The 121,896-nt window shown below is 37.4% G+C and overlaps 1 protein-coding gene across 3 annotated transcripts; it reads right to left on the bottom strand.

Annotated features, from left to right (window-relative positions):
- Positions 1 to 3,206: 3,206 nt before the first annotated feature.
- On the bottom strand, positions 3,207 to 111,803 carry HERC2 (HECT and RLD domain containing E3 ubiquitin protein ligase 2). Of its 3 annotated transcripts, none has more exons than XM_064646222.1 (93): positions 111,695 to 111,803; positions 110,800 to 110,902; positions 101,242 to 101,356; positions 92,863 to 93,000; positions 81,076 to 81,295; positions 79,362 to 79,462; positions 78,456 to 78,612; positions 77,548 to 77,658; positions 77,046 to 77,217; positions 76,287 to 76,460; positions 75,493 to 75,681; positions 74,700 to 74,851; positions 73,719 to 73,876; positions 73,258 to 73,371; positions 71,657 to 71,908; positions 70,551 to 70,744; positions 69,815 to 70,015; positions 68,957 to 69,185; positions 68,758 to 68,882; positions 68,184 to 68,362; positions 67,064 to 67,248; positions 66,552 to 66,707; positions 66,121 to 66,306; positions 65,105 to 65,275; positions 64,875 to 64,978; positions 64,614 to 64,764; positions 63,988 to 64,202; positions 62,995 to 63,127; positions 62,771 to 62,898; positions 62,453 to 62,648; positions 61,717 to 61,853; positions 61,037 to 61,210; positions 60,824 to 60,960; positions 60,585 to 60,736; positions 59,970 to 60,161; positions 58,958 to 59,145; positions 57,172 to 57,364; positions 56,371 to 56,553; positions 55,630 to 55,814; positions 53,839 to 53,986; positions 53,551 to 53,747; positions 53,088 to 53,318; positions 52,287 to 52,422; positions 51,569 to 51,712; positions 50,001 to 50,143; positions 49,532 to 49,799; positions 49,234 to 49,376; positions 47,878 to 47,976; positions 47,613 to 47,781; positions 47,374 to 47,499; positions 46,681 to 46,789; positions 46,407 to 46,546; positions 45,784 to 45,974; positions 44,168 to 44,273; positions 43,918 to 44,009; positions 43,185 to 43,360; positions 42,629 to 42,740; positions 41,662 to 41,743; positions 41,420 to 41,563; positions 40,765 to 40,855; positions 39,206 to 39,383; positions 38,697 to 38,778; positions 38,443 to 38,614; positions 36,347 to 36,491; positions 35,447 to 35,672; positions 34,500 to 34,671; positions 33,755 to 33,941; positions 32,868 to 33,008; positions 32,518 to 32,709; positions 31,090 to 31,243; positions 30,282 to 30,389; positions 29,171 to 29,302; positions 28,495 to 28,653; positions 28,285 to 28,403; positions 27,780 to 27,905; positions 26,689 to 26,844; positions 26,426 to 26,541; positions 26,102 to 26,300; positions 24,693 to 24,907; positions 24,012 to 24,189; positions 22,233 to 22,394; positions 21,019 to 21,110; positions 20,076 to 20,215; positions 18,847 to 19,034; positions 17,988 to 18,185; positions 16,075 to 16,158; positions 10,881 to 11,022; positions 9,935 to 10,129; positions 9,737 to 9,849; positions 8,671 to 8,861; positions 5,541 to 5,646; positions 4,790 to 5,002; positions 3,207 to 4,212 (listed from the first exon to the last, which is right to left on the bottom strand). In XM_064646222.1, exons 2-93 carry the CDS (start codon positions 110,869 to 110,871, stop codon positions 3,940 to 3,942), a joined length of 14,520 nt encoding a protein of 4,839 aa, XP_064502292.1. In that variant the 5' UTR covers positions 110,872 to 110,902; positions 111,695 to 111,803; the 3' UTR covers positions 3,207 to 3,939. The 3 variants fall into 3 exon arrangements, with proteins under 3 accessions (XP_064502292.1, XP_064502293.1, XP_064502294.1); XM_064646223.1 differs by having other exon boundaries at positions 78,471 to 78,612; XM_064646224.1 differs by having other exon boundaries at positions 110,800 to 110,898; positions 111,695 to 111,712.
- Positions 111,804 to 121,896: the final 10,093 nt, after the last annotated feature.

Here is a 121,896-nt window from a genome sequence, read left to right as displayed (position 1 = left end):
GATACAACCATCTGCATTCAAATTTGAGACAGACACATAAATCAGCACAATCTTTTCCAAGTATCAGGAGCATCAATTCATAAATAGTTTGTGTGTCACATTCACAGTTCTATTGCTTTACTGCAATTTTCACTTAAGATAGGGACATGACACCACTATAGAATATTTTTTCCCACCAATTTCACACCTTTCAACCCCAGTTAGGCAAAAGAAACTACAGTGACATGTTTTAGTTCACACCAAAATTTTTAAGGATAAGGTTCATCAGGAGATTAACCTTGAAAGGCAACATCTATAGGAAACTCTACATCTGTACATTTTCTTTAAACTAAAAAGGGAAAATATTTTGTCAATGAGATCTCTCTTTCCACTTTTTCTAGAAGAGTACTGAACGATTTAATTTTGCACATAATCTGTTGATTAAGATGCTTGCAGGGAGGGCAAGTACCTATATATGCTGGCCCGAAGACTTCTCTGACTAACATGTTAAGGAACGTAAATCATGATAAATGGTTCATGTCCCCTAAACTCCCTGATGTGGGTTGAGTCCTTTTCCTTCTTAGACTAGGAATTTGCATGTAAAAGCCCATTAATAGCAAATCCTATTTTTTGACCACTTGAAACAATGTTTTTTTCAAGACCAATAGCTGGTTACTCAGAAATACTATAGCCTATTAAGGAGGGATGGGATCCACCTGTCTAGAAAAGGCAAAGGAATCTTTGGCAGCAGGCTGGGCAGCTTGGTGAAGCAGGCTTTAAACTGAAGGACCTGGGTGGTAAAGTCCAAAGTGGCAGCACTCAAATCATCACAACCAAGTCAGGAATAAGCCAGGCCAACCAGAGCAGTGACAAATACTCCTTAGGATCAATCACTTCAAGTGTATGTATACCACTGCATGCAGCCTGGGGTACAAACACAAGGAACTGGAGCTCCACACCCAGTCAGAAATTTATTATGTCATAGGAATAACTGAAATATGACAGGATAACTCACACGCCTGAAGATTAAAATGGATGGTTATAGGCTACAGGAAATGTGGGTGGATACCCACTGAGAACTACAAGGGCATTGTCAGGGTTTGCAGAGGTACAGTCAGAAAAACAGAAGCTCTGTTTGAACTGAAATTGGCCATAGATATCAAAAACCACAAGAAAGGGTTCTTCAGGTATGTAAACAAGCAGAAACAGAAGGAAAACACTGGCTTGCTGTTTAACCAGACAGGTGAATTAGTCACTAGCAATGCTCAAAAGGCAGAGGTTCTCAACACTTTCTTCATCTCAGTATTTACCAGCACTGTTGGGCCTCTTGGTCTTGGGAACAAAAGTCCAGGCTGATGCAAACACAGACTCACCACCATCAGTGAAGGAAGAGTTGGGTGTGAATGTTACAGTTCGACCCCTACAAATTGATGGGCCCTGACATTATCCACTCAAGGCTGTTTAAGAGAGCTGGCTGACGTTGTGGGTTCACTCTCCATAATCTTGGAGAAATTGTGGAGATCAGGGGATATTCAGAAGACTGCAAGAAGGCTAATGTCACCCATCTAAAAGAAGGGCTTAAAAAAGGAAATCCAGGAAATGACAGGATGAGCAGTCTTACTTCAGTCCCTGGGGAAATTATGAAACAATGCTCCCAGGGGCTATCACAAATCAGATGAGGCCCATGAGTGAGAAAAGTCAGCACAGATTCACCAAGGGCAAATCGTGCTTGACAAACCTGATCACCTTTTATGACAAAATAACTTCTTGGTTGATCTATGCAATGCTGTAAGTCAGGCCACAGACGACAAGCATCACACTGTAAAAAGGTGTCTTGAGACTCTTCTGTTAGGATGGGAAAGAAAAGAAGGCAGCTTAAGAAACTTCTTTTATGCAGTTCACGGATTCCTTATATAAACGATACTTCCTTTTAACTTTTCTTGGGAGAAAAACTCTGACATTCTTTTGCTTTCCTAGAAGCAAGTTATAAACTTCTCCATCTTATTAGTAGTCCATATGCTCCTGAAATGGGATTTGAAATTTAAGAATGGCAATTGACTCATTCATTGCATCTCCTGAAAAGCTGACTACAGAATCTCTTTGATCAAGCTAGATGCCTACAGGGCTCCAGTGTTACCACAGCGAAGGGCAACAGATGACCTCACGAGCACTTCTGTACTAGGTTCTCCACTCTTTACCCCCAGGAGAAATTCAATTCAGCAGCAAAGATAAAAGAGGTTGCTTAAGGTTTTTTTGAGTTTTGCATCTTTAAGACTCAAAAAAGATACAGCATTTTTCATCAGCAGACAGAGTAAATCTGGAGGACAGAGCACAGGCCTGACTCTGGAATCTCCAACGAGACAGAGGATCAGGACAGTAGCAAAAGATCTTCAGCACTAAACAGAGGTGTCTAAAGCTAACAGATTTCAAAACTCTGACATCTTAAGAACAAACAGATAGTTTCACCACTATTTTGGAATATCAACTTTGTCTCATGAGAACTTTGAAATAATATTAACCCACATTTAATATTTAAATCTAGTTGGAAGAGAAGTCAAATGCACACACTAAAAAATTAATTAATCCGCTCAGAATAGTAAAATGTTAAATACTCACATATACCTATCCTGATAATTAGTGAAGCAATGGTATGACATCACCTACTACTGGATTTTAAAGTAAAATATTAGTGCCTTGGCACAACTAAATCTTATTCTCCTACTCCGAAAAACCAGTGCATACACCATGTGGCCAACACATAATACCTGCCCAAAGGCACTTGACTTCGATCACTTATTCAAACAGGCCACTCTGGATGCACAATGTGTCATGATCAAGCCTTGTAAGATGACCTAATCTCTGCAACAGTATGTTGTACAAGGATCATCATACTCTTCTACTCACATTCAGGTACCTGATGACACCTGCCCCTTAAACTTCCTCAAAATTTTTTTCCAGGTGTCCAAGAAGAAATTCACCATTTACTGACAACAGCTGCCTTAGGAACAACTGCAAAACCATGGTGTTTTGCTACCATTAACACATCGCATAGGCTTGCTCAAGTTTACTGTAGCTCACAATCTGTCTCTGGCAATGCACCTACTATTGGTGGAGCAGCACCAACAACGTTTGCTCAGCAGCTGTAAATTACAGAAACGTTTCTTAGTAGAGCCGTTTCAGTGTTTGTCCCTTGTAGCAGCTGCATTACCATGGAAAAACACATACTGTTTTTCAATGTGGCAGAACTTTTATTTGGAAGGAAATTATAACTTCTGCATTTACATGGCACCAATTATATACAGTACACTTTCCATGATTAAGAATTATGATGCTGTTCACAGAAAGTATCAAATTTGAGATAAATAACACATAAGCTAAAATATACAAACCAGGGGTGGAGGTGAAACTATTGGCCATTTTTAATTATCTATAGAAGAATTTCAAGGAATAATGTTTATTCAATGTTCAAAAACTTTTAACAAACTTCTAGTAAAGTTAAATGAAATATTTATAATACTATTCAGTTGTTGCACAGTATTTCCAATATACAATCAAGAAGATGCACAGAACACAACACTTAATATGAAAAAAAACCTATTGCACCCACAATTTAAAGGTTTCACTGCCTTTTGGATGCTGCACTACCATATTTATATAAACATTTACAACACTTCAGTAAACACAAAGGTTCTAAATGCAGTGCAGCATTATGGGGGGCCACTTTCAGCTCTTAAAATAAATGTTAAATGCCCATATACTGTGCCATTTATTTTAAGCTGATGGTTTAAGCTGTAACCCTTAACTCCTACTGTGAGTAGCAAACACACTTTCCCCATGTTCAGAAGATTACCATCCCTCTGACTATATAGTCTATATTCTGAAACCTAAACTGTCCTTGGCTTCATTGTCATTTTGGCGTTTTGCCTCAGTGCTTGTGACAACTATTTCTTATGTTACTTTTCAATGTCCTGTTAGGTAGTCCTGTGTAGAATCTGAAGCAAAAGAGTCTGCATCTTCATTATCAGAATCATCACTACTGTCATCAGCTGCTGGCTCTCCTGTCAGTGCTATCCGGGCATAATCATCAGTGTCTATAGACTTGCAGAAGTGAATGGCATACTTCAGTTTTTCCTCTAGTACTTGCTTACAGGAATACCTGGGCAGCTTCAGGAGAAAGAAGCATGTGTACGACTCAGGAAGGAAGTGGTCTGGAGGATTGTATTTATCCAATACCTGTTGAAAAAAAAAAGCATAATATTTTTAATTCACTGTCCAAACCACAAATTAGTATCAAAATAATAATTGGGATTTGTTTTTAAACAGGATATTATATTTTTGATTCTGATGCTGATGTTTCTTAAAAGAAAATTAAAAGGCAAAATCCATTGTCCCTACTCTAAGTAAATAAATAAAAACAGACATGTATGAGTTGCTTTGATTATGAATGTGTGGTGTATTACTTCAGCAAATATCAAAACATGACTTGAAGATCACAGGGGTTTAATTCAGCTGAAATTACTAACTAAGTTGAATGAACTGCTAAATACAGGTCAGCAAAAACAGTTGAATGACAGTGGAAAACTATCAAAATCCAGAGAAATAAGTGGCTGGGCAACTAAATGAATTGTCCAAGTCAAGAGAGAATATTTATATACATTCACAGTCTCTGTTCCACTGTCAAATCTACAATGTAATGTTGCAAAACCGTTTAATGAAATCAGCCTGTTCTCTTGTTATGCCATGCTACTACTTCTCCAGTAGCAGCTTTTTTAAATACCCCCCTACATCCTCTCCATCCCATACACCTTACCTGAATAACAAAGTCCCTCCCCCTAAAGTCTGCAATAGTCCTGGGCAGCCTTGTTCTGCCCCACACAAAACGCAGGAAGAGAGATCGCTCTGTATTGGAGAAGGACTCCATCACTTCCCAGAACCACTGTATCAAGGAAGCAGTTGGTTCAATGCCTTTATAAGTCGCTACAGATTTCAGGAGATGAAGCGGAATATCTGGGCTTCCACATACCTGAAAAATAAGATCCAGTGATAGGCTATACAAGTCTGATAAAATCAATTAGAGGTGATTTGTTCCCTCTATTCCTTTAAAATATTTAATCATCTTTTACACTGACAAACTGAACATTCGAATATTTGAAGTGTCATGAATAGTCTCCTATTACAATAGTACTAAATACACATCTTCCCATCAGGGGACAGTAATGAACCTTCTTTCACATTCCTGGATCGCATAACAAATTAAACATTTTACTTGGGACAAATATCTCCAATTCACCTCCTAGATCCCTGTCATGTGGGGTTTTTTGGTTTTGTTTGTTTCTTACTGAAAAAATTCATTACATCGCTGCTCAGCTATATCAAAATAATCTTACTAACACTAATAGGGCAATTAAACATTTTCTAGTCTTTTCTTGAACTGAATGTTTGCAATCACAGAGCAATCATTGTAAACAGCATTTAATGTGGGGTTTGGATTAGTAAAATGAATGAGTGAATAGTCTGACTTCAAATTAGTCTGACAGAAGTAATAAAGCAGAAATTGATACCATAGTTTCCAGTTCGTATCCTGTAAAGAGCGAAAGTAGAGGAACTGGAACAACACGGGCCATGCCCTCACGAACTGCTGCAACCTGTTCATCAAATTCATGAAGCCTGCAAAGAAACATTTTTGGAGAATGTTATTTCTAGCAATTATTTATAGCAATTACTGTGATATCAAACCAAGTTTAACCACTCTCCTCAAGTCTCCAGCTATAAACCAAGGAACATTAACATTTATCACAAAATACTTGACTTTATACACCAATTCATATTGCAGAGCAAGCTCAATATGGAGAGATATCTCCCAATGTTTAGGATATTTTATTCCCAGTATTATTCCTGTGCTATGCCTGGCAAAAACAAACCAATACCCAATTTGGAAACAACATACTTGTCATGGGTTAAGATTGGCCCCCCCTGAGAGTCGGGGGCTCAGAGGTGATTGGGTGCCAGGGCAGTGTTCCCTGGAGAGCCAGTCACCACTCGTCTTGTTCACTTCTGCTAAAAAGTCATATATAAAGAGCCACCGGAAGCTGTTGGCAGTTTCTGTTGGTGGCTGCTGCGTGTAGGTGTAGGAGGCCAGGGGGTGGCTGGGCTCCCTCTTGCCCCCTCCGGCAGGGAGAGGGGAGCCCTGTGGCCCCCCAACTCTGCCTAGGCCAGAGTTAGAGACAGCATTGGAGTGAGTGTGTGTTTGTGAGGGACGCGACTCACAAACAACTGGTAAGCGGGAGAGAAAGAAGGCAGGCCTTGCAGCCAAGCCTTCTTCCCCCCACTCTTTTGCAGTTAAGTTGTGGAGGGGGGCCTTTTCTTTCCCTCCACTGTAAAGTGGAGGAGAGGCTCAGCATTGAAGCAGAGCCAAGTGGACAGGCTGATAATGAAGCAGCTTGGGGTTAGGGAGAAGAATCCCAGGCGAAATCAGAGAAGGGCGAGAGAGAGAGGCTCGGGAGCTGCCCTGCTGAGGTTTGACCAGGGGCAGCCGAAAACTCACTTGGAGGACGCGTACGTTGATAAGCTACACTACAGCAGCCTACAAAACCGAGGTATGAGACTGAGAGAGAGAGATTACACAGCAGAAATGACACAGGACCAAAGAGAAAGGACTCAGAGCCACCTTCTTGGACATTCGAGGAAGGAAGGACTTCCACAAACAGCTGGAGCTTGGTGAGCGTTCAGGTCCCCGAACACTCCCACGAGAGAGAGACTGGTTACCTATCAGCTTGGAAAGGCTTTTCCTGGACTTAAGTTAAAAGGAGAAGCTTTGAAGAGACTGATAGAAGTGTAATATATATATATATATATATATATATATATATATATATATATATATAGTTGTTTTTAGTTTGTACAGTATATTTATTTGCGTAAATAAATGTAAATACTTCCCCCTTCCCCTATAGAAGCCTCTTGCCTGAAAGTTTTCTCTTCGGTGTTGAGATAAATTGTGGGAAGGGGTGGGGGAAGCCTGGTAATTGGATTTTGGATTTCTAATGTGGCTCAAACTGCCACAATATTCTTGGGAAAAGAGAGGCTGTGTCTTGAAACCTTAAACATTCTCAATATGTGATAGACATTACAGTAAAAGAAAAATGGGTCTAAACTAAAACATGGTTTCTGTGGGGACAGGAGGTTTTCTGATTTCAGGGCAGATACCGATAAGTAACATTTTGCTGCTTCTGAAGCCACACATGATTTGTGTTTTGGGGTTTTTTTCCCTATCAAATAATTTCTGAGATGTTTTACAGAGCTCTCCAGAGCACAGATTCACATGTTTCATAAGTCCTGTCTTCAGGCTTATGAAGTCATCACCAAAATAAACAAAGATGTCAGGACAAGTTTGGTCTTTTGAATCCACTTTTCCCTATGGATTCTATTCAGGTGCTAGTTTTCTCTCTCAAGGGCTTCATACAGTAAAAACCTGATACTTAATCTAAACCTTTAAACGTTTCCCCCAAAGGCCTTTTGACTGCAAAATGCTTTAGAATTGCTTGTGTCCTTTGAGAATAGCCTGAACTGGCAATAAAACAAAGCCATTTCTTCAAAGGAATATCCACTCCAAATGAAATCCCTCTCTCTACTGTCAAAATCAAGTTTTAAGTATTGGTTCATAACCATTTACAGAGTAAAAAAAAAAAAAAAAGAAAAACAAAGACTAATTCAGTAGTTGTTGCCAGACAACTAGACAACTAACAGACAACAGACAACTAACTAGAAACTAATAAGCAAGTATATAGTGACAACACAGTCTTGCTCAAGCACTCTCTGAAGCAGATAACAATGGTGGAGTGAATAAAACAGCCATGAATCAGTTTCTCACCCAAATTATCTAAATTTCCATATTTCAGTAGGCACTAGACTTACTACTTCACATAGATGCTTATGGTTGCTTCTTAGCTGTGCTCATCTAGATTAGCTACCTGGCTACACAAGCAACCAAAGGCCTGTCTTTTCAAATACTAAACAACTATTTGCATTTCAGTGCAATGTTTGTGCAATCAGATATGTCTGTCTCGTATTGGCCTCGTAAGCCACCAGCATGCCCGTAACAAATGTGGATAGAGCCTTCCTAAATCTTCATTCACGAAGCCTAGCCATGATGATGATGCAATGTTTGGCTCTTGGCCCTTTTCGGTTTTCGCCTTTTTTGGTGGGTGTGCATAAGTGTCATATCCAAGGAACGAACATTTTGTTTTGTCTATTCCAACTTAGATAAGAATAAAGTAAGAATTCAGCTGATACTGCCTTTGACTGCAATTGATGATATGAAAAACTATGAGTGCAGCAGTACTACATCTATGTTCTCTTCACAAGATCAAGCCTATTACTTTAGCACATAGGAAGAACTAGATGCATGGGACATTTCTCCACCTTAAAACTGGCTGCCAAAACTGCTCTGCCAGGTCATACCTCTGTCTAGAGCCATACCTGCTTGTTTGTTTTGTTTCCTAAAAACTAAGTTTAATCTTTCTCTCCTTGGAGAGATAAGTGAAATAAGAAATTCAACACTGCAATCCTGTGAAAATATTAAAATATTTGTGCATAAGAGGTTGAAGTAGTACACTGTTTAAACGCTGTTGCATACTTTTTGAAAGAAAATGCGTATTCATGTCAATAATTTTAATGATTTCTTCAACAAACCTGTAGTTTATTGCCAGCCTCACATATTCTGCTCTGTTATCCAGTGTAATATGGGTGTACTTAGAACTCAGCTGAATATCTTGACCACTTGCATTAGGCACAGTGAACGGGAGGCTCATAGCTTCAAACTCTTCTGAAGTAGCTTCATTATCTCGAATGTACATAAGCCCAGGAATAAAATCCTTATCAACCTTTTGAAAGTAACAAAGCCGAGTTAAACTCAGTTTATTAGCATTACACAACAGTGTCTCTTGTATACCAAAAGCAGTGCATCACATCTGCCAAAAGCTTTGATGAATGTCTGACCAGAATTCATCGAACTTAATTTCAAAAACATAAAACGGCTTAGTATTTTAGATAAAATTTCATTATGTTGGATGTTGGAAAGTGCATGTGGTTCCAGATTTCAACCTTTTTGGAGAGCGTTTCCCAAGAAACTGTATTTTATGAGAAAATGGATTTAAAGCTTAAAAAAATAATTATCTCTACCAATGTTGGGTTTGGTACAAAAGGAATCCCCTTAGTGACAAGTGAATGACTCAATGCTTTTACAGTAAGTACATTTCTACATGACGGGATTTGAGAAGGAGCTCTTCTTTGTACTGAAGATCTAAGTCTTATCCTACATTTACTGAGCTCATTAAACAGACATTGAAAGTTTGTGATATTCAGTATGTGAGCACAAACTAGTAGTAGTTTGCACTCATTTTCTTTTACTTCAAAACAGTGCAGGCATGTGCACTCAAATCAGTTGGCACAACAGACAGTAACAGCTACAGAAAGGTCTACTGGAAGTAGGAATTCCACCACAAAGATTTGTCTAGTCAAACCCATGAGATTTAAGAATGCTCTAGAATTCAAATAGATTAAATACTTTTGAACAACTCACATTTACAGTTTTAACAGTCAGTACAAATCATCCTTGTATACTGGCTCAAAATGTAAAAGGCCAGTCAAAATACAAGCATATGGAAACCAGGGAAACTAATCACTCGAGAAAAATTTATGCTAGAATCTGCTTGTCTGCTGTAAGCTATATCCTACTCAGGAACTTCATCATACTTACCTCACTGAGATCAGCAATTGTTAGATTCATTCCTGCAAGCTGTTTCCACACTGGCTCAGCCAGGTTGAGGCTCAGAGGGCTGCCAGTCCGGATAGCAATGCCCAAAAGCACACCTGTAAGTTTAAACACTTTTTTTAGATTCCCAATATTCTGATCATGTAATGCCAGTAGCATATCACAAAGTAGCTAAGAAATTACCAAGAAAACGAAACATGTTCATATGCAGGAGTGACTTGGCAGCAGGATTTAATAGGAAGCAATCTCTGTTTGCTCCAGATTCATCTCTTCCATTTGGTGTCACAATTAACAGAGGGGTCAGCCCATTCTGAAGCTCTTCGCACATTTCTGCTATTGATTCACTATAACCTCCACCACAATCATCCACAGATTCACCTTGAAGAAAAAAGGCTCAAAATTAAATGTTCTTTCAAAAATAACTGAAGTATTGAAACAAACTGTATTTCATTCCACAGGGATAACTGAGTAAACAAAAGTTTACTAAAAGCTGCGCTGTCTTATCTCTTCATATGAAAACGCTTGAAGTTTTGCTCTCTGGATGTTTCCAGCTCATTGTAAAATGCATTATTTAGGAGATTATATGACATATCACAGTGACAAAAATACTATTTTGATGGAATGTAACTAATTTTTTTTATCGCTATCCACTAATCAAAATAAAATAAAACAGAGCTAGAAAAGGAAGTGTAGTTTTGAATTTCATGAGTGGCATTTTAAAGTAGATATATTTTATTGAGCCCATATTCCGTAGATAGAACGGCTCTTCGATTTCAAATATTTTTCATTAAAAAGCTCAAAGTGATATGGTGATTTGTAGAAACAACCTTACCAGTAAGACTAGCTAGCCAGGACTAATTACCAATTCAGACAGCTCAAAAACCGGTTTAGGTTTTGCAGAGTGTTTGCAGCAAGCAGAATTGCTGCCCCTGGAATTTGAGGAGAATCACAGACACATTTCCATTAAACTTGAGGGGGTTTATAGAATAATTTAAAAAGGTTTTTTACTTCCTAACATTTTAAGCACTTTGTCTACACACATACATTGTTTTCTGTATCACTTCCTTCCTTCAGGTTCTCCAAGAGTTAACTGCAACGTAGAAAGGTGGGGTGAGAAGAATTCTCTTACCAACAAACTTGACTTTCCAAACACGATGAGGAAGCAGAAGGCTATCAGGGCTAAAGGAACTCATTTTAGCACACATCTGTCCAAACACTGACTTTGTACCATCAGGTCCAGCCAGTCCTCCTTTACTTCTGGAACGCTTTACCTATTGAGTAAGCATATTATAAAAGTCACAGTAAGAACATATTTCAACTGGCATTACTGTGCATATAGATAAGGGATTCTCAGTACCCTCAACCACCAACACCTTACTTATCTTTCATTTCAAACAGTTCTTTGTTCATCTGTCACTACTCAGCACTATATCTGTTTATCTTTAAAAGAAAATGAAAAGACAGAGGGATGTCAGTGATAAAGTCTGATGATAAAGACTTCTCTCCTTATTTCTGAAGAAGCAGCCAACGCATCAGCAAATTCAGTTTTTCTGACTGTAATTTTCATCCTGTCTCTATTCACGCAGTCAATTGACAAATCTGGGTAAGTTTTTCATATGAGACAGATCAGAGGCTGTGTTGTTGGCCAGTAAACTGAATATGTGTTAGTCTTATATAGTTAATGTTAGTCTATAGTTAATGATAAGAACTAAATATGCATCTATGATACTTACTAGGAGTCTCTAACAATGAGTAAGTGCTACTAAAATACATACACATATAGACACAAAGGTAATGTGTTCTAAGGCACCTACAGAAAAAGTGTATTTTAAGAGCTGATGAAGATTCATAAGAATTGGCATGCAGGGAAAATCCCACGGATTCTGCTGCAAGAGATGCACACAAAGATGGTAAGAATATAAAAAGCATTTCACCAGTATAGAAAGGAAAGAAATGGAAAGTAAATAGAGGGCTGGAGAAACACAAGGTATTGTTTTCCCCTTGTTGTTCCGCAGGTTATATTCTCAACCTGTTCTGACTACAAAGGAACTCCTACAGTGCACACAGTTCACCAATATCCATGAGACTGTTCATTCAGAAATAAATCAGACTCATCCCACTAACCTGTATTTAGTTCCACTACAAGCTATAGTGCATCTCAAAATCCAGTTGTTCTGATGGCTTTGGATAAAACAACCATCATGTTTCTTTCAGGTTTTATTGAAAGACTGACACACCCAAATCTTCCTCATGTATAAGATGTTCTGTATCAACACAAGCTGGTTTTATTTCAGTGGACTTCCGAGAAATTTGTACGCCCAAGAAGTTTTACATTGAGAACTAAGTCACTGAGTCTTCTCTTAAAAAGAAGAAAGTATGAATAGAAGGTCTATGAAAGCACTAGTTAATTCACTGTTTTTCAAATCTCACACTTAACAAATTAATCAAGTGACAATAAAAACGGAAGAAAACCTGCCTGAACTGAATATAGGATGGAATGCACATGCTATTACACATTCCGTTTAGTATTTATTTCCTAACACTTAAATTTCATTTGATTGATAATTTAGATGCAGGAATGATTAAAATTTTACTTTTAACAAAGCAATTTAAGAATGCCATGAGGGATTATTGGCATTTCTGCCAGCATATTACTATATTGCTTGTTGACAGATGCCCATAATAAGTTATTTTAGAGTAAAACACTTCACTGAAAAATGGCAAAAATTCATACAAATACATTTAGGTCACAATCCACTACAGGTATTTTTGCTTTTTACTGTACAAGTCTAGAGCACAGTATCTTGCTCAGGTTTCAAAATCATCCCTTATTAAACACAGATTGTACAGCATCTCAATTTTTTAAAATACAGTTCCAGCCTTCTTGCAGATCAGATAATTTTTAGCATAAAACAAGTTAATAAGTTAATTAGAACCCAAGAAGGATTTTCATAAAACAGTCTTCCATCAGAAGATACCAACCTATGGAAAACTGTCCATTCTTGCAACAGAGGAAATGAGGCAGCTCAGAAGCAGCATTCAGTGAAGTGTGGAAGAACCAAATTCAAGAACTTGCCCTAATGAATAATCACTTATTGTGAGCAGCACTATTGCAACAAAGGGGGAGAGTCAGTCAAGTCAATCTGTAAGCTGGTTAAAGCATTTTCAAGTGATGAAGAACAAAATTTAAGTTCTTTTTCTGAATCACAAAACTTTGTATTTGTCTAAAACAGCTTGAAATTACCCATCAAAATATTGGCCATTCTATGAGACTCTCTTCAACCCATAGAAGCTGGGAGAAATATAGTACATAAAGCCACGCAACTGTACACTAATAAAAAAAGTTTACAAAAAGATGATGGCTTCTCAGTAGGAATCAGCCAAGAAAGAGAAATATATACAGTTCACAGACAAGACAGATCTATGAAGAAAACGAACACAATTCAAGGATATGTCACGAAATCAATCTCCAGAAGAGCCAGTGAAGTATCAGTGTAATAATTATAAGAGCACAGACATAGTCTCACCCGTACATTGAGTTTCAATTACCTATCTTCAAAATGAAATGGTACAGAAAAAGTAAGAGTATAAAAAGGCAAGGAGTAAAGAAAAGACTACTCTACACAAGCAAACAAAAAACCTTAGCTTGATCAGTGTAGTAAAATGAAGGCTGTCATGAAATGAGAGTTCTTTAAAAGTACATTTTATAAGGCAGAAAACGAAACCAGGACAGAAGAATGGTATTCAAACTGAAATATAACCCTCAAAAAAGAACAAATCATTCATTCATATGCTGTGCCTACTTTAAGATCAGATCATTTTTACTCATCATGTTATTGAGATTTCTATAACCCACATTTAATAAGGAGAGACAGTACAGAACATTAAACCAGGGGATTCCTTGCAGTATTACATTAATGAAAGCAGACAGACAATCTCCTTCATAACTGAATTTTTTTTTCTTTTGAAAAGGAAGGAATTCCTTTCAACTGCGGTGGAAAGATACGTTTTATCAGCATTCTGAAAGTGTCTGTCTATAGGTCATAACACACTGTCCATTCGACACCACACGAGCTACAAGCTACACCCGTACTTAAACACTGGATAAATCTGATCTGCTAGTAAGAGGGTTAGTAAGCAAACCTGAGCACTGGAACCCTGTCTAGACATATAACTGCTAGTTCATTTTCTGGACTACTTCTATTACACCTTTCCAGAACAAGGCCCAGATGCTGTTTTGGAACATTTCACTTAATGACTATTCCCAGAAATTACTATGGATAAAACTGCATCAAATTTGGTTTTTATGCCCTGTGCAGTCCTCCAACAGCATCCCAAACTGTCTCTGTGCATTCAAGCTACACTCCTTTATGCTACACCTCAAAGCATAAAATATCTACACTCAATTTTATGCTGGCACTTGGCTGAGTTACAGTACAGCCATCACATGGTATTTCACACACTCTGAGCAGGAAAACTACATAAAACTATGATGTCCCACCTTTACGAGACTCCCAACAGAAAAAAAACCAGGGCCAAGCTGTATGTAAGGTGAATGTGATCTACTCTAAAGGAATCTGGTCCATGTAACCCTTGATCTCAGGACAAGGGAGTGGTGTTTTGCCTGGTTTTACACTGCAAGTTAGACAGCTGTTATGTCCAGTTCTGGTACTTCCAAAGAAACCACTGAACAGCAAGGGATGCTAAGGAAGTATTTTAAAAAACAAGTTAATATCTGGAAAACAACTTTAAATTAAAAACTCATCTGTTTATTTTATACAATTGAAGATGAAGTGAATTGACTGCACCATATATCTATAAACTGCAAGAACAGTTTTCTGAAAGCAAAGGCATTTTAAGGCCTACTTGCACTTTTAACTTACAACTGCAAATAAGATGAACATTTTTAAACTGACAATTAGTTTTTTTGCAACTATGTAAGGCAGCTTTGAATCGTCAATTAAATATTATAAAGGATCAAATCCACATATTCATGCAGCAAAAGATAACTCAAGCAAAAAGATAACTCAAGCAAAAGATAACTCAAGAAATTGTGAGCCATCCTTTGTACACTGTAATCAGGCTAGATATGTAATCAGGCCCTTTTTAGCCTTCACTTGGCTAAATCTAGGAAAAACTTGTGTTAAAGCAGTACTTCATTTCCCACAGAAGAAGGGAAGCTACCAATTCATTTCCAGAGTTCAAGACAGATTTAAGTAACAAACATGCAAAAATATATGAGAAAGCCTATCTCAATTAATGAACTCAACAGTTCATTAAGGAGGACATTAGCAAACGAGCCCAAAACCTACTCACTAGTTTCCTGTCTAAAATGGTTGCACTCACTAATTTATTGAACTTTCTGAATACAAACACAAAAAGTAATCAGAAAATCTCTGGCACTATAAACTAAAATACCACATTTTTATCACAGAACATTACTACAAAAAAATTTTAAGTGCACATAGAAAATGGTAAAGAAGCAGAAACAGCCACAATCGGGTGTATTTCTGTTCACTAAAAGAAAACTAATCAGTCAAAATTTTCACAATCTCTCCACTTTAACCTTACAAATAGATGGTTCTTACTTTTTCCAATATACCAGGAAAAAAAGAAAGAAAAAAGAAAGCAGCACTAAAGAAAAGAAATGCATGAGGACTCTGTAAGATCAGGCTTCAGTCCATTTAAATGAAAACAATGGTTTACTATTCTATGTTACAGAAATATCTATGGAAAAAAGACACATCTGGCCTAAGGCACAACATTACATTTTCTAACGTCAATGATAAGGAAAAAAGCACTTTTGTATCAAAGAGTTCTGCAATCAATATGACCACATGTGATGACCAGCAACAGACAAGAGTTTATCAGCCTGATATTTAATTATATTCAAAAGGTTTTTTTCCTTTGCTTTTTTTTTTTTGCCCTTCCTGTTCTCTGTTATGAAAGCAACAGCTGAGTAATTCAGCTGATCATCTGGAAAGGTAAGAAAAGCATCAGAATCTCTGTTCTCTTAAATTATCTAATATAGTGAGTTTTGAAAAAGCAGTCCTTTGTCAAGCAGGACATACTTTGCTCATTAGAGTCTAAACCATTCACTTAACATTTCACAAAGTGCCCCCCTCTCTCCGAACAACTACAGTGTGGATGAAAACATACTAAAAATAAGTAGGGCTTACATTAAGTTATTCATTGTTTGATTCACTGATAAAAATTAAACTCTTCAGTACTCAGATACCAAACAGCTGAAAAAAGGGGTTTGATCAACATAGCACTGCAGGCTAAACATACAGATAGTCCATGGAAACTTCAGCATCAGATACCTGTATCCTGTTGAGCTCTACAACTGGCCCATGCTGACGATCTCTCACCATAGTTGCTTGCACAACTTTTCTGAAAGCCGCTTCCTAAAAAAAGGAAAGTACAAAAAGTTAAGATAGTGGTAAAACTGCAATCAAATAAGAATGCTGAACATATTTCACAGATAAACACATACTCAGTTCAACTCAGAAAAAAAAAAGACTCAACAGAATAGAGAAACTATCTATGCTATCCTTCAGCAATTTCTTTCTGAGTACACAACAAAACACTAGAAAAGGCATAACACATCTGAGTCTTCTTTAGAAGAAATAAAACAAGCATCAAATAGTTTTGATATATTAAAAACAAACAAAATCAACAGAAGATAAAGCTGTGAGACGTTAGTCAAGGATCATGTTATTTGCACTAATAGGATTCACGTCTGAAACAGTGGGGATACTAAAAAAGTAAAGAAGTCCCTCCTGTATAACTCAAAATCATGGCTTGAAAGGTTGCCCTGCCCCCAGATTCACTTATTATTAAGCAACCAACATACTGATGAGTACAGGTATAAATTAGTTTATACCAGAATTATATATGTATATGGAGAATAATTAATGTCACAGAACGACAACCACAAAAGCAAAAAAAAGCTTTTTATGCAAATTCAAATATCTTAGGTTCTCTCACTAAATATTTGGATCTGATTTTACAGCCAGTTTCAAGCACGATTAAGAAGATTTTTAAGTCTTTAGAATCTCTGACAGTAAGCCTGACTTAGATGTCTAGATATGAATATGGCATTGCAACTGCTGCTGCCTCTGTTGAATGTTTCTGACGTAAAATATACCTGATATCACATTTTATCTTATATGTGGAACCTTTCTGTAACTATTCTGCAGACTGAAAGTAAATGAGGTTGAATTTGCCTCCTGCACACCCATTCTTATACGTAACATCATATACATAAGGACTGCAAATTAATAGCACTAACATGTCATGAACAGAACAGCTAGGATTTCTGTTTCCTTTTTCTCTAGTGTAGGTTTTGATGAAAAATGTGTGGCCTTCCCTTGATCTGTGAAGTATGTATACAGCTTGATTGTTCCACTACAAAATTTTACTGGAGTCTAGAAAAAGAGACCTTGAGACAATATATGCGCTAAGGAGTCTAGTTACAGGCCGTGTGTCTTGTTTAAGGACATAGAACAGCACTGCAGGGGGAAATTTAACTGTTTCTCTTTTCAAAGATATCTCCCAGCAGGTTTTTTCTTTTTATATAACGTTTTCTTTTTCAGTTAGACAAATTACTATGACAGTGAGAAAATTCAGATCCAAAACTAATGATTATACTGAAGGCAAGTCATGTTTTCACAGGCTTACCATATCTAAAGTTTTGAGTAAGTCTTGCAGCTTCAAAGCATTATAATTATCTACATTTTCTCATGACTGACTTTACTTACAACCATAAAAATCCACTTTCATTACCAATTTGGGATTGAATTCTTAGGTATTCTATTCTCATTTTTAGCTCAGTCTAATAAAACAAGTTTGTACCTGCACAGAGCTTTGGATCAACTAGTATATCACCTGACCTTGACAGAGGAATGCAAACAGGTATGAACTGGTAGTTGTCTGCTATCTCACATTTTTTCCAGGAAACCATCTACTGAATTTTCTAGAAGAATTCAACTATACTACAAACTAAAGATTTACAGTGTAAAGTTATTGTCAAGATCAACGCACAAAAGCAGTATGTTGAACTGTGAAAAACACAGCAGAAAGAACACAAAGAAGTTTGCATCATCAGAATGCAAATATTTGAGATACAACTTACAGAACAAATTGAGATATATCTTCTTTCTTCAGAAAGAGTTCAAACAGTACATTACACTTACAGTTACAAATCTCTCCCTAAAAAACACTGATAAAATACCTTTCCCTGTGATATCAGTATTCCCCGTAATGTGTCAAACCCAACCGAGGGTCCTTGGCCAGTTTCATCAAGTCTTCCTTCAAGATCAAACATTGGAATGCAAGGACAGAAAAGTTCTGAAATGTGGTGCAAGAGCAGAAGCCTGTTTCTTAATGAAATGATGGGAATTTCCTGCAGATGATTGTACTCCATAGGAACCTATGATAAAGCAATGATATCTAAATGTAATTTAGAATTATTATGTAATTTATTTTATTAAATGTAACAACAACCTTTACATTTGTAGATAAATTTGTAATAGAAATTCGGATATTTGCTTATTCATACTGTCAAAATTTAATACGTGGAGTTCAGTTGTTTCTCAAAGATACCAATAATATCCATCTAAACTGAAACAAGTATTAAAAATATGACGGCTAGAATATAAGTGCTATTCCATATTTTACAATTTATCCAAGAACAAACACATTTTACATCCTGTCATCACTACACCCAGGCCTTATAGCTGAAATGCAAAATATTCAAAAAACAATCCTCTCAACATAAAGCAAGCAACAAAGAACTCCACTGAAAGGTATACATTTTCATAGCTGCAATAGAGAATTAAATTCCTGCCAATGTACAAACTCAGTTACTGTTCTGCATTTGGATTAAAACCTGAATGAAGATGCTTTTTCAGCTCAGAAAAGCAGAATCCTTTGAAAATACAAAAGTAAAACAAAGTAACTGGCTCAAACATGAAGCCAAATCAAAGCACACTAAGCTTATGCAGGGATTTAAAAGGAAATACGTCAACTGAAAGAGCATATAAGCATACGAAGTACATTTAAATCTGAATTCAATAAGCCGAATGCATTACCTGTGTAGGGAGCTTGCCAGCATTAGCAGGTTTACTGGTTGACCAAGCTAAAGTATGTGCTGAGCCACAGGCTACTCTGTTGATCTTTTTACCCTGAAGTGCTGCAACCAAGCGCGGTCTTTGGATGGCATTAGTTGTTCCATCTCCAAGCTGCCCTTCATCATTATCTCCCCATGTATACACTTCCCCTAAATCAATAAAAATAATTGATCATTCTGAAGCTAATATACAAGCTTTTTGCTCTTTTTTTTTAAATTAGTATTTATAAAACATCTAACTGAATGAGGTCTTGGGCTGTAATCAAGACTTCTAGGACTGATGGCCATCCTGAAATCCACTATCTAGTACAGATAAATCTTCAGTGACATATCTAGGTCTGCAGTCTAAGTAGAGCAGCTAGCATAAAATGCATTTCTTTCCTAGTAGTTTGTATAATTAAAGAGTTCTATTCAGAATAGGAGAAAAAGGTGGAGCAGAAGAACACCAGAACACCAGAAACATAATTTCACAGAAAAAAACAAAGCCAATATTAAAAAAAAAATTTAAAAAGGCTTAACATTTTGTATGAGACAAAAGATCCTGTAAGTTATATTACTAGAAAGGACATTAAAATAGGTGCTCACAGTTGCAAGATAATTGGAAAATACTTTTAAAGTAACAACCTTGATCCTGAGCATTCATTTTCTGCTGCTATATTCACTATTCACATTCATTTTCTGCAGTTATATTTCACTAGCACCCATAAAACACTCAGCTATTGTGCAGATTTGTTAATTAAATGGGGGAGTGAATCTGCTACAAAGGATATTCAGTATCTCAGCCTGCTCTGTAAGAAGCAATATTGTTTGTGAAATGCTTCATTTAGCAAGTTAAACACTTCAGCAGGTCCACAAGACTCTACAAAAAATAAAAAAAGCCGAATGCATTCAGTGCTACTGCTTGATCATTCTGTAATTACTTTTAGAGTTCCATATTTTTCTTTGACCATCAATGTTTATGCAACTTGAATTCTTTAATTTTCATCAATTTAGTTTTATGTGATCACTTTAAATCAACATCATGCTTGCTGCTTAAGAAACATGCAACATCTCCAAACATAAAATGTATCCATGCACACAGAGAACCAGTGCTTTTTGCAAGGACAACCTACCAACACCTGACTAAAAGATAAAGTTTCATTTTATTCAAATTCAGTGCTAAGAACTAAATAAATTATTTGATTATTATACCATCTTCAGTGCAGCAAACACAGTGCAAAGACCCTGTAGCAATTGCAATGACTTTCTTTCCTTGCAGTCCCTGCACTTGTCGTGGTCTTCTAACATGGTCATCAGATCCATGGCCTAAGCGATGATAATCTCCTTTGCCCCTGCACAGAGAAGAGTAAAAAAGTTCAAAATTGTGTTTTAATTGTGGAAAAAATGTAACTGCAGAGCAAATATCAGACATGGTCTGTCGATGTACTTATAAAGTCCAATATCAAAATATTCTCCAAATATTCAACTTAATCATCCCTATTTTGTATCAATGTGATTCTGCTGACACAGTACAAATTCTTGTGCTGTTCCTACTTATTCTGCGTAGGTCCTTTTAACACTTTTGCAGGGGGTGGTTTATTTTTTTCTTCTTAAAGGGTCAAGTATTAGAATCATTTATCTGCAAAAACAGTACGTTTACTGATCTCAGAGACTTGAACTTCGTACAGTTTAAGGATATCTAATGTCACACAAACAAGGTGGCAGAGGCAAGTTGGGAAGGTATTTTCCTTAGTCTTTTTAAACATTTTAGTCTAGTAGTTTAAATGACAAAATTCGGAGTGGTGTAGGAAGATTAAAACAATGAACTCTAAAATTAAATTCTCACATTGCAGCCACCACAAGCTAGACACAATTTTGATAATACATGAGAATGTTATTTATGCTATCATCTTCCACTCTGCATGACACTTCATGCTTATAATTCTACTGTCTCCAAAACAAAATACTTGGATTTTTCATTCACAGCACTACAAAATGTTCCCCAAAGAACATTAGTGGATTACTAATCAAGACAGAGGAACTCAGAAAATTTTTGATGGGGTAGATCAAAACAGTGAAGGCAGTGTACTACTAATATCTGTTACAGACAAGGTTACATCTAATACTGTCAAAATAACTAATACAGAATACTTACCATGTATATACTGCTCCAGATTTGGTAAGGGCCACAGAAAATTGTGATCCACATTCTACTTTAACCACTCCAAGGCCTGTGAGGGAATCAATCTAAAAAAATAATATCAAATCAAATCAGAGTTAATTAAGGAGGCTATAAATCCATAGACTGCACAGTCTTAAGTAAAATATAACGTCCAAATGTATGTATATTTACAAATCAAAATGTTTATGTAGATAATTTAGAAGAATTCTACTCCCTTCATGTTTCTACTGTTTACCACAAACACTAAAAAGAAGCTCAAATTTCACAAACTGTTGAAGATCCATCTCTGGTATGTTTTTCCAATAGTTACTTGGCAATTGCCCCAAGTAGCAATGATAAGGCTTGGTCTGCAAACACTCAACATTAATCATCCCCAGTTGGTATGACAAGGATGTGATTCTGCTGACATAATAAAAATATTTATACCTCCAGTAGACTCTTCCTATTTATTATTATCCTTATGCTGCTTTACCATCAATCCTATGGGACTGATGACTGATGAAAGATAAACAAACTATTTTCACATTATGTTACATCATGCTGGAAACATTTGGAGACTGAATGGGGATACCTCTATCCAAGTAATAAAGTGTGATTCTGAATTTAGAATCTAAAATCCATTGTGCATAGGCATACACAATGAAACACACATTTCTCACACACAAGCAACATTCGTCTTCATAGTAAGTACTGGAATTCAAATTTGATTGCCACACTGATTTCATTTGTAACATGAAGAAATTCCAAGTCAGCCATGCATTCACAGGAAGGGTTTAATATAAAGTTTAATGTAAGTTTAATATAAGTAAGATTATTTTTCAACTAATTGATACCCCCTTCTGGAATGAACTTATGGTTTCAGGAGTATTATGGAAATTTATTAACACAAACAAACATGAAGATTTCTTGGCAAAATGTAATGTTTTGACAGGAACCAAAATTAAAATGATAAATACTGCTCAAACCAGCAATGCCCTCCAAAGAAAAACCTTCAAGTACAACTTCATCAGTCAGCACAAAACTCAAAGACTTGTTATTGTAGCCTATAAAGTTCATCTTAATGACAGGCAGCAGAATCCTGATGTCCCAAGATGGGTCAAAGTTTACACATATTGGCAAATCTGTCTTCAGTGTTCTCCACCAACATCCTGGTTTCTAAAGCAATGAAAAAAATTACACTGAAATACCTTCATTGGTACTTTACAGCCATCACTACCTCCTCTCCCAAGTTTTCCATAGTCTCCATCACCCCAGGACCAGACTGTATCATCATCAGTCAGGCACAACGTCTGTGCATCTCCACTGCCACAGGCTATATCAATCACACGGTAACCCTGGAGAGCTTCCACCTGTAACAAAATCACCCAGTTTTGTTCACAATAGAAGACTCACTCATTTAGTTTCCGAAAAGATGACAAACCCAACTTGCAGAAGTGGTTCAGTGGAACTACAAGTCTGAAACAGCACAGGCATAAGCAAATAAAGGCAACTCAAAGAGCTTTGCTCTTTTCAAAACAGCAAAATGAAAACTAACTATGCGTTTTAAATACAGGATTTATTTATTTTAACTGGTGAACTAGTTAAATTTTTTGACCTAAAATGTCAGGGAAAACAATTAATACAAAATACCTAAGGTTATCAAAGACTATATTCTGTTCAAATAATTTCAGGCTCTCTGGGCAAATACAGTAAGAGGAAAAAGAAAAAGTCTTGTTTTCAAATAGTCTTTTACTAGTTTTCAGTTTTTGAGCACTTGCATCATAACCTGAATGTAATCAACGTCTTTTGAAATGGTGCCATCTAGTGACGAAGTATGGGATTTGGAATCACAAAGTAAAAGCTTAGTGACCCACATATACATCACATCCTTCCCATCCTCACAACTACTTGAAATAGATTATAGGTGGCACTACCCAAAGTAGCATGGAACTTCACATACTTCAACTCATCTACAGGTTATCTATTTTTGTACTACAAAAGAACATGGAGGGGGGAAAAGGAAAGGTGGGCAAACCTTGCTTTTTTGGGGCCAGGGGAACAAGAACATCTGAATACAGGTGGTAAGGTCCCAAAGAGGACTAAGAATGTATGATACCTCATCTCACAAATTAAAACACTGGAAAAAATTAATGCTCATATGAATAGAAATATATACACAGAGCTATGAATAAAAATAACAAACTAACATTCAGTTTGAGTCAAAAACCACAATCTTAGCCTTTGCTGTATTTTCAGCAAGAGAATGCAGGTAGCAAAATGAACTCTCATTTAAAAGGCAGGGAAATTTTCTTAATACCACTATTTCTGGTTAAAAGCTCCTAGTTCACAAGTACAAGTCTGAATTTATCAGTATACTCATTCTTCTTACATTCCATACTGTCCAAGTTCTTGTATTTACTACTTAATCTTCTTCATCAAAAACTGCTTAACTCAACTTACTTTAGCAAATAGCAATTAAATACTTCATAATTACTTTATTAAATTCTTATTAACTTAGTGTATACTTCTGTAACATGTCAGTATTCAATCATGACAATCAAGAGTATCATTATTATGTCAGGAGAAAAAAGTAGTTTGTAAGTGACTAAGTGGCTATCACTGTAAACACTGTTGTATTTTCCAGGAAGTAAATAATGAGAAGACCCAGAAGACAAGGAACTCATTTTCAGTGCAAACTACATCTGGGAAAGGGTGAAATTTACTTACTGAGAGGTGGGGTGTTTGATTTGGGTTTTTTTTTAAACCTCTCTGAAAGAAATTCCCTGTAAGCTGTTTAGTGAACACTAAAAGCCACAAAGTTTGGAGCTCCTCTTTCATTTTATGCTTCCAGGTGTGGGAATTTGTTAATTTCTTATAGATATATGTCACTGGTTTGCCTTTTCATTCTCTATATGCAGAAATGCAAAAAGTTACGAATCAGAAGGTATGAACTGGACTAAGACTGTAATACTCCAAAGGTTTCTTACCAGTTTAGGTTTTAGTTGGTCCTCACTATCTCCATGCCCAAGGCGTCCATATCTTCCCTTTCCCCATGTAAAAAGGTCTCCTGCAGCTGTAATACAAGCGCTGTGTGCTCCCCCAGCAGCAATATCAACCACTTCTATACCTCTCAGAGACTCAATTACACGAGGACGATCACAAGGGCTGAAATAAAAACATTTGTCTGGACAAAACTTTCAGAACAGACCATTTCTACTATAAAACATACTAGTATAAAACACATAATGTTGCCCCCATGGACTTGAGCATTCCTTTTACTTTTTGGATCAGAACACTTATCTCTAACACAACCAAACTTCTCATTTAATGTAGGCAACAGTGCATGTGGAAAACAGGACAATGGCAGTTTTGCTCCCAAAAGGTTCCACACACCTACCTACAAGACAGATCTCAAAGGAAAGCCACTGAACTTTAGCATCCACAGATATGTTTGTTAGAAGGTGATATCTAAATACAGAAATCAGAGTAACTGCTTATCTGAAAAATACTTTGTGGTTCTCCAATTTTAAAATATATGTTTCCACATCACTACTTAACGCTGAATTCTGCATGTAGGCAGTACTCACATAGCACTTTTAATACATAGTAACTATAATAAGTATCCATTAATAGTTTCTTTTAAAATAACATATCGGAGTGTTACTTACCTTCGGTTTCCATGACCCAGTTTACCATCTTCTGCTTCACCCCAAGAATAAACTTCTCCCTCAAAAGACAATGCCAGACAATGCTTTCCTCCTGAGTTCACTGCAACTTTCTTTATGAACACATGTTGAATGGATTCCAGTAAAGTTGGAGTAGAAACTGACTCTGTTCCTCCAATTCCAAGCCTACCACCTGCTCCATATCCAGTGGCATACAGCTTTAGAGTAAAGAATAAAATTTAATTTTATTTGCCTCATGCAGAACATTGACTGGAGATGTAGAGAAGAATTCTTTAAGTATGTACGCCAGAATACAGTTAAAGGAAAGTCTGGAAAAAACAGTTTCTTACAGGACTTTTATTTTCTATCTTTTGGAATATAAGAAATATTTTGAAATATTTCACAAAAGCTTTCAGAAAATATGGCTACATTCAAGCCAAGAAGAAGTCTCACTGACTTAACAGATTTCATTTGAAATCCTAAAGCTTGTTTTGTAAAACTATCAAGAAACCATAGCTTTGCAATATAACATCACAAAATCATCTATCACTATCACCTGTAGCTCTCTTTCCAACAGCACTATTCTAATGTTCTTTCTTCGGCAGAATACATACACCTAAACACAATTGCTACTTTCCCTTCCCTCCCGTAAATACTGTTCTAAGTAGTGCTTTTCACTCTTTTTGTCTCTCTGACAATAATTTCTTTCAACAGAATGTCAATAAATATATTTAATCTGCCCTTTACCCTTCTCTGAATAATTAACAAGGACAATACTGACCCCAAGGAATCATTATAGTACTTCACTAGATGAATGTAACTGTTACACAAAGCTCCAGCTAAAATTCTCCATCATGTCCTAAACAGAGAGCTGCCATCTGTATAAAAATAAAGACTTTTCGAATTCATTTACTTATTTTTTTCTCCTATACCTTACACTAAACTTCTGCACTGTGATTCCTTTTTGCTCAGGATTTAAGCATCTGCAAACTGGATCCTGCAATATCTAATTTACATTTAGCCAAATGTGAATAATCTGAGATTATACCTCTCCCCTGTTAGAGAGATACAATCATCATTACATTTTACTGTCTGTCCTGTTTCATGGAACTCTGTGAGCACATTGCTTGTGCCCAGTTTTGTTTTCCAAAATCTGATCACATTTTTGAACCAAGAACTAAAATATGCATCTTGTTTCACGCATTTAATGCCACAGTACACTGCATTCTTAGAACGCACAGGTGGAGTTGGTACAGTTCAGATTCTTTAAAATAATAAAACAAAACTACTACTACCAATACTAATAATAAACCTGTGCTATGCACATTATTTTTCATTTAGTCAAACCCATTCTGACTGATGATGAAATGTTTCAAGGGAATCAAACAAACAACCATTTGTTGCATCCTTACTTTCCCATCAGCGGTCACTGCAAACAGAGTCTGTTCACCACCAATTAACTGCACTGGTCTAAGGGTAGCAAGAGCTTCACATGGAGTTGGGACTTTGACTTTTGCCCCTTCAATTCCACCAAGTTGTCCTCTGTGATTATGACCCCAACCATAAATTGTTCCACTGCCTCCAGCTGAAAGTGTCCAATCATCAGGTCGTCTGCAGAAAATGCAAAACAAACAAAATCTTAAAAGAGTTTTTTAAAAGTCACAGAAAATGCAGTTTGTCATTGTGCAATAAAAAAGCATCACAAGACCAAACCAGTGACAGCTGAAAGAAATAACCTGTTCATCCACTGGACAAGCTGCTCATCCTGTTCTCTCTTGAAGACATCATGGCACTCATGAAGAACATCCATATTTTCATTATCTGCCATTAATTCTCGGATTTTCTTTGCCACCTGTAAAATATTTTGTATTAAACAACTTTATTCAAATTATCAGTTACTCCTATTGCAGTTGGCATAAAATACTTCAATCTCAGTGTATCTTCTTACATGAAACACTTTCACATGTTCCATTAACCATTTAAAGTATTCCCACAGTACCTCATCAAGGAAAAGGCGAGGTAATGGTGTCCTTTTATCAAGAGCCACAGCAACCCTGGATGCCATACAGTATCTCCTGAACCAGGCCCATTTGTGCGTCTCTGCGCAGCAAGGGAGTGTGTCCAACTCCAGATCACAAGCCAGAGCCACAAGCACCTGCAGACAATCAAAAAACATTTTAGGGATGGATCAAAAATGTGCAATAAAAATTAATATGCATTTGATACAGTTGAACAGTGCATAGACCAGTAGGGCCTGAACATGGTCTCAAAGACACATAAAGTGCAAGGGACACTAAGAGTCATCTTCCTTACCCTCACTGATGGGGCAACATCAAGTGTACCCACACTATGTCATGTACCTAATTTCCTCTTCCAATCCAGAAGTTTTCATAACCTCCCAGGAAAAAACACTCCTAGATTAATTAACTTTTTTTATATCAAATACCATGTGCTGAACTTTTTACCTTCCATTTCTAAATTAAGTCCCCTTCCTACAATTAAATGAATTTTCAACTGATTTTCAATGTGATTCGATTTCAAATCAATGTTACTGATGAATATTGTGAACAATGGATTACTTCTTCCTTGTATAAACTTTTGAGAATTTCTTTTTGTTAAGATAGGTAAGCTATCTTTAATTTCACTTTACTACATGGGAGGCTTCTTCAGCCTTATATTCTTCTTGCTCTTCTCTACATCTCTTCAACTAGTTTATTTTTATTTTGAAGTATAGGGTCCAAAACAGAATAGCCTTCCACTTAAGACACTTATTTGTTCCAACTGGATGTAAATAAAGCCTTCAGAGTATTTAACTAACTAAATAGAATATACAACACTCCTATTAGGACAACTTGGAAATCACTTATTGAAAAGTGTAGCCTACTGTACTTCCAAGATGTTTTTCTGACCTACCTACCTCTGCCTAGCTAGGTACTCCTTATCCTTTATTTGTATATTTGATTCTCCTTTTAGAAGTATTCTGGGTTTGTCAGAAAACATTCCTGATTTAGGACTAGGTGTGCTTACCATGGCTTACAAAAAAATCCCAGAACTGTTCTAACAAATTCTTTAATGATTGTATTTCATTACCTTAAAGAAAGGACTATGGAGCAATTGTTTGCCACCTCTCACAATGGGGTCTTCATAGTCAAACTGTCGTTGCAAAGCTTCTGGAAGACCTTTAACCAAAGCAGCTAAAGCACTCCCTGTGAAACTCTAGAACATCACAGAACCAGAGAGTTAGTCCTACTGTATTCATTACAGAAAGTACATTATTTAGAAATAAAACCACAAATAACGTCCCAAACTACAGGAAGCTGTGTTAAGTATTATTTTCATCTTCTTCTTAACATAAAAGTATTTCTACCACTTTCTGGCAATTCCAAAAGCACATCTACACAGACTTGGAATTAGCCATTTTTTTCCTAAAATAAAGTACCTTTATGGACTTGCAGACCTGTGAAAGACAACTATTCATTTGCCTATTTCCTATTTTGCCATTGATAGAAAAAACATACATCAGGGCTAGCATTTAATGCTTCACATACATCTTAATGTGAAAATTGTGAAGAGGAGAGCATCACTGCCTTCTTACCAAAGCTCGTGTCTCTCCCTCGTTATCCCCTAAGATCCGGTTGATGTTAATGGACTGGCCAAACTCGGTTGTGAGCAGTTTCCGTAGTCTCTGCAAGGCCCACATTCTGTGGCCAGCAGCTAAAGAAAAATAAGTACACAAAGAATGTAATTACTTAAAACAATAATTTTAACTTCAAACAAACAGACTTAATTTTAAGACTATACCTACCTAAGGCACTCAGTTGAGCACAGGCTGCAAGAGAAGCTGCCAAGCGAGGAACTATACTCCTGTTGGAAGCAAAATTTAAGCGAAAATCCAACAAACACGTAACCAGATCCATTGAGGGACACGAAAGAATGCAACGATCTGAGAGAAGGTCTTTAGGGCCTGCAAGAAACAAAAAGCAACAAAAAAAAAAAAAAAAGCTGAGGAAAGTTTGTCCTCAGACTGAAATAAGAACAGAACATAGGTAGGATTTAGCTGACCAAATACATCACTGTAGAGTGCTAATCTGCATGTGAGTTGATCCATTCCACCTCCCTTTGAAGGGACTGAAGAAAGAAGCACTTTCATTACCTAATTCACCTAATTTCAAAGCAAATGCATTGAAAAAAATAAAGGCATTTCAGATGAATTGTGCCCCAAAAGTATCCTCTCTTCACCAATGAAGAGGCAAACTAGAGTGATTACAAAATATTTTTATCTCTTCCCTATGAACAAGTGCACCTTCTCAGGACTTAGTTGAAAATGTTTCCTAAGTATGAAAGTATATTTTTCTTAGTATAAATGTAAATGAACTATTGAACTCTGGCATGTAAATACCATGCAATAAATGCAACTGTAAAAAGCAGACAAGAAAATCTACTCTCTTATCTGTCTGTATATGTCATATGTGACACCTTACCTGCAGCTGGCATGATCGGGTAAACAGTGAATCGCCATCCCCATCCATTCACAGACCCATCGCTGATGAACTTCCACTTTAACTCATCCCCTGGAATTCTCAATTCACTAGACCAGTCTGACCACTCACGACCTGTTATGGTAGGTAACATGAACATATTCATCTATACTGTCTGAGCCAATATGCAAGCCATTCATCCATAGCAACTTCTCTCCATGGTTACGCATTATAAACATTACATAAATGCTTTTAAGAAAAAAAGCTATGCAAAGCACATAAACGTAACTATAAAGATGTTACATGACCAAAACTGAAGTCTTTAACAGTTCTGTTAGCACTGCTAGTAGATAGCCTCAGTGCTTTTATTAGCACATTTAAGAGGCATTACAAAAGCTTACTAAAATCCACTGTCCTATTTTTAATTATCTTTCATATTACAAAAATATATAACAACATATACATTAAATTAAGTTTTACAGCTTCCAACCAGGAATCCAATCAGAAATATCTCAATAATGAAATGTGCATCTGAAACAGTCCGGGGAAAAATGGGTCAACACTAAAAGCCCACATCACGATTGCCCAGAGATATTAAGCACAGGCAGTAACTACTGAGACCTTTGCACATGATGTAGTGTATGGGCAGGTTCAACATAAAATTTGATGAGATTAAAAATGTTCTTCTAAAATCTACTACAAATTAACAGTTCTTAAAAATTAAATCAGAGATATCAAGATTAAAGATGTGAAGAATTCATGTAGTGTCACATATATAGGCCAGAGCAGAAAACAGAGAGAGCATCAAGCTATCATTTTGGACATTTGACTATTATACAGAAATTCACACATGTTGGCAGGGGTGCTAAACACTGATTTTTACACCCTTAACTGCTCTTAGGAAGAAGAGGACAGCACAACATGCTTTTCTGAGAGATTCTCTATAATTAAAGATGCAAGATCACTCTGTGTGTCTAGATCAGATATCATTTTTAGTTTAAAAGAGAATTTGCATATCCCTCCCAAGAAGTCTGGCACAGGGAGTGGTACATTTCATTCAACATTTAACAGTAAACCACTCAAGAAATTTTGGAAAAGCACTAGATCTCATAACCTGATCGGACAGAAACAATTCTGTTGACACCATCCATTATGGTGAGTGGGTCATGGCGCCGCTCTGTAGAACACTGGCGATCAAATTCTACCCTCAGTCCCTCGGCACCTAAACAGCAACAAAGAGTTTACAAATTTTTACAGAGCAATCAATACCGCAAATAAATGCAGTATTTTAGAAATCCACATGAAATCAAACAGAGTTGTTTGGAAGTCATAGCACTCATTAATAAAAATAACCTCCTTAAGTTTAATGACATTATTTGTCTGTAATTTCTTTTCTTTGCAAGGCTTAGATCACAGCAAGCTCATGTGAGTAGGGGCTAGCAGACAAAAGACCATATCAGAACATTCAAAATTAAAGTTGCAAAAGACAAAAAATGTCTATTAAAGTTAAGGCAAACAGCTCTTTATTGTCTGTAACTCTTCATAAGTACTAGGTAAAACTTACTGAAGGAAGCACTACTGAAGGAAGTGTTAAAACAAAGTATTTTTCTTGCTCAAGACTAGAAAATAAGTGTTCAATTACTGACCCTGAAAAAGAGTCAGTCCTTCTCAGTTCCGTAAATGAACAGAAAACAAAAATGATATACAAGTGCAATCACAGCCAGTGAACCCAAAAATGCACATTTCATCTGATCAAGATGTTCATGCAGTATGTAAGTGCATCAAAAAATACTTTTTTTATAGCAATATGATATGTAACATTTCAAAGCTCAATAAACATTTTTGCAAGCTAAGGAACAACTTAATGCATGCAAGCTGGAAAGTAACTGAATCTTAGCAATGTAACTCTAAGAACTCTGTACCTGGTATTTTAACTGTGCCACTAGAAGAGGTATCATCAGTATATGGATGGCTGCTTTCTACCACAACTGGTTGTGAAGAGAGGCGACCACTTTGTGAATCAGTTGCTACATCTTCTAGTTCAGTAACACAGAGCTCCAACAACATATCAGCAACCTAAGAAAAGAAAAATATACACTTTACACACAGTATGTTTGATTAGTCCAAGAAATCTAAGCCAACTACCATTCTTCTCAAATTTAAAATAACTTTTTTTCTGAATTCTGATTCATAGACCGCGATATTAATTCAAAAATACTCCTTTTGGTAAAGCTAGAAAAACTTCTGGAACTAAAAGCCAAACTATGTAAGTTTTCAGTAAGTAAATGACAACACATATAATTGTTTTTCCTTACAGAAAAAGCAAACTATTAAATCTAAGCTGTAAAGCATAGAGCAAGAGATTAATGAAAGGTATAAATATTTAACCAGTATGTAATATTGCAAATCACTGCTTAGGGAGAAAATTCCAATAGTACTAATTTTAAAAGAGCAGTTTCAAATAAAAATTCTGACTGCAAAATACAAAAACCCCACGCAAACAAGAGCTGTTCTGTTACTCACTCTTAATGTTAGAAGCAAAAACCCCAGAACTAATGTATAAGTGCACATATAGCATGTATCTAATTGGACTGGGAAAACTACATCTCAAACCCAACATAAATACACTTAGCTAATCAATGAAAATTAAGGGGGTGGGGAATAACAGTTTTAGAAATCTTAAAAGAAATTAATTGTTACTACTATTTGAAGGGTAAAGCTACAAGAAATATTAAACAACTTTCAGTTCATTACTGTACACAGATTCTATAAATAATTTATCATTTGCAACATTCTTTTTGTCAGCTATGCCAAAAAAAAAACCCACACCCATGGATACTTTGTAAATAGTTAGAAAGTCCAATGCATCAAATGTAAATCTTAACAACTAAGAAAAATTATTAAATCTTTAAAAATTTATTAACAGAACTTTTAGCAAGCAATAATGACTGCATCAATCTGAGAAATAAACTCAGATGGAAAGCAAAACCACCATGGAAGTTTTTAAAGTAACATTCTACAGATCCAGCACATAGTGCTTGGTTAATTCAGCTTCATTCCAATAACCACAGCCAATATATAAATACGTTAATTATGCTTCTATTTTAATGCCTAACTGCAGCATGACAAATTGAGAAATTAGTCTATTACTGACATCTGTAACACATGCATACATTCATGTAGTATTTCCATTAAAATTATTAAAGCTTACATGCATTTAAGTTCAACTCAAATTTTCATGTTTATTAAGTTTCTCAGTGTGTTGAGCTGTACTTCCAATAAAAGAAAATATTCTAGAAAGCTACTAATAGAAAGGACATAGTTAAAATGCAACAGAAACAAAGCCTGACCTGTGGGTAAGCTGTGCCCATGCCAGACAGCACAGCTGAAAGAACATCTCTTCCCTTTTCACCTGCTCGGTTGGACACAGCAAGCTTTAGCAGGTCAACCATGACTCGCGTGTCATCTGGAACCAGAAGACTCGTAAACTCATCCAAGTACTGCGGTTCTGGGCCAGATACCTTACTTTGACTTTCTACATCCTACGAAACAAAGAATAAACATCCCTCTGTCTTTAGATAGATTTAAAAATATGCAGTCACTTACAGAATAATTTTTAAAGCACACATGCACAAAAAAACCCTGCTTGATAAAAGCATGGTAAGGACTTAAGTTTTAAGGAAGGTATTGACAACATTACTTCTTTGGTTTTTGTCATGGTTTCTGCAATGATACTGGCAGCTCCAGGATCATCTGTGACTGGAATGAAAGGACGGGAAGAGGCAGCAGCAGCTGAGGGAGTTACAGCAGACGGTGTCACAGCATCTTCTGAAGGAACAACCTAGCCAAAACAAATAATAACTAATAAAAGCTTCAACAATACACTGTAAAACCTTTAAGAGTTTAATTATTCATTAGAAGGGCTAGTGTTCAAAGACAGCAGCAATCTAAAAAGAGCCATAAGCTCAGATTCACTGCTCGTATTTTTAGCTTCTATTTTATGTTCCTAAGACAGAAAAACAGCCAACACACCCCTTCAATGCCAGCTGCTACAAAAACATACAATAAAACACCAGTGCCTACAGAAAAGTCCACAAAGTACATCACAACCCCTAATAATACATGTCAAATTCCTAGTTTGTTAGAGCAAAAGATCTCTTCAGTAGCAAGCCTTTTCTTTTTTCTGTTTCTGTTAGCAGTTGGGAATCAGAGTAGAATTTCATTTAGGGCCTCATGTCTACATTAATTGATCTAAGTTTATAATTTCATTTCATTCAATAATGGTCAAATATCCTCTTATTCTTGACTTTGTTTTTTAATATCACTCCTATAAAAAATTCAATACCTCTAAAATATTACTACAAATCATCATAATTGCATTTAAGTGACACAATGCTTTCTGCAAGTTCAAAATTGAATTCACACTAAAATTTCAGCTTTTCCACATCTGACATACACAGAGAACCCAGTCCTGAAATTAGACCATGAAAGATTTTTTCACTCTCTGCTATTATCAAACTAATGGAGATCATATTTTTCAGCTTTACTGTTAAAAACTGATGGAAAAAAAATAATTTGACACTTTACCTCCCCTCTCCTGTCCTGCCATGGGTTTGGGCTCAGCCTCTCTTCTATATCTCCTACAAGCATGCATTCATCTCCATTTGCAGGGCTTCCTGCAGACGTAGCATCTGATGGGGGGGCTGGTGATGAAGAGGGACATTCTACTGGTGCAATCATACTTGCAGGCATCAACGCTCCAACAACTGCATCCCTGAAATCATTTAGGACAGATTAACATAAACTTAACTATACTCCCTTGTTGAACTTGAAAAATTATATTAGATTGTCTTAACAAAATAAGGTAAGGCTTCCAAGCTCTATTTAGAGAGTAGTTTATCACTCTTCTCCTTTGGGCCTGATGATTAAATACATGTTTTAAGGCCACTATTTTAACCTGAGTTTCTCTTCATAAATTTTAGCACAAATACTCTGTTCTCTATTAACAATGAGGGCACTGTAAAGTTCTATTGTTCTTTCCAACTTGCCCCCAACTACTTCCTCCCTATTATCTATCATGACTGACTTAAACTGCTTCTACATTGTTCACTTGAGCATTCTTAAATAAACATTTTTTCCCCCAGACAATTTAAACTTTTGGAAACAAAAGCACAGAGGTAACATCAACATTAAAAAAAAAAAATTAAAGGAAGCTTAAGCCCATCCTGAGGAGTCCAAACTTGTTAAGCAATTTATACCTGACTCAAGAGACCCTAATACATGGTAAGCTGTGTCATCTTTTGCTCTGCAACAGACAAAAAATGTTTCCTACCTGGCATACATGATTTGTAACGCCATCAGTATATGAGATAATGCCTGCTGTTTGGCAACATTCCCATCAAGTGACAGGAGAATCTTAGCAAGAGAAGGACGATTCGGCTTGGAACTGTTTGCCCCACTGATTTTGTTACTGGCAGCAGAAGAATCTGCATCTGAAGGAACACCTGGAGGGTGGGCGGAAGAGAAGGTGAGCATTTTTTAATGGTGTAATACATCGTTAGAACTGATTTATCTAATTTCTTGTCAAATCAGAAAGATGACTAATCTACAGTAGATTATTAAACTGCAGTGCCTACAGCTACAATATTAAAGTCAATATTGAGGCTTTGCAGCAAGAGCTTTTGTAAAATAAGTGTTTGAACTTGTTACTTACTTACAAAGATTAAGTAATACAAACAAAATATTTTGGTAATCAGCATCTAAAACAAGGTTTACTTACACAAACATTCCCAAATAACAAGAATATATATTAGATACACATTGCCTTGGTCATCAAAAAGCTTAATTAGCAAAATGTTTGGTGCTTTCATATGCAACACAAAACATTGCTGTTTTGACTCCTTAATTCTTAAGTCTCTTACCTTAGAAACAAAAGGTAACAGGTGAAAAGATTAATATTACAGTAGCATTCATCTATCATTACCACCATAAAGACAAAGTCTTTGGGGTGTTTGAGAAACCATGCTGCATTTTAATCTTCTGAACAACAATTAAAGTTCAAACCAATATGACTTCTGAACAAGTCCTTTACAAGTTCAACTCTCAGGAAGAGGTTTTGTTGGCTATTTTTTTAAAGGTGTATTTTGTTGTTTTGTGATTTTATTTTTTTAAGACTTTTTTTTTTTTTTTTGCATTCTTCTATCACCTATTTAACCACACACAAAACAAACACTCCAATGGCATTAAAAGAAAAAACAATGTAAGGCAACAAATACCAACCAAGATAAGAAGCACCTAAAGGGTCCCTTGCTGTCTGGAAAAGTACTGGCTCATGAACAGATGGTGTAGCTACATCCACCGTTGTCCATGCTACACTGTGGGAAGACCCACAAGCAACCCGAGTGATTTTCTGGCCTTCCAAGCCCTGGACAAGAGTGGGTTTTCTGTTGACTGTAGTAGTTCCGTTGCCTTGTTGCCCATGGTCATTGTCACCCCAAGCGTAAACCTGCCAGTAAACATTTCCACATATGATTTCACTGCATATCTCATTTAAGTGTTTTCTTAAAAATTCCTACAAAGGAATGTTAGTAGCTTGTACTGTTACTCCAGGACACTACTAGAACCTACTGTCGTGACTTTTTCCCACCCTATTCATTAATGCAGGCATTATCATACATTGAAGAAAAAAATCAAAGCACTTTATCAGATGACTCATAAATTATTGCCAATTCATAAATGATCAGTTGATTCATAAATTACTGAATGTTCACAGTGAACAGTAAGTTAGAAGAATTAATTGCTTAGTAATTACAATACTATGAACCAATACTATGATAATGCTGAATCACAGCAGAGAAATCTCTCCAGAATCCTATGACTGCATCTGCATTTCCAGAGTAAGAAGCAGGAAACTGATAATGAGATAATACAAGGAAAGCATTACAAAAGCTACTACGACAAAAAAATATTTAAACTCCAGTACTAATATGAAAGCTAATATATTTTAAATTATAATCATGCTTTTATTTATGCAGGACTTTAAAAAGCAAATAAATATAATTAGAAATATTTATTTCATTTAATCAGCACCAATACCGTTACACTTTTCTTCATCACCAGTTTACTTTATTCCTTTCTGGATCAAGGAATGAGGGGAATGGAGGGTGAGACACAACGTACCTGTCCAGTGTCAGTAACCGCTAGACAATGAAGTGCGCCTACAGCCACGTGCACAATCTTTTTACCCCTCAGTCCTTCCACAACCTGTGGTTTTCGTACATGTACGTCTGTGCCATGGCCTAGCCTGAAGTAGTCACCCTTACCCCTGCAACAGACAATAAATGTAACATTCAGAACAACTACACTGTTTACACGTTCCTCTGTCAGTGCAGCTTCCCGAATGAAAATACTCCAGTTATCACTGCATTAAACACAAACAGCAAGGAGCAAATTCTTCAAAACTGAATTACAAAGGCCTAAGAATGAGGATAACTGCAGTTCTATGACTCCGTAACTTCTCACCTCAATATAGAACAGGCATGAGTATGACTTTTTTGTATGCAAAGTAATTGGGATTACCTTTAATTTCCTCTGTTGCAGAAACACTGCAATTATAAACACTTGCAAGTTCATGTGTTTTGATAAGACCTGGACAGATTTATACTACTGAGGATAAACCTAATAACAACAGATCCTTTAAGAAGTCACATAAGAAAATACGTAGGAATTAACAGGTTTTCAGAATTGAGTTTTTTCACACTATTGGAAGCGTCCATATAGGTTCTCAAGTCTCCATAATTTAAATTCTACTAAAATTATTATACACAAAGTGCACTAAAAAAATAGTCTACACAAAACTATTGTAAATACCTTAAAATGCCTCTACCAAGAATGTCAGTAAAGAAAAAACCCTGAGATTTCTTCCACTGCATTTTTAGTAACTGTTCACTCAGTTCTGTTGCTCACCACCACCACCACCAATTTTTCTCAAGAAAGGTTATATTATTCTGGAGACAAATATGATATACAGTACTGTTATCTACCTGAAGTTATAACCCAGAAGTTGTGATTTTTTTTTAAACCATTACAATTCAAGAAGAATAAAAGTTTAGAAGCAACTCAGCCATCCTAAAGCACAGACATGCCCAGTTGAAACAGACACAAAAAAAATCTCCTTGTAGACATGTAATGTCATGAAACAGCTGTAGATTTTTGACTAGACATAAGTGTTAAGACAAACTGGGGCAAAGAAGGAATGAACAAGCATTTTGCAGAGTTCTTAAAGACTGCCAAATTCCCTTTCCTCTTACCCCTTTTGTCACTACAAAAAAAAAAATTAAGAGGAGGAAGGGCAAGAAAGAAATAGTTTCCAATGACCACTCTGAGAAACAACATCTCTGCTAAAAACTTTTCTCCTCTTTAACAACAGCAGTAACTTATACAAATAAAAGTTTTGTGGGTTTCTGTTCATATCATTTAGCAACGACTGACAAATTACTTAACAAAAATGACTGGTTTAAGTCTATTTAGCTTTGATAAACATAAAATGGGCCATAGTCTTAATAACAAAGATGGGGTAAGACCTTGATCTGGTTAGAAGTCTGAAGTTGATCTGCCATGCTGTAAGCTCTGAAATTTTACAGAAAGGTTTATAATTTCTAAAAGCCAGAACTGTGTTCAAAACAAAGCAGAAGCAAGCACACAAATGGAAGAAAAATAAAAATGTTTCTGACTAACTCTATGATCATCTCCTACCAATTCTTGCTTCAAGGCACCCTTACTGACAACTCAGTGGCCTTCTGAGCAGCAACTAGCTCCACAGAGACCCTGTGTTTCCACGGAAGCTCTTCCCATCTGCCCTGAACTTCAGCTTACTTCCTTACTCTACTGTATGCTTACTCTCAGTCTCTGCTTTAGCTGGAGACTACATACTCCATGCTATAGTTCTCAGGTTCTCTTTTTCCTCATTCCACTCCAAAGTCTTGAATTAACATTCCTTTACATGTTCCACTGCAACGAAGATAGGGAATGATCTCTCCCTTCCTCCACTAATTCCCTAAGACTCAGGCACTCTAACAGAATACAACACACAACTAAACACACTACAGGACAGTGTTAGAGTAATTGAACAGATACAGCTTGTCTTGAAGAGCTGCCAATTTAAAAATCAGAGTGCACAGATAAGGCACAAAAGGAGTTAAGACAGTTGAATAGCAGTAAATGTCACACATACTCAGCAACTGCTTTGTTAGCACTTCCTGGCAAATGTAACATACCATGTCCATACCACTCCTGACTTGGTCAGTGCCAAGGAGAACTGTGCACCGCACTCAATCTGACAAACGCCTTGGCCGTTCAGTCTTTCAATGTTCTGAGGAATGTTGCATCCTTCACTTCCTCCTCGGCCCAGTTTTCCAAAATCACCATCACCCCAGGAAAACACCAAACCTAACAAACACCAAATTTCAGGTCAAACAATGATCACAGAATTCCCATGTGCTAGAAAGCTTCTAGAACATGATACTCCTACCTTCATCTGTCAAAGCAAGAGTCTGAGCATCCCTGCTTCCACAAGCAACCTGAATGACTCGGTGGCCAAGCAGCACTTTAACCTACAAAAAACAAGGAGTAAGCCAGAGGTTTAAAAAAACCTGTGTTTTAAAGCCTTACAAACATTTCCAAGTCTTATGAACCCTGTTCATTGTGCCCAGCCTGATCAAAGAACTATCAAGCCACGCTCCCTCAGAATCCTACAGTGCTACAGTAACAGCTTCCAGCTACACATCAAAGTAGATGCAGGACATGAATGTTCAAAACAGCACTAGTCATTTTATATCATTTCTCAAGAAAGAGACTGGATCTTTTTGGCCTTTCTGAAATAGCTTTACTGTTATTAGAGGTAGGTGTCCCAAAATCTAATTCAGATCACTCCAAAACAATGTCTTCATACTGCTTTCATGTTTTTTGTTGCTTTAGCTTAATGTTATCATTTATTAAACACATTTGCATTTCATCAGAGACAAGAAACATTTATTTTACCATCTTAGGCTTCAGCTGTGTGGTATTATCTCCATGTCCTAGTCTTCCATATTCTCCAAGACCCCACGTATACAGTTCACCACTAGAGGTAATAGCAGCACTATGGGAACTGCCACAGGCAATATCACGGATGCGTTTGGTTTTCAGTGCTTCTATCAACCTGGGTTTATCACAGTTCCTAGAGAAAATGAACAACAAATTCATTGAATTAATTATGAAACAGTCACACAATGCAATCCAACCTTCATAATCCAAAAAAATTCTGTGCAATAACCAATAGCAATCTCAAGATAAAATAAGATGCAACACTGTGATTCCAAGATGTACTCTTTAGTGGCACCATAAATCTAGGCTTAATTCAAGAAGTTTTTTATATATACACTGCAAAACTTAGGTGACAAAGTCAAAATATCAAAGTGATGAATCAGTTAAACAGCATATAATATGAAGTGAAATCCAATATCCTGTTATTGCCCAAAGTGAGTGATTTGTTAGTAGCAGACAGAGACAGAAAAAGATGACACTCCCATCCCAACTTTGCTCTTTGCGAGAAATCAGAACTAGAATTTACTGTTAGGCTTCTTTGTAAGTACTGGAAACTTTTACTATTCATATGTTTACAATATTCCCTTAATTCAGGGAAAAGATTCAACTCAAGATTTTCTAATACTGACTGTATATCAGAGCAACTTTTAAGGTTCTACATAATTATGCATGGTCTCTGGAAAATTTTCTCCCATGAAATGCTCCAGAGTTCCAAATCTCACTTCTAATAAAATTACAGAAAACATGAGACACTTGAACAATAAACAAAAATACTGCTCTCATCTGACCTTCCCTTTTCATTAGTCTGACACACACCCTTATGAACATGTATTTGTTTTAATATATTAACCATCTGAGCGGGGTACTGTAATTTTTTATGTATTATGAGCAGGTCCTCAAAATATATCAGAATGACAAAAAAGATTCCCCCACAGGCTTTGTTTATAGGTTTTTTTCTTTCAAAATATTGTTCTGTGAGTGCATACAGAGTAAAATCCTGAGAAAATTCAAATTTTCCTCAAAGCTGTCTTGTGGAGGATTAAACTCTGAATTACTGAAAAGTGCAAGAAATTTATTTCTGGCTAACAAGTCTGTGAACCAAAGTCTAAAGAAAAGTGCTATAAAATACTCTGACAGGTTCACATTATGAACTGCTACAGCTCAGGAGTGTAAAACTGCAATGGTTTTACTCCTCAAGGCAACTCTGAAAACCTTACCTTAAAAAAACAACCAAAAACTGTGTGTCCAAAAGCATGCAATTTCATCAGTGATATTCCAAAATACTACTCAAGACTTTATCCAGTAAGTATGTTTCTAAGTATTATATTAATTGAATACCTCCCTTTTAAATGACTGAAGAGTGGTACATGGTGCTGAAAAAAAAAGAAAGTCTTCTTACATGACTTTTTTTTTACTCCTATTGTATTAAAAATCCTGTTACTGTCTACAGCTGTGTTGTAACATGAAACACAAATCTTTTCTTACTGAAATACACACAAATTTGACATCCTTACATTCTACTGAAGTGACCAAGTTTTCCATCATCTCCTTCACCCCACGAAAATACCTTTCCATCAACAGTTAATGCCATAGCATGTCGGCCACCTGAAAGTGTAAACAAAAAAATTAAATTCGAGCTTTCAAGTAGGCAGCAGGTCTAGCTACAATCTGACACTGATATACAATGCAACTGTACGAGTCTTCCAACTCCATACACAGCTTATTTCCTTCAAAGTTTTTATGTGATTTAATTTAAAATATATAACCTTTGTAACAGTAGGTTTCCTGGCACATTACAAAAAAAAATAATCACTCAATTTTCTATTTTCAATGTTGCAAGAAAAAAGGGAAAAAACAAACCTGCCATTTAGCAATATTAAAAAAGGAAAACACTTTCTCTGAATTAGACAGAAAAAAATTACCAAAGTTAAGTTCCAGCAGATAAGAAAAAAATGTATGGTCTAAATTCATAGATTTTAATAACAGAACCATTAGATTTAATCTGACATTGTTTGCAACAGCCAGAATTTAATAACCTGTATTTATTTAAAAACCAAAAAATCTGATATGTGATGCTGGGGCATCACAGCACCCAAGAAAATTGCAAAGTAACTATTTTCAGGCTTATTATGTTATGTTTGCACATATAAGCATAGCAATAGTCAGTACCTGAGTGAACAGCCACCTTCTTTACCACATAGTTACTGAGAGCTGTAATTTGGCGGGGAATAGGCACAGTTCCGCTAGATATTCCTAAACCCAGCCTTCCATTTGTGGCTTCTCCGCAGGCATACACTTTACCCTCCACAGTCACTAAAATGAAGAAGAAAGTTTGAAACACCATTAGCGTTTCACAACTGGAAATCTGCTTCTGGCCTTAGATAATTATACTTATTTCAAACTCACATTACCTGCAAAAAGGCTTTTGGATCCTCCAGCTACTTGTACAACATTCAAAGCAGACAAGGTTTCAGAAAACGAAGGGACCTTTATCTACAGCAGATAGAAAATAAAAATTCCACTTCAATGTTTTACACTTTAAAAAGAAGAGCTTTTACATGATAAACCAGTTAATCTAACAGGTACTTTCAGATGCCTTACACATACCCGTTAATATACACCAGGTATAAGATAAAAACCAAGAAAATGTATTTAATACTAAAACTACGACAAATACAAAACCTGAGAAAAAATGAACTGTGACATAAACAAGGACTTTCTTTTTGTAAAGTTTTCTTGAGAAAACCAAAGAATAAAGGAAAGATTAATATTTTGCTTCTTGAAAGGCACTCTATGGATACAATAGTATATATTCACAACATAAATTATGAAGAATTGAATTACAACATAAATTGAAGAAATGCTCTCAACATAACTTTCATATTAATCATATCTTAAATTGTTTAAGCATTTGCCTTTTATCTCCTATCTTGGATTGTACTAAAAATTATGTCTAAATGGCTGCACACAGGGCTGAAATTCCTCCTGAATTACACCGAATAGCAATCAAGTTAAACCAATCATTAGATCAGAATTCAGCTTTTTTTCCTGATGACTGTACCATTTCCAGGAACAAGTAATACATAGAAAAGTTCACCAATATCTTCATTTTATGCATGCAAACTCAAAAGGAACTGGATATATACAGAGTGCTACACATTTTTAGAAAAATTAGTTCACTATCATCTAAAACGAATGATTAAGTCACTGCTAAAAATCAAACCAGATTTCAGAGTAACAAATCTACTCTTCATAGCTTTTGGCAATAAGCCGTAAAAATCTGACTAAATTTGAATTAATTTTAGTTGTGTGAGACTTGTACATTTTTATTTTTCTCTGTTTCTTTTCTGTACTTATCTATGAAAACAACAAACATACCTTAGAGCCTTTTAGCCCTCCCAACTGGTCTTTGTCATTCAGTCCCCAAACAAAAACTTTGGTTCTTATCGTAGCTGCTGATTCAAGCCCAGCTGCCTTCTTTCTGACAAGACTGAACATATTCAGAAAAGAAAATAAAGTCAGTTTAGCAAACAGCATGTTTAGCATAGGCAACTTTTTACTGTATTTCCTGATTTTTTCAGTTTGGAACAGTTTCAGGACTCAGACTACACTACTACAGTTAAAAAAAACCCCAGAATATTTTGCTGAGCACACGTGCTACATACAAATATAAGCACATCAAGTTTTTAGGTCGGTTTACAACTCCAAGTATACTGCAGAAGCATATGAGATGTACAAAATGCTACCACCTAATCAGTGTGACAATCTTAAGAAACTAACTTATTGACAAAGGATCTACTTACAGTTCCGATAAAACTGATTTCTCTTTACTAGCATTCAAGCTAATTAAGTTACTTTTACAATAATCTCCTGATTATAAGAATGTGTAGGTTCTTTATCATTACCCCCTGCCCCCACCACTGTAGTTACCTACCTCCCAGTGTTAGCTTTATCATCATCCTCTTCCTCATTATCAGAAGCCAGGAAAGGGACTGCAGCCAAATCTTCATCCTCTGCCCGTATACGTCCCAGTATGCTGAGGCCATGTATTTTGCAATCAATCCCAGAGCTTCTGCACTGCTTGATTGCAATCTCAATATACCTGTGGTACTAAGAAGAAAAAAAACTATATTGACTTCTTTTGGGTTCTACGTAACTTCATAAAACATAGGAAAGAATTAGAACTTTTCCTTGACTTTATCACCTTAACAAAATGAATCTGTAACTTTAAAGACTTGGCTTTTGAGGTCTAAATTCATACTTTATGATAAACACATGGCCTCATTCATTTGAGAAAAATTTCACTTACAAACCCGTAAAAGTTTATTACGCATTTCTCCTTGCTGTTAGTCAAAAATATCAGAACTGCTGTCCAAAATTATCCCCAAATTTAAGTTTACTGCAATGTCTTCTTGAGTTCATAGATATACTGATTTTCATGAAAATTCCCTAAAATATCATTACTACTATGTTTACAATAGAGTTACACCATGATTATGGTGAAACTTATCAGAATAATTAACTGTACTAAACTGCCAGAAATACCGCTAATTTAGAGGAAAAATAAATACCATGCATTAATAATCACAACAGTGCTTTTCATCCATCCCTTGCAGCACAGTATTTTTCTGTTGCACATGAGGAATTCTCACACAAACTTCACTTACTTCAGTACAATCACTGAGTAGAGGCACTGTGGTGTCTGTAGGATTTATATTGATTGTCTTTAGCTCTATAAGGTTATTTAAGGAATTACCCCCTAGAAAACATGGAAAGAAAAACATTTCAGATATGATGTTTGTTTCACAAACAGGCACTGAGCATGTTGAACAGCTGATTATGTTAACTGAAACCACGTAAATATCTACTATTAAGCACAAAAAAAAAGGGTTTGGACTTCTCAGAGAACAAACATACCTGAAACTACAACTAAGGAGGGCATGTAGCTGCTGTCTGCAGGGTCCACGATCATCTTTAGTCTGTGAACAAGAACATCTGGAAAAATCTCCAAGCGAATCCAGTGCTAGGGGAAACATACAGAATTTCATTTTTAGATGGTACTGTTAGGATCATATGGTTAACAAGAATATATGTGTAATGCTTTTGAAGAAAACATGAAAAACAGATACAATATACGGCCAAAGGAAAATGACCTTGTGAACTTCTCGCTTGTCCGACCTCTAAATACAAGAAAAACAGTTGCAGCAAAAGATTTATTTCAGCCAAGACCAACACCACTGGGAAGACAGAGAGCACAATACCAATGGAGGTCAAGAAATGGGATATAATATAAATCTTAGGTTTAAGACAGACAACTAGCAGCAAAATCCCAGTGCCTACGCTGCCCACAGAGCATTACTGCAGGCTAATGAAACTGATAAACCATGAAATAAGGAACCAGGTTTTTAATAAATACCTAGACACAGAAGTCAAATTTACACTAAACAACTTTGCCAATGACATTAAACTAGGAGAAGCTGTTGACTCCCTCGAAGGCAGAGAGGCCTTACAGAGCAACCTGGGTAGACTAGACAGCTGAACAATCACCAACTGTATGGAATTTAACTAGGGCAAGTGTGGCATTCTCCATCTGGGATGGGGTAATCCTGCTTATACCTACAAAATGGGGGATAAGAGGCTGCAGAGCAGCCTCACAAAAAGAGAGTTGGGCGTCTCAGTGGATGAATAATTGAATATGAGTCCCCAGTGTGTACCCACAGTCCAGAAGGCCAACCTCATGCTGGGCTGCATCAAAACAGGAGTGGTTGGCAGGTCAAGGGAGGTGATTCTCCCTCTCTACTCCGCTCTTGTGAGACCACACCTGGGGGACTGCATCCAGCTCTGGGATCTCCAGCACTGGATGTGGACTTGTTAGAGCAGGTAGGTCCAGAGGAGGGTCACAAATGCAATCAAAGGGATAGAGCATCTCTCCCACAAAGACAGGCCGAGAGAGCTGGGGTTGTTCGAACTGGTGAAGAGAAGGGTCTGGGGAGACCCCACCGTGGTCTTCCAGTACCTAACGGGGGCTTATAAAATGGAGGGAGAGGGACTCTATACAGGCAGACACTGCCAGGACAAGTGGCAATGGTTTTCAACTGAAAGAAGACAGGTTTAGATTAGATGTTAGGAAGAAATTCATTACTCAGAGGGTGGTAAAGCACTGGAAGAGGTTGCCTAGAGAAGTTGTGGATGCCCCATCCCTGGAAGTGTTCAAGACAAGTTTGGATGGGGCTCTGAGCAACCTGATCTAGTAAATGGCATCCCTGCCCATGGCAGTGGGCTTGGAATTAAATAATCTTTAAGGTCCCTTCCAACCCTACCATTCTATGATTCTATAACTAGAAAGATGAAGCACAGCTTAAAAAAATAGCCACATTTATTATGAAGAAACATAGTTTTGTACTTCAGATGTCTGGTTTTACTACTCTTCTACCTTACGCAAAGGTAACAAATAAATATGTTTCACTAACGTAAATCCCTTTCCTCTGAAGAAGGAAGTATGCCACAATAAACCAGTCAGGGCTTAAACTTACCTTTCCTTGTGAACCAGAAGACTGCCAGCACTGCTCACTACCATCAATAAGACGTGAAGCCTGATTCACAGAGGATGAGACATTCAAATTCTTAACTATCCTTGACCAATCATCCAGTAACATTCCCCGCTGACTACTGTGCCGTCTCTTCAGCTGCTTTCCAGAACGTCCACAGAATACAGGAGACTGACCTGCATGGTTAAGTGAAACAATAAGCATGTATCACTCAAAGAAAATGGTTTTTATGAGACCATAAGCAATGTGAAAGGTAATATAACAAATCAAAGATTTCAGGTATGTAGTCTAAATTTAGAACAGAGAAGGATATCCCATCAGTACTCAAAGAGCATGGTCTTTTTTTTAAAGGAGTTTCACGTCTACAAGTTCTTGACTAGATAAATTCAAAAGACATTTAAAAGTTGTTTTTAAAAAAACAGTTTTAAATTTCAGCTCCTTAACACAATGAAATTACAGTTCAGACTGACTCCATAGACAACAAAACACTTTTAGCAGATCACAGCACTGCTACAAATGCAAGTGGTGGATTACAACAAAACATTGACCTTTAAACCTTTTTTGTAATGTTAAGAATTTTAAAAAATACGTCAGATTGTGAAACTTACCTGGTTCATTTATTCTGCCAAAAGTATGTCTGGTATTATGCTTCCTGGTTTTAAAACAGGTTTCACAAAAGTCAAAATCATCACAGTTCCTGCATTTGAATCTAGGCCCATTGATAGGAAACATCTGACAGCCATCACACCTGATTTGACAGCAGAATAACAAGGAAATATATATGGTACAGGTTAACTGTAACACGAGACAAGATAATAGAATCAAGACAATTATGTAAGGGATAACCCATATTCATTAAGAAAAAAGTAAATCATCACTTACGTGACTCCAGGATGAACGCTGGGGACCAATTCCATTTCTGACAATAAGCCAGTCCAATGAGACTGTTGAGGAAAGTCCACAATAACATCTTTTCCATTGGCACTAAATGCTGTGACAAAAACATGGAGAAAACACATGTTGCAAATCTCTATAAAATAAAGCCTAAAGTGCTTAGAATAGTATTCTATTTGATTCTTCTACTCCTATTTTTTCATTTATTTTTTTAGAAACAGTTCCCAAGCGAGAGTGTACTTCTAAGCACAAATACAGTACGATCAAAATCTGCACCTCTTCAAAGAATCTATGCCTCACCGATTACTTCAATAACATCCCTTAGAGCTTGACACTAGTGCATCCCACTTTCTCCTCACTTCTTTATGAAGACTTCAAGTTAGAATTACTTCTTAAAGGAAAACTACTGATTCTTCCAAAGTATAAATGAGAACAGACTGCATAGATGCTTGAAGACTTTTACTGTATATGAATGAAGTGGCTCAAAAGTAGACGAACATGCTAAGAAAATGTGCTGCCCCAGAGTACATGTCTAAATTTGTCACAGACTTCAAATGCATTCTATATTCTTTATCATCATGCAAAATTCCACGAAACAGTATGATTTTTACATGTGTCTAGAAGGAAGTCTGTGTGGTTTTGAGTTTTATTACCTCCCCATACGTTCTGAATATACATTACCTTTCACAATCCCCACACTTCGGTGAGTAACCGATCCCCATTTGTACTTGGGTGTGGTAACAGTGCTTTTCACACGCACTTTGTCACCTATCTTGATATGAGAGGCAGAACTCTGTGGTGGGAATCCTAGTAGATGAAAGAATAAATGTACAGTGAGTAGGTTTCCCCACTCCGAAAATAAATTTTCCTCAGTCTATCATTCGCTTTTTTAATTAAAAAGCAGTCAGCAGTGAACTTACCTAAAAGCTCAACATGGATATATCTGACCCAGTATGTACCACCCTTTTGTTGCCAATCACACTGTACGTTCAGATCATGCAATCCATCTCGATCCAGTTTAATAACTTTGCCTACATCTCCTTCACAGACCTCCTCATAGGTTCTGCAGCACCTAACCATCATCCCCACCTAGGGAAAAAATGACAACAGAATGTAATAGCTATGCAAAGACTTTTGTACCAAAAGGAAAGTAGTTTCAATATAGCTTTTGATCACCATACTTACCTGAATATTCTCCCTCACGTACACAGCATAGTCATCATTACTTAAGAAATCAGCTCGTTTCTTATAGGTCTGGCTCTCTGTTACAACAGCACCACTTGACTGAAAAAAATCCAAAATAAATATGTAAGAATTACAAAATTGTTTTCAATTCAGATAAATAAAACTGTTAGCAAAGACTGAAGATAACCCAACAAAAATAAACACATATAATACCCAAGTTGCATGCCAAAATGGGAAAAAACTTCAACAGGTTCAATTCACTATAGGGGCGACATTTATGATCTACTTTAATTTAAAGTTACTTTCTAAAATTACTTGTCTAGGAATGCAGATGCAGATTTTCAAAAAGGTGTGAAACGAGCTGCAAATTGCTTTTATGAAACCTGATTGCCAAGAAAAATCTGAACAAAGTGGATTTGTCAGTACTCTACTCAGCCTTGAAGATATATATCCACTTCTTGGGCTACTTGTTGGGAAAAGGAAAAAAACAAAAAAAAACAGTGGTAAATGGTAATCTCTAACCTAAAGCACACTATTTTTTTTTTATATAATACAATGAGATCTAAAGTATGCCTTTAGAAAAACAAGCTAAAAAAGATAACATGGTAGTTATCAGAAATTATTTCTTTCAAGATTTGATTAACTTCTTTAAGAGAATGAGAATGTCAAGTTAATTTCATTGAAAATATAATGTACTTCTTTCAATTACAAAATCCCACATGTGCAAGAAAACTCAACATAACTCCTTCAAGAATAAACAGAAATATGGAACCCATTTCATTTTATTAAAAAATCGTTACTGAAACAGTTCCTGAAAGTCAACAGAAGAATAATACAAATTCACATTAAAGCTATCACACTCAATAGGCATTGTAAAGGTAATTTTATCACCAATAAGTGAAAAACATTTTTATAAGGAAAAGGCTAAGTTATTTAACAGACTTTTTGGCTATTTATTCACCAATTTCTCAGTCATTCCTTGTAGCTAACATACGTTTGTTTTTCAGACCAAAGGAAAGGAGAGGGGGGAACTCCTTTACAAAACACTGCACTATAGCATCAACTACTTTTGAAGAAACTAAGAGCATCTATCAGGGATACTTATAGCTACCACCAGTGAAACACCTACCTGCATTCCGTTCTCCCCTGTGCTACTCACATATAAAGTATTTATAGATTATTCTCAGTTGTTTTATGACATGCCTTAGAAACACAAGGCAACCACGATCCTTGTTACTGTTCTGAAACTTTGGGACAACAGAATGTCCCTGTACTCTCCTCATTTTCACAAAAAGGAAAGAATTACAAAATTTGCAGCTAGCTAGCATAACTTAGGTTTAATACGTTGATACTTACCACAGGACAAGCAGCTTCAGCTTCTTCCACCTCCTCTGTTATTTCCTCATCTGAATATTCGTCAGAGATAGTATCAGCATCAGAGAGATCCGTAATTTGAACATCGGGGTGATCCAACAACCAGCCAACTAAGGCTTCCACTCCTAATACAGAAAACAAACTCAGTCTCCAAAGAATTCTCTGACATTCTTAAGAAAGCATCCCAAAAAAGAATAACAACTGCTACCTGCTAAGAACTATTTTAATCTGCTTGTAACTTTCCTTCTCCTTCTAATATTAATTTAACTAAATAAAATACCTGGTAATCCAGAAGCACTTCCAGAGGTTCCTGACAGAGATTTTAGTGCAAATTCTATGTTTTTCCTAGGAAATCCCATTTCCATAAGTTGAACTACAATGGGGAGGGGTGGAATTGGAGATTGTTTGCGTTTCTTCACTTTTGTGGGTCGAATATGCTGTACTGTGATGGGTGTTGTAGATTCACTAGAGCTGCAGTCTTCAAATAACGGAGTTGAAGGATGTGTAGACTCTACAGCCAGATACTGGCATACTGCCAAAGCAGCAGCCTAAATGGGAACAGATAAATCAGTCCAAGTAAAGCAAGCATATTTAGCATGTCTGTGTGTGTGTACACCTAAAATTAAAGGTTATTTGCCAAAAAGGGTTCAGTGTCACTTTTTTAAACCTATAGTCTAAAATGTTTCAATTAGGATGTGAATTATAAAGGGTTATTTATTAGGTTACTTAGCAGAAAACACAAACTCTACCTCAAGCTCCTGTTTGTCAAATATTGCTTTCACAGGTGATGGTTGTGTGGCAGATGACAGAAGTTGCTGTAAAAGGATCATGGGAGGCTGAGGTCCTTCAGGAGACATATCTCCTATGTCGGGAGAGGCAACTGCTCCATCCTCTTGAAATAAAAAACATTATTTTAACCAAAACCATGCAACATGAGTCAATCAGGAGACTTACTCTGAGGCCTACTGGTTGATGAAATATACTGTTATTTTTCACATATTTCTTCTTCATAGGAATCATGTGTTTAAGATTAAACCATGTGTCACAGTCTCCATATCAAAAAAAGCAAGTAAAAAATACGTAGATAAACAGCAAATTTACCAAAATACACCTAGAACATGTCTAGCAGAAACTACTCAGTGGAGAGTGAATTTGCATAGGTATCTTCTGAGTCCAACCTTTTTGCAATAAGATTATTACCAAGAGATCCTTCTGGGATAAACCATTTTTTGTAGAAAACCAACAGTCTCAATGATCCCAAACCCATGGTACATACTTCCTGGATTGGGTTATTTCCCCCATGATACACCCCCTGGAAAGAGCTCCCTATGGGAGCCCACAGTCCCTTCAAAAGAGGATACTTCTTTTGGATCCGCTTGCTCACAATTCTGCAACTTTCTTATTTAATGTCATATTCTTATTGGCATAAACGTTCATATTTCCTAGATATTTTCTGTGATTATCTCAAGAAAGCGTTCTCACTTTTTATTAACTCCAACAAAAGAAAGCCTTATTTGAAACAATAATAAAACAGTTACTAGTCCTCATGTAGTTATGCTCTTCTGATTAAAAAAAAAAGTGTTAGGGTTTTTTTCCCCTTAAAAAATGATGGCAGAAGTAAAATCATGTTGCATTCCTAAAAAAACCCTGATGATTCTGTTGACTTAAAATTGCGCAATTGACAAAAACCCGCAGAAATATAGGAATAAAGCAAATATATCAGAATATTTAAAGACAGCACGTTTCACAAATGCCCAAAGAATTAATATAAACTCTAAAGTTCTCAAATAGCTATCCTGAAAGCTGACAGAGTTATTGTATTTATTTTTATATGTAAAATGCATCTATAGAAGATCTAATTCAAATTATTAGAACTACAGTTCCTTAAAGTCCTTTTGAGATTATTCTTAGGGCACTGTATCCCAATACTTGTTTGACTGGAAACTCCAAAACATTTGAAGTAAAAGCAATAGCCAACTGAGAATTCATACTTTAGGCTTTGAAGTAGAAAAAGAAACCACTGCAAAAAACTTTCAAGTATTTTAAAATTACTTACAAAGCTTATTAACTACAGAAGACCTACAAATTTAGCTAATGCCAGTATTTCAAGCTTCAAATAAGCTTCAAAACCAAAGTTAAAAAGTCAAAATGCTTTTAACATACAATTTTAATTTAACATTCACAGATTTTAATTTTTTGTCTTTAAAGGGCAAACTGAAATTTCTACCCTCCAAATGCCATTAGCAAGGGTTATAGTCATACACTGTGTCTACCATCTAACCAAACAGCAGCACAGTCAGGTTGCATTTCAGAATACCTGCAGGATTTAATGCACACTCCTGAACAGCCGGCTGAGATAAGATCTGCCTTAGTGTATCCTGGTGAGAAAGCAGGGCTCGGCCTGCTTTCAGTATGTACAGCTTTAATTGCTGGCATCGCAGTAGATCCAGATCAACTTGACCTATCAGAAATATTAAGCAGCCATTAGTGCTAGGAATCTCTTGTATTAGATTAGAGAAGTTATCATTCATACAACCTCAGTCCAAACATCAGTTTACATCTTAACTCACTGTGCAAAAGTTTGTGAAATACCAATGATATGACAGTTTGAACAGCACATGGATTGAAGGTCTGCACACATTGTACGACCCATGATATTAAAAACAGTGCCTTCCTACTTTTCACACCCCGGACAATCATGCGGTTGATCGACAGCACAGTAAGTGCAGTTAAAATGTTATATGGATTCAATATTTTAAACAACTCAGTACAAGCAGTTCAGCCCCTAAACTTACTTACATTTTCTCATCAAAGTAAAAAAAGATACTTCACTTACAATGCAGAGCAATTCATCTCCTATTCATCTCCTAGCTAAACTTGTCTCCTAAGTGCGTATTATTCAATGTTGACTAAGAAAAAATGTAAGGTTGGAGTAAAATCTTTTTCTTATGTATGTTTGCTGTTACCAGTATTTTTCCCTGAGTATATCCATCTACTTCCAAACAAAACAAATCGTAAAAAGTCCCCAGTTGTACCTGAAAGACCCTGATTGGGAGATTTCATTCTTTGTTTTTCTATTTTACTTCCAGCCAGATTTACTAGTTGAGCCCAAATGGATAGCATAGGTTCAGTGAAAGGCAAGTTGTTCACATTAAAAGCCACAACTGGAAGCTAAACAGCGAGAGAAGAAACAGACAAAACAAAAAAAATGCAGGTAAGCATTTTCCTAAAATCCTACAAAATCATTCAAAAGTTTCAACGGTTATTAACTGAAGAATAAAAGTAGTATTTGTCTTACTGCTCTTGCCAGGAACAACTAGAGATGATTTCTATTCCCTACACAGCTTCTAAGTCTGTATTTGTACCACACAATTGCAGGTCTACATGATGAAAAGGCAGGACAGTGTCAGAACAAGGAAGAACTGTGGTCTCTGAAGCAGATCAAGCACTTGGCCCGTGCTTTCACTAATGGCATATCAATCAAATCAAGATTCATATGAAAACACCCAAGACTTTCTACATTGATTAGCAAATCAAGTTAAACGCAAATAAGCTCCTCTCATGTAAGAGCTATAAATCACATTGTAATGACTTGGGATTTTACCTCAAGTCAAAGAATTTTAGCCGTCCCTCCTCCTTTCATCTCCTCAACAAGTGAGGATGAGATTTAAAAGGCCCTACAGAGGTTTGGATGAGGACCATTTTAGATGTGCATTCTAGCATCGTATGTGTTCAGTGTCAATGTATTTATCCAATGAAGAATGTCCTCTTTGCACTGTATTAGAGATTTAAACCTTACCCTTCCCAGTATTAAACCCTCAATAAAACAAACTTACTGGTTTCAGCTGATTCAGAGGGCACACTCTACATGTCCGCATGTCATAGAACTGTACAGTGATTCTCCCTTTTGGGGTGATGCGTGTCACTGTGCCTTCTCCAAATTCATCATGAACTACTTGTCCACCCAGTCTCAAGCGACTGTCTATGCCACCAATCACAGCCAAGACTGCCATTAGAGCTCCCACCTCTGGATTCTCAGTGTCAGGAAAGTAGTCATCCAACACAGCCTAACAAAGAACAATAAAATTTAACTGTAGGGAGAAAATATATACTTCTATCTGCTTTAAAATACAAAGTTAATCACAAATAGTTCAACTTAAAAATTATAACACAAATATATATAAAAATAGAAAAATGGTTTCAAAATTAAGCTTAATATTGTTTACAAATATTTAGTGTTTATAATTTCAAAATAAATATTGCTATAAAAATGAGCTTATTTTAAAACGTGGAAACTACCCCTTCTGACTGTTTTCCTGCAAAGATGTGGGTGATGGAGGTTAGCTGAGAGTTGATGTACTTGTTTATGAGTCCATTCCATTGGCTGAGCGAATGGAGCGTCCTCAGCAGTGCCACTATCTCTTCTGCTAAAGTACTACTATGAGTGGCAGTTAGAGATGCTTGGGGCCTGGCCTTTCTCCTTCTCAGAGTAGATTCTGGAAAGACAAAGTAATTGCACAACAGTTACCGTTTAATGCACACATTTTCCATACATAAGAATAAACCACTGAGGGAAAATTCCTCTACCTCTGAGTAGTGGGATATCTGAAGAACAAGTACTAAGTAGGCTCCCTAAAAATCCAAACAGTTTTTCCACAAGAAATTTCATGTCTCTTGATCTTTCATTTTTATCCCAGGATGGAAGTACTGCTTTCAATAAATGTACAGCAAGGATCTAAAAAGACAACAAAATTAGTGTTATTCTATTCTAAGTCACCACATATTAAAGAAACTTTCAAATATATTGAGTATAGAAGAATGACATTTTTAAAGTTAGCTTTCCTTTGTAGTTCTTTCTACAAGACTGATTTCTTTCTAGCCGTGGAAATTACAGAGCTACTGATCTTCAGTTTACTAAGGGATATTTTAAAAGAAGTTGTGACAGTTCAGAGTCAGTAACAATTTTATTGGCACGTTTTATTAGTGAATCCAACCTCTTCAATACTTGGGGCATGAGACAAACACAACGCTGGAAAACAATGTAAATGACTAAAACACATAGGAAAAATCAGAATACAAAATGGGAAGGTTTGTTCAGATTCCAGACTCAGAAATTAGTACTAAGACATATTTCAGAATGAAAGTTTCCAAGTGTTCTGCAATGAGGGTATAATAGTTAAAATTCATGAGATATAAAGTTGAATGGTAGAAGGCGACAGTGACACCCAAAAGTAGTCCCTGTGAAACTAGGGCCTCTGACACAGTACAGAGGAACAGGTTGGCATCTCTATACCTAGACAGTGCAGGACTAACAAGGAACAGGGGAAGGTGCAGCACTTCAGTATCAAAGAGCAGATGGGGTTCCATATTCTGAATAGAAGCATTTCAGGTTTTGAGCTTCATCATTTTCTACCCAGAAGACCAATACAAGTGACTAACAGTGAAGAGAACTCACTTCTTCTAAACGTCTGTCAATAACACATCTTTCTAGAACTTCAAGGTCTCATCTTTTCGTTGTTATTAAGTTAGGTGCTGGTACACGAGGAATGGTCATTTCTCTGAAGTATTCCCTGAACAGAACAGATGACTCTACTGCACTAAATCCTGGGTGATGACAGAAGTCCCAGCATATGAAAAATACTGGCAAGAATTTGCTGGAAGATCACACAAAAATGAACAGGCCTTTAAGATACAAGGCTTCAGTTCAAAAATGCTGATGCCTTATCAAGGAAAAGATTAAGACTATCTTTAGATCCCCTAGCCTTGAAACTTGGCAGAGTTATTCCATAATAAGGTTGCTTTTCAGTCTCATGAAAAAGGCACTAACAAGATGTTAAGGAATGAAAAAGAAAAAAGAAAGAAAAAAAGAAAAAGAAAAGAAGAAATAAGGGGAAGAGGACAAGGGAAATACAATACCAAAATAAGATGCAAAGATGTAGCTTCTTAAGAGAGATTATAATTAAAATAATATTAGCCGTTTACTATGGAAGGAGGGACAGTAGCTAATACACAATCACATAACTTCTATTAAAATTGCACATTTTTCCAAGCCATCTTCTCGTTATTTTCTTTATTCACCATCTAGGAAACGTTACATGGGAGTTTCTGGAACACACTTTCAGAACACTGTTTTGACCTTTTATCTCCTTTCAACAGAACAAGGGAGTCTGTAGTACCCTGAAGGATCAAAACTTACGAGTGTATATTTTAAACAATGAATCCTCAACATAAAAAAATGTTATTACTTTTAATTAACTAAAAACTGATTTAAGGACATTTCCCACCTGTTCTTTTAAAATACACCTTTTTTTTTTTTAAGACAACTAAAGTCTACTAATTTTATTGCCTATCAAAGTAATTTGGAAATACACACATTACCTGTCTCTGTAGTGAAGCAGCAGTGAAAGATTCATGCCCCTCAACAATTTTCATTAGCAAAGTTATCCACTGAGATGTACTAAGAGTGCTGCACATCTGAGGCATGAGTGCTATGCTTCGAATGAATCCCAACGTGCACCAACTCCTATGCTGTTCTTTATAAACTAATTTATTTGGCAAGGAAGCTAAAAACAAAAAGATACATACATGTAACAGTTGACTTTTCCACCAGATACATCTATACACTACATGGGGCTCTCTTGGACAAATCAGAACACTGCGCTACTCCACTGTCTTTACATGAACGATTAACTTCAGCTTTAGAGCCTGTACTTAATTTTATTAAGTATGTCTTTAAAACAATTCTCATCATTATACTGTTTTTTCACTTGAAAGCAGTTAACAGCATTACTTCTGAAATTACAAAGAAGTTACAAAAACGAATATGACATAGTCATATTGTTGTGTCAAACAGAAAAAGGCTGCTAAGAAATTAATTGTCTAAGCCAACAATTCATATCTCATGCATTTTTTTCTGCCTTTACTGTTTATGTTCTACAAATGCTCAAGATCACTTACATTATCTTTAACAATTAAGATTTTTAAAGCTCTGAAAACGCATTTTCTAGCCTTTGGCCTTAAAGGATTAAAAACTAGTAAAAAAAGATTTACAAACTTACAAGACAACAAAGCACAAAACAGAAGCACACAGCTGAATCAGACTGCTTCTATATAAAATACCTGATTTATCTATTGTTCCACTCTCAACAAGCATACGGAGTAGACCACACAGTGTTCTAGTAGCATCACTTTGCATGACTTCAGCATGGACACCAGCAGAGAGACATAGTGTCTGCAACAGGTTCACAGTACTTGTCAGCATCATGGCAGTAGGGTGGAGATTCCTTTCAACTTGTTCTCCTTCTGAAGAGAGACACAAAAGGCAAAGGAATACATTAATACTGAGTTATTTTATTTCACAAAGGTTCTGAAACAAACATGATGTGAATCATTTGTTGTAAATATTTTCTCTGAGATGACTTGATAGGAAGCAGACCCTTTATTTCCAACTGCAAGAGCAAAATCTAAGCCAGATATTTTGTGCATACATTTTCAAGTTATTGTCTAGCAACACACAGCTTAGAAGAAATTCCAAGGGCAGTGCCAGGAATAGGGAAACAGTGTGACTAGATGTATAATTAGGTCATATAAAAAAATCAACTTTAGAATGGCATTAATATATGTTAAAATGTATACCTCCTGGTATCTGTAACTGAAACTATTTCAATTTAATAATACTATTCTCTTTGGCCCATGAACATGCAACAAATCTGATACCATCCTTTCTATCCTCCTTTATCATAGTAAAGTTACATTAGGAAAAATTCTGGTCAGAAGTGTACACCTATTAAATGAATCTTCATTGATGAAGCATTTGCTCCTGGTGAAAGAAATATTTTCATATTACAAGATATCAATTTTGAAATTTAACTAAAACTGTGCCTCCTTTTATTTAAAAAAAAACCTGTGGGTTTTTTTTACCAGAATCATCCTCGGTGTCTGAATCTTCTGTTGTGGGTTGCGTTGCAGGTGGTGGCTCAGCTAGTTTGAGATCGTATTTTCCCTCCTTTCCCATTCTGTAAGAATTTGTACTTCCAGTGTCCCACTGCACTCTAATCCAGCCATCTTCTCCCAATTCTCCAATCACACGACCCAAACCTGGTGTGGGTCCATCCTGACAGAACAGAAAGGCTCGATTTGCACAATCAACAGCACTAATTCGTATCCAAAGTGCATAAAATAATAATGCTGTTTCTTGTTGCTAACCTAAGGATTAGGTAGCAAACATTCAGTAATGTTTCGACATCTGCATGAAGTTGGAAAGCATTTCACAATCTTCAAAAGAAATCACACCAGTAAACTGTGTGTTTAGACACTCATGTTTAGATCTATTTTATCTATCACTTACATCTTACATAAGTAGTAATATGTCCTACAGAGTTGGAAATGTATAATATTGTAGTAAACAAATGATCTAATTTCCTTGTAATCAGAACAGTCTCCGTAAAGGGAATTTTCATCTCCAAAAATGAAGCTAAACAAATAATTAATCTATTTTATGTTAATTCTACAAGTCTTTTGTGGTAAATGGTCAGAATTGCACAGTGTTGCTTTAAGATGGTGTAGAATGAGGCTGGTTGGGAAAAACATGAGCTGGGCCTCTTGCTTCTCCTGCACCTGGCTTAAGCAAGGCCTAACAACTGAATGATGTCCGGAGCAAAGCAGAGGTTTCATGGCCCAATGTTGTTTCAGTGAGGCACAGAGCACCCAGAACTCTGTACCAGCCAACAGCCACACTCCCTTCTCCATGAAAAACAAGCCTTGTTATAACTCTGGTTCACTAAGGAGATGCACACAAAGATCCTCTGATGAAGGTCAGAATCCCTGCTGCCACTTCAGTAACATGGAGGAGAACCAAAGTGCTTATTCTACCTCTTTTGCCAACTATAAATTCTGAGCAAAAGTAACAAAGACCCTCATTAAGCCCTATTAACATATTAACTTACACACCCCATGGGATGCAGGTGAAGGAGAACATGGGACATGTAACACACGTATGACCAAACCCCATCTATAATGGAAATGGTTCCATTCCACTGGGACAGGACAACATTTTTAGGATAAAAGGGGGGCTTCAGAGGCAGAAGGGTGAACACAGCTCTGCCTCCTCAAGATCTGGTGACAGACTGTGTCTCTTCTCCTGAAAGGAAGCCTTTAGGTGAGCTCTGTGCTTCCAACTGTGTTGGAGCACACCCGGGCATATTCATGTTTTTAATATATATATGTGTGTGTGCGTGTGTGTGTGTATATATGTATTAGATCTCTCTTACTATACTTTCTGTCTCAACACATATTAATACTCTGTAGTTAGTGCATTTATCACCAGCAATCCTGAATCTGCTTTTCTGGTGCTTCAATTTTTTTTTCTGGATCATGCAAGTCCTTACTGAAACAATCAGACCTACAGTATTGCTTTGGTAAACTGCACTATTTGTGCATCTGTGCTTGTGCAAGTTCTTTCAAACTCAACCAGACTTATAATGCTGAATTGGCTATAACCAGAAATTAAGTCCAGGTGCACCCAGCCCCTCTGATCTCTAAGGAATGCAAGGGGGCTTATTTTCTGCTAAATTCCCATACACTTAATTTAACATTTTTGAAATGTAAAATGACCCTAAAGTTTGAATGACCAGAAACTTCACAGACAGCCCACTGAACGGAGATTTTAGATTATAACGCACCCAAACCTGTATGAAAGAAGTTGTACCTGATCACCCCATTTCCAGTCTACCCCTCTCACCACTCGGGTACCAATTTTCATCATGGCTGCCAGCTCTGGTCCAGAAACAGGGAGCTGAACAGGTGTAGTTTCCTTTCTTGACTCTTCAAGGACCGTGGCAGAAGCCCCATGAGAAGAGGCAATCATATCCTCTTCAATGTTGTCAGAACTGGGTCCTAAAGAGGCAAAAAACATAAAAAAAATTAAAACCTGCTACAAGTTTTCACATGTACCTCTGTCACGCATAAACGTTCAGACACATAAACTTTATAATGTAAAAGCAGTAATAAACAGGAAAAGCTGACTGAAGAGGTGATAAGTCAAATGACCTTTTAGAAAACCAGGTTTTGAATGCACAGGAATTTAAATACTTGAGCTTGAACAAAAAAATAAGTGACAAGAGAGACATGAATAACGATGATTCAATTGGCTCAACGGGTCTACAAACAGATTTTTTTGTTTTTTAAATCTGCAAGCTCTCCAGTTAAGTATAAGTCACAGGAACAAATGTTTGCTATTATCTAAGAAAAAAGAAAACCAAAAGAGAAAAAGCACAGCAATGGGAACCATGGCAAAACACCCCACAGAACTTCCTATAGTAGAAAAAAGAAAGTTGAAAGCTTAAATATCCAGACTGGGAATGTTTTTTAATGAGTAGAACAAATGAAACAGAGTGAGGAGAGAGCAGGTAGTTTTTAATGTTTTCATTTTAAATTTTCATTTTCAGTTTATTCGTAATGTTTCCACCAAACATTTGCTTTGGCCAAAGCAAAAGCTTAATAGAAAAAAAACTGTGACTGAATAAAGGCTACAGTTGAATTAACTTTCTCAATCACACTTACAGATGTGGCTTTTACATAACGGTAAAGGTAAATAGCATTAAGCACTATCTGTAAGCAGCAAAATCATTCTGCAATTTGGGTACACCAACAGGTAAAAAACAAAGGAGATTTATAAAGCACATGCTTTCTTCCAAGAAAGAAACAAGAAGATCCTGTACCTATCAGCCGCAGTGTTGTTTGTGTCAACGCCAGCATGCCAGAATTCAGGAGGAGGCTCAAGGTATTTGCACCATGCTGCAGTGTCAACATGTTGAGCATGACCAGCAGAAAACGTGCCTGCGGAATAGTCCCAAGACTTGGTCCTGCTGGATTCTCATTAGTAATTGTTTGCAGAGGAACAGGCTGTAGACCTAATTCAAAAGTAACATAAATAACAAAGTCAGCTCATATTTGGGAGCTACAGTAGAATAGGTTATTGATTCATTTGACTGATGGTCTAAAACATTTTTTATTCCCAGCCTGGCTTTAAGAACTTACAAACTGAAGATCCAAGAAAGCTTTTATAATGGTAAAATATTACTAATGAGTACTCAATCACCTGCTGCCAGGAAATCATCAACATACTCTTAAACACTGAATAGTGAGTTAACATGGGGTCAAGGTGGGGGGGTTGGAACAACACACAAACAGAAAGTCAAAGTAATTTTCAGCACAAAACAAAGGAAGTGATTTTCACATTCCAATTATTGGGAACTTTAAAAAAAAAAAAACAAACAGCACTATTAATTTAAAACAGTTTTCTCCGCAGATGAGAGCAACAAAATGAGATTCACCTAGTTCTTTAAATTTTGCATTAGCATCTAGCAGGATGTTCCGGACATTCTGAATAGCCCACGCATACAACTTTCCAAAAGTTACTTCTAACAGCATCCTGTTAAATGGTGGGATCAGATCGACATCCTTCAAGCAGTCAGTAAGAGGTTCCCTGCATAGAAAAACAACAACAACAACAAAAATAAGCATTTTTTTCCTATTGAAGAATTGTGAAAGCAAAAGCAACAAGAAGTTTTACCCTATATTGGCTCCTTCTGGAATAAGCCTCTGCCATCCACAGAACATAGCATACTGCACAGAGGGCAGCAAAAAATTTTTAGCTGACAGTTTCAGAATAGTATCTATTCCCTCCAGACGAACTTCTGCTCTTTCCAACTGTGAAAGAGAAGAAATAAATTATCATACTTAGGTAAACTGTTAATATGTGCAAGCCCATTTTCATCCAGTTTACCTGTTTTAATAAACATTTTCTCATTTTTTCTACATCCACCGGCTCTTCTTTAAGTGCAAATTCAACAATGGTGTTAAGGAGGGCAGACTGTGGATACAAGCCTTGGACATTTTGCTTCAGCCACTTGTATTTGTGGACACCTGTAACTGTACTCAAAAGTGGCTGCCACTTATCCTGCAAAACAGGAAGGTAGCATGTTTAAAATTAAATTGTTTGAAAAGTTTTAATTACTGAAAATATAAGTTATTTCATGTAAAACCATGTCCAAACTTAAAATAATAGAAAGGGGGGGGAAAAAAAAGGAAATGTCTTCAGAGCTCAGAAAAGAGCTTGGTATTATTTGGAACTCATTATCAAGTTTACAATTGCTACATAAAATTTCAAACACATTAATATTCAAAAAAAGACAAAGTAACCCATCACATTTTATTTTGAAATGAAGTTTTATCCAAGATTACCAATAATCTAAAAATTAGAGAAGGTATCTTTACATATGCTAAATACACAGTACAAGCTTATTTTTAAAAATTATTCCAGGTTTCACTGAAACAACATGCCACACTTAATTATACATTCCAAACACCATTACCAGAACATTAAGTGCCAAGTTATACCAATCATGCTATTTTTTCTTCTTGTTATTTTTATTCACGGGGTTGATTTAAAATCTGATATCCTACCTTGGGTGATTTGATTGGTATGGGCTTTTTATCTATAGGTACAGGACTGTGAGGCACCACACAGGATTCTTCTAAATCACTTTCTTCGTTTCCAATTTTGGATTCTTCTACATCAGCAGATTCAGATTTTTTTGGCACTATAAACAAAACCAGTATTATTCTTTCATGTAATTTGATAAGATTTCCACTGTCACATTTTTAGGTATTCAAGATAACCTAAGCACACAGAATTTTTAAGATCTGCCTGTAATAAAATGGAAATGCACTCTTGGTGAACTCCATGTCCAACTATTACCAAATTAACTCTGGTATCACCTGCAATATGCTTTTAACTTTAAAGACCAACTTCAAAAGCACTTCGGTGTCCACCACATTAATTTATTTCCAGTTGAACAGTTCTCTGACTACACTGCTTTAATAAAACACAATTTCTAAAAAGATGTCACTTCCAGTTAAACTTCATGAAAACCAATTCAGAGGGACTGATACTGAAGGATCATTTTTAATATACTGGAACACAAAAAAACATACCTCAAATAAACTTGACACTCTTGTTTGCCAGTTCCTGCTGTAGGAACTGTCATGCAACCATTGGTTTAGAAAACTTCAAGAAAATGCAGCAGAAAGCAAATGGCTTCAGTGCTTTAACTAACTAGAGCCGCAAACAGCAGCAAACCTTGAAATAAGGTAGATTTTCATTTTTTTCAAAGAGAATACAACATTAATGTTGCCTTACCTCTTTTTTTCCTTTTTTCTCTAATGATTTTCTGAGCTACCCTTCGCCATCGGGGCAAGGAACTAAGAAGTTTAAATTTAGACATTATAGAGAGATCATTGCAAACTGCAGGACGTAGTTCATTGAATAAGAATCTCAAACGCTCAATGACAGGAGCACAGACTTCCTTGTAAGAACGACCTTGTTCTTGATGGGTCTAGAAAAGACATTGAAAGATAAGGTTATTGTCTAATACACAATAAAATGAACAGTATATGACTTTTTAATAAAACATTTCAAGTGGAAATTAATCTAAACTTCAGCAGCTAAAAGGCTTACCTTAATCAGTGAGCACTTTGCTTGGTAGACAACACGACACACATCCACTACAGATTTTGGTAAGGTTTTGTGCTTTACTTGGTCAACTCCAAGGGTACCAGGATGAACAAGAGACAGTGCTACGTGACCTTAATAGGAAAAGACAGTCTCTGAATATGCATTTCCACAATCATCCATAGCAGAGTTTAAAGTGATCCTAAAAGATACACCACAAGCCTACCTACCCAAATCTTCATGCTTTAGAAGACAACATAGTAACAGACGTCCTACTTCTTCCACAGGATGCTCAGGAGGGAACGTGATTGGTGTTGTTAAGTGACACTGTTTACAGTATCTTTCTATTTGACACAAGAAGTCCTACAAAAACACACAACAGCCTCTATTTAAATTTGTTTTTAAAATGCAATCAAAGGACTCAAAATACTACAGACAGCATTTCAGTAACACCAAATAATCTCCACCATCTGAACTAATATTCATAAGTGAGATACAACACACAGTATGCACTATTTAACACACAGCAATTACAACCCAGTACTACAAATACCCTTTATCCTTTTTCCTATATGAAGAGCAACATGGCTCAAGGAACAAAGCTACTACTGCTTTTATCTCTTTGTGAGATAGTCAGGTCACCTAAAACAATTTTCAATTGTCTTCTGATTCATTATCATTATCCTATGCTCCCAAGGACTTATTTGGGGTTTTTTGATAAAGCAGATGAACTCAAAGGGTTAGAAAATCTGACAGTATTACCGAAGACAGTGATCAATGAAAATCTTAGAGGTTTTCATATTATCCACAGTTCCAACTATGTGAAACCTGAACCCCAAAAAGCACAGAGGGATTTCTAAGACAAAGGCATACATGCACCTGATACAAAAAATACATTTGCATCTTGACAAAGAAAATTCCATCTTAGTTCAACTGGACATGAGTGGGATCTGTCAATGCTACTGAAACTTGACATGGAATGTAATGCACTCTTAATTTTTTTTTAGTTATCCCCTGCAAAAAATCTGAAGAAAAAAATGTACTGTTACACTATTAAGTGAAACATACAAATTTTATCCATTAGTAGTACTCAACCACTCCTTTCATATAAAGTAATTCTGAAAGAACTTTTTCAATTGTTTTGCTCTAACTTTTGGAGAATTTTCACCACCACTATCACCCTTCAGCAGCACTTTTTGTGCACAGAACTACTGAGGGCTTACCTTCACGGTGTGATCCTGAATATTATTATCCGCAATAGCTTGAAGGAAAGGTTGTGAATGGTCACTCAAAGTTAATCGATGTGTATATAGTTTTGATTTATTTGGGGTAGTGTTACCAGGTGAACTGCAATGGTCTTCATCTTTTTCCTCATTGTAACTGTAATGAATCTGACTAGTTTGCAAGCCTCCAGAAAAGATAGATGACTTCAACCATTCTGAAATAAAGAAAATAGAAGTGTATATTCTGATCAAAGACTAAGCTATCAGCAATTTCCTCTAATAAAGTGAATTCACAGCTTCAAATAAGGTTTAGCAGCTCTTCCATTTGCTGAAACAAATTAGTGAGATAACTGTGCTATACAGTCTCTTTTCTCTTCCAATATTCTATGTGGTATATTATGAAATTCTGGATATTTAACTGTTAGAAAGTATCTAATCCCCATCTAAATCTTGTAAATTACTGGATCTTGATGACTGTGGTAATTAATGTTAAGAATAAAAAACTTCTGCAGAAGACAGCAAGACCAAAGAAGATTTTCAGTTAATTTATTTGTCCTTTGTCGTCTTCTTGCATGCTTTCACATGTATTTATCACTTATTTAAGCTCAAAACGAAGTTCTGCTTACTGGCACATTCAATTTCCAGAGGAGAAAGCGGTGTGCTCATTGCCAGGTAGGAAGCGTGCAGTCCAAGGAGAAGACCCAAATTCCGTTCTGTGTCTATTAGAGGTGATGACAAAGTACTGAGATCTGGTGTTGTAATCACCTCCTGGTCAGGCTAAGTAAAAGAAATCAGAGTTGAAAGGTAGAACTAAGTTCCAACAAGAATTTTGAAAGCAAAGTAATACTTTACTTTAGAAAGGATTTACCCATTAATAACATTTTTACCTCTATATATTGGCCAACACAGAAAGCATGCATGGATTCCCGTGTGTCCTCAAATTGCAGAGCAGCTTCCAAAGCAACAACTGGGTCCTCACCTGCAAACTGAGCTAATGAAAGAATGAGATAGTCAATATAGTAACTAAAAATCTAATATAATAACTAAAAATCTGTTCATTTCATCCAGTCTTGAAACAGAAGTAATCTGTGTTTTCAAGTCAGATGAAAATTCTCACCAAGTATGCTACTTCCAGTTAAAGACTGGGTTTGGAAGTCCTTTATATCATACACTTTCCCATCGATCACTGTCCAAAATCCTCCATCTTTGTTATGGTTCTCTAGATCAGCCTTACGTATAAGTGTCACCTCCTCATTATTTCTGCAACTCTGGCCAGTAAAAAATGAACCTACAGGTATAAAAGAGAGAATTTATCAACAGAAAACCAGAAAGTAAGTTTTTTTGTGAACATTCTTTTAATAAGTGCCTAATTGAATTCTTCACTTCTGTTTAAAGGCTGCTTAGTTTTTGATATGCTCAAAAGTCAAAATGGCTATTAATATGTTCCTGTCTACATATTATGCAATTAAATTGTCTGTATACTGTGTTCTTTTATGCACTAATCTCTAATGTCACACTGTCAAAGACCTAGCGTTGCCCAATTATATGGCTGTTTTGTGTGGAGGTGGAGCAGAACAATCAGTGTTCTGGCAAATCACTGCTCTAATCAGTTCTTCCCCCAAATCCCTTCAGTTTTATTACTCACTTGCCTGCAAGGCATTTGCTGTATATTTAGTTTCAGTCTAAATGCAGATTTTTTTAATACAAAAGAAGCTTCTCTTTTAACCACAGACACAGTTCATATTATAAAGCGTACTGAGAAAATAAAAATTCCTTATTTCAAAGCTTTCATATTACTCACCCTTTATGTTACAGATGGAATTTAGTAACAAAATGTCTAGATGTACTACTCATGTTTTCACTGCAACTTTTCACACTCAAAATGCAAAATTATGTGAACTACTTCTTGAAAAAGTTGCATCTGTACTCTGCTTATCCTACCTCTCTATATGTAACTTCCTTAAGAATGTACTGACAGAAATAAATACTGCCATATGACTGCCATATGACTTGGTTCATAAAAACTGGTAAAGTAGAATTCCCTTCCTGAGAATAGTTCATGAACAGTCACCATTTTTATGTAGCTACTTTATGAAAACATAAATAAACGCCCCAGATGCTACTGATACATACCCATTATTCCTGGCCATGCTAAATCCTCATTGTCATCCCTTTCCTTTCCAGGGGCTAAATGGTTAAATCTGTCTAGATGTTCTAGCAAGCCAGCCAACAGAGGGATAGCACCAGCTTCCTGCATTAATCCAGCATTTTTACTGAGGAGAAGCACTATAGAAACCACCAATTCTGGAAGAAGAATGCCTAAAACAGAAAACACAGAAGATACATTTAGTTCAAGATTTACGTTTATTGCATCACAGAAGTAAATCACCATCAATATATTCTGCCTTCTATTACTCTTTAGCACAAAGCTCTTGCCTTCCTTCTCTCCCATCAATCAGAACATTAAACTGCCTCCTATTTAGTCATTTAGAACTTTCAAGAATGTCTGCAATATAACTTTAAAATTCCACGGAAGGGAAGAAAAGAAGGACAACAAAACCCACCTGTTAAATCTCCATCCACGACACGAGATACTTCTGCAAAATGCCTATGACTAGTAGAAGCAATGCTGGTTGCCACAGGAAGTATATCACCAATGTGTGTGCACAGAAGAGCAGCGTATTTCTTCAGTAACGAACCTACACCTAAGAGGTCGGGACCTACATAAAAAGGAGGAAGAGCACGGAAAACCATCACATAGTTATATATAAGTAACACGCTTCAAAAACTTTCAAACTCTTCTGAAACGATGCCACTCAGTACTAGCACTAATTTAAGAAACTACATATTTTTAAAAATTTATGGCAAGTTTATTATCTAGACCCTTTTATCTAGCAGAAAACAATTTAAATAAACTACTTTCCAACACTGTTCAGACAGACTCAGCAACTAGGCTGATAAATGAGACAAGAAGATAAAGTAACAAACTGGTATCCTGTAAAAGTTATTACAGAAATCTGTGGGGAGAGGGCAGGGTTTTTTGTTTTGGTTTGGTTTTTTTTAAACAATAACTTACTGTATGTATTAGGGACCTGTCCAACACAATCTGCTGGGTAAAGTTTACTAACAAGCAGACGCTGAAAACGGAGTAACAGATCCAGAGAAGCAGATCTCTCCTTGCTATAAAGTTCTTGGTCCATGCAGGAAGAAATGCGACGAGCAACATCTTTTAGTTTGGCTATCGTCTGTGAAGCAATGTTCCTAAGTGGCATAAGAGTATCATAAAGGGAGCTCAGAGTGAAGACAGTCCACAGAAACATAGGTTAAGCTTTTGCTAAAATTTCACACAAATATGTAAGAAATCTATGCAAAGTTTCTTCATAGAATGTTCACTTCTTCGCACTGTAGTACTCAAAAAGTCAGTGGTTTTGTGGATACAATTTGTTTAACACGATTCGTAAAATACCAAGTTTGTGTATTTTGTCATCACCCACTACAAAACACAGTCTGACAATTTTCACTGAAAGGCTGCAATGAAAGCCATGACAATACATAACTCAAAACAGTCTCAGTATTGATTAAATTACATGGTTGCCATCACAATTAAGTGAAAAAGCACAATAAATTTCTTGGTAAACTCATAATTACTTCCTGCTTATACATGCTACATATTAAATACTCCTCTAGCTGACATAAAGAAGCTTTGTTCTCAGCACACTATTGGTTATGCATTCACAACTCTGAGTCAAGAATTTAAAATTCAGGTTTCTTCCCCACTTACAGCTCCAGATACAGTCTCCTTGAAGCAAAATATTCAGTTCTAAACAAATAGGGCAAAACATTCAGTTCTAAATAAATTCATGGTGATTCTCCTACTTTGTAAGGACAGGCTTTTGAACATTTGTCCTATATTTGGTACAAAAACTTTCAGACTAAAGGAATAAGTACTAAAATCCATTAAAGCACAGCAGTAAGTCTTTCTAAAATTGGGTAATTAAGTATAGAACATTGCTTCTTAGCAAACATAAAACAGCAGAACTACAGACAAGTTAGGAGAATGTTCAATATTTTGAATTCTGAGGAGTTAAAAATGCTAACAGGAGACCTTATTTGCTAGCCAAATAAGGTGGACTAGTTCATAAAACATCTAAATACATCTTCTGTACAAAAGTCAAAGAAAACTCCCAAGCAATTACCTCAGTAACTGCTGAATTAACTGAACTAATGGTAAACTCTGTTTTCCTGCAGATTCATAGATTCCAGTATTAATAAGGTCTTTGTCCAATGGAGTTCTGCTCCTATGAAGCGTTGATGCATTTGCTTCTTGTTCATCAATTTCTTTTTCTTTCTGTGCTTCTTTTTTTGCTTCAATATCCTAAAAAAACAAATCAAGTTAAAGAAAACATATGAACTTCCACTGTGATTACAAAACATTTTCCTAACAAGTATCCATGGTAAAAAGATCAAGTTACTTTTACCTATGCCAGAAATGAAACACTTCCTAACAGACAAAATGTGTATTGTATATTCTGTAACAACCACATGGGCACAGTTTTTTCAAAGCAATTATAATATAAAAAGAAAGGGGAAGGGAGGAATGAGAGGTTGTAAAGGCAAAGAAGAGTAGAAAAACTCCACAAAACCGTGATGAAACCATGCCAGTAGTTGCTGCACAGTTCAAAACTGAAGGCATATTTACTCTGTATTTATAAGAGTAACAAATCCAGTACGCCACAAAAAAACCTGAACTACAAAGCTGCTGAAACACACCTGAATTTCTGCAGTGATAGCAGCATTTAGCGCAGACTCTAAGCCTCCATCAGCCATCAAGCTGCCCACCAAGAGGTCAATCATAAATCTACGTCCTGGGCTTACGTTCATTTCATTTCCTGAAACTAAGAGCAGGAGAAGCTATTAATGAACTCAAAATGCAAGCACCAAACGAATAAGTTTAAATCTCAGGACCAACCTGCACTGGGTAAGAGCGCTGAGAGCGCCCTAGCCCGCTCTTCCGCTGTGGGCAGTAACACAGACCATCCACTCTGCAGCACTGCTTGAGCAGCTGATTGCACTGTATTAAGGACCCCAGCATTGCTTGCCAACGTTACCACAGTCTGTTTCAGGCTATTGAGCAGGATACTGCCCAAACCTAAGCCAAGGCATTCTGGATCCACCTGATGACTAATGGCAGCATGAAGCTGAAAAAAAAAAAAGGGGGGGGGAAGCAAATTTTAATTAAGAAGATATATGAATTTGGCAGGGGTGAGGGAAAAGTCAATCCTGGAGCAATTGAGTAAGTTCACTGACCAAGATACAAGTTTTCATCTACAAATCTAATGGGTTTGGCTTCCCAAATGCATAGTAAATTTAAACCAATACTCATAAATTATGAACAGTAGCTGTGAACCCTGAAGTTCTGAAGTAAACCTAAAGAATAACCTAACTTGTTTCCACCTCACTACAACTATGTTAGAAAAAGCAGAACATTTTCAGTGACTGTCAGACACCAATTGAAGAGGACATTCACTCTTAGAAATGCTATTCAAAAGTCATAGAAATGCTCAAAATCTCTAAGTGGGTATAAAAGGCCTAATCCATTTAGATACTGTTTTTAGAGTTCATTTTTAATGAAACCCAAAAGCTGTCAACAAGAAAAAAACCACAAGCACTAGATGCCAAATTTCAGAGTAAAACCAATACTGTAATTATTTCACTTTTTAAAATCAATAGAAGTGTTTTAAAGCACATTAAATTTTATTTTCATCCAAGCAATTTACTGAAAACATTTAGCTCAATGACTGTTCAATGCGTAAGAAACCAAAGGTACCTGAAGCCTCAGAAGATTTAATGTTGCCACAGCCATACACTCCTTTTCCTGAGGAGGGGGCCAGTCAGAGGATCCATCCATTCCCTCTGTCACTTGTCTTAGTAGCAGATCTAATTGCTCAAATGTCATGGGGCAAACATCCACCACAAAAGGCACCCGCAAGCCTATTGACCATTCTGAACATGATGACCAAGCAAAACTCTGTAATTGAAACAATATACAGAGTTCCACAGTCAGTTATTTCCTAAATACAAGATGGCACTGATTAGAGATAATAGTGTAAAGCTAACATCTGCCTTCAAACAGCAAGAGACGATGCAGAAATAATACCAGCACATCTGCTGAAGAGAACCCTCCACTTGCATCCTTGGAAACATACATAAAACCCTACCAATCCAGAACTCTCTTATCATATTTTCCAAAGTGCTGTCATGCCAGTCCAGATACCTCACTATCTTTGCTGCAGGAAACAGTCTGGTTGACAACTCCTCAACTGCTGTACCAGACAAAACAATGCAGGTAAACAGCTACTTGTCAGAACACCCAACAGAGGGAAGCTAGTCACCCCTTTTTGGCAGAAGAACTGCACAAGATTTTTTTTTTCCAAGTCTTCATTTATTCGGAATAAGAGTGAAAATAAGAAAAGTCATGCAAGCACAGAAAGAGGGATTGGGATTAGAGTACAGAACTAATGTCAGCGTGAGACGAAACCAAATAATTCAAAAATAAAACCTACCTGAGCAGGCCCACAAGCAATTCCAACTATATGCTTTGTGTCTAATCCCGGGAGAGCTGCAGGCTCTGGCTTGGTGATACGCAAAGTATCAAAATGTTGACACTGATCATTGCTCCCCCAGCTATGCACTTCACTATCTTCAGTCAGTGCTAAACAATGGGTAGATCCAGCTGCCACATCTATCACTTTTTTTCCTGAAAGTCAAATATTGAAAATATAACTTAAACATTACAATTATTGACAGAAAAATATCAGAGATAAGGAAAACTGCTAGTTGCAACCATACTTAACACATTATGGATGTCAAGAGCCTCACCTTTCCTCTAATAGTGGATTGGAAGAGTACAGCAAAGGATAAACCGAAGAAATATTTTAAGATTCATAAGAGATAGCTTAAGTACAAAAGTTAACAAGTTTAAAGAAAAAAAACAACAAAAGATCAACTCTGTATCCCTTCTACTTCAAAACCTTTTCAGGAAAGATTTATTAAAAGATCTCCCCATCTACGATGAGAGACTGTAAAGTTATTCGTTGTCATTAGTTCAGAAGCTATTTTCAATTAGATCATTCAACACATATGAATAACAATTTTAGGAAAGACAGAGAAATAAAAAACATTTCTTCCTCATCCTCCCCCTACAGAATCCAGGTTTCTCACAAATGAAAGAAATACTCTTCATTCTGCTACAAACTAGTCAAAAATACACAACTTTAACACTACCTGTTGTCTGTAATTTTCATTGAATCCATTCACATACCCTAATCTAAGCATATGATATATATTTATTTGCATGACAATGCAAAAATACATGCTTTAAGTAAGCATTTCGGTGAACCTAGTAAAAGAAAACCAGTAAGAATAAAGAGAACACAAGACAAGCAACATTTAAAGTAGTCATAACAGTGTCTCTAGGTCTGCTAAAATCTTAAAGGCATAAATGCAGAAATGATGGGAAACGTGCACTATTACCTTTTCCAGTGCAACCAGCATCAAATACAAACAAGTACATGGTACCATCACACTAAAGTTTGGTTCATTTGTGTCCAGTAAAAAACTCCACCAACAGCAAAAAGAACTTTGGAATATTCCCAGCTCTGATAATTACCCTTCAAGCCTTCCAGCAGTTTGGGATAACGAACATGCTCTTCTGTCCCATGCCCAAGTCTCTGACTGTCACCTTTTCCCCAGGTGTAGACCTGGCCATCTTTGGTTAATGCAATAGAAAACTGACTCCCACAGCGAACTTTCACAATGTCCAGATCTTGAAGTTTTTCTATCAACTTGGGAGTCTTGCAACCATCACTGCCTCCCCTTCCCAGTTTTCCATAATCTCCATCACCCCAAGACCACACTTGACCTTTAAATCAAGAGAAAGAAAACAAAAAATATTGCACGGTTTTTATGTAATGACGTTATCTGTTTTGACAAGTAAGTTCTAAAAAACCTGAGATTCTGTAATAAGCGCAATTTTTAAATTGTTTTTCAAGAATAGCAGTTACTAGTTAATTTCTAATTTTTTTGAAAAGAAGGAAGAATAAGATTTGTAAAGTTTTCATGTTGATAAAACTAAACATAAAAAGTGTAAGATATAATATGCACTGAAAATTCGTCAGCGTACTGAAAGTCCTTCTTAAAAACATATGAAGCATAGGATCTACTGTATATCAAGCAAGTTAAAAAGTGCTTTATTATTTATAAGAACTTGCAAAATCTTTTCCATATTAAATGGCCAAATTGTCTGCAAAATCTGTTTTAATTTTCATTCAAGCATTTCTCAAAATAAAACAAAGAGTGCCATTGTCTACCATGTTTTTTGAAATACACTACGAAATCTAAGTCCTGATGTAGGAACTTAGAAATAATCACGCCATTTTGTATCTGCATTAAATAAAATTACGGTCCAAAAATTGAAAGCCACACATGTCCAAAAGGAAAGCCTTGTTTTACATTGTGATGCATTGTGTTCTCTACCTGCATAAGCAAGTCCCTAAGGTATTCTGATAAGCAATGGAAGCATGCAAGGCAGAGACCAAAAGGAAAAAAACTGGACAAAATCTGGGTTTCCATTTCCTTTATAAGCAAACGTTTCAGTTTTTAAGTATTGCACATCATATTAACCAGCTATATTTTGAAAGAACAACTAGCTTCTGAGAACTATCTTCTTTCTAAGGGATTACTTTGGGCATAACCTCACATAATGGAATTTGGGCTTCGAAGCTGTCTCACCCTAGACAGCTTGCTCAGGGATGTTGGGAAGCAGAATTTCAATACAGCCTCTCTTTGGCACTTTCAATGGGCCAACACAGGCAGCTCTCCTACTCAAAATTCTGGCTGTTGTGACAACATGAGTTATTTACATTTATACAGTAATAGTAGAATGTAGACACATAAGTACACAGATGTAATATTTGTGTGTCCATTTTATATTTACATGGATATTTTAAATATATATCTCATAAAATATATATACCATTGCATACTCATAATGAACATACTGCATATCTATGCCCAGAAATATATGTGCATACACTGTATGCAAAATGTATAAGTGTATACATATATATCTCCCCAAAAAGAATTTCAGCTTTAAATTCTTACCAAGTTCAAGCCATTAGAAATAAGCGTATTCGCAGTACAAGTATCTTCAGAATGAAAGGAAGAAAAGGTAAGCTTGCACAAAACTTTTAGTTTCACTTTGCTACTAACCATTTTCAGTAACTGCAAGGGTCTGAGCATCTCCACTCCCACAGGACACATCAATAACTTTGAGTCCTTTTAACCCCGTGACCAGCATTGGGATGGTCTGATCTTCACTGGAACCTGCAGAAACAAAGTAGTTCTATGAGAAGCAAAATCGAGAAGGCCTAGTATGTTCTTTTCTTTGTTTTTGTTTGTTTGTTTGTTTGCTTTTGGATGTTTTGTTACGTGGGTGTGGGGGGTGTTGGTATGGGGTTTTTTTCAGATCTGAGCACCATGATTAAGTTTCCATATGGTTTCTTAGGTATCTAATACGGATTTAGGTAAGTCATAGAAATTTAGTGGGTTTCAATTCATCCGAAGCCCCCTAAGGTTCTCAAATCAGTCTCAGGTAAGTTAGATGAAAGATCATTTGACACAGGCACTAAACAATTCTTTAACAACTTATTTGAAGATATCAACTAACTTACCATGGCCAAGTCTGCCATAGTTTCCTCGTCCCCATGTATACAGCTCTCCTTCAGCAGTTATGGCCGCACTATAGGTACTTCCACATGCAATATGAACAACATGTTTTCCAGCTTGCTTCCCAGACAGAGCAGATATCATCTTAGGTTCCTCCAGGGGACTATTGAAAGAGAAGGTGACATATTTCCATAAAGGTGATCTGATGAGTAGTTAATAAAAGGTGTGGCGTACTTGTTAGAAACAATTGCTACAATTCTACCTGCAAGCCTTATTACTAGTCTGAAGTACCAAGATATAAACAGAGCTACAAGCCAAAATCAAGGTCAGATTGTTCGACAATATCCAAACCACTGAAGGAATGTCTAACAGCTGTGAATTTTGTTTCCAACTGAACTAATGCAATCCTTTTAAAAAATATTTCATCGTTAAAAACATTATCTTTTATTACTGTATCTGAACAATTAGTTTCATGACACTGACAACCCTTGCGTAGTATCTCCCTTGCTTTATAGGGAATTCAGCATTGAGGGAAGACACTTAAAATCTCTAAAATTTATTGATGCACATCCCCTACACACCACTGTTGCTGAAGACTGCTTCTACGCAAAAGCAGGACAGTAATGTCATTGTCTGACACATAAGAAAAATGGAATGATATACAACAGGACTGCATAGGAAATGACAACCCCACTCCAACATGTGAGTCAATGTTTCAGGGAAAATATGCTGTGTATTCATAAAACCATTAATAAAAGGCCTAATAAAAGTACAAGCACTACTACACCCTCTGTCTACAAGTATTTCAGAAAGTAGCATTAATACAGAACTGGGAATATTACAGACAGAAAACATGTAGGGAGAATGCAACTTCTGTTCATAAACAAATGTCAAATGCTGAGAATGCTTATATACACAACAAAGTACTTTTTACTATGAATTCAAAACACTGGCAAATAAATGTTATGATTATTTTTAATACATACACTGTATCCCCATGACCTAGCCTTCCACCATCTCCACAACCCCAAGAGAAAACTTCACCATTTGCTGACAAAGCCAGATAGTGATGCCCATCTGAATGTGCTGCTATCTTCACAATATTCCTGGAAGCTAAACTCTGCACCAGCTGTGGTCCCTGTGAACCAAGCAAAAGAAATATGGTTACGAAAACTGCTGAAGATTTCCTTCACTTGCCTATATACAGAATAACTAGGTACAGTTTTCCTATGGCTTTATCAAAACTCTGAACTCAAATTAATGAGGTGACAGTATAAAGAAAAAAAAAAGGTCAAATCTGACAAAAGCAATGCTTTGAAACTATTTTGTTCCCATTTTTATAATGTCTTCAGTACATATGAAAATGGTGTTTCTCTTAACGTTACAGGCTATCTTAGTGACAAATGCTTCTGTTACAGTATATTTTTGTTTGAGAAACTACTCACCTTGGGCACAGTTACATCACCAAAGTAAAATTCATTTCATATCTGCCACTTTCTGAAGTTGTTACCAAGGCCAGCATACCAATAAAAGCAATTATTGTATCCATAACCTCTAGCCTGATAGAAATTACAGAAACAGTATGGATTTCATCAAATCAATACAAGAGACAAAACACACTATTTCTGAAAGTTCAAATACAACACCATAAAAGCTCACAAAAATCAGCATGTCTCCACCTAGTCTTCCAAAAAACTGTAAATAGTTAAAGGAGCAGACTTATGCTATGAAGTAATACAGAAGAGAACAGATTTTTAAAACCATGTAAAAAACTCTCACCAGAGTATCGCTGTTGTACGCTTGTGTATAAACTCTTCCATTTCTAGATAATATCAGAAAGCGTTTCTCTGCACAGGCAACCTGTACAACACCAAGGTTGGCCAGTCCTTCACACTGAATTGGACCACTCACATTAGCATAGTATTTCCAACCTATTAATCCCCAAGCAATGACCTCTTGCAGTGATCCCTAGAAAATAAGAAATTCTCTAAGTACTAATTTTGAAGTACACAATTTAATAACATGCATAGAGAAGATTATTTTTTAAACCTAATCCAATCTGAGACAGTCATTCCTGCCAGTAGTCAGTAAAACCTACTTAATTAGAAGATGTCAAAAATAAAGACTTCCATGCATCATATTCAGTTCAGTCTGATACTGAATGAGCTATAAATATCTACAGAAAATGTTCAGAGATTTTTCAAGTTGGGAAGTTTAGCATTTACTTTTTTCTTTATTTTTTTAATATGTCAGACCCCCAACATTTATAAAGTCTAGTCTTGAGAATTTACTCTGATAAGCACAGAGAACAGTCCAAAATATGGCAGAATTAGCCAGAGTGTGATAAGAAAGAATGGTTCACAAACCAAAAGTAAAATTTGTACTCTAAGGCTGACTGAAAAAGGGATGATGAAATATTAAATACCCAAGTAAGACAGATTTCAGCAACTCTGAGTTATCTTGTGAAAATCAAAAATTTGAATAATCTTAGGAGTCATTTTCCTTACATTCTGAAAAATCAGTTATGCTTTCAGAGAAAAGATCTTACTAAATCTGACATTGCAAACAGTTACCTTATGAGATGTAGGAGAGCTACACTGAGGAGGCATACATGGAGTGGCTAAACGATCTAAATGGGCCATGATCACCACAGCTGTTTGTCTCAGGTCAATCGCCAGCTCGTTGTCCTGTGGCAAAGTCAGATACCTTAGAAAACTTTCATTTGGACTTAGAGGGTAAGTGAGGAGCTAGAAAAGAAAAAAGGCCAGTCAGAAGAATTCAAGGTGTATCTATGTCACTACACATACACAATATTACTTAGACATGATGAGTATCTGCACAAGTTTAAAAGAAAATGAATTAACTCTGTACATCCTTTTTTTTTACAGTAAAGAAAAATTCAAAACATGCATGTTAGGAAAATGGATTGTGAATATAATATAAAGTTTTAAGCATAATAAAACTGATTTACTATGTTTTATTAACCTCAGTAATTTGCACGAAGAGTCACAGTTCAAGTAACTTCAAACACAACTAAATAAAAACAATCTAAATAGCAGAGAAGTTACCTGGCCTCATCTCAGATAATTATCACAACAGCATTAACTATGAAACATAACATTTACCTCTAACCATACTGTGACATTCTTCGTCCTACCTAAAGAAACTCCAACGTACACATGAAAACCAAACAACAGTGGTGTATGCACACCTTACATGGAAAACACCACCACCAGTTTTGGTTGGATAATTTTATAATCATTTTAGCCAGGCAAGTGAAATTTGATTCCAACATAATTAACATCCCCTTCAAATAACCCAAGGATAAGTACCTGAATCTCTTCCTCTGTATTGGGCATGTCTTTGTTACATATTATACTCTGAAATCTTTGTAGCAAAGGTAGAAGGGGTGCACTTGTTCCCTGTGCAGATCGCTCATTATCTGTTTCCCTTGCTCCATTATCCCAAAGTTGAAGCAACAACATCACTGCAGACAACATTTGGCTGAAAGAGGGAGTTAACACCATCTATTAATATGTATTCCTAAAAACATTGGTTTAGGTTATCCATATAATTCACTTTCTACAATTAAAAGTTTTGCAATATCAAACGTCAGTGCTTACCATTTTAAACAGATTATCAAAATATGAAAAACTGATTTTGCAATCTAGAGAATATTAGATCTCAATCACCACTGCGTTACAGAAAAGGTTCATATGCTTTGAACCACAATTACTACATTAAATCCAAATCCATGAAATGGAAGACAGGCACTGCTCAGGCCATTCCAACAGACAATGATGGTTAAAAATTAAGAGTGCTCCTGCTTCTCACCTTAGTGTACCCCTCTGCACTGCCAGTTCAAGCAATATGGCAAGTGCCAAGTGCTGGTCTTGTAAAGGAATGTTTCCTGGCCCTTTGGTACTGGGAGCTCCATGCACATCTCTATTTAAAAGTCAAACAGTATACATTAAGTAATAGGAGATAATATGTAATTGCTTACCAAAAGATCTACAACACCCCAAGAACCACTAAACTTACAGGAAACTATAAAACTGGTGATGAAAGCAGCTGAGAAAAAAAGCCCAAACATTCCAAAGGAGATCAAGTTTTAGAGTGGCAGCTAGGCTTTAAAATTACCCCAAGCTTCAGTGTCTGTAGCTCTATTAAACATGTCAAGAACAGGAAAAACATTTTTCAAGGTGAAATTCAGGTATGCTTCATCATAGGTACTGTAAGGATGTAATTCCAGTACTCCAAAGACAAGTAATTTCTAGTAACTAATGTTAAAAGGTAACTCTAAGCCTACATAAATAAAAGGAAAAAGCAGTGGAGGAGGGCTTCAAGTCCAATATGACTGTATTTTCCCTCATGCACAAAAGTCTGCATTATTTTACTACACTAGAAAGGCATGATTAAGTGCGCATATATATAGTATTCCCAAAGCACTCCATGAGATATATTTGCATCAGTGAAACACTACTCTTTGGATAAATCTACATGCAGTGATTCAGAATACTCAAATTCAGATTTTTCTTAAACAGCTAAAATAATTAAATCATATTTAAAAAGCATCATTTCAACAGTTCATTAATGTTTTGCTTGCCTGTATAACAACATCAGAAAAGGAATGCAATCTTTATAGTTTTCCGTAAGCTACTATCTTTATACCACCAGCTACTAAGAGATGCAAATTTGCTGTTTAACAGCTACTCCAGCAATGCTCAAGAAAAGAAACTTACCCAGTCACAACAGACCTTAGGAATTTAGTAGCTCTTTCTACCACTTCCAGCCATACAGAAGATACAGTCCCTTCATCAAAAAGGGACGCCTCCGGTAGAGCTCGCAGCGCATCAAGTGATTCCTGTAACAGTTCACTGCACAGGTCTGCATCTTCACCTAAGGAACACAGCAATAATGGTTACATTCCCATCTTCAAATTGCTGTACACAATATTTTGTGGGGGTTTTTTTCAACCACAAGATTACAAGTTATTTAACATACACAAAGTTCTTGATTTTCACATGAACATTTTAACTGCAAGATCTTGAGAAATTTTCACCAAAAAAACATTCAGTAAGATAACTCTTAAACCAACTCATCCCACTATGTACCCACTGAGGAAATTGGGAGAAGAACTAGGGTTGGCTGGGCAAAGATTAAGCTAACTACCTGCCATCTGAACAAACACTGCAGACTGAGACAAACAGGCAGGTTAAAGTGGCACAGGTGACAATTCTGTCAACCTCTGCAATTTGACAGTCGCTGACAAGCACACAAACTAAACACAAGTTTCATACTTCACACTCTTTTAAAGCTGCCACTATCATGTCACAATACAGTGGATTGACCCTGCCTGAAGAATAAATCTAACTTTTCCGAAATCTGGCACTAAAAATACATTCCCCTTCATGAAATCCCAATTTGCTCTCATAAGTATAAAATATCCCAGCACAACACAGCATTGGTACAGGCCTGGATGACTTCGATCAGCAACAGCATTGTTGGGCATAGCACCACATGAACATAAATGCAATTATGCAAATCTATCACTTATAAATGTACAGCTCGATGCAAATACTTAACACACACAAATGCTTGAATGAGCAAACAAAAAATATATGCAACATGCTCAAGTGTAGACCTACCTGACCTCCAGGCTCTACGAAGGAAAGCGAATGCAAATGAAAGTGCTGCCCGGGATCCAACTCGTGCAAGTCCTTCTACACCTTTACCTACAGGTCTTGGGCTAAATAAAATTATATAAGCATTTTTTCAATATAATTTATATTATAATAATATATTTATGTTAGTAAAATTTTGTATAAAATATATTCAACAACTTTATAATTTAGCTATATGCATGCGTATGTGATTACACAATTTTTATTTATAAAGAATTGTAATTGTCTCCAGAATGAAGGTGAACAACATCAAAATATCAGCAGCCAACATTCAACTTCAACTGCTTCAAAGCACCAATTCAACGCCCAACATCAAAAAGTTCCACATAGAAAAAAATAAACCAGACTGGCATAATTGACTGCAATCAGAAAAATGCCCAAATTCAAAACACACAGACATAAGATACTTCATGTACTCATTATTTACTCATTAAGCTTATATTTTAATTTGGACTGCATAAACTATGCTTACAGATTTTTATGAAACTTTAATTACTGATAATTAATTCCACCCATTTTGTCTTTCCTTTTTTTCCCATTCAGGTGTCAATGTTACAAATCCCTCTTTGCAGCTTCTGTATCAGTGTGTGTATGGAAGAGAGACAGCTTCAACTTTTGTTAATATCCACTGGACTTACATACATTGCTGTTAACTTTTCTTTTCATGGAGACAATCGCATTAATTTAAGTACACTCCCCTTTGTACTTAACAACAGGAGATATCCTACAGCCTCCACTACTGAACCAACAATTCTATTTCCTTTTGATGTGAGATTACAAAGACAGTGAATTGCTTAGGACTCTTCCAAAAGAGAAAAAAATTATACTCTCATTTTTAGCAATCCGATAACTTAAACACATCAGTGTTCCTTTTAATCAGAACTGAAAAAAAAATTCTAGAGAACTCTATTTAGAGAAATACATAATTGTCAGAACTCCAATCCCATAATAACTAGTCGTGATATCTACTTACACTCTCCCTTCATATCTGCAGCTAGAGATAATGTAACATAAAAACTTTCCTAGCTGAATTGCTTGTTCTGCCAGAGAGCACTCTTGTTCAGCTACTGAACAGATCCTTTAATGCCCCATCTGAGAGATTTTTCTATTTTTAGGTCTAGATAGCTATCTAGTCATGGAAAGTAATCAGACAATTTCTTATTCCATTACTTCTCTTGAAATTGTTGCATATAAAACGTATAATTACATCATTTTTCAACCACACTACAGAAAATTATGTTCAGCTTTTATATATCTGCATTTTTAAATTTACGTGCCTTAACTGAGCAAATATTGACAAAAACATATCAGCATTATTCAAACTACGTAACTTCCATCAGCACCATTTCTGAAACACACTTCTTCACACCTTCTAGCTGAGCAGAACAAAAGGAATACTTCAATAAAAGTATGTGTATAGCTAAAAGAATAGTATCTACAGAAATGTATTACAATCAAAACCTACCAGTACAGAGACACTATAAGAAAGCATCAGGCAAGAAAGAAAACTGCATGGCAGATAACACCACTTTTTACTTAATATGGTAAAACCATCTCAAGAAATAAGTTTCTTTACTGCTAATGTCTCTCAAGGAGGAATACATCACATCAAGTGCTGACACACAGGTTGATAACCTTGCTGTGAGTTTTCTAATGTATTAACTTGTTCGTGCATTACCTTTTCTTATCCATAGCAGGCAGAGAAACACTACTGCTTTTCCACTTTACTTTGACATTCTCCTGAAGAACTGTTCTGTTCAAAGCAATGAAATATCGTTCCAGGATAACTAGCCGCTGTTTTAGCCTCATAGCTGATAGAGCTGTTGTAGCAGTTTGTGTGGCCAGACTTTGCTGTTCCTTCACTAGTACATGAAGGCACTCCTTCAATTCATTCACATCTGAAAATCAGAGAAAGATATTCTTTTATGGCTGTTCATCTTTGTTACATACAGTATCAAGGAAAATCAAGACAAATTGAAAACTGTAAACCAACCAGGAGTCTGAACTTCAAAACCCAGTGAAACTCCCTGTTCCCATACATAATGTGCACATTTCTAATCCACAGTATGATATAATCACAATCACACTTAAACAGGTGTTTCAACAAAGGTTATTATCAAAACTGGTTTTGTATACATATCTAGCCCTTCATATTTCATGTCTGAAATTAAAACATCACAGGAAATATTTATGCATTTCAAAAAAACAAGTTAGACAGCAAATTCTTATCACCATCCAACCTCAGACTTCTCCTGAGTGCAGGCAAGTCCCCTGCATGTCCCCACAAGGATATGCTTTCATTTTGCAGCTATACTCATTAAGTTTCTCAAAAGTTATAAAACTACTCTCAGAAGCGCTAGGATCACTGCCAAGAGCTGCTACACTTCTGAAACAAATAATGTCAGAAATTTAAGATGCTTGCAAGTACTATTAGCAAATAAAAGATCTGACTTATGTACCAATGTTAGATAATTAATTGTTCATTAATCAGAGAAAGTACTCAACAGCCCAAAGTCCTAGTAATATAATAACTGATAATAAGAAGTACAGTGTCAACAATAACAAAACCACTTTAAAATAGAGATTTGGAAACTATTTTTATATTCTCTGTAGCTTTAATTCACAGGATAAATATCAACGAAGTGCGTTCTTAGAGGGGTTCTTTTCTGTCCTGTCATTAACAGTCTGATCACTGGGCGACTCCACTCTGCTTTGCGCTGAATTACTGCACTTGTCCCTAAGCCAACCACATTTGTTGCCTGGCTGCTCCACAGAAGTACCTTTGTTTTAACTGACACCTGACTAAGGGGTATGGGAAAAAAAAACCCATACGTCTGCATATATGTAACAGGGTTTATGAGAAGATGGACAAACTTTAAAAAAAAAAAATAACAACCACAAAACCATACAAACCCAACATATTTTTGGAACAGCTGCCTCCGAGCTATATACATTTATGGTAGTCTTTAGAGTTGAAAATTTTATCTAATGAGGCATAACTTTTTTTGCAGCTGTAACTGCATAAACTATTTCAATGTTTGTCCCCACTGCAACACATCATTGTGTACCCAGCAGAGAATTCAAGCAGCCTTTTCTGCCACGGGATCACATTGCACAGTCACTTATGGTTTGCCGTCAGCCTGTTTTCAACATTGCTACTCACATTTCACCATTTCATAATGTGTTAGATTCCTTTCCCTGAGGCAATTCACATCTTTCCACCTGACTATGAGGAATAACTTATTTTTTCACCAAGCAAGAATAGATGAAAATGTGTTCCTTGCAGTCTAGACCTCACAGACGAAAGCAATTGCAGCAATTATACACATTGACTCAAACAACAAGAAATACAACAAAATGAACAAATTTGACAAAAAGCCACACTGTATTAGTGTGGTATTAGCTCTACTAAATCTCCCAAGAACTCTGTGGCACAGGTGAATATCAGGAAGTTACATACATAAGGCTCCTCCACATCACAGTGTAAAGTAACACATAAATAAAATAGATGCCTGTCAAAGGCATGTTTGATTTCTTTGGTTTGGCTTTTATACTGTCCCTTAACATTATGGCCATATAGAAGTTAACAGCTTTAACAGATGACTATCAGTACCTAGAGCCTGAAGCTTCTGTATACCTCCAGGCTTATGTAACAAATTTTGTTTCATTTAATACAATTTTGAGGGAAAAAAATCTCAGTTGCAGTGTTAGCATTACTTAGAATAGCAAAATAAAACATTCCACAAAAAAAACCTATATGTTCTGAGACTGCTGCTGTTACCGTAGGTGTGCCTTAACTTTTATTTTGTAAGCAAAAAAACCCCATTTTGCAGTATATACTTCAGGAAGCATGGTCAATACTGACAAGTAAACCACAGGAAGACATAAAAATCTGAGCTTTTTCCTTCTCTTTCTGAACACTAAAGTCCTACCTACCTCTAAATATCACCAGTCTATAAGAACAATGGATGAAAAGACCATGCTCTCTGCTTCACAAAGAGACTTTGCTTAACATCACTGAATCACAGAATATTCTGAGTTGGAAGGGACCCACAAGGATCATTGAGTCCAGCTCTAAGTGAATGACTCCTACAGGGATCAAACCAACAACCTTAGCATTACCAGGCTCTAACCAACTGAGTGTTGGTTTTGGCAAATAATTTTATCCTGCCAATTCATTCCCCATATTATGGTCTCTTGTCTCTTGTAAAGAAATAGTCAATTAAGAAGAAACAAGGGACTTTAACACTTATGTTTGGGGAAGAGAGTCTATGTATGGTGCTACAGAAAACAAGCTAGACACAGCAGCCTGCCAAGTAATACAGAGATACAGCATTCATCCTTCCTTCCTGACTAGCAAGTTATCCAACTGTGGACACCCTCTAAAATTATTTCTGAGAGTTGAAGACTTAGAGGAAAAAGGCCTTCATTTCAAAATAACATGCTTATTAAACATATGTCATGGTGACTACTGAAAAGAAACACTTGGGACAGGCAGAGACCACCTACAATCCTCCAGCAATTATTTTATGAGGAATTTTTCCTCAAAGTTTACAACTGCATACCTTTCACACCACTTTCAATCAGCCACAGTGATGTCCAGGTGTTAGAAAGATAAATTACTTGTTATTAAAACTGCCTTGTTAAGGTTTAGGGCTTGGCATGCTTCAACGATCTCAGACAGAGAGGGAGGTTAACAAAGCCTGGCGAGAAAGATGTGCCACTGAGAGTGGACAAAAAGAATGCAGAATTTACAGGCCATGGGGACATGGGGCAGAACTCCCACGATAAGGAAGAAACTAAAAAGCTAACTCAGCAACTGTGCTGAAATCAACTCCAACTAGATAAAAGATAATTCTGGCAGGGGGAGATTGTGACCACTGACTCACGACCCACTGATTCAAGAAACCCACTGACTCAAAAGAAGAGAAAGACCAAGCATGCAGACTAACTAGCATGAGAAATGAGACAAACATTTAACAAATAGAAGGTAGAACACTAATTAATAAGAGAACTATGTAACTTGTAGCCAGCGAACCGTGATTTCTGTTTGCCAAAACATATAGATGGTGTAAAGTTTTGATGATTGGGGAGCCAGCCTTTTATGGGTTACCACCCAGCTCCCTACTTTGTGCAAACTAGAATAAAGAAATAGGGACACCTTGCCTTGGTGCTTAAACTGGTGCTGTGCGTTGGGCAGCGAGTTCACATTTGGGGGAACAGCCCTGCCATTATCAGCATCCCAGCCATGCCGATGCAGTAGGTGACACAATCTACTGTATGAACTCTGAATGAACAGAAACAGAATCCTACACTGCATACCATGTATGCACATCAAGCAGCACCAGTCACAGAGCTGGGCCATTGTATACACACATGGTCCTGTGTGTCTGCAGAAAAAGTTTCAGAGCAGCACCTACTGAATTAATTCCCAATGGTTCAGTAATACATACTAAAGGTAACCTGTAAGATGCCCAACATCCTACTCAATGATCTGACAGAACAGCTGGTTCATTTGACAAAAAAAAAAAAAAAAGAAAAAGACAACATTACTGTACGTTTTTAATACCTCAAAGGTTTAGTTCTGGTTTAATACAAAAACAGTCCATGGTTCCACAGACTTTGCAATGTCTCACAGAAAAAAACCTCACAAAAGCATTTCCTAAAGTTAAGGGATTTAAAAAGCAAGTTATTTTGCTTTCTTGTCAGTGAAGTCAATGTCCACAAATTAAGTCAAACGAAGACAATACAAAAGCTAGAAAAGGAATCAACTAAAATTCTCTCTTGACTTTTTATGAAGAAAAAAGGGCTGGAAAAAAATTCATTTTTCAAGTGATTAGCCCTAAACCCCACAAGGTCTTTGCATTCAGAAACTAGCAATATGAAGAACTGTTCAGTTACAATACACTATTTTTCAAATACCGAAACATTGCATGAAAATTTTCTTAATGGAAAATATCATTTAGCCTCACCAAGATACAAGCCACATAAAAATAACCTGTATAAAGAATAAATTTAAGTTTACTGAATTTAGCTGTAATTAAATTATTTTCTTTACCCCTTCTTGCTTTGCCTTCAAAATCTCAAATGGCTACAATTTTAGGAAGGCTTTCTACTAGAAGTAAATAACTCTACTCTTAAATACTTTATACAAACTCCTTTAGTATTTCAAGAATGTAAAATAAAGTTCATATACAAAGTGTAGGAAAAGGCTGGAACAGGTCACAGTAGTCCTGTAATTCAGACAGTTAAGACTTGAACAAAGGACTGCCTTGTTTTATTAAAAGTAATGCTATTTTTAAGTGAGATATATCTCTATATACTTCCTCGCTTTAAATTTTCTCTTGTGTCATAAGTAAATTTATCTTTACAAAAAATTCCATTCATCTTTAGAAAGATTTAAATATATCTGAGAATCAACCCAGTGAAACTCATTTCAATAAACTCTCAAGTCTAAGCAACACTTATTACCAATGAACTAAACAGTCTAGTGAGAGAATAGCTTATTAATAGTAACGATTCAAGTTTCATCTGAGAAGGTTACAGGGAACTCTTTAAACAAAACTGTTCATATGTCACTACACCAGCCCTTGATGTTAACCATCCCCTGCAATGCTATGCTTTGCCAGTTATTCTATGAGGGTGGAGACACATTATTTACCATACCAGTATAAATTCTCACAGTCATACCATACCAGCATAAATTCTCAAATCACCATTAGCAGAATACTTGTTAATTGACAACTATAGTTAGAGATGTTGCTGGCTGCAGTAGAGACAGGAAAGGGCTTTACCACCTTCTGTTAAAATTTATCACATCTCCCTCCCCTCAACAATTAACGTAATCACATGTCTGCACTTCTTAATTCTTCCTGCCCAAAGTTCTCTGCATTAGAAGGAAAAAACAGTGGAATTGTCTGTGACTTTATGGTAGAACAGTATTAAGAAGTGACACGTTATTTAGATATTTGAGCAAAACATGGAACAAAATAAGAAGACGGTGACTTCTTAAACCATCTTAGCCACAGCCAGAACACTAACCTGACCTGAGCCTAATATAAGCTACCTGTCCTAAGGCATGTTTGCTCCTGCTTTAGCAGCTCAAGGAAACACCTTAACATGCTTCATAGTTTAACACTCATTTCCTCAGCTCTTGTAGGGAACACCACAAGGCTTCTGACTGGTAAATTAAGCACCTTAAAAATGCCAATATCAGACTGAAAAGTTTCAAGGACTTGGGTTGAGTCACAAGCTTTAGTAACAGCAAACATAGATGTTACAGTGTGGAGAGATTTCAGACCTGAAAACACATTTCAAAGAGAATTTGGCAGGAATCTACTGTTATAATGAGCACACATTCCTGTCATCAGCAGAACTAATGTGCTCTAATTTCCTAGAGAACTTTTTATTTTGTCTCTTCTTTCCCTTTCCACTATGTGCTATTTCCACTGGACAAAGAGGAGATAAAGGATGCAGCTGGCTTGGCTTAACGGGCTTCTAATGACCCTCTAAGCCTGTAGAATGAGTGAATTCAAAAGTTAGAGGGAAGGACAAAAATGCAGTCACATACACATGATTTTCTTCAGAAACAAACCTAAATATGCTCCCAAAGTTATTTTATACCAACAAAGAATATAATGCCTAAAGGGCATTTAGCTTTTAGCTTTCTGAAGTCTGCTCCCCAACTAAAAACATGACCACCATCAGACTTGACTTTATTAGTATTCAGCAGGAGAAATAATGATTAGTTGCATGTGCATTCAAAATCCATCTCATTATGTGGCTGGACGCACAAGGATGGTGAAGGGTCTGGAAGGGAAGCCTTATGAGGAGCAGCTGAGGTCACTGGTTTGTTCAGCCTGGAGAGGAGGACAAGAGGAGAGACCTCATTGCAGTCTACAACTTCCTCACAAGGGGAAGCAGAGGGGCAGGTACTGATCTCTTCACTCTCGTGATCAGTGACAGGAGTTGAGAAAACGGCATGAAGCTGTGTCAGGAGAGGTTTAGGTTAGATACCAGGAAAAAGTTTTTCTCAGAGAGAAACAGGCTCCCCAGGGAAGTGGTCACAGCACCAAGCCTGACAGAGTTCAAGAAGCACCTGGTGTGACTCTTGGGGTGTCCTGTGCAGGGCTGGGAATTCAACTCCATCCTGATGGGTCCCTTCCAATTCAGCATATTGTATGATTCTATAATTTTCCAAGTTTTAAATCATCAGCAAAACTTGTTTAAATTGATGTTCAAATACTCATGATACACAGAACAAAACAGCAAGAACTGAAATTCCTGTGTGTATAAAAACATACACATGCATATGCCCCCCTTATAAGGGCATGAGGAGCAACCAAACAGTTACCTGGAGCTCAAAAAGTGGTTTCAAGCTGGGGCAGAGGAAACAGGGGCAGAGGGAATGGGATGCAATGATGATGTGAAGGCAAGTTAAAATCTGTTTCTAGTGGCAAGAAAGTAATAGAAAAAAACAGGGATGGAGAAGTTCTAAGAAATATAGAACGGGGAGGTCAAATTTCATCCTTTAGATTTAAAAATGCTGAGTCAAATGAGTATTGATCAAGAAATTTGATAAAAGCAGAAAATATCAAAATAAAGAAGGTTAAAAGCAAGTTTTTTCAGTGCCATGACTACTTTTAATTCCTTCTGCACACAGTATAAATTTAGATTTAACCGTGTAACTAGGAGCCCCTTACAGGATGGAAGTTCTGCGTATCACTTTCTCTCTCACAAAGCAAACACAGGAAGAGTCAACTGCAGTTGCTAATGACAGGTAACTCAACAATAGCCCACTGAAGTCACAGGGTTAATTTTAATCTTCCGTGTTTGGTGCTGACTCTAAATCATTTCTTTGTGCAATCAGCTGTACTAACAATATCGGAAAACAAGATGCAGCACTGTCTGTAAACAAGCCCTCACTCACATATGAGGAAACCCCAGAAGTGCAACACCATGACACTGATTTACCATCATAACAGATTAATGCACCATTAATACAAACCAGATCTGACTACACAAAAAAAACCATATCCCCACTTCAACTGTACATTGCTTATTCATTTAAGGATGTTTGCATTAAGATTATTTCCTTATTTACTTTCTTGTCCTGAGGGGAAACAGAACAGTAGCACCCCTACTGAAACTTCTAAGTAGAAAGTGTCATTTTCTAGTTAAACAGCAATTAAGGTGACTTTAAACTAACTTTGTCTGTAAGTATGCAATATTTAGCATCTTAAACATAAGAAATGAGATCAGATTACAATGAATTTGAATCACAATTTATTTGTTTGTAAAGCTCAGTTTTTAGACAAATAGTTGTTGCACCAGAGGAACTGTTTCTAATCTTTTCAAGAAATAAAAATTACCTCACATCAAGTAGTATTAAATATTCAACTATATCCACAAAGTTACCTGGCTCTACAATTCCAAACTTTGAGAAAGATTTAGCTAGTCCTCCTTTCAAGACGGGGTGAAGGGGGGGGGGGGGGGGGGGGGGACAAAAACAAAAAAAAAACCCACCACACCAAACCACCACTGCCAAAACAAAAAACCAAAGAGGATTCATCTTAAGGGAATAAGGGAAAACTGCACTTTTGGATGGAAGTCAAAAATACTCAAATCTCTCAGATTTTATATCTACAACAGCATGGTGTGTACTGAAGACATTTCAAAACACCCAACAGTGACATATATTAGATGTTAAAAGTTCTAACCATTAGCACTGACAGAAATGCATATGGAAAATGAATAAATAACCTACATACACTACAGGCAACAACAAGTCCCACAGAAATGTGTAAAACTGGGTGAAAATGGAGACAAATATTTGGGCCATGAAGTCTGTTGGTACTACATCAGTAAAGATGACGGCCAACTGCAAAAACATGTAGGCACTTAAATTAGTCAGCAGTAAAATGTTAGATATACACTGGTGAGGAAGGGAGACAAAAATCCCAGTTTTCCCTATAAAAAGGTCTCAAATCAACCTTCCACTGAGGGATAAAATCTTGGCACTGTAGCATGGTAAATTCAAGAAGAAATTGGTTCGCTGTACAACAGCAGCTGGAAAAACAGGGTATCAAGACAGACAAAACAAAAACCAGGGATCATTATACCACTTCATGAAACCCATGAGGTACCCACAGCTGAAGAAGCACATACATTTCCCAACCTACCTTCTCTGGCACAAAAATATAGAAGAAAAAAAAAAAACCAGAGGGAAGAACTAAGAGAATAGCTTCCGTATGCAAAGAACTTGCATGAAATAAGATCTTTAGTGATGGACAAATACAGCTGGGAGGTGATTATGCCAGAATTCTTAGAACACAAAGAACCCACCCCACCAGTGTTGGGGAAGTGAGGAACAACTACTCACTTTCTCTTCCACAACAGGGCATTAGGTGAAACCAACAAATGCGAAAATCAAGTCAAGGACCAAAAGATGAATATTCACAAGATAAACAGATGAATTACAAAGCTCCTTGCTACATATAGATGTGGATGCTAAAAGTTCAGAATGTTCAAAAGGGATCAGACAAATTAATAGGGAAAAAAATCAACATAAAAAATATTAAACATAAATATATTAAAAATATTAAGTTATGCCATGCACACATATGTTCCAGGAAAATAAAAGGGGGAGGTGGATGGAATTCAAATGCACATTCTCACTGCCCCATACTACCACCTCCGTCTCAAGGAAAATAGGCTACAGACAATGTATTATAAACATGGAACCTCATTATTTGCTTGGCTACTGTTATTTATGTCACTGCTGTCAGGACATTGGACTAGACTGTCCTTTCATTTGGCTCAATAGAGCCAACTTTAAGCATATCACCACTAAGAAAAAGAAGCCCAAGAAGATGAAATACCACTCTATTTTCTGTAGGCTTTGAACAACCACTTCAAAGGGTTTCCTCTCTTTCTCCCCTACTAGGGTTGAACACCTGGACTACTCTCCAGATCATATAAGATATTAAAAATCAAGTGTCTCCAGAAAAGAAAACTGATGAAAGTAGTTAACAGAGATTTTTAGGAAGAACTGCTTTACGAACATACTCAACCTGGTACAAATACGACAGGGAGAAGACATTTTAAAGGAGAACTCACATCACAAATGAGGCCTGAATAGTTCAACATTAATATCAGAAAAGAGCTGAATAAGAAATCGAAGAACAGTAAGATGCAAAAGAGAAGGAAAAACACCTTAAAGTCAAATAATTACTTACCCATGTATTTATTACTATCTTACAGATTTTTACAGCACTTGGAATAGTAAGACCCTGGGGGAGGGATGTCACAAGGCCCACTGACCTAGATTAGCCTGCTGAAGTTCAACAGCATGATCCTCCACACTTGGCAAAAAAGGTTTTATTACAGCACTTCTAAAACATAGATATGCAGTGTTGAATACCTAGTTGCTATTTCCATAATGTAGGACTGTAAATCATTAAACTCACTAGAAATACGTCAGTGCATTGACCTGAAACACAGACTTTAAATGCCTCTTCAGTTCTTTTTGTAATGTAACTCCACATCTCACATCTCCAAATTATACCTTTCTTTTAAAGGAATACAAAACATAAATGAAAACACTAAATTAAAGACATAAAAGTCTTTAATTCTTACTTGATCAGCAATGATATATTTAAGAAACAATTCTTTTCAAAAGTTTCTTCATGGTTTTGACAGGCAAATACTTAAAAGTTTGGTTTTTTGAAGGAAGACAGAAGAAATGCTTAGAACAGTTTTTCTCATTTTATGAAACATTTATACAAAATATCAAAACTGAACTGATTCTCTGTCATTTTTTTCAAAATTAATTATCAAGCCAAAAAAAAAGCTAGGATGGGTCAAAAAGGCAGCTATTACCTATATTTCTGACAAATGCAAACCAAAAATTAACAAGGTAACCCACCACCATGAACAAAAGCCACCCTTAACACTGTAGGAGTGTTTGCAGTATTTTTTAAGGAATTTTATGTCACAGTTAGATGATACAAACTTCAAGCACAAATGGTAAAAGACACCAGGGAATACAAATTTATTTCTGACAAATTATAAAGTCTTCACAAGTTATCTCTAGAATGTGTGCCAATAAACCACACTATATATAAACACTAAAAGTAACTATAAGACAGTACGTTATTTCTTTCTGACAACTCCAAACACACATACATCCTTTTTTTTCTGAACAACTGCTTTTTCAATAAATAGTTGGAGGGTGAGCTTAAAGGCTAGGTTTTGTCCCAAACACCTTGGTCAGCTGGAAGAAATTTGGTAAGACACTTAACATTTAGGCTACCATTTTGTAAATAGTTTTATTTTACTGTTCAGTAACAGACATTAAATGAGAATATAAAACATAAATGTGACCTTCTGCTTATATCTCTTCAACAGATTCAATTCTCACTCCCCTTCCACTGTAGTGGCAATTCTTTTCATTCCTCCTATACCGCAAAATTCTGTCCCACTATCAGAGTGACACCACATCCATCTGTCCTCCTGCCCTTAAGAAAAGGGAGCAAGTTGGCTGGCACAGAGCAGAGGACAGCAGACTGGCAGCTGACCTGTGGCTCAACAAAAACAAACAGCTTCCCTAGCAAACAGAGCTACACAGATGCAGATTCTGGCACTGAAGAGATAATACTTTTCCTGGGGACCTTCAAGTGTTTCTGGGTGAGGGGAAAGGACAAATGGCACAACAGATGTCTCTGAAGTTTGTACATGCCAACATCTGAATCAGGCAACATCGTGCACCAGAACTGTAAAACAAACCACCAAAGTGAAGCTTCTTCTGATCTGCTATTTTTAAACATGGACTATTTTAGACAATGAACTGCTGATCTACAGTAACAAACAGCCATGAACTTTAACTGGCTTCTATATCAAAATCAGTATTTTATAGACCCCCACATGAAGCTGTGAACACACAAACTATTTTTCCACCAAAGGGTAAGTTTACTGTCAACAAAAGTCAGGACAAACAGTTAATTGAACTAACCATTTCAACCTTCCTTCCATGATTCACTCAATCTCGCAGATCATGAAATCAAAGTGAAAAATCACCTATTAAACCTTTATTCCCTGCACAACATTCAGGCTTCAGAAACTAAGCCATTTCTTTTTAACGTCTTCACCTGAAAAGAAATATTCTGAAGACATTGGAACATTTCACTGTATAACTTCATTTGTTCCAAGTCAGTTTATCACTCCTTCAAGCAGCCAAAAGGTGCAAATTGACTCTTCAAGTTATGAGTCTAATTATATCGGAAATTAATTATAGTAAATGTTTATTTAAATCATAGTTAACCACTTATCCAACTTATTTCACTAACCTAACAGATCCATCTGTCAGCAAGTACATTTGATGCAATTACTTCCTGATGCTACAAAAGTAGTGATCAATAGAGAACATGTAATGCTTCAGTGACAATAACCAAAACAGCTGTAATACCTGGTTGTTTGCCCCACACCCAACTCTCAACAATCGATTTGGCCCTGTAAGTGGGCAGTGGAGTCTCTTCTTCATCTTTCTTTTCTTTGTCATTTTGCTCTTCTTTCTTTGATGCAGTTTGGCATTCAGTGCTATCATCTAAAGGAAACAAAAAAAAGACCAGTTAAGCTACTTTCCCTTTGAATTCAGGTCTATATTAGACATGTAAAGGTGAAATACCCAGCCCACAAGCTTCGAGCAATACTGTCTACCATTAAGAGCACAGGGTGGGGGGAAGTAGTATTTCACCATATTAACTGTCACAGGTGCTAGGTCTCATCTTACATTTCGTAAGACAGTGACCTTAAAACCCAGAAATCCCCACTGTAATCTCCTCGGAGTGATGAACGTTTAATATCGATACCGTCATGTAAGACTTGCAACGGATTTGCTACACAGTACTGCAAAGGATGCAAAGTCAGGTTTTGCTTCCAACTATCAGCATTTCCCTAGAATTTACTTGTTTCTATATTCCATTTCCAACACAGGAAAAAGATAGTAATTGCCTTAATTTCAAAATCATGGAGAGCTATATATTGCCATTTACACTACTTTTATGCAGCAGTATTTCAACATCTGTAATGTATCCAGCATCTTAGTAATTACCAGTAAGTAATGAAAATAATACCACCATTTTCTGCCCAAGCAATAAAACAGCATTTCCAATCCTTTTGAGACTACTTTCATAAAGACAGAACACAGACATTAGTCACTTATCTCTGTAATCAAAGGCTCCATGAAAGTCCTAATTTTCTAAACACAGTAGAATTAGAGAGCTGGACATCTGTCCTTATTCATACTGAGAATATGGATTTCCATATCCATACTCCAAGTCAGTTCAATGCATAAGTTTGCCTTGCAATTAAGGGACATGTGGGCAACAGCTTTCCTCGCCCTGCTCTTCTTTTCAAACAATACCATCCAAAATTAATCCAGTCCAGCATTTGGAACTTATCCCTGAAGAGTTTAGTTCCAGCCATTTTCACCTGGCTCTTACAACTGGCCAGTCTTCCATTCCAATCTGCCCATCTAGTGTAGAGAGACTCCCTCCCTAAATGTCCCAGCCACAGCATGTCAGATAAGCAGTAGTATTTTGTCTGTTTTCCTATCTCACCCCACACAGAAAATTAATGCTTAATCTGGTTGTAACTGGATCTGTGATTACCTCTTTGTTTAAAATTTGTTAGGCTATAGACAATAGCACATCCCAAATAAACCTTTTTGGGGTGCCTTAATTATACAAGTTTTAAATTAAAGCCAGCATTTCCTAACCTGTCAGACAGAAGTACTCAGGAGGTGGAAGATCAAGATTGAAGAGTAGGAAAAAAGGAAGAAGAGACATAACTGCAGTATCCATGCTAGAGCTGAGATTGTGAGCTAAAGAGATAACGAAGTCACTTGAGAATAAGAAAATGCAGCTTGGATATCCCTCTTTTAAGTGGCAATCATAGAGGGTACAACCGTCTCCCTCAAACACTGAGGAACAGCCTATGAGTCATCAGCATGATAACAATGTCCAAAATGTGATTCAATCCAGCTGCTTCTATTCAAAGGCACAAGCAAATAATACTAAAGGTACAGAATCCATTATAACTAAGGACACTGTTCAGCTCCAGTGGTTCAGAATATTTCCACAGTAACACCACAATCTGTGTTTTGCCACTCACCCACACAGCTAGTGACACACTTCACAAGGTCTGGAATTTTAGTTAGTGGGTAGAAGGGTGCTGTGCCAAGACACTGTTTTGCAGACAGCTGTAGGAGAACTTCTAAATAGATCCTTGGCAAAGGATGACAACCAAGGGCTACAAACTTAGTCATTTAGTCCAGCTCCTCACTGCAAATACAGAAGGTCCCAATCCAGGTGAGAACTCAAGCTTTGTACTGTAAACAACATGTAAATCCACAGGAGAATTTTTCTGTTTGCATGAACAGGAAAGGGGAGCAACGAGAGAAAAAGTGGGAAGGAGCTGAGCTAAAAATCTCATTAAAAGATAGTTCACTATACTTGCAAAAAAACACTTGCCCTCTAAGGGACAAAGCTGGTATCAGTCTAAATCAAAAGCAGCAAAACAGACATCATAATTATGGAAGCTCAGTTACACTCATGAAAGAGATTTGTAAAAAGGGAGACTCAAAGATATTTCAGAAAGAGGGGCAGGAAGAATGAAATCTTGAGCAAAGCCAGAATGGGCCAAAGTAACAATGCATGCAAAAATACAGTGCAGTGTGACAATCTGATTTAACTTAATTTTTCTCAAAGTGAAGTGCGAATATTGTGGTGGGGGAAAACAACTGTGTAACATTTTCCTGAAAGAACTTTCTCTTAACTATGTTTTGGTTTAAGCTGAGTCAGGTAGGCATACCCAGTCAAAACCGAGCAACTGTAGTAACCATCCCCAACTAGAAATTAGCTCCCAAATCAGAGAGCAGTAGTTTACCATGTCTGCATTATCGTAGACAGCCATAGCCCAATCCAGTATAAATGGAGGATGAAAAGGAAGCACTAGAAGTGGAACTTACATTTCATAATCAATGACGAAAAAAAGACAATACCACACAGTTGCCTCCACCCTGTATTGCAGTATGGTCTTATGCTGCTCTGAAATGCCAATGAATGGGTATCATTAGGAATCTCTCAGCGGAAAGAGAAAGCCTGCAACACTTTTCTCCACAGATGTTGCCATTCACAAGGCAAAAAGTCACACAGGGTGCTTAGGCAAGGGCTGTATTTCACAACTACTCTAAATCAGCATTTGGCAGTCCCAGATTCAGGAAGTATTTCAGCTGCAATACGAAATAGTTATTTGTTTTCTGTAAAAGTGTTTTCTTATACGTATATATATATATGCATGTATGTATATATATGTGTGTGTGTAAACTTCAATTGGTAGTTATTTGTGAGGGAAGAACGCATGCCTATACATTTGCAATCCATGTTTACACACCCTTCCCGATATAGAAGTCAGGATGATACAAGATTCTGACCTCCTAACTCTAATCAGAAATAAAGTTTCTTTTCTTCCCTAGTGTACTATTTTTTTAAATGCATTCTTTAAATTATCTGTTGAATTTGCAATAGAGCATTTTACACTTATGAAGTTAAACTGTCCAACAGGGTGATTACAGGCTTCCCTCTGTCCTGCAGAGAGAATATAATAATCCCCAGCTGAGCACTGAATTCTTGAGCCACTGGGTACAGCACATAGCAGGGTCAGGGAAAGCAGAAGAGAGGGTGTGCAAAGCAACACTTCTCACTTCTAACAAGTTCTTTCTTACACGAAAGAGGAAGCTCAAAGCAGGAGCCAGCCTACATGCCTGCATACTACTATGGTTTGATACATACATGGTCTGAACAGCAGCCACCATCACCAATTCCATATGCTGTTATTCTTACCATAAAGATTTCATTTCTGCCAGCCTCTCTGGAATTGCTTGTGGCATTTGGACTTTATTTAATTTGCTTGCAGGTGCAACACTGAATGAGGTTTGTGGATTCAATAGCATCAGGCTGACAAAGGTCCAACTTTCAGTAATGGGGGAATAGAAGAGGAAGCCACAGTGTTTACCAAAGGCAGGACAGAGGTATGAGGCTAACAATTTCATGGTTTTGCCCTGAAACTTAGAATAGCTAATTGAAACAGAAATTCCCACCTATAAAGTCTGAGGAATCAAAAATAAATAAAAAATAGCAACCCATAAAAGGGACCTGTGTACTTGACTGGTATGTCTTAAAAATTTACAGTAAGAGTTCTCTAACTTCAAAATTTAGTAAGAATAATGTTATTTAATACTTTTTATTATTTTCAGTACATAGCTTCCAGTATACAAGATATTAATCTAATCCAAATTTCCCAAGGGCAGCCTGATTATCCTTTAAGTACATGCCATGCTGCAAGTGCACCTGTATTTGGACATCAGTACTGTCACAGCTGTGTCCTCAGATGATACTTGGAAACATGCAAACACATTCTGTTTAACACATTTATCAAACATGTTTTTCTGAAAGTGTCATGAAGAAAAAACAAAAAGAGGTTATTCCTAATCAAATGTTCTTGCTAATGGAAGAAAAAAAACCACACTACTTGCATCTTCTTCCTAGAGAGAAACAAACTGGTTTTTGCTATCAATAGCATGTCTATTGTCACTGCTAATATCCACTGAAAGAATGAAGTGCCTCTTTTGAGCAGTCCAGATAGCATCAACAGAGAGCGACAGCATCGGTGGAAAAAGAGTTACCATGGAGTAAAGTACAAAGTCAAAACTTCTTAAAACAGACTGAATAAAAGGGACTATTTACAGCAGCCTCTCTTGTTTATCTCCAAATTAGTCAATTTAGTACCTAAGTCTGAATATTGAGATGAATATATATTCCTTTTTTTATAAAACCACTGGGTTTTTCATAACTCTCATTACTCGTATGTACTTTTCCCACTCCTTGAATTACATTTGTAGATCATTTAAGCAAAAAATCTAAGCACAAACTAAACAGACCAATACCTAGATCTCGATTTCACGAAACTCAATTCAAGCAAGTTCAGAGGTGCAAACTGACCGTCACTTTTTCTGCTTCTGATTCACTACCGCCTAACAGAATCAAATACACAATCTGACACTGACCAAAAATAGCCTTGATTAGCTCTTTCTTCTTAAAGCTCCAGTCTAGTAAGCAAGACTGTTGCATTTTACAATCCTGTAGGGCCCAGCACAGTGGTGCTTATGAAGGCTAACTTCACTATAACAGAATTCACACATTGATGCTAAGCATTAAGAGCCTGAAAAAGCTCTTATTTAAAGTTCTAAATTACTGCAGCATTTCGAGTAGTAGATGTTTTAGAAGTACCTATGTAGAAGAACATACACTCTCCAGTTGTGGAAAGGAACAGGTGTGACCTGTGCCATGTGGTACCCACGCTTAACTCCTGTAGAAGCAAGGGCAAGGGGAAGGTGGGGTTTTCATCTTTGTTACTCACATCCAATTCTATCTTAACTTGCACTAAAATAAACTAAATTAATTTTTCTCAAGACTATTTTACCCACAACAGTAACTGGTAAGTGATTTCCTTGGCTTTATCTCAATCCCCCAGCTTTTCCTATTTGAAGTCCTATTGAGGAAGGGCAGCAAGTGAGGACCTGGAAGGGTGGGCAGCTGGTTAAGGTCAACCCATCGCAATACAGTACTGGAAACAAGTGGCAGTCTGCCTTCAACAACATCACCACCACCACTATGGATATAAGAAAGCTTTCAAAAGCCTGATTGCAGCTCGGATGCTTTAAGGTAACATAAAAGACTTTACTGTATAAAGTAAACTGTCAGAAATTCTGTATTTTTAAGTAACAGTATCCTACAGCCTTTAACACCTTATACCTTTTTTATCCTTTGAAGTCACACATACATACATACAGCATTTTTTAAAAAATCACATCATTATCAGAACAAATGTCCCCATGTGGATGAACACGTGAAGTCACAGAAGACTGACTTACCTAACACTTGTTTTTTTACTTTACACTGCTCTCTAGATTTTGCCTCAGAAGTGACAGACTGCAATTTCCTACTTGATATTTCAGTGATTCCCCTGAAAACTAAAACCTATTATACTATGACACATTTCTATAAGCTTTCTCAGAATTATTGAAAACAGTACAGCACCATAACTAACAAAAGTATCAATTCAACTGCAGCTACTTAGCTATAAAGTCAATAGAAGAATAGTTTTCTCTCAAAGACCAGCACAGGTACAACTCTAAAAACAAGGTGTAAGTATCTGGCACAAAAATATGAATTAATCAATTTCACTGGTAAAGTAGTTATTTACTTTATTATAGTCTTCCTTATTATAGATGTTATCTTCTCGCTACATGAAAGCAGTGTGTGTGGAGTTGTTATACTACGACCATCACAACTCCTCTCTCATGAGCTTTCAGTGAACAGGAAAGCATTTTCCATAGTCCACTTAGGGGGTGATCCTTCCCTTCACTGCATCAAGTTTACAAGGCCTTTTAGTAATACACACGGAACTGGCCAATCCAAAGAAAAAAGAAGTATTACACTACCTTACCTCCACTCATTTCATGAGAAACTATTGTAGTAGCCTTTCTGATAAGATCAGCTGTATTTTTGTCCAGCGTCAGCAATAATATTCAAAAAGGCCAGTAGCAGAAGACAGACAAAAGATTTCTAACTCTGAAACAGCTAGGAGCATAACTGTAGTCCTTACTACAACACGCAGCCACTCATAACCTACAAAGCTTGTACTCTTGATAAAAATAACACAGAATTAACTCTCCTCTCATAAACTATTACAGCTTCTTTCCTGTAGGAATAACTTCCTCTAGTCAAAAACACATTCCTCTCCCTCCTATTTTTAAAGAAGATATACTATAGTTACAAAAAAATTGTCTACAAAAGGAATTGAGCATAACTGGTCTGAAATACCATGTCTATCCAACAGTACAGTTCAGGAAGTAACAGATGCTGAAATAATAGTTCACTGATACCAAAGGCAGTATTTCCACCCTTCTCATTTATTTGGGGGTCTTATAAATTACTGACAAAACTTATCTCACCATTTGGTAAATCCATTTCAGCCAGATTAAGAAACAAATCTTTTCTTTTTTTGAACAATTTAATTTCCTCTTCAGTAAGGAGTCAAAAAAGCACCATAATATGAAGATGGAAAAAAAGGCAAGAGCAGAATCCCTCCATTCTGGCATAGCCCATCACAAAACAAAATCCACCTCTACCAAAGTAATCTTTCTAAATGGATGTATTTCTTTGCCATTTGCAGGAGTTGCAATGTTTGAACCGCTCTCAAGTACACTGGAAGGCACACACACACAGAAAAAAGCACTACATTCTCAGTCAGATTGTGGACAGGTTTTAGGTGACCTTTCAGTTACTTTATGAAGATTGTAAACAGTATTTGAAATAGCAGTATCGGCTTTATCCCATTCCTCAACCCACTTCCTTTAAACAAAGGCTTCAGCTGTAAACACACCAAGCATACCAAACAAAAAGACACTGCCAAGCTGTAGTGGGTTTCTGTGGCTGGGTTTTGGTAGCAAGGGGGGGGGGCTACAGGGGTGGCTTCTGTTAGAAGCTGCTAGAAGCTTCCCCTGTCCCATGGAGCCAATGCCAGCCAGCTCCAGGATGGACTTCCTGCCACTGGCCAAGGCCAAGCCAATTAGGAGTGATAGTAATGCCTCTGTGATAACATATTTAAGAACAGAAGATTGTTGCACAGAAGAAATTCCAGCCAGGGAAGAGCAGAGTGAGAACACGGGAATAACAACACAGACACCAAGGTCAGTGCAGAAGGAGGGGCAGGAGGTGCTCCAGACTCCAGAGCTGAGGCCCTGCAGCCCCTGGTGCAGACCATGGTGGAGCAGCTGTGCCCCTGCAGCCCATGGAGGAGCCCATGCTGGAGCAGGTGGATGCATGAAGGAGGCTGTGACCCCATTGGAGGCCCAAGATGGAGCAGGGTCCTGCCGGAGACCTGCAGCCCGTGGAGAGGGAAGCCCACGCTGGAGCAGGTTTTTCCCGGGCAGGACTTGTGGTCCCTGGGGGGGACCCACACCACTACAGCTCATTCACGAAGGACTGCACCCCATGGAGAAGTGACCCATGGGACAGCAGTTCGGGAAGAACTGTTGCCCAAGGGATGGACTCATGCCAGAGAGGTCCATCAAGGACTGTCTCCTGTGGGAGGGACCCCACAGGAGCAGGGGAAGGACTCCTCTCCCTGAGCAGCGGCAGAACAACAACTGACTGTAACCCCCATTCCCCGTCCCCCTGCACCACTGGGGGGTAGGAGAGAGAACATGGAAAGAAGGAGGCATGGGGGTAAGGTGGTTTTTAAAACTTTTATTTCTCACTCTTTGGCTCTGACCCTGTTAATAATAAATATAAGTACTATCCCCACTTTGAGTCTTATTTTGCCTGTGAAGGTAATCAGTCACTGACCTCTCCCAGCTCTTATCTCTACTCATGAATTCTTAGCTGTTTTTTTGATCTCCCCTCTTTCCAGTTGCAGAGGGAGAGTGAGAGAGCAGCTTTAGTGGTATCTGGCCACGGTCAACCCACTACACAAGCCTCTCTCATAATAACATGCCTAATTATGAAGTTAAATTTCAGAAGGCTGGAACAGATTTAAGCCTTCATTTGAAGTACACTTTTAAGAAATCACTTTCAATTGTATTTCATTCAAAACATGAACACCTGCAAATCATATAGACAGGTGATGATAAACCAAAGTTCTGTCACAGTATGGAGTTTGAAGTCCAATTTCATCATCACAAGAAAAAAATTAATAAATAAAAAAAAATTAAAATGCATACCTTTTCTTGGAGGTAGTTCACCACTTTGTATTAATTCTGTTCCAGGATATACAATCTCCCCATCTTTTACCATTTCATTCCACAAGCCACATAGTCCATCTCGTGTAAAAGCAAGCTGTTAAAAATAATACATTATATATAGTTACACACAACAATTTTCTCTCAAGGCAACTCAAACTAACATTTAAAACACATCTGATTTTATATTTTGTCTCAGAAGAAAGAAAACACACATATCACCTCACTAGAATGTTTATTGTGTCTGTGTGTACGATTGGGATTTAAATGATTTCCAGGATCTCTCATTCTCTAGCTATGCTATTTTCAGATTAAAAGTGTGTGAAACAGATAGGCTCAAAGACAGTAAAATTAACTTTCTTTTGGTGACAAATTCTCATCAAAAGCATGGATTTGGTCACTCAGAACTATCCACACATTCAATAGCGGGTGGGGGCAAAGGCACAGGGTCTCATTTTTCCCTTCAGGAAGAGTTATTCGAAGTCAAGCTGCGTAAAGTCACAAAACAGAGAAGTATAAAGTCAACAGCCCCCTCACCAAACCAGCAACTGAAAAGCAAGGTATCTTAACCAGAACATATGATGACATCAAGGCACTGATTAATAAATTAATTTAACCAGTTCAAACTGGGTCTCTCACAGCCCCTCCTTCTTCCCTCCAACTGCTACAATGCCTCCTCTATGATGCAGAACCAGATTATGGAACTGATCAAGACTAAAATCAGCTGCACATGGTAGAAGAGCGAAGAGCTGCCTCAGCCCAGGTCAGTTCCCAATAAGCTTTGTGTTCAAGAGGACAAATACTCGCAATAGAATAAACGGCAGGACTCTGGTAGCTGGAACCGCTCACAAAAGCACTGGCTGTAACACAAGTCTCCTGATGATTTAGTAATTTGGATCTCCCTTGGAGAATTCTAATGACCAGGATAACTTCTCTTCTATGGATGTTGTTCTCTGCTTCATAAAATGCTGCAAAACAGGTATCAACATCCCTAGGGAATTCGAGGCTATAACTTGCAACAGTAAGGGAGGAGAGCAATACATGAAATTGAAAAACAGAGTATTTTTGCATACCAAAGTCGTGAGTGAATACACTACAAAAAAAAAAACAACCCTGCTGAATACTTATTCAGAAGCATCTTTGTGTTATGTAACTACTATTCAAATCCAAAGCTGAGAAGTAATACACAGATGCTGCTTACACAACTGCCGTAAAATATTTACCATTACACACAGAACTCCACTTATCTTTAGGAAATAGCTCAAAATAAAATCTATTTTATTGATTATAAAGATTAAAAGTTTTAAGAGACACAATCACCAGCAGGAAAGACATTTGCTAATCCAGTTTATCTCAGTTAACATGAAGAATTAAAGTCAAGTTGCATGCTTTGTAACACACTAAATGACCATAGTAGTTTCTTGACTTCATATTGCATACTTCAGAAATTCACTCAAACAGACATTGATAATTTAGTAGTTTTTCTTTCAGCGTAAAATGTAGGCTGACATTGTACATATCTGTCACTTACTATGCCCTGATCTCAGAGATATAAGAGGGGAAAAAAATGATGCAGTGTGAGCTAGACATTATTCAACTTATGTGTGATTAATCAACTGTGTAGCACTAGAATTATAGTGACCATGCTTTATGGAAAGGCACAGTCCCTGTTCTTCAGGGCTTGACAGCATAAAGATCTTTTGCAAAGATTTGTGTTTTGCTAAAAGCTTCACATTTGGCTTAATTTAAAAAAAAAAATTGAAATAATCTTATAGTTCATTTCAACAATGAAAAAAAACATTCACCATTAAGTGATTTTCTTGCATTGTTCTCAGTCTAGAAATATTTCAACAATATATGGGTTCTCCTTCTTCAGATGTGGTCTTTAGAGGGGCACCTAAGGAATTCATTTATCATAATTTTTTTCTTGTGAAAATAGCAAAACACAACTGTTTCATTAATTTTGGCTCATATGTGATAGATTAAAAAAAGAAAACTTTTGCCTGTTAAATGCTAACCTATGCTAAAATACAAGCTTGAAAAACAGCAAGTGAGGCAACCCTCCAGATGGGTTGCATAATAAGCTACAGTTTTCAAAAACTACAGTTCTTTCTCTAATAAATTGTCTTTTCACACATTTTCTTTTACATTCAGATCACCTTGGTATGGAAACGATTCTCACAGTTTATAATCTAAAGGCCTACAGGTTTTAAATTCAAGCACTGTTTTATTTCAGAAAATTTACTACTTTGAAAGCATTCCTGCAAAGTAGAATCGAGAACTGTTTTCTCCACTTTAACCTCTAATCCTTTTACACAGCAAAAAGTTCACTCAACTCTTTCACACAACTAAAAACTGGAAAAGTAAACAAAATTTCTTCTGCCTTGGGTTTGGTGTTCAAATTCTTATCAAAGTAATTTTCTTGGTATGTTGCATAAAGATAGGGGAACCACCAAGACTACAGGTCACAGAGAGTTCCACCTCCTTCTCCAAATACTTCGTGTGGAAGCTTATCCCATAAGCAGCCTTCAGATAAACAATTTTGCCTTTACTCAGGTTGTAGTTAACATTTTGTCAGCAGTATGTGTGTTGGGGGAAGGGAAAAAGGAGACATGTTTGAAAGTAAAGGAACACTGGACTGATTTTGTAGCAATAATCAAGGGAACCAACTGAAAGGATCACTAAGAAACAGTTCTTACAACCAATTCATCTGTTATAACTGAGGACAACTTAATAATCTACTCAACATTCAGCAAATAGATGCTATATGCTATACATGATAGTCAAAAATGAAAGAAAAGACTGAGTTCTAAAGTGATAAATTATTTAAGCAATTTTATTTTCATGATCTCAAAAATACATAATCATAAGATTCACCACTCTCTTGAGAGAACTATGTCATTTAACCTACAGAAATGGGGAGGCCAGAGGCTCATGCTGGCATCCAGAGGGACCTCAACAAGCTGGAGAAATGGGCTGAGAAGAACCTCATCAAGCTGAACAACAAGTGTGGAGTCCCACACCTGGGGAGAAACTGCCCCAGGCACCAGTACAGGCTGGAGGTAACTCAGGTGGAAAATGGCTTTGCAGACTAGACCCCAAGGGTCCTGGCGGGGACTGAGTTGAACATGAGCCACCAATGGGCCCTTGCCACAAAGAAGGTTAATGGGTATCATGGGCTGCATTAGGAAGAGTATTACCAGCAGATTTGGGGAGGTGATCCTTCCCCTCTGCTCAGCACTGGTGAGGCCACACCTGGAGTGCTGGATCTAGTGCTGGGCTCCTTAGTGTGAGAAAACATGGACATACAGAAGGGAGTGCAACAAAAGGCCACAAAGATGATTAAGGGCACAGAACATCTTTCTCATGAGAAAAGGCAGAGACAGCTGAGACTGTTTAGGCTTGAGAAGTCTTATGGGGAAAAAAACTCATCAATATATACAAACATCTGAAGGGAAGGTGTAAACAAAAGGGAGCTAGGCTTTGCCCAGTGGCACCCAGTGACAAGGACCTGTGGGAGTGGGCATACGCTGAAACACAGGAGGTTCCCTCTGACCACCAGGAAACACTTTCACATTGTGAGGGTGACCAAGCACTGGCACAGAGGGCCCAGGGAGGTTGTTTTAATATCCTGGAGATAGTCAAAAGACATTAGGACCTGGTCCTGGGCAATGGGCTCTAGGTGGCCCTGCTTGAGCAGGGGAGTTAGGCCAGCTGACCTACCGAAGTCCCTTCCAACCTCAACCATTTGTGATCCTATGAAACTAGCAGTTAAAGATAACAGTAAGTCAAATGTATGGTAGAAAACTCGAATATCAGCTTTGACTACATAATCCTGCTTTTCTTTCTTTCTACAGTATTTTTTCTTTCTACAGTATTTTATGACTATCTTAGGCAAAACAAGTATATATTACTTTCTTTTTTTGCTCTCATCGATACCTCTTGCATTCAGTAATTTGTAAGGAGTCTATCAACACATCCAAGCAGTCAGAGAGAACTAGAAATTTGTTCAGAACAAATTTAGAAAGTATCTCTCTGCCTTCTATTTTGCACTATCTTCCACTAAATTCTTTATTTAAAGTTCACAAGGTAATCCGCGGTGAAATGGAAGAGACAAAAAAACGCATCTGGTGTCTTCACTGTTTCTGACATACTTGAGTTGCAAGCACAAGAGCAGCAATCTGTGTTTTGTAAAGTCTAACACTCACTAGATTGCTTGATTTATGTGGACATCTTTCCCTCTAATACCTTAGTAACTTTATTTGTGAATGTTTAAAGGGATGAACTTGACAAACTCAGTAAGCTAACAAATTAAAAATAATTAAGTTTCACCGAACTTTTGCAACTGGCAACAGTACCAGAGATGTACTTTATGTAAATCTCTCTCTTAAGTCCCTGCTTGCCCTACCACCTACACACTGGACAAGAGCAGTTCTATGCTCCATTACTACTACCCATTGCCTTGCAACTTTAGCCCATGTTCCTAATCCTCCTACTCATTCCCCATGCTCAAAATCTCCCTCATCCTTCCCATGGCATCTGTTGACCTCCTCTCAATCCCCATCTCCTATGCACCTCACTTTCACAAACCCCAAGCCTCTTCCACCATGTTGCACTTTCTCATTCCCAGAGCACATCTTGATCTCTGCACTTGAAAGCCATGTATCTCACCAAATCCATACTTCCCACACAGACCTAAGGCTCAGCCCTAGTTATCCCAAACCAAAAAGGTAAGGCCCTAAGTAGACTTTAAAGTGAATTTCTACTGTAAACTGGGCAGCCCCCACTCTAATCTTTTGTTAATCTCATCTCTGCACTTAAACAGTAATTTATTCTGTCTAGTACAGCATTTGATTAAGTCCAAGGGGTATCTAGTTTGGCTGCTGGCATATGCTGCTGCCATTCTCCAGCAGGGCTGGCAGTGAAATTCCTGTCCATTCCCATCAACTCTAGACAATAAGACACCGGCATCGAAATGGTATTTTAAAGAGTCCATTAAAAAACATTTCTCTTTAGAAATATAATAAAATTAAAAACAGCCCTGTAATAGCAAAGAAAATCACAGAACAGTATGTCCTTTCCCAAGTCTTTCGTTTTTGCTTTTTTGAATCCATTCAACTCATGCTTCCTTTTTCATTGTTGTCTTTGTCCGTATTGTGTCCTAGCTTCCTTCCTTCCCTGCTGAATGAAGCATGTCCTGAAACCACAGCTGCTTATCACACCTATGCAAAGCACAGTGAACCATCATTAGATCTAAACATACTGCTCCAAAGCTCTGACAGCAAAGACAGAAAAGTTCAGCAGCCCCACATTTCTTCAATGGATTTGAGGGTTAAACTAGAAAAGTCCCCATAGTAAGTCTGCTGGTCTTCCAGTTCAAAGAGTAGGATTTTCATAAAAATCAAAATGCTGAATGTAATTTTGAAGGGAAAGTAACAAGATTTCAAACCAACACAATTCTTAAAGGTGGATTTTTCATCTTAAAAAGCTCACTTTCATCATGGCAAAAGATGATGATAGAAATAGTCTGCCAACAATGAACTCAATGAAAACTGATGAAAATGCATCATGTTCCACTTGTAGACAGCTCTTGCACCTTCACTGTTGCCTAAAGTTTTTCTCCACACTACAGGAAAATGAAAGGTTTTCCCTCTAATTCCTGCTAGTAAGCACAATAGTTCTCCACAGGATCCAGAATAAGCAGCCTAATTAAACACCATTTGAACACACACATGCATCCCCTTAGCTCACAGCAATTCTAGTTTTCAGTTATTCATCCATCACTAATTAAAGGTCTCTGCATAAGATTCTAAATTAGTACAGTACATCTATTTAATCAGAATTATTTTAAGCACAGTTTGATTCTACAAATTGAGTATCTAGGTTTAAATAAACAACTTTAACCTCCCCTCTTTAAAATAAAAGGATGTCTTCCTTAGAAACAGTCATTAAAACAAAATCTCCTATTTCACACAGATTTTGCTATAAATATGATGGTTTCTACTAGAAATAGTCATAATTAGGTAGGTGTTTTTAAATGTATTAATTCAAATCTAAATAAATAAAACAGAAATTGAAATTATATGCTGACTTTCCTAGTGATGTTAAACATGACACATGATAAAGTGACCTGTAGTAAAATCCCCCTGTTTTATGACTTCATAGGATTATTTTATTAAGAGTGATGTTATACACACATATATTGATATACATCATCGGAGGCCGGATTACATATTGTACTACTGATGTTATCTTATATTCAGCTGATTTAATTTTTCAGCTGCTGTAACAGTTTGTGGTTTTTTCAGACAACACGGGACATCTTATTTTGCTCCACCAGGAAATTTAGAATTTCTAGTAAAACAATTGTTTCTAAGCATTTCAAAATTATACTAGTAACTGTAAATCATACAATCACAGGTCAAAAATCACAAAGTTAATAAAATGACACAGAATAGTCACAGGATAGGGTGGGTCTGGGTCTTTGTAGAGTATTTTGGCTTCCTATAACAGTATTATTTAGTTTCAGATAAATTAATATAAGCAAAAAGCGTATTGTCAAGATACACTTCTATTAACATTTTGCACCACTTCAGTAAATCCTGCAGGCCAGAGGCTCACTGCAACTACAAAAGGCCTTGCACCTTTAACATTCTCTTAAGAACAGTAATAACATGCTGCCTTTGTTTCTTAGCAGTAACATCCCAAAACTGAGTAAGAACATTTAAATTTGGCCCGGACACCAGCTGCAACAGTGACGCACACAGGTGATTAAACACAATCCATGCTACAATCCACGTATCATTCTTTCCTTATTATATTAATACCACTATATTATAGACTTATTAATGCACATAGTACTAGAATATAGTGTATTACATTGTTAATGCAACAGCATCTTCAACTGAAACAAAAAGGAATACAATGATTTTCAGAGACATTTCACTGGCTTAATCCACAATAACTGCCAGTGAAGTCGAAAGAGCAAACTGTCCAGCAGCAGTGACAAAGAAAAAGGGTAAGTCAGACTTTGGAGACCACCAGGCCACCAAGTGAAACATTTTACTTCCAATTCTAGATATACGCCCCAAATCTTGCTACAGCAAAGGTTAGTTTTAAAGACTTTGTATGTCTCCTAAGTATAATTCTGTTTCTCCAAGAACTTTCACCTACTCATTCTTGGAATGATTTACAGTGAAAAGTTAAAAAAGCTGCAAACTGAAGAGTTTCAGGGTCCCATTCTGAACAATAATTTGTAGTCATTTAGTGTGTCTTCTTCAAACCCCTCATAGTACTGTGTTCATCTTTCCAACTCCTGCTGACAGTCTCTTGAACACCAGTAAGGCCCTTCTATGGTTGAGATGGCAAAAACATGAATGGTAGGAGATCTGCATATTCAGTACACATTGAACTCAAAGAATTAAGAGACAGGATTTATACCTATTAAAAAAATTCACATGCAGCTCGGTCATGCTAGTCAACTAGTAGCTAAAATAGCCAATCACATAATAGAAAAATTCTCCAGAGCCCAAAACCCTTGACAGAAGACATCTGCCATTTAATACATTAAAAAGATGCAATTCAAGGCTCACATGCAGATTTTTCAAAATACCAAATACATACATCCAAGTAAGAGTTCTGTGATAAGGACCTGTGTAATACCAAAAAACAGTTAATCTACTAAGAAAATTATATTATACCCAGGCAGCCTGGGTAGTCTTCAGATTCCAGAAAAGTGATGTTTGTGTCCAGCAGATTACAAACAATTACTGTTATTTCATTAATCTCATTATTTTGATTACAGCTTGATTAGAAGAAAACAAAGGGAGTACCCTGACAATTAGAGTCTAACTTGTAATTACTCATAAAGAACTCTTACAAGTTAGAGCATTTATTCATAGAACTGTGTTACAAATTAAGACTTTTATTATTAAAATGCATTATTACAACACATTAACTACAGTCTCATTAAAAACAAATATTTCATTGCATTTATACACACAGCCAAAAATAACTGTTAGAAGTTTGAATGACAATTGAAAAAGTTTACATGACAAAGGGATGCAGAAAAAAGATACTATGAATAAGAGGAAAAATCTGACAAATCACATGAATAGTCACATTTTTCACCCCATATAATACAGAAGAAAAACAGGCAACACATAGTCAGCAGCTGTTACAAACAAAGGTTGTCACTTTTTCAACTAAAATTTTCCTGTATTCAACAATCATTGAAGCAATATATTTGTAATCTAGAAGCTACCCTCTTGGAAACAAAAAAATATTTCCATATTTCTTAATAAGCTTATCTCCAAAACATCTTTTACTGTGCTTATTTACCAGATTAGACAAAACATCTGACTTTAGATCAAAACTTTTACTTTTGTAAGAACAGAAGATGAAAATAGAACCAATCTAGCCAAATCAAGAGCAAGCCCTGTCATTTTATAGCATTTACATACAAGACCTAGTAAATAATGTAACCTCTTAGGCTATATCTGTCACTTCTTATTCCAATTTAGCTTCTTTGATGTAAAATACTGGAGAAAGACTGCTTTCAAATCACAACTGCATGGGGAAAAATCCTTGTCTAACCACATGAACAGCTCAACTCAACCGTTCAGACTATCAGCACATATCTGGGATAAAGTCACAAAGACAGAATTTTTGAGAAATTTTCAGTAGCATTATTAAGGAATAACACTGGCTGGCACATCCCAACAAGAATTTCAGAGTTTTGAGCAGGAACTTGCACAGTTATTCAACGTAAGAGATCTATATGCAACATCTGGGGAAAGGAAGATAAGGAGACAAGGACTTAATCTAGTTACTCATTTCATCTAAAACAAATATAACTGACCCAAACCACTCTATTTCTCTGTATTTTCCACTTGTCAAACCTGATTTTGGAAAACATGATGGTATTCTCCTCCCTTATGCAAGTTGTATGACACAATGAACAGATCATCTTCTAAGACAAAAGAAAACTTTCACCAAACACTGGTACATTTCAAAGACCACTTCCATTTCAGCCACATATCTTTGACAAAAAATTAACTCCCTTCAAAAAGGAGCAAATTCAAAAGGATGCCTCTACCCATCATATAAACAGAGCTACAGTTAAAGCTAATTTGAATTCTTGAAAACGTAAATTAGATTTCCATCACCTTTCGCTTCAGTTCTCCCGTGCATTAAAGCTGCTATGCAGGCAAGACATTTAGCAACAGCCTAAATGAAGAATTTATAGTTCTAGCAGAAATGCCACATACTTAACTAAGGGTTTTGACACTGTGCAAAGATAACATACATATGTAGCCCAGCTTGTTTCAAAGCAGAAGGGACTGAACTGACAGTGATCTATTTGCAGCTCAAAATAAGTTCTTCAAAATGTTTCTTCAAAACCAGCTTTAAACCTGTGTAGTCAGAAAACCCCATACACTAACTCAAGAGCAATCTTCTATTCGTCAGCTTCTCAGACTAAAAGCATCCTTGATCTGCACCTGAAAGGTCACGATGCAATACGACCATCAAACTTCTTACCTGCAAGTCTGTCTTCAACCATTTGGAGTCAAATCTTGCTTGAGCAGACAGACAAAAAGAATCAGAAGACATGTTTCCTTCTTCAGCCCTCTCTCCAGGCTGGCTGAGCAGCCCAACCGGCCACAGAATAAGGGGGGGAAAAAAAAAACAATCTAGCACATGAAGTAAACCACACAAGGTTATTTTTGTCCAGACTAGGATGGCTTCCACTTGATCTTTAAAAATGTATCATGAAGAAGGACCTCCCTCGCTTACATCCCCTGAATTCGCACGGGGAGAGGAACACGCATTAAGAACACTATCTGAACCCAGAAAAAAGCCTTCACTTCCCTTCCCTATCACACCCGTGGGAAGAAAGCCTCCCTTCTGCTGCACTGAGCCACACCAGAGGCCTTAACGCTGCCCCTCAGCCCCGTAAGTGGTGCATGAAATAAATAATTGATCGCAGATTACGCAAGCCGCAGGCCAACATAAAGCGATTATCAGGGTCACCCGCACCCCCTCCTCCCCGCTGGCAGCCCAGGCCCGGGGGCTGCCCCTCTCCGGGAGCATCCCATCCCAAACCACCCCCTGCGCTCACGTCCCGCTATCACCGCCCCTGACGGGCCAGCCGCTGCTTTCCCCCACCTCGGCCAGCCCGGGGAGGGGGCGGCGGGGCGGGGGTCGCCGGGAACTCGAGCGGGAGGAGCGGGGAAAGCCCCGCCCGGGCAGGGGTCGCCGCACACGGCGCGGGGGCCGCTCCTCCCCTTCCCTCCCCTCCTGGGATGCGGAGCGGAGGCCGCTCTCCCCGCGCCGCCCGCCCGCCCACCACCGCTCCGCGGGGCGGGGGCACTGCCGCCCTCTCCTCCCCGCTCCCCGCCGAGCCCGGCCGAGCTGTCGGGGCTCTCACACTCACCGGGCAGCTGCGGCGATGGCGATGGCGACGGCTCCTCGCGTCGCTACACCGCCGCCCGCTCGGCCCCGGGTAATCCTCGCCCCTCCTTCCCTCGCCCGCCCGCCCCCCACCCCTCCGCCGGCGGAGCCGCTCGCCGATCCCTCCTTCGCTACTGGAGACGGGCTAAGCTCGGCTCCTGGTACGCCCGCGGAGCGCTCTACCAATCGGGAGAGCAGCGGGAGGCGGGACATCCTGTCCCGCAGCGGGGAGGGGAGGGGAACGGGGCAGGGGCGGGCGGAGCTGCGCCGGTAATAACGGAGACGAAAACCTACTCGTAGCTGGAATGCTATAAGAGATTAAACAAACAAACAAAACACACAAAAAAGACGTTTTGGGTTGCTTAAGTAATTGAGGGGCCATCTGCAAACTGTACTGTTGACTGTTGATTTCTCAAAGAAGGAAGCTTTCAAGTAGGTCAGAGGAGTAAGGTCATTAACGAGGAGTAGCTCGGAGGCAAACAAAATGACAGAATCACAGAATGGGTAAGGTTGGAAGGGACCACAGTGGGGCATCTGGTCCAACCTCCCTGCTCAAGCAGGGTCATCCTAGAGCACATGACACAGGATTCTCTTTCTCTCTCTCTCTGGAGACATTCAAAACCCACCTTGACGTGTTCCTGTGTAACCTTCTCTAGGTGACCCTGCCTTGGCAGGGTGGTTGGACTAGATGATCACTAGAGGTCTCTTCCAACCCTTCCAATTCTGTGATTCTGTGATTCTGTGTCCAGATGGTTCTTGAATATCTCCAGGGAGGGAGAATTCACTGCCTCTGTGGGTGATCTGTTCCAGTGCTCGACAACCCACACAGTAAAGAAATTCTTCCTCATATTCAGGTGGAACTCCTGTGCACCAGTTTCTGCCCATTTCCTCTTGTCCTATTGCTTGGCAAATCCAAGAAGAGCCCGGCTCCATCCTCTTGGCACCCTCCCTTCAGATACTTATATCTGTTGATGATCTTCCCTCTCAGTTGTCTCTTCTTGAGAGACAACACAGCACTCTCAATCCAGCCTCAGAGGGTTGAGTAGAGGGGCAGGATCACCTCACTCAACCTGCTGGCAATTCTCTTCCTGGTGTACCCCAGGATACCATTGGCCTTGGCTCCAAGGACACCATTGGCCTTGGCTCCAAGGACACATTGCTGGCTCAGAGATAGCTTTGTTGTCCAGCAGGAACCCCAGGTCTTTCTCCATGGATCTGCTTTCTAGCAGGTCAGCCTGTACAGGTGCCAGGGGTTATTCTTCCTCAGGTGCAGGACCCTGCACTTGCCTTTGTTGAATTTTAGACAGTTCTCTACCCATCTCTCCAATCTGTTGAGGTCCTTCTGAAGGGCTGCACAGTACTCTGAGGTATTGGCCCCTTCTCCCAGCTTTGTATTGTCAGCAGACTTGCAGAGGAAGCATCTGCCCCTTCGTCCAAGTCACTGATTAATAAATTAAGCAATACTGAGCCCAACATTGAACCTTGGGGGACACTACTAATGACAGGCCTCCAACCATGCCACTGGGATGCCCTCTGGGATCTGCCAGTTCTCAGTCAACTTCACTTTCCACTCATTCTGGACACAGGACACAATTCCTGAGTTTGCCTATGAGGATGATGCAAGAGACAGTGCTGAAAGCCTTGTTGAAGTCAAGGTAGACAACAACCACTGTCCTCCCCTCATCCATCCAGGTAGTTGTTTCATCATAGAAGGCAATCAGGTTGGTCAAGCATGATTTACCTTTAGTGAATCCATGGTGACTACTCCTGATCTCCCATTTGTCATCCATGTGGATAGAGATGACCTCCAGAATGAGATGCTCTATCACCTTTCCAGGGATTGAGGTGAGTCTGACTGGCCAGTAGTTCCATGGGTCCTCCTTCTTGTCCATTTTGAAGACCAGTGTGACATTTCCTTTCTTCCAGTCCTCAGGCACCTCTCCTGATTGCCATGACCTTTCAAAGATGATTGTGAGCTGATGTGCCAGCTCCCTCAGCACTTGTGGATGCATCCCCTCAGGGCCCATGGATTTGTGGATGTCAAGATTGCCTAAGTGTTCTCTAACTCAATCCTCCTTGAGCAAGGGTAGGTCTTCCTTCCAACACTCCTTTGCCCTGGTCCTTTATCCTTCCAACATTCCTGATCTCTGGGGCCAGAGATTCTTGAGGGCTGATTTTGTCAGTGAAAACCAATGCAAAGAAGGCATTCTGTAACTCTGCCTTCTTTGCATCTTCTGTTATCAGGGAAAGAGTAGAGGCTGGAAACAGTAAAGTGATGCCACTACTTGTGAAGGAAGGATTCTGGGAAATAAAGCAGGGACTTGCTAATAGCAGGCAGTGACAGGAATTTGGAGGCAAATGCTGATTGATTACCTGAGGGAGAAACTGTTCTGAGGCAAATAATCATCCTTCAGCATAACTTTGTTGGGGATGTATATCAGTAGCTTGAAATTCAAATTAAACAAAAGTCAAGCTTCTCACAATACTTAGACTTCTGTTCTCTTGCTGCTAAGGAATTAGGAATGTAGGAGCAAGACTTGGCAGATGGGACCATTATTGGTTTTGGCCAACATGAAGCCACAGACTGAATGTCAATGAAATGCTAACAGAACTGAGACCATTTGCTGGCATTTAGGCAAAGGTACACAACATTTAGTTGTTCTTATGTAAGAAGCATTGTAATAAAACAGTGGATTTGATTCTCCAGCGTTCATTTTCAAAGTAACAAATGCAACCGTGACCTAACTGGTTAGCTTGTTACTTACCACCGACCTCTCTTAGATCAAGATATAGTAGGCACTTGAAGTAAAATACTGTACAAAATTTCTGAAGTGCCTGAAAATTTATATAAAAATACAGAAATACAAAATTTCCTAAAGTTACTCCTAGAAACTTTAAAATATGAGCCTTCAAAACCAAAAGTAGTTCCCTTTGAAAAATTTTCCCAAATGCCTACACGTTAAAAGCTTTAAGTTGAGGAGACTGGAAATATTGTCATGCGTATCATGTTGTGTCTATTCTGACTAGTGCGTGGCTGAGCAAGAACTAGCACTCCAGGATGGGAAATATTTTAGTCTTTGCTTACCTGGCAGACTGAAAATATAAGAAAGTAATGATATTGACATATTCTATATAGGGATAAAGACGGCTTTGACATGTAAGGATTAAGGGACAAATAAATAAAGTGGATATTGTCATACAAGTCTACTATAGGCCAGCCATCCAGGATGACTACACTAATGAATTATTCTTTAAGGAACTAAGGGACACCTCTAAATCAACCACCCTTGTCCTTAGGAGGAACTTCAACTTGCCAGATGTTAACTGGACTACCACAGAGCTGATACAAACAGGTCCAGAAGATTCCTAAAGCACTTTTTGTTACAGGTACTAAGGGAGCTGAATAGGAAAGGTGCTCTCCTTGATCTTTTTGCTTGTTAACTAAGAGGGTATTGTGAGTGGAGTGACGAATGGTGGCCATCTTGGCCAACCTCAAAACAATCGAGTTTAAAATCTCTGTTGACAGGAGGAAGAGAGCCAGAAAAACTTCAGCTCCTGATATGAAGAGAGCAGGCTTCAGGCTGCTCAGGGAACTAGTTAGCAAGGTCCCCTGGGAAAATGCTTTTCAAGGTGCAGAGGTCCATCAGTGTTCTCCCAATTTTCAAGAAAGGTAAGAGGGATGGCCCTGGTAACTACAGGCCTGTCAATTTCTTCTGTGTCTGCGCATCATTCAGCTGGATAAACACATGCAGTGGGTGAGCAACTGGCTCATGGGTCAGGCACAAAGGGTTATAGTAAATGGGGTTGCAGCAGGCTGGTGACTGGTCACTAGTGGAGTTTGGCATGGCTTCATTTTAGGGCCAGTGCTCTTCACAGTCTTCATAAAGGACTTGGAGCTGTTGGCTCCTTCAGGGAGGTCCCACAGAGAGGCCTAGACAAATCAGAGAGCTGGGCAATCACCAACCATATTAAGTTGAACAAGGGAAAGTGCTGGATTCTGCACCTGGGATGGGGCAACCCTGGGTGTACAGTGCAAACTGAGGAATGAGACACTGGACAGCAGCACCACAGAAAGGGACCTGGGGGTTGGTGGCAAGTAGAACATGAGTCAGCAGTGCCCTGGCATCCAGGAGGGCCAATCAGGCAAAGCACTGCCAGTTGTTCGAGGGAGATGATTGTCCCATTCTACTCTGCCTCACCTCAAGTCCTGTGTGCAGTTGTGAGATCCTGGATCCGAATCTCACTGAATTATTGATATGGGTCAGAACGAAATCACTATGTGTGTGTGTTTGTGTGTGTGTGTGTGCATGTGGGGAAGGGCTGGGCCCGGATCTGCAGGTCCATAGTAACACCTGCACATAAGGCCTGTGCTGAGGGCACAGGACAGAGCCAGAAGGCAAGGCCTGCTGCCCACGCAGAGCACACGGCATCACTGAAGGCCCTGCAGCTGGGCTCTCAGTCAAGTCAGATCTGCCTGGTAGCCCACCCACACCACACCCCTGCAGCCTGTGACTGCTACAGCCCAACTCACTCCGGCCTGGAAGGCACTGACTGGATATCCTGCCTGGGAGGGAAAACTGAACTCTATAAATACACGAGATTCCATCTGGTCTCTTCTGTCTCTTCTCCCTCTCCGGCCAGCACCATGTGAATTATTGAATCTTGTTGGTAACTATTCTCTCCTTTTTCTCCTTCTTTCTTTATTCCTTTTAATCTGTTTTCTTTTACTCTTTTCCTTCTCTTGTGATTAACTTAAAACTAATGAACTGTGTTTTACTAAAGCTGCTGTATGGATTGGTTTAGTGGGTGTTTCCTGTGGAATGGGTCTTTTTGCTGAATGTTTTAGTGAAATGCTTTTTTCTTGGTTGTATTTTACTCCTGTAAAAACCTTTTGCCAAAATATCTTATTTTTCTCACTAAATTAAAAAGAATGCTTTTAGAGAAGAGTGTGTGACTCTTTCTCCAGACACTAATTAGAGGTTATAACGAACCAAAAGGCTTTTAAAAAGTCTTAAATTAAAATGTAACTGCTCTGGGCAGTTTACAGCTTAATCCAGAGCGCAACAGCAGTCCTGAGTGCAGTTTTGGGCACCACAATACAAGAAAGATATCAAGCTGTTAGAGAGTGTCCAAAGGAGGGCAAGAAACATGGTGAAGAGCCTTGAGGGGAAACCATACGAGGAGCGGCTGAGGGCACTTGGTCTGTTCATCCTGGAGGAGACTGAGGGGAGACCTCATTGCAGTTACAACTTCCTCATGAGTGAAAACGTGAAAACAGAGGGGCAGGCACTGATCTCTTTTCTTTGGTGACCAGTGACAGGACCCAAGGAAATGGCATGAAGCTGTGTGGGGGAGCTTATGTTGGATATTAGGAAAAGATTCTTCACCCAAAGAATGGTTGGATTCCAAGCGTGATAGAGTTCAAGAAGCATTTGAAGGACACTCTCAGGCACATGGTGTGATTCTTGGGCTGTCCTGTGCAGGGCCAGGGATTGGACTTGATAATGCATGTGGGTCCCATCCAACTCAGGATATTTTATGTTTCTATATTCTATGTATGAAGCCCAAACCAGAAGGAATTATGAAAACTTGGTTGAAACCACAGTGCCCACTGGTTGTGCCTACTGCTTGTTTAAGTGATTTGCAAGTCATATCTGAATGAGATACTTTGCATGTGTAACATTCACCACCATTTTTGGTTTGGCTCTCCAAGAAGATCATCTTTAGACAGTCTACATTTATGTCCAGAAGTTTTTTTAATTTTATTAAATAGCAAATGGCAATAGCCTTTGCTGGCACTCTTGATGTGAATAATTTGAAAACTACCTAACTACCTAATTTGTTAGACTTGAATCACTGGTCCAATTAGCAGGTACGCACTCGCTCCAACAAAAATCATATTTGGGTGCTGTAACCATGGAAATTCAAAGTTAGAGATACTTGTGAAGAATTTATGGATTATTCTGTATTTCCAGATTTAGATTTCACTTCTGATGAATATTTTTTTTTTACATTTGAAATGCACTGTAATAGCGTGGTGCAATCTCAAATGGCATTCTCAATTATAAAAATATGTACCCAGCACATTTTCCCAAGAGAATGTATGTCTGGTCCAACAACATGAATAAGTACTTCAGTAACATTATTAAAAATAATTTTATTTTTACAAATAATCATAAAATTTGAAAGCTCAGGAACCTGAAGTTTGTCTTCATATACAGCATTTGCAGTATTAAATCCACCAATAGCTGTTATTCTGATGTTATTTAAATAACAATGGCATGTCACTTTAGACCAACTAAGGTAATAATGAAGGTGATGTACGGGTCTGACAGACTTCAGAAGGCAAGTTCAAGCCAAACAGTTGAAGAGTTACCACTCCAAGCCTTGTGCTCCACTCGTCTGATGATATTTCCATCTTAAAGCAGGATTATATCATCCTGTGAGCCAGTTCTCCAGCCTTTATCTTTTTTGCCCCAGCTTGCTCAAGTAACCTACTTTACACCCAAGATAATCATTAAGTGGATCTGATGGATTTTCAAATGCACACCCTAATCAGATATTAGAAAGAAATTCTTTCCTGTGAGGGTGGTGAGGCACTGGAACAGGTTGCCCAGAGAAGCTGTGGCTGCCCCATCCCTGGAATTGTTCAAGGCCAGGTTGGACAGGGCCTGGAGCAACCTGTCTAGTAGAAGGTATCTCTGCCCATGGCAGGGAGCTTGGAACAAGATGATCTTTCAGGTCCCTTCTAACCCAAATTATTCTATGATGGCCCTGTCTTAGAGACACCAACATCCTCAGGAGCTGCAGAGCAGACTTCTAGTGACATGGAAGGAACTTCAGTTCTCTGCTTTCACTGCAAGTCTGCCAAAATCTGTGCACCTCTTTCTTACTTCCTCCAGAGAAATGGTTGGACATGAAAAATCTAGTTTCTGTGGTCAGACACAGTCACTCATTTACTTGTATACACTTCTAGGCATGTTCTAGGTCTATTCACTCTATTAGATTAAATCAAAAAGTAAATACGTCAGAATGAAAGGTACACTAAAACTAAGGGGTCACATTTTCTAGTCTACTTCTTAGAACACCGTCAAACAATACAGAGTACTTTAAAATGTCTGCTTCTGGGCAGGAGACCACTCTTTTGTTGTAAATGTGGCAGAGTCGTCACACTGGCTTCTACAAGAGGCAAGGCACTGTAAAGGTGCAGGATGCAGAGGAAAAGAAGGATGTCGATGCACATGGGAACTGTGTAAACCACAGAAGGCTGAAGAACATAGGGTTGGTGGCATGAATGGGACCTTCAACTCCATATAGTCAGTGCCAATTTATAGCACTGTCAGGCAGGCCTAAGGAGATGGGGAAGGACAGATACTAATTGAATAAAGTAAATCTTTTCTCAGCAATCTAAAGCAGAACAGGCAGAAGAGAGAGAAGTATCTTTGGACAATCTGGGCAGTACCACATTTCTCTTTCTTTCACTTGTGACAATGGGTTCATAAGTATTGCTAAGATCAGTCTCAAAAATTGAGGCAATTGCATTCTCAATTAACTAAATGCAAAACCTTAAAAGCCAATGAACAAATGGTAAGAACAACTTTTTTTTTTCATCAAAAAGAGCCAAAAATAAGCAAGTATATGTTTACATAAAAATACTATGTAGTCCTACCTGCAGGTCTTCTCAGTGTCAGCATGAAATCTTTACTAATTAGTAATTATTTTAAATGTGTGAGCTCTAGGGAATCCATTCTAGTTATAACAGCAGTGGAATGTGGGGCATTTTTTTCTCTCATTAGTGAATATCAATAACTGTTATGCATGCAAATGGGAAACAAAACCATCTCTGTAAGAGCAGTGTGTAGCTGTTCCCTGCAAGACAATGCCTGTTTTGTTTGTAATTCTTTTTTCAAGAGCCATTTGTGTTGAGCTGTCCCACTGAGTTTGGAAGCCTTTGTGTATTATTATCCACAAAATGCAAAATCTAGTCCACTCTGGGCTTAAAACAAGTCTCAAAGAATTCCCTGGCTTAATCCTGAGGGATGAAGGCTGCCTCAATGAAAGTGAGAAATTTCTACAATTAGCCTTTATTAATTTAATACTCTCTGAACTGAACTGTTGGCCAAAATTTCAGTTTTATACAATTAAAAGCTCATGATGAGGCCCATTACTTCTTTATTGTATTATTTGCAAAGAATGCCATCGGTTCAAATTGGTTCAAATATGTATTATTATGCCACACCAGTGCTTTCTGCAGGGGGAAAACAGGACAGTAAGGATATAGAGGATTTTCCTCCTTTACCATATACACTAGTATTTCTAAATAGTCACAATAGTACTTTCTACTAGCCATTTTCATTACTGAATAAATAATATTTACCTTTGGAGAAGAATAACCAAAACAAAGGAAGCAGCTTCCATGTTCAGAAACCCAAGCCCCTTGCAATCAGTATCCTAACTGTCTTTCCTCACACCTCTTCAGGACAATGAAAGATCCTCCATCTCTGTGCATGCCTTTCTGCTCCTTTCTCGTTTTCAGTGGTAACAGCCCTGCTGCTTCTCTTCTATTCCTCTGATAGATCTTCCTTGCAACCTATATCCTTCACATTCATCCACACTTCCAAGGTGATTTCACTCCTACCTTTACTGGGTAGTAATGCAAGTTCTAGTGTGGAAACTGTATTGCTCCTCCATTAAACAGAATTAGGTTAACCCCTTTCCCTCTTTTTTCACTCTGATTTTAAATGACGAATATTGCTTACACCCCAAATTTCAACAAGTTCTCCTGTGACAATTTTTTTTTGCAAAAGCAGTCTTGTGTGAATCACAGTATATTGTACAGCTGATACAGCTCAATTGCAGAGGTGGTGTTGGAAAAGCAATTCAAAGTATAGAGGAGTGAAAAAAAAAAGAAAAACCCATCACAATAAAGCCACAATTTCCACAGGTAGCTAATTAGAATTCATTGTTAATTACATTCTGCATAGTTAATTATTTTTAATATTACAGTGAATCCTGTCCTTGTTCAAGCAGTAACATTTTCATCAACTTCATTAACTTCAGAAATTCAGCCTCATATATCACTTATTTTACTCACCCCATGCCAACCATGCTAGCTTTTAGTCTTTCAGAAAAACACAAGCCCAGAAACTTGCTTTCCAGGTTATATCTTTCATTAGAGAGTATAAAGGTTGTTTTGCTTCCCTTGGGCCAGGCCCAGTGTTTATATCTAGGGAGTCTCTTGCTTTACAGCCCAAACCAGTCTGATCTGATTTCATCTTACACCTCTGAACTCAGCAATAGTAATGAATTTTCTGTGGCTCTTCCTGTTATTTCTTTGAATTATCAATTCAAAATAATCACTTCATAAAATATTCAAGATGCATGTTGTTCTCTGACTGGCAAAGTAGCTTTGGAAATTCCAGCTTGAGTATGCCCACTAGACAGATCTTCATGAGCCTTTGTAAGTAAACACTACATAGGTATTCAGATATCCATTACAGACCTGTTGAAATTAAAAGCATTTGGCATACAGTAATGGATATGTCAGCAATTTAGATGGAAAATATATGTAATTTCATATATTAAAAAGTAGGAACCTCCACATACTAGAAAATAGCAACTTCCATAGGCTCTCTATCATTTTCTAATTGAATAAAATTCTTAACTTAAAGCCAAGCAGAAAATGCTTGCATTTAAAAGGCCTTTTCAATTACAGGAACATTCTGTATAAGATTAGCTCATAATACCATCTAAAGATATATTACAGTACTAAACTATATTCATATTACAGTACTAAACTATACTCATAAAACTGTTCACCTACAAATATTAGATTTGCAAAATGATCGAGATGTAATTTAAAAATCCACCAAAACATCTGGGCAATTCTAAGGGTGGTAAAAATCGACACTGAAAATTGAAATATACCATCACTGTTACATTAACCTATTTATTTGGGACAGAATGATTCTGTATTATTCTATTACCATGCAAATAGATTATCAGTATTTGAATAGCAGTATTTAAATTTACAAATTAACCCTTCAATGGACAGTGCAACCTGCTTCACAATCACTTAAAATGAGGGAGGGGTGTTCAGCAGGCACTTTCAGCAGCAAGAACATTTCAAATTTTGAGTTTAAGCACATAAACAAGAATGTTGCATTTTTTTGATAAGTTAGTATG

The sequence above is a fragment of the Pseudopipra pipra genome, chromosome 2 (assembly GCF_036250125.1).
Source record: "Pseudopipra pipra isolate bDixPip1 chromosome 2, bDixPip1.hap1, whole genome shotgun sequence".
NCBI classification, from domain to species: Eukaryota; Metazoa; Chordata; class Aves; order Passeriformes; family Pipridae; genus Pseudopipra; species Pseudopipra pipra.
This window is presented reverse-complemented; position numbering and strand designations above follow the sequence as displayed.

What these genes read in the sequence shown, in the direction of transcription:
- HERC2 (XM_064646222.1), bottom strand. Translation starts at nt 110,871, where the DNA reads ATGTCTTCTGATTCTTTTTGTCTGTCTGCTCAAGCAAGATTTGACTCC. An exon ending in GGTTGAAGACAGACTTGCAG is followed by an intron (nt 101,357 to 110,799) that starts GTAAGAAGTTTG and finishes TATTTTTAACAG; the next exon opens with CTTGCTTTTACACGAGATGG. An exon ending in CAGGAAAACAGTCAGAAGGG is followed by an intron (nt 53,319 to 53,550) that starts GTAGTTTCCACG and finishes GTTCTTTGTTAG; the next exon opens with GCTGTGTTGGATGACTACTT.